Consider the following 142,326-nt stretch of genomic DNA (forward strand, 5'->3'; position numbering starts at 1 on the left):
CATGGATACTCACTGATAGACACCGATTGTTACCATGGATACTAATTGATAGATACTGATTGTTACCATGGATACTGACTGATAGACAGTGAGAGTTGCGATGGATACTCACTGAAGGTTAATGCAGATGCATTATAACCTCGGCACAATTCATTTTTGAAGTGGTCAGGGAATGAACGTCTCCGTGGTCAGGTGGGGTCACGAGAGGCCCGCACGGGACACGCCGTGACCTCGGCTCGGGGTCACGGGGACGTGGCGTGACCCCGTGGGTACAGGCGTGTTCCCAACGAGTCGCACGAGACCGCGACGTCTGGCCCCAGCGAGTTCTGTGGAACGCGCGCGATTCCGTCTCAGCGGACCACGCTGGCGGGCGTCTGGTCAGTACGAGTTTGCAGTCGGAGCAGACAAACAGACCCGACACAGGAGCCATTTATAGCACGGCCCATTATCCGCACGAGACTGTCAAGGGACATTGCTGCGTCACGTTCAGTGGAGGCTCCCTTCGGGTTGCTGAGTAAGAGTTGCAAGGGTGGCATCTGACGGGAAGGGAGTACCACTTCGTGGAAATTCCAGAGTTGTCGTCCTTTGGATAGACTGTCTCTCGCCATGGGAACGTGTAATTTCCACCTGCGGCTGAAGGTGTTCTGTGGAGACGCGATATCGTGGAAGAGGCGGGGGGTCGAGTGGGGGGGGGGGCTCGGGGTGGGGAGGGGCGGGTCACGTTTCAGTGCCGCTGCTTGCCCACTGCCGCCAGGCTAGTGTAGGGGGGGGTGGTGGTGCGCGTGACAGGCGACCCACGTGGCCCGCATTCTTCCCTCTTGTGTGGGCCGGGGCACAAGATGTGATTTGATTAGGCGCACGTGAGAGCGCGTGCCAGTGACTCTGCACACGCGCGTGCACGCACGACCTCCACGTGTTTCTATTCGTGAGTTTTTTAAAGCACAAAATGTTTGGCTGGCTGGCTGGTCGGAGGGAGGGACGGTTCCCTATTATTCTACTCCGCGTATTTATCCAGGAAAGCTTCACCGAGTCTCAGAACCCTCGTGAGGCCAACGCCAAGTTTTCGCAGTACGGGGCGATGTTGCTGCTGCTGCTGCTGTGTGTGATCTCAGTTGAGTCACTGGCAGTGCAATTGTTCAGCATTGGGGTTGTGTTTGACCAACACCAAGTGCACCGTGTGTGAGTTGGGGTTCTTGCAATGGAAGAACGCTGGAGGAAGCCCGTGCAGAGCGGCAGGAGAGAGAAGACACAAACTCCACACAGAAGACGCACGGAGCCGAGATTCGAACTCAGAACCTTATTGCTGAGAGGCACGAGCTTTGGCATTGCGCCACGCTGCTCTGAGTGTTTGAAATCACAGTGCCCTGAGTCTATCCACACAGCCAGCTGCGTTACGACACCAATGTGCTCGAGAACGCAACACGAAGACGATTCGAGTTCCAATCGCGCTCCTATCTCGATCCGAGATCTGCGCTCCGTGTGCTCGCCCAGCTGCCCGCCCGCCCCGCGTTACCCAACGACACGTGCTGAGCGGGTTGAAGGCAGCTTGGGTTATTTGGGGTCACTCTGGGACTGGGAGACATCGGGGCGGTGAGGGAGGGAGGGTGGTTGGGCGCAGAGTGGTGGGGTGATGTGCGTGTGGTTGTGTGGGTGGGGGGACCTCAGTGTCAGTCGCGTACAACGAACGATGTTTGATGCAACAACGTGCGGTCAGCTCCATCGCCCGCAAAGTTGAATGAGTTCAGTTTCCAACGCCTCCTATTCGCTCTTCCTCTCTGTCTCTGGCTTCTCTCTCTCTGTGCTGCAGAGAAGGGCCGTCGCCCGATACGTCGCCAATTTGGTTTCTGTTTAAGGCCGCACGGAGTGCTCTGTTTCGTGGCGCACGCCCCGTCACCGAGCACAGTGGAGGCGGCAGCGAGGGTTGCTGGGTCACCGCGCTGATGATTTGAAACTCCCGTCCCGTGGCCGTCAAGGAGGTGCCGTGCCCTGGCTCTGCTAGGAGAAGGGGGTGCAGCAACCATGTGGACTCCGCGTGTTTCGTCCGCACGTGGTAGAGTGTTTCCCCTGCCACACGTGGGTTTTATACGGGTGCTCCGGTTTCCTCCCGTGAATAAACACGCACTAATTGGGCGATAACACCTTAACACTCAGAGGATCGCAGAGCTTGGCAAATTGTTGGAGCCGGCTCACCGCGTGGCTGCTGCCTTCTTGGTGTCTGGGTTCCTCCTCCTCGTGCCTCTGAGCCGTTTTCTCTCGACGAGAGCGAGTTGACATCATTATAATATTATTATAATATTATTGACATAATATCATATTAATATATTTGTTGACGAACGTGTTGAGTTTGAATCTTGACTTAAAGCTTTCGTGACTGCAGGGATACATATTCTATGGGTCTTTTGGTAAAGCCACGTAGATAGAAAGACCCATAGAATATGCGTTGAGATTGGTTTTGTTTGCTTAAAGTTACAGCGCTGTTTGAGTTTCAATCCGCCGGTGGCCCTGTGCTCAGAGCTCTCGACTGGCAACGTCAGAGATCCGAGTTCGAATCTCACCCTGGGTTCGACAGAGCCCATCATTCTCTCGAGGGTTCCAAACCGAGCACCGCTGCGTGGCGAGAGTCGAATTGAAGAAGTGGCCGCAGTTCCCATGGCCCCCTGTGGACACGCGTAACGAGACGCGGTGCCTCCTCTTCCTATTCCTACTCCTCATCCTATACTGGCTGTGGTGCCACTTGAGCAGCTGCCAGATTTGCTGGAGATCTGTACTCCCACCACTGCGGGCGGTCACGCTGCCCCATCGCCGTGGGAGCCTCTTTGTGGGGGCAGGGCCGTGGGTCCGCGCCGCCCTGGGCGGCCTGAGCGGCGAGACGGGGCTCGGGGTTGAGTCACGAGTCGGCAGATGCGAGATAGGACGAGGCGGGGGCGGGGGTGTCGTGGGGTCAAGGCGAGAGCGCGCGGCCTCCTGACCCCGTGAGCTGCCTATGCAGCGGGGAGCCCAGCCTCCAGCTCATCTCAGATGGCGGGGGGGGGGGGAGATTCTGTGTGGGGGGCCACGGTGACGGAGCTGGAGTGTGAGTGGTGGGGTCGCACCGGACTTGGTTTTGGCCTTGGAATGGAGGCAGTGGAGGTGACATCACCCTCCCTTTATCTGAAACGTCTGGCGAACACAATGGCCTGTCCCAGGAGAACATTTGACCCAGTTGCTTTCCAGGACGTCCTCGGGATGGTATCCAACCGGTCAACTTGTTGATGGCCCAGTATTTCCATTTCATGAGAATGGTGGAGAGCTCCATGGAGCACAATGTTGCGTCAAGCTGACGGCTGTGGCGCAAATACACAATGGTGAATGTTCTTCTGGGAGGTCTTGGTTGTGTCGCCGCAGTGGAGACGCCATCCTTATACCATTGCGTTGCGTTCTCACATGAATAGGGGAATACAATCAACCGGATTATATCTGGCATCCCTCCAGTCTTTCTGTAACAGCTTAAGGAAGCGCTGGCAATGATATGACCTATCTGGTTGTCTCAGTCGGTTTCTGCACAAGTTTCAACCAACAAACAGAACAGCGGTTCACAATTCACGTTTTTGTCCACATCGCCACGTGTGTCCTGCACCCTCTCCCACCCACACAGCCAGTTAATAAAGTTGTCGCGTGAACGTGCCAATGCGTTTCAGCACACCTCATCATCGTAAAGTGTAAAAATCACTCCGCCTTTGTGCAGTATGCGAAGTGCATCAGCGGTTCCTGAAGAAGTGTATTGTAGATCTCTTCGATGAGGTCACCATAAATACATTTGAGAAGACTAAATGACGGCAGTAGCAGCAGCAGCAATGATGCCGGATGGACAACTGTGCAGTGGTTTCGTCATAATTAGGACTCATCAGTTACGCATAGCCACCCATTTCTGCACAGGACACCCAAGTTACGGTTGAACACCTTTTGCGAGCGGCGACTTGTGAGTCAGCCCACTGCCCATCCCGGCTTGTGGAAGAGTCAGGGCGGACTGTGACCCCGTGAGTATTTATGGACGCTGGCGTTCCCCATCGCCCGCCGCGAGAGCGGAGCGCTGCCTGGCGCCTTGCAGGACGAGGCCAGGCGGCAGGCAGCGTGGGAGGCACGCTTCGCCGGGCGCGGTGGGGGGGCGTGCTCCCGGACGCGGCCGCACCACCATCACCACCATCACCACCACCACCCCCGCCCCCTCCGCTCGGAGCGAGCCGGGCCCCCGCGCTATTTATTCTGACGGCTCATCTCCCGCCGCTCATTATGACGAGCCGAGTGTCCGCGCAGAGCACGCGACCCCGCAGCGAACAGCACCGCGGGAGCTGCTGACGGCGCCCCTGGCTGCACCCAGGTCAGAGTCGCGCGGCCGGGTGAGGGCACCAGGCACCGGGCACCGACCGGGCCACGGGGATTTACATTTCGAGATGTAATCTCTCGCCTGACGCCGCGCTTTGCCTCCTGCAGGACTGCTGCAGGAGAGCGAGTCCGGAGTTTGGACTCACGGAGCCATTCGTACCCACGGCCACTGCCCGACGGAGTCGCAGCAGCGGCAGCAGCGGCGGCAGTCGAAGAGGACCGAGCGCGTCCCCCGGGGAGAGTGACCCCCCCCCACTCCTGCTGCTGCTCCTCCTGCCGTGCAGTGAGTGTCCCGTCCCCCTCTCTCTGTGTCTCGACTCCAGCTGTGCGCGTCGCCAGCGTTGTCGGGAGCGAGCTCAGCGCGGGCTCGGCTCCCACGCGGTCTCTCTCGCGCGCTCCGACATTCAACTCGACATCGCGAGCAATGCGAAGACGAAACAGTTTTTCTTCCGAAACGCGTTCATTACAAAAACGTATAAACGATGAGATGTAAAATGTTTGCCTTTGTCTCAAGTAGGTAGCCATTGGTGATGTCTACTTGTCGTGTTTTGCACCAAAGTCGGACTCGCGTCAAACAGCAGCGACTCGCCTCCAGCGAGAGTCGCACGCCACCGCTACGAGCCGGACGCGCGGTCCCTCGCAGCCGGTGCGGTGACGCGTTCCAATCTGGGCTCTTCTGTTTTCCTGTAGCACCTCCGATTAGCACGGTTGGCTCCGTACGGTGCGAAAGAAGTTCAGCATACATTCACTTCGAGTACAGCACTGCATCCATATGTATTCGTTTCGGCAATGGACCAAATGAAATTGTAAGGGAAACCCTGATGTTATGTTTTTTATCTTCGTGAGAAATGATGACCGAGCTAATACGATCGGCTTGCTACGCCGTAGTAGAGGTCACGTGGTCGAGTCAGCAGCGCTGCGTCTCGACACGGCCACCGTGACCCCCCCCCGGCCCCCCCCCCAGCTCCGATCCTCATGCGCCACCTTCAGCGCTGCCATCCCAGTGGCCGCGCTGAGGTCGTCGACGTCACCGGTGATTGTGACGCAACAATCAGAATCAGAGTTTGTATTTATCCTGGAGGAATCCGATGAGCTGTGAAGCTCTTTCTCACGCCCAGCAAAGTACCGACGGCACGGGGGGCTCAGTGGCAGCACGCGAGGACACTAGGTCGCAGCATGCAGCTCGAGACGCGCCCTGCAGAGTTTGTGTTGATGCAGCGCCAGCAGCAGCAGATGGAGACGGCCGCTGGCGAACTGTCGGGGCGGGTGGGATGTGATCCCTAGAACTCGCTTGACCTGTCAAGCGACAGCCACGCACGGCCACGCACGGCACGCCAGACCCCGCCAGCCCGGGGCAGCTGCCTCGAGACGGACAGCGGGCGGCAGATGGAGCGCGACCGTCCAGCTCGGCTCCGTCGCCATCGGCCCGCGTGGGGTGCACGAGGCGATGGTGGCGATGCGGGCCTCTTGGCAAGGGGCCCTGGGGGACGAACGCCCCGGCGAGGTGGCCACGGTCCGCAGGGAGAGAATCAGTGAAAGGGGCACTGGGCGGCTCTGGGGTTGCACCTCTGTGTGTGTGTGTGTGGCGGTGGTGGTGGTGGCGGCACGCGTTGATCTATAGCGTGACATCTCGCGTGGTATTTGTGCTGACCTTCACTCCGGTATACAGGGGGGGGGGGGGGTTGACAGGCCTATAGGCTGGCTGTGAAATATGTCTCGGTTGGTTTGTCGTTGGCCCTGAGCCGGTTGTATAGACAACGCGTTCCGAAGGCAGGAGCCAGTATACCTTTCGGATGACTACTACTGATTGCCCATACAGTGACATTTTGTTCTATTGACCCCAGAGAGGTGATGGGCCGAGTTTACCCAAGACTGGGAACTGGACGCACAAACTTTCGTGCAAAAATATAAATTTAACAAAAATCATAAACCACGACGACGATGTGGATGACTAGAGAAGTGAAACATGCTCGACAGTAATAATAATTAAATAAATTGTCCGATTAAAAAAAAGCTCCACGGAGTCTCATACTCGTTTTCAGGAGAGTCCTGCTAAAGGAACGTTTAATCAATGTCACGTAGAAAGTAAAAACATACACAGAGGTATGTTTGTACAGTAGATTGAACTTCTGTGGCACCGTCGGTAGCCAACCGTGCACATGGGAGGTGCGGGTGGAGGGAATGCGGCGAGGTTTGTTTGAGTGGAACGCAGCGAGCTTACCTCTGTTTAGCGCGACTGTTAACAGAGCGCAGCTCTAAATCTCACAAGGGTTGGGGTACAACTGCATGATTGCGACTTCTGTGCAGGCAAGGTATCTGATGCAGTTGCCTGTAATGCGTACAACTTACATAGTCGGAACGTTCGTGAGTGGAAGTTTCCTCTCGATACTGGGATCGTAGTCCTTGGCATTTTGACGGGAAGTGGGGGGAGCGAGATAAGAGATGGAGCTGATGCGGCACGGGAGGATGTGGAGCTGAGTGGATTTGCCCATGACCGGTACCGGGGGTGGAGGAGTCTTGTGAAGGACGCTGCTGCTGCTACTGGGCAGTTTGAGGCAGTCGCCCTCCAGCAACAACGGAGGGCAGTGGGGCGACTCTCACATTTGCCCAGCGGTGGTGAACTATGGGCAAGAGACCCTCATGACCGACAGTGTGGGGAGGGCTTCATCCAGCAGTGGATTGACACAACGGCTGTAAATATAAATATATAATTAAGCCAGGTGAGAGAGCCTGTTCTGTATTTGTATCTTGCAAAGCAGATCTGGGAGTCTAGATTATAAGTTGGCATTAGTTGGTGGGTTTTTTTTCTCTCCTACTTTTGCATTTGGACCGTAAAGCGGGAACGCAACGCAAGCCCCGATGTCGCGGAGTCTTTAACGTCCATGGCGCGCAGACGGCGCGCTTGGGCAACCCCCCGCGGGCTCGGCTCAGCGGGGCCGGGCGCTCGCCCAGATCCCTCGTCTTGCTACCGCTCGGCCTGCTCGCCGCTCCTTTGGGATGAACGTTTCCCGAACGTTGTTTCCACTCCCAGTGACCTCGGCATGGCGCTGCACTGTGCGCAGCCTACGTGCGGAGCGAACTCCCGAGGGAGGCACCACGGCACAGCGAACCCACGCGCGTTTCCCCGCCAGCCGAGTGTCTGTTATCGCCACCGGGCAGCCTTGCCCCATGAAGTTCACAACCGCAGCGATCACCGTGTCAGGCCACCTCGGGACAATCAATTCCTGTCGCCCGGAGACAGACGCCACTTGTTCCCACGAACTTCTCCAGGTAACTCCCGGGCAGGGCAACCCTGACATAGGCTCGCTGCTTAGTCAGTGTGGATCACAGAGTACGTGTGTGTGTGTGTGAGAGACTCTCAAACGACAGGCCTATACACGGGGTGGTCAGTAAGAAACAGTACAGTGAGTAGGTTGCTGATGCACGTAAGAATTGCGTGTGTGTGTGTGTTTTCTCACCATCTTTCCTGGGCACACACTCACTACTCAACTGAATCAATTATTATGAAAGTATGCACTCCCAGAAGGCCGATGGGTTGTAAAGATTGTGTTTGTATATATTTATTTTGTATGTGGAGAGGCAGATGTACAAAGGCTTTTCTATTTTGTCACTCGAGAGGGTTTTGGTCAAAGTGCCCAAGTTGAATCTCTCCTCAAAACGTGGCGTGAGCCTCCTCGAGGCTTTGCTGCATCAACGACTCCGACTTCATTGCTCTGGTTTACAACTCGGCGGCCTCGAGGCAAAGGGCGCGTGGCCTCAGGCCCCAGTCAGGCCTCAAGGCCGCCCCAGAGCGCTGGGCCAGCGTCGGTCGGGGCGGCGTAGCGGTGGCAGCGGTCGGCGTCGGTGGCCCTCGCAGCTGCAGTGAACGCTGAGGGTTCTCCTCGGTGGCCAGGACTGTGTCACGCGTCACACTCATTGTGTTCCTTGCACGCTCGCTGTATTCTGCTGATGGTGCGAGTCTCTTGCCAACATTCATCTGAGCTCATGCATCTTCGTTTAGGGATCAACTTCGCTTTACGGTGGTTCTCTGCAGAGTTCCCGGTCATTAATGGGATAAAATTAACGACGTGGTGTCTGTTTCTAGGCCAAGATTGGCGTGCAATGACCGTCGGCTAAATGATGAACCTGTAATTACAATAATATTTCCCTTTATGTATTGGGATGTGTGGTGGCTTGTTTTGAAGTACCTCGGGGCCCTCCGTGCATGCGGTGAGATATCACTCAGTTATCACTCAGTTGTCACTCAGTTATCACTCAGTTGTCACTCAGTTATCACTCAGTTGTCACTCAGTTGTCCACAGCGGTCACCGCCTCAAATTGTCTGCGAACTGCCACGGGAAGCAAGTCGTGCACCACCTCGTGTCAGAGAATGGCCCCAGAAGAGTACATCACAGAACCACTTCAGAAATCCCTCCAGCACACCAGGTTACACTCGGCGGAGAGTGTTCGCCGCATGTAAATTAAACCGATATTTTAATTGCTAGGGCTGGATTAAGCCAAAGTAACGTATACAACCAACGTACAATTTTTGCGTAGTCATTGGTGACCAGGCTGAGAGAATCCGGTTTTATCGTGGTTGGCTTCGAACTGGATTTGAACCTCGCTTCTCAGGCATGCGCGCCCAGAGCCACCGACTGAAATTGTGATTAATCACTGCCGCTTGTCTCACGTGGCTCAGAGTTTGCCTTGTAATGCTGACGGTGTGGCGCACGCCTGCTACCGGAAGCCAGGAGGAAGGGGCTTATCGGCCTTGACGCCACCTTCTCTCAAGGTGCCTCGAAAGTCAAAACCGAGCGCGGTGGGTCACGCTGCAGCGCCAGCCGCGGCGCTACGGGGCTCACCCGGGGTGACCTCCCTCCCGGCCGCTCCATTGTCTCGCAGCTCCAGCCACGCCTCCAGAGCTGTCTCTGCTGTTGCGCACTCCACGCCACAGTCTGCGCCGATATTCACGTCGGCCTCGTGCGACGCGTCTGGCGGTGACGTCGCCCGTGCTACTAAATCCGTCGCCCCCAGAGAGGCGATGAGCTGAGTTGACCCCCGGCCACGGTGTGAACGCCGCACGACCTCCCCTTGCGAGCAGAGCGCTCTGCAAGAATTCCACCTGGGTCAGCTGTGGTCACCCGTTGCAGAGGCTGGCTCCTGCAATACAAATGTGGAATAAAACAATGTTTTACTGGCCTCACACTGCGGCTTAGCAATATCTCTAAAGTTAAAGTTGCACGGAGAGAAAGAGCCACGGTTCTTGTGCACGGAATACGATCCGCCCTTCATGTCAATCCACTGCTGGATGAGGGCCTCCCCAATCCGCGTGGGTCGTAGCGGTTATTTGCCATGCGTCACCACGCTTGTCAGTGTGGGTTGGTGAATGGAGCATAGAAGCGTGGGTACGGTGCAGTACAACAATAGACGTCGTGGCCGTGTCCCCCTGTCGACAACAACAACAAGCCCCGCGGCAGCTGCTCGCTACCCCCACGCCATGCTCGGTGATCGCCCATCTAAGGCAAGGGACATGGACATTGCAGCATAGTACAGTACAACAATGGAGTTGTGTGCACCTCCCCCCTGCTGGCAACTTAGCCTCGCAGCAGCCTACAACACCTGTTGTAGGCTGCTGCCATTAGCACAGTTGGCTACGTACGGTGCGAAAGAAGTTCAACATACACACATAAACCTGTTTAGCTTCCGAGATCTGTCGAGAGTCGTAGGGTCCTAGAGTCGTAGGGACCTGTCTGCTGCCACTGAGCCCGGAGCGCCTGGGGGGAGGGAGGGGGGTCTGGAATGCGACCTCATCGCCGCACGTCTCGCCGCCACTAAACTCGGCCCGGGGAGTCATTCCACCCCGTCCACCACTTCGTTTCCATCCACATCGTCGCTCCGCCATGCGCGAGCGCTAATGCGTTTCCCTGCAGCCCCAACGCATCGCTGGGGCTGCAGTCGCATCTAATGGCTGTGGAAAAAAGACTCCAGCGACCTGTCTCCCTGTGTGACCTCGCTTGGTGGAAACGGCGGAGCTGGAGCGGGTGGTGGTGGTGGTGGTGGGGGTGCCGCGTGAGTTGGAACATTTCGCGGGTCACGAGGGTTTGTCCACACGCAAGAAGAGCCGCGGCTTCCTGTCCCATTTGCAGAAACCGAGTGAAGGTGGCATCGTGAGCGTCACGCACAGCCACTTGTGCCTCCCCACACCGCACCGTTTCCTCTCGCGTTGACCGTGTCTGTCCAAATAATGACAGAATGATGTGGAGCCGTTGGCCAGGTAAAAGCTTCATTGAGTCTGCAAAGATGTGTGTGTGGAAGGGGGCCCGCCTGGCCACTCCTTTAGTGTCAGACAAAGGGAGCAGGGCGCCTGACAGAAACGAAGTCGTGCGAGGGAAAGACATCTGTTGCCTGCCACAGCAGAACCTACTTGCCGCGCTGCCCTGAGAGAGCCTACCCCACGCTCCCCGGCTGGCGGGCGCCCATTGCTCGTGCACGTGCCACGGCGCGTGCCACCCCGCACGTAGCGAACCGTCGCTGTACAATTGTGAGACCGCCCTGACCACAGCAATGTGGAATTTCCATCACAGATGAGCGCAGCCAAACAACAAAACTCGTTTTTCTCCTGATGACGATTGCTTGTGTTGCGAGCGAAACGTGGTGATATCTTTTTTTATTCACTTAATTAAAAATGTTCTATGTATTTAATTGTTATTATTTTTTCTATCGACGTGACTTTACCGAAAGAACCGTAGCATCTAATAGAAACGAGCCCGCTTATTTCCGCGCAAACGTCGACATTTTGACCGCGACGATTTCGCGTTGCCCCGCCGAGCGCGGAGCCCCGCGGCGAGGGGGACGCGGGCTGACTGTGGCCGCCGGCGTCGCGCGCGCCTCCCCCGCAGAGCCGAGCCGTCGCCACCGCCGCTGACGCCGTAGCACGGAGGAGCCCGCACCATGGCGCCACCCACGAGCTCGGGGACCGGGGAGGGCGTCCCCGACGGCGGCTGGGGCTGGCTCGTCCTCGCCGGCTCCGTCATCTCCATCGGATTCTCCTACGCCACTCCCAAGGGGGTCACCGTCTACTACAAGGAGATCCAGGAGGTGTTCGACACCACCTACAGCGAGATCGCCTGGATCTCCTCCATCATGCTCGCCTTCATGTACGGCTTCGGTAAGACATCGCAACGCAGGCAACCGCGTTACAACAACAACAACAAAAGTTGGCTCGAGACAACAAATTGCCTTTTTTTTTAAACCGCTCGTTTAGAGAAACGTCAGCGTGGGTAAGGGGCGAGTGTCCCCCTCGTGTGTCAACAGACCCGGAGCCCGGAGCACCCCGTGCGTCGTGGGCGCTGCAGTTGCGGCCGAGTTATTTCTTGTCACTGGGTGATTTTGTTCGGCAGATGCTGCGTAAGATTAAGGGCACCGATGTCTTTCTGCTAAGGGGTGCAGCTGCTTGCAGCCAGCGAGCAGGCTGTGGAATCTGGGGTAAAGGGCGAGGGGTGATCGTCTCCGGGGCTGCTGCTGGGTACGCGTGTTCTCGGGATGCCATCTCCCACTCGGCAGCTCGAGATAGAGAGATATCACAGCACGTGGTAGATGTCTTCCCACGTGCGGGTTTAATTTTAACGCGCTCAGACATTCCGAAAACGTAGCCCGGGTGCCGAATCTCCTCGGAGCAGCTGTGTGTGTCGGCGCAGAGCGAGAGCGCTCGGCACGTCTCTGAGCATCCCGTGTGGTGCCACGTGCAGGGCCGGTGTGCGGGGTCCTCGTCAACAAGTTTGGCAGCCGGCCCGTGGTGATCCTGGGCGGCGTCATGGCTGGGGTCGGCATGATCATCGCCTCCTTCGCCACGTCCATCATGCAGCTCTACATCTGCCTCGGCGTTCTCGTAGGTTCGTGGCGCAACGTTGACTCCCCTGGCGAGCTACGGCCGCCTCCTCACGCGGCTGCTGTGCTGGCAAGCGTCGCCATCGTCAAAATCCATATCATCATCGTCATCATCAGCCTCACCGTTGTCGCGACTGACATCATTATCACCTTCATCCCTCTGGGTTGGTACAAATGGGGCTACGCCACTATTTCAGAAAGTCAATCGTGGTTGCGTTAAGAATATACTTCGTCCTGTCGTGCACATGTGGAATTTAGATGCAATCATGGTATTTTTTAGTAATCTTCTTCATATGCATTATGTTTCGGGGAGTAAACGTGTGTACCCGGATAAAACCCACTCATTGGAGCGAATGACGCTCCAATGTTGACACAAACAGGTCAGAAACCCACTTGCTGTGCTGCTACCACCACCAGCCAATTGGATTTCGAGTCTCACAGCACGTGGCAATCTCTCCGTGATGCACCAACCCCGCCTCCGAAACTCTGACGAGCAGGCATGCGCCACCACTGATTGAACTTGAAGACATTCGGGCTTCAAAGTTCAAAGCCCCCGTCTCTTGCCAGCATCACGACAGAGTGAGATCTGCGATGTGCCAGTGCCATGGTCCGAACTCAGAATGCGCCGACTGACCCCCAGCGAGGCCGTCCTCCCGAGTAGAAATGTCACACAAACGTTCGAGGGAGACGTAGTCACCGACAAAGGAGCATTCGGTAATCATTCTTTACAGTTCGGAGACTGGGCCAGAAGAGGCGCTTGTTGATGTATTGCGTGTGCTCTGTGTAGTTCGTACACCGCACTGCGAGGTGAATACGTTTGCTTACACTCGAGTTGTGAAAACAACGCAGTGCTTGCTTGAATCAGCGTCCCCGATGTTTATACGACTATCATCAGAGCTCTTGGTGAACACACAATCATCGCCAGGCTCACGTTCCACTCGCTTGGCCACCCAGGCCGGGATGTGCAGTTGGTGGGATTATCACTTGGCATCTGGCCGTAAGCTTAAAGTAAAGCTACCAAATATCTCAGAGGCTCAACCAGGACACGTTTGAAAACTAATTTATTTAGAACTGCTTTTTGTGTGTTCAGTTTGTTGTTATCACGATTGGCTACGTACGGTGCTCAAGAAGTTCAATCTACATGTCCAGTACATGCATCCACTTGATGAGCCCCTCCCTCCATCAGCCCCGCCCACTTTCACAATAGCCCCGCCCACTTTCACAATAGCCCCGCTCACTTTCACAATAGCCCCGCCCATTTTACAATAGCCCCGCCCACTTTCACGATAGTCCGCCCACTTTTCCGATAGCCCCGCCCACTTTTACAATAGCCCGCCCGCTTTCACAATAGCCCCGCCCACTTTCACAATAGCCCCGCCCATTTTCACAATAGCCCCGCCCACTTTTACAATAGCCCCGCCCACTTTCACAATAGCCCCGCCCACTCGACTGCTATCACCGCCCACATTGGGAGGCCGTTCATTCCCAGACCGCGTGCCACTCACGTCACTCCGCCCTTTGCCCTGTCTCATTGAGAAGTGAGGCCAGAACGTTTTAAAAGCCGGGACAAAATCCTCGTTTTTTTTTTTACAAATGCTATTGAACACCGGGATGGCCCTTCTGAAACTGGGATGTCAAATCTAGAATTAAATGGGATTTCCTGGCCATACCAGGCAGGACATTTGGTAGCCTGAGCCATAATAAATAATGCATCTGTACGTCATATGGAACCTCAACAGATACCTCTGGAACCTGTCACTCCCCAAAACCCTGGCGCTAACTCCAAGATGCAGGCGCAAGTCAACGCAGAGCGGCAGTTCCCAAATCACAAGCTGGCAATAGCGCAGCACCACCACTAAATCGGCTGTTTCCATCAGCACGTGATTTGTCGTGACGACTGTAAAATGAGAACCGCGACTTCCGAGAATGAAGTGATATTCACAGGTGGGGAGCGAAGCGCCTAAACATGGAGCCGTACCCTCATAAATACATAACAACAAACGCCATACGCCACTAAGTGGCGGTGACGCAGCCACGGACAGCACTTGTGCCAGGCTAGGTGCATTTTGAGGCCACGTGAAGTGTCGAAGGCTGGCTGACAGGAGGTCGCGGGACAGAGCCAGGAGCCATGGGTTGACTGAGTTGAGTGGCAGATGCACCACCTGTGCTCCCCACTGTGCCAACTTGCTGTGTTTTAGCCGTCCAGCGTTCAACTCATTGTGAGCGTCGATCCCCCAAACTCCATTGTTGTTGAAGGGCGACTGCCTCCAAATGCCAAGCAGCGTCCTTCACGAGCCTCCTCCTCCACAGCGGCTGATCTTGGCAACGCTGGTACCGGCCATCTGCAAGCCCACTCAGATCCAAATCATTATTCCATACCGTAACAGCCCCGTTCAGGAGTTCACTCAACCTATCATCCCACAGGAACAGATAAAACGAGTACCACTCTATGAGAAGGCACCGTTGGCCATGTCAAGGGCACCGTATAAAGTCCACTTTGGGTCAAGCGGGGACCAGCCTCGTCGCGAATGACTTCGTGTGACCTCGCGTGATCCCCCCCCCCTCCCCCATCGTGCCGCGTACAGGCATGGGCCTGGCCTTCAACTTGCAGCCGTCGCTCACGATGATCGGGGTCTACTTCTTCAAGCGGCGGCCAATCGCCTACGCCGTGGGCATGATGGGCAGTCCGCTCCTGTTAAGTACGCTGGCACCGCTCAATCAGTTCCTGCTCAACACCTTCGGCTGGCGCGGCAGCTTCCTCATCCTGGGCGGGATCCTCCTCAACTGCTGCGTGGCTGGCGCTCTCTACCGCCCGCTGCAGTTGCCCGTCAAGAAGCCGACGGCCGAGGAGAAGGCGGCGGAGGAGGAGATGGTGCCCTTGGCGACCGTCGAAGGCAAGAAGGTGAAGGAGGTGGAGGTGGAGGAGGTGAAGAAGAGGGGCGCTTGCGGGAAGATTGCTGACCTCCTGGACCTCACTCTGTTTATACACCGGGGCTTCATGATCTACCTGGTGGGGAACGTGCTCATGTACATCGGGCTGCTGGTGCCCATCGTGTTCCTCACGCCCTCCGCCAAGCACATGGGCATCGAGGAGTACCAGGCCGCCCTGCTGCTCACCGTGCTGGCCGTCGTGGACCTGGTGGCGCGGCCCGCCTGGGGCGCCATCGCCAACTCACCCTGGCTCCGCCCGCAGGTAACCGCCTCGCAGGCCGCCCTCGGCATCGCCAAGAGGCCGGGTGGCACGGCCACAGACACGTAGAGGCCCTTCGCTTAGGCCTTCTTGTGGACGGACACGAAGAGGGGCAGACGGACAGATGGAGAACACTTGGGAAGGGCTGGTGTCGAATGGAGTCTCGAATCGACAAATCTCTGATTGGCTCTGTGGATGCTGGGATGGAAGATGGGTCTTTCCCGTCAACGTTAGATCAGCCTTCTCGATTCAGTCGTTGTGTAATTTGAAGTCAGTAATTTCCATCGGTTGTTATATCAAAAAATCCAAGAGCGTTGATATATTTTCCCCATTTATGTTAATTCCCTCATTCGATGAATGGAAATTAACTGCAGGAAATAATTCTGAGAATGTTTAATAAAAGAGGCTTACAATGTAAGGTTCACTGTAAACATGAGTAAAACAAAATGCATTGCTGAAACTGGATTAGCTTCATCCAGGTAAGCCTCAGTGAGAGCCAAGAACATTTCCCAGGAGGGTCATGCCTGGGTCATTGGTTCATTCCTTGTTGGCTATGTGGGTGTGTGGGAAGAAACAAGCTCCGAGCTAAACGATGCACTGTCGTGCACATATAGAGCGAGAGCACTGGTAGATCTGCACAAGTGGGTCAAACATCAACTCCCCGCAGTGGCCACGTTCCATTGCTGCCACCGGGCCTCTGTGCCCGTCGCGGAACTCAGCGGCCGTGTTGCGTCACCCCCCCCGCAGATCCACAACATGCTGAGCCTCTCCATCCTGCTGACGGGCGTGTGCGACCTGCTGTGCCCGCTCGCCACGGGCTTCTGGGGCCTGGCGGTGTTCGCCGTGGGCTTCGCCGTCTTCTACGGCCTGCTGTGCGCCGTGCTCTTCGAGGCGCTCATGGACCATGTCGGGGCGAAGCGCTTCCCCAGCGCGCTGGGACTCGTCACCATGGCGGTGTGCTGCCCGCTGCTGGTGGGGCCGCCCTTCGGAGGTGAGCCCCCCACCCACCACCCCACTCGCCCCCCACCCACCACCCCCTCGCCCCCCACCCACCACCCCCTCGCCCCCCACCCACCACCCCCTCGTCCCCCGCCCCCCACCAGGTCCCACGCACCGCGCACGATGCCAACAACGAAGCGTCACGAGCGTGGTCGGCGCTGAGACAGCGGCGGAAATTCCAAATTCTGAATTTCAACGGTGGAGGCGAACCTTGACATGAAACGACCGCTGTTGACTTGTCACAAAGTAGTAACTAATTTATTGACCTCGAAAGTTGACCCCTGCCTGGGTGGGCTGCAACTAATTTTATTTGTGAACTATCCGAAACCCCACTAGCGCCTTACACAACGCACGTGCGTGCACAGAGGATGTACAATAGATGGGCGTTACAAACTGGGACTCTTCTTCCGCGCCTCTCTTCTCTCTGACGCGTCGGGATTGTCGCCTGCACCACGCGGCCGCGTGCCTCCCCACTCCGCCACCACCCCCGTGTGGAAGCAGCCCACGCAGCATTCCTTGCCTCACTGCCGCACTCCCAGGACGCGCGTGCCCTCTCCACGCGTGCCCTCTCCACGCGTGCCCTCTACACGCGTGCCCTCTACACGCGTGCCCTCTCCACACGTGCCCTCTCCACTCGTGCCCTCTACACGCGTGCCCTCTACACGCGTGCCCTCTCCACACGTGCCCTCTCCACACGTGCCCTCTCCACTCGTGCCCTCTCCACTCGTGCCCTCTACACGCGTGCCCTCTCCACGCGTGCCCTCTCCACTCGTGCCCTCTCCACTCGTGCCCTCTCCACACGTGCCCTCTCCACTCGTGCCCTCTCCACTCGTGCCCTCTCCACTCGTGCCCTCTCCACTCGTGCCCTCTCCACTCGTGCCCTCTCCACTCGTGCCCTCTACACTCGTGCCTCCCCACTCGTGCCCTCTCCACACGTGCCCTCTACACGCGTGCCCTCTCCACTCGTGCCCTCTCCACACGTGCCCTCTACACGCGTGCCTCCCCACTCGTGCCCTCTCCACACGTGCAGCGTGGCGGGACGCGGCCGCTCCCACGCCTTCTGTCGACCCACACTGCGGTTGCGATGTCTGTGGGGGGTGGGAGTGGTGACGCAGCAGTTAGCGTGCTGCGCTACGAATCCGGTGACCCGAGTTCGATTCCTGCTCACGGCCACCAGCACCAGTGACAATTATCTGAACTTGTTCTGGTCCTCCTCTCAAATGAACACCTGTAAACCTCGCCACTGGAGAGACTAAAGGCATTCGGGCGTGGTGCTGGCCACCCACCCCCTCGTGTGCCGTGCAGTCCTATCACAGGTGCTACTCGCCAATAGCACTTGCCCCAACAGTCTGGTAAAGGCTACATGGGGGATCTTTGCGCGTGTGTGCCGTAGGCTGGCTGGTGGACAAGACCGGGAGCTACAACGCCATGTACCTCACGTGCGGGGGCATCATGGTGCTGGCGGGGCTATTCCTGGGCATCGGAAACTTCATCCACTTCCGACTGCTCCGGCGCGAGCAGCTGCACGAGCAGAGCCAGGGCCAGAAGAGCGACCTGGAGTTGTCGGGCACCAGGGCCAGTTCGGGCATCCTGCACGGCGAGAGCGACCTCACCCACAGGAACGGGAAAAAGGAGACGGACGCTTAGCGTGTCTGATGTGTGAGCCCAGCAAACACCGCCAGCACCAACACCACCAACACTGCCAGCACCAACACCGCCAGCACCAACACCACCAACACCAACACCACCAACACCGCCAACACTGCCAGCACCAACACTGCCAGCACCAACACCGCCAACACCAACACCGCCAGCAGCAGCACTGGCAACACCACCAACATCGCCAGCACCAACACCAACACCACCAGCACCAACACCAACACCACCAACACCAACACCACCAACACCAACACCACCAACACCGCCAGCACCAACACCACCAGCAGCAGCAGCACCAACACCACCAACACCAACACCACCAACACCAACACCACCAACACCAGCAGCAGCAGCACCAACACCGCCAACACCAACACCACCAGCAGCAGCAGCAGCACCAACACCGCCAGCAGCAGGAGCAGCAGCATCAGGATCAGCAGCAGAGTGCAACTCACATCTCTCGTCTGTTCAGCACATATTTTTCGACCACCCAATCACAATGAGACGTTCACATTTTACCAACTATCTGAGGCCACTCCCTTTAACTTACTCTGTAACAACATTGTGTTTTTTTGTTCAACATGTACATTTATATATTTCTGGATGTTGGCAACAACTGCATCTTAAATGCCGCATCAGAGTGACGGCAAGAGATGAAGAGACATGTCTGTTCTGGAGTTCCTTCGGTGGGCAGGGCTCCAAGCCGTCACGGCCACGCCACGGAACTCATCCAGAGGCCTCTGCTACCCAACGCGAGTCGGCCGGCACTCCGCCACAGGCCTCGGGGGTCTAGGGGGGAAGTCTGCCTGTGGCCTCAGATCCAAGGGGGTCTCAGAGAAGGCTCAGACGACCTCGGAGGAGACCAGATCCCGCCTGCTATGCCGCACTGTGTAAGGAGACGCATCGCCTGTGTTACCCATCAGACTCACTCAAATTCGAGTTCTCAAAAGCTCAACTTTACGCAAGTCAAGGGTGAAGCCGAATAATATTTGATGGCTTCCATTTGGACAGTAACGGGTGACTGGTGCTGAGGCCGTGAGCCCGATCCTGTCCACGCGGAGGCGGCGGCGCCCCCCACGGAGAGGGATCCCAAACCCGGCGCCGGGAGCCGCTCGGCCTCCCCCGCGGGTTGTGATGATTCCCATTCACCTTGTTGTTGTTGTTGTTTATGCTGTGTTAGTGAATAGGCAGTTTGGGTTATTGTTAAATAGAGCAACCGAAGCAAACCGCAGGGTTTGGTTTGCTTGGTCAGAAAAGCTGCCCCTGGGTGGTTCTCGAGGACGTGCAGCAGTGGAGGAGGAGGAGGAGAGAGCAGCCCTCGTGTCGCAGTGTGCGGCAGTCGAGACAGCACAGGGCACGGCTTCTTCCACCTCCCCACCTCCTCTTCCAGGATGTTTGACCAGTGTGGAAGAGTAGGCCAAATACCCTGTAGAGGGAGCCCTCTAGAGCTCCCTCTAGTGGAGGCCCTTCTGCCAGCAGTGGTGTGAACAAGCAATTGCAGGGCTGCCCCTTTCCCCTTGATACATCCATCAGTGGATGGACAAAGGGCTGTACATATTCAGTGTAGAGTACGTGGAGTGTGCATCATGGCAGGAGAACGTTTGAACTCAAGCCAAATGGCTCGTGTCTGTGCGCCATTGGGTCTGGGTTTGTAAAAACGGCCGTGCATTTTGGGTTGGGGTTCAGCAACGGAACACTAAATGTGTAACTGTGTCACCTTTCCACGCGTTAGGGATACAAATGATGCTATTTATATTGTTCGGTCTCAACGATATGCTCACGTGCTCAAACTATTGTAATAAAAATGAGGATTGTCCCACACGCTTCTTCGTGTTGTTTGTGAATGTTTGTTTACAAGAAGGCTCGTGGGGCCACATCACAGCACAGACTCGTGGAGCTTCGAGTCAGCAGCGTGAGGCATCACCACGCCCTGGCTTGCCAGGAGAGGACAGAGCAGCAGCAATGTGGACTCCACCTGCTCCGTCTGTGTGGGATACAGTGTTTCCCCCTCGCATGCCTGGGTTATTTTTCTGGTTACTCCGGTTTCCTCCCACATGATAACAGTCAGTAATTGGACGATAACACCTTCACACTTATGGGACGTCAGAGCTTGGGCAATCGTTTGGAGTCGGCTGTGGAAAAATGTAAGAGGCTGGAGTGGGGCCTGCAGCACCGCCCCCCTCCACGGCTCGCAACGCCACCGCGGGGGACAGCGCGGCCCCCGTGGGTACTAAATCAACTCCTGACACGGGCAAGCACGCGCCCAGGATAACCTTAGTTGGGCATTATCATCACGTATCACCGAACCAATGTTATCATAATTTAGTCCAAAATATTTCACGGCCCCCGTTCTATTTGCTCTGCGGCGTGCGTGCGCAGTCCGCTCTGGCAGACGCCCCCGTCCGGGTGATGGAGTCGACACGCGCGATTTGTTGAAATGCCACGCGGCGTGAACGCGCGGCAGGACTCTCGGTTCTCTGTCGCGCCCTGCACAATGAGCGGGTCAGGGCGCGTTTGGCAACGGAAGAGTCAATAGACAAAACCACGAATCTTGGACGGATACGATCACAAACCTCAGCGTACAACTTTGTTCCAACACATTGGGGTTGGCTCTAAACTTTGTCCATGACTTTCGTGAAAACCATGTAGCCACCCCTATTCTTTATAGAGTTTGAATCTCACACCATTTGGAATCCTTGATCGATACCAGGCACATATTTTAGAAGTTGTGTTTCGTGTCAGTGCACAGGTATGAAAGATGATGATGTCTTGCCCAGCTGCTCACGTAACGACAGTTTCCAACACACAAACATGCATTTGTCAAAATTATCACTTCAAACAGAAACCCCGTGTACAAAAAGTCCCTGTTGTGCACCGGTAGTTACCTGGGGCCAGTAGGGGAGACACGGCGGGATTTGGACTGGGCACGGCAGAGACCCGCAGGGACGGCCCGAGACTGGCGCCCTGGCGAACCATGCAAACCCCAAGGGCAGATCGAGGCTGAGGTTTTTGGTAAACTGGAAAACATGTTGCCACTATTTTTCGTTTAATGTTTGTTCAGCGTATTTTTTTTAAACAGGGGCATAACTATTCGTTTGGTCCGTCCAACCAATACATTCTCGGAAATGTTGAGAAATTAATGATAATCTATATTCCATTTGTACGCGTACGGGAATTTAAATAATAACGTGTTCAAATTTCGATTTAAAGCTTTCGTGACTGCAGGGATTCATCTTCTTGGTTCTTTCGGTAAAGTCACGTAGAAGGGAAGTAATAAAATAATAAAAATAAAACATAATAATATAATATAATTCTCACAATAACGTGTTCATTATTGAAAAGAAAATGTCTTCGAATTTGGTGCCCCAATTCACTTGGCGGCCCAGGCGACCTCCGAGTTCGCCCCCATGGACGGGCCGCCCCTGGCAAGGAGGGGCTTGAATCGCAAGGTCACAGCCCACGTGACCATCCCGAAGGTATCGCCGGACCACAGCGGACACCGGGTGTACTACCACGTGGTCTGGCGATGACTGCCCTCTCGTTTTTTGCAGTAACTTTAATTAAAATGTTTATGTTTGCTAAGCATGTATGAAAAATATAACATGACGTTATCGATCGGTCTCTGCTCGTTACACGAGCATTTTCTCGTTTTGCGAGCACATTGGTAAGTTAAAATTGCTCTTAGCGAATTCTCGTAAGAGCGCTCGTTACGCCAGTCTAGACGCCTGTCCAGTCCTTGCGAGGAATCAGGTGCCTGTGCTGCCCCCTCCAGGGAGCTGCGAGGCACAGCGTGGGTGCAGCATGCACGTCTCGCTGTGGCGACATTGTGCCACCCCAACACCAACTTTGCGCAGCTATCGAGTGTGCAGGCGGTACCATTCCACGGGCACCCCATGGGCCAGAGGTGGCAAGGCACCGCGCTACGTCGAGGGGGAAATTGGATGGAGGCCAACTTTTATCGCTTGCCCCAAGGCCCTTGCCACGTTTCTTGCGCCAATTGCTGTGGGGATGGCGTCACAGCTCTCCATTATCTCTGTGGCCGCTCAGTGATGGCGTTGGAGAATCCCGTGGCCACGCGCCCCCCCCCCCCCAAGAGGCGTCTCACGAGCTTCCTGATTGCTGGAGCACCGAGTGGGGAAATTCGTCGTGCGTCTTGCACACGTCTAGGCCACTGGCAACGCACGCCCAGACCGCTTAGCCAGGAAATGACTTCAGTTGGGTGGTGGGCTGCTTTCATGCCTCTATTTCATGCTTCCACAGAAGCTCACGAAGGGATCGACGACGTTGTTTCCACAATCACACGTTGGGCTTTCTTGGAATGTCCACTTGCGAAGGCCACGTGCGGATCTGCCGTGAACTGCGTGGTCTCGATTCACTGAGTGAGATCAGTGATCAGAACTGCTGCTTCGGGATGCTGGCGTTTGCCAAACATCCGTTGCCATTTCTCTGAAGTGCAACACATTCCAAGGGATGTGGTCAAAAACTGCACGATTTCAGGTGGTTCAGGTTTCGCAGATCTGCTTGAATGGGCAGATTTGTAGGAGCATCTAAAGGGTTAGGGGGATTTATGATTGGTCATGTAAGCGGGTCAGGATGCTCAAGTGTCTGATGTTCTGTGTACTGCAGCTTGTTTACATTGCTCAGGATGCTCAAGTGTCTGATGTTCTGTGTACTGCAGCTTGTTTACATTGCTTAGACCGCGCTGTCACCACACCGCCACGAACGTGCACGTGATGGGCCCTGGCCTTGTAAGAAGAGTCATCAACGTTTCATTAAATCCGCCGTCAATCTTCGCGGAGCGGTGCAGATCGCCGCGCAGAGGCAGCCCCCTTGAGAGCTCTCCTCCTCCACATGCCACGAGTTCAGGCCAAACCTTTGGTGGGACAATGCAGCCCCATCGTGCACCATCACAGCTCCGATACTCGTGCTAAAACCAAAACGTTCCTTGGTGATCAGCCGTGATCAATCCGCTGCTGGACGAAGACCTCCCCAAGGCATCATCATGCCCGACAGTTCTGTAAGGCAGAAATTCACCTGCCTCCTGCACACGAGATGTCATCGCCACGCGGTAGATGCTCTTGGGCGTCGCTCCTTTGGCTGCAACTGTCACGAGTCTCAACCACCGGCCACCATCCCTTCGAGCGACATCCATTGCGATGGAGCAATGCCAATCGCATCAGCAGCAGCAGTGTTACGGATTTGGGAATGTAGGATCAACGAAGATGGCGACATGGGGAGGCCTAAATCCAGCAGGGAATAGATCACGGATGTGGCGCCAATTATATCGAGAATGGTGACCCGAATACAAAAAAACACCCCCGAGTATTTACCCTCCCTGCACGACTTGGTAAATTGGCACACTTCAGGCTCAGGGTTCAGGAATTTATTCATCGTTTATACCACCACAGCTGTACCATCTGCTTTATAAAATAGTTTGGCATATGGCATGGCCATCTTTTGTCGGTTTACCGTGCGAGTGTAGCCCACTCCCCCTTTCTTGTGAGCTCTCAAACTTTAGCTGCACCTACAGAACATCTCAAGAGATCGACTAGAGATGAGGTTTCTGGTGCAAAGCCCCTCATCGAGGCAGGATCCTAAAACCAGCTCCTTTGTACGGGATTTTGTCTCCGTGGGAGTGTGGTCGGTAACGTGTCTTATCGTCCAGGGAATTGTATTCGCCTGAAGGAAAATTATTCACAAATCGATTGTATTCTGACACGCATTATGTCCAATGCACGCATTTGCAGATTTCATTTTAATTGAATCACGAGGCTACTTGGGGAGGACCTCGCTCGGGTCTGGTGCCGAGCACGCTCTTCAACAAAAGCAAAGATCCCCCATGTAGCCTTAACAAGACTGTTGGGGCAAGTGCTGTTAGCAAGTAGTACATATGAAGGCCGGAATGGCATACGAGTGGGTGGGTGGCCAGCACCGACGCCCTGTCCGCCTTTGTCTTCCCACACAACACCAGGAGCGTATTTGAAGTCGAGTCGACCCCGGACTGGTTCAGATAATTGTCACCGGTATTTCCGTGAGCGAGAATCTAACGAGTCCCTGCCGGGTTCGTAGTGTAGTGCGCTAACCGCTAGACCACCGCTCCCCACCGCACGCTCGCTCTGCAAGGGCCACTTCACCACATACAACAGCATATTCTTTATTCCAAAACAGACCATGGTACACGAAGCAGAACATTTCAGTCTGGAATTACTTTAACAGATAATAATAACAATAAACAGAATCACCTATGTGAATTTAACTAAGTAATCTAACGTGCTACCTCACACGAGTTAGAATTGTGTGCATTGAGCCACTGCTGCCTGATTGACAAAATTGGCTTAATTGGGGAGAACAAAATTAGTTAAACCAAACACCGATCCCTTTTCCCAACAATTACACCGGGAGTGCCCAATGAGCCACAGCACGACTTAATAAACCAGACGCAGAGGTGGTCACAGTACCTTAGACAATTACAAAATCATCATTCGACATTTTTTTTAGTTTCCAAAAGACTTCGCAATCTAAAATACAAATGCTCAACGTGCTGAGAAGGCAACCTCTTGTATTGTGTTCTGGCTTTGGCAGGTGCACGTAACAACAGTAGCAACAGACGGACATCACTTCAAAACGCACTGGTGTGAGATTCTGGCTGCCAAACGCACGGGACAAACACGGCCACAGTGCTGGGGAATCACGATGGAGCGACAGCCCACCCATTAGTCATGTCACAAGTATAGCCCCACCACACAGTGTGCAGCAGCAGCACGCCAGCGGGAAGGCCTTCGGAAACGCCGCTCAAGCGCAATCACCTGCCGCGCTCGCGATGTCCGCGACGACAGAGCAAGCTGCCGCGCTCGCACTGTGTCCCAATCACGTCCAATCAATCTTAGTTACGCCGTGGATTCAAAACGAACATTGTGGATATGCTTATGAGAGGACTAACCTGAGGTTTTACACCACAGTGCGCAGGCACAAAGGCTTCTAAACACACCTAGTGGGGAGCACCACAGCCTGGCTGCACTTAAAACAGGAAGGCAATAGGGCCAGAGATCTGTGCTTCATAAACAAGGGACACCAAACTCAGCAAAGGGAGATCTCATGAAACCTAGCAGAATCCCTACTGATCCCCTATAATAATTGTTCATTTTCAATCGGTAACAATTCATTGGGATTAATTTATACAAAGTCGACTCGATTAACCGCACTTCAATCAGTCTCAAACAATGCTGCTGGCATGTGCACTGGTGAACTTATTTCTATTGCGAGGTTGGGGCCCACTCACATTTGATCAATTTATTCCGAAGCCCTGCACTCTCCCATCTCACCGCAACACCCTCCTCCCCCTCCTTCCTCACCGCCAAATCATCTCCTGTCCAAAACTGGCTTGACAGAATTAGTTTGTATTAATAGCGCTCAATGCGATCCGGTTAACGTCCAATTACTTTGACAATCAATCATCCGCAAAGGGTCGCCCGTTCCCCAAACAAATGCGGTTAATCGAGTCCACCGTTGCGTCCGGGGAAACTCTCAAAAGGTAGCCGGATTCTGCCGCGTTGTCACGAGGCCGGGTCCCGTGAGCCGTGCCCCTCGCGGCGCACGGGGAGCCGCTGAGACTAGAGCAGTCGGCAGCCCGACTTCTTCTTGCGCGTGCGGACCTGCAGCGCGGCGCGCGTCGCCAGCTCAAACACCTCGCGCACGCCCTCCTTGTTCTTGGCCGAGCACTCCATGTAGCCGAAGGCACCGATCTTGTTGGCCATGTCACGCGCCTCCTCGGTCCTCACCGGTTCCTGTGCAACGACGATGACCACGGTGGGGGTGAGCGGGGTGGTGGGGGCACTGCCCACTCGCTCATCACACTCATTACCGAGTCAAAGCAACCCTCTCTTAACACGATTATTACGGTTGGCTATGTTGGCACGGTGCGAAAGAAGTTCAAAACACATACATACAAGCAATGGGGGGGGGGGGGGGGGGGTGCGCATTCCCAATTCTGGCCGTGAGCGTCTGGAGGAATTTCCACATTCTCATGGTGAGAATGTAGCCCACACAGCCACTGTTGTTGACTTCCTCCAGAATGGTACTTGTATAGTAGATGACAGCGATTGAACTTCTTACCTGATTTCGTGGAGCACTTCCAACTATAACCCAAGCTTAATGCTACGAGACATTACTATTATACGTGCACCAATATTCTAACCTAACCGGAACTTGAGCGGTTTTTTGCATGCGATTACCAGTAATGCAAGAAAGCCCACTATTTTAACCAAGCCAACTTCGAGCCGTGCCAGCTCAGGGTGCTGCCAGGGCACCGGGACCCGTTGAGGCAGCGCACCACGTGGAGCCCCACCTCACCTGCTTCATCTTGGCGAGCTCACGGCGGGTGGCGTCGTCGTGCCGCAGGTCACGCTTGTTGCCCACCAGGATGATGGGCACGTTGGGGCAGAAGTGCTTCACCTCCGGGGTCCACTTCTCGGGGATGTTTTCTGAGCGCAGAAATTACGTCCATGAGAAAAACGCGCGTGAGGAAAACGGCGCACGACGCAACGCGTTTCCTCTTCAGAGATTGTGAGAAAGAGCCTTTGGCAACATTTTCAAAGCATTTAAGGATATGAACACGTGGACAAGAAGAGCATAATAAAGGTGCCATAACGAATGCTCACATCGATATCCAAGCACGATGGCAGTGCTGCCGAGATGACTCCAAAAATCATGGTCAACCACGCATGGATATACCAGCTGGCCAAGTGTCGGGCACTCGTGCTCTCAGCCCACTTATCCTTGACTGGACAAGTGCACGATCATACATTTGATAAATAATCTTCCCTTCAGGATCCCTACAAAGGAAATAGCAGCCTCCTGTTTCACCAACCTAGGACAGTATCCTAGGACAGTGCTCGGCACTGTTTTTACACGACAATATACTTTTGTTTTTATTACCAAATTCTGCCCAACCCAGCTGCGATAATTAAAAGGTAATTGTTAGGACAGCCGTCTGTTCCTGTCTATTTCATGGTTTCATTAGGATTTGCGTGTCTGTCTCCCGTGTTCAATTGAATGTCTGTGTGTCTGTTTATTTAACTGTCTTACATTCGTGTCTGGGTGTCTCTGTGGTTAAATGTTAACTATCTTGTTTTAATTTTCAGTCTGTCTGCTTATCAATTTGAAAATACTGTGGCACAGCCAAGATATATATAACAGGGAGGGCATATCCAGTAAATAGTAGGGTGACAGAGAGAATGAGTGAAAGAATATACAGCAAGGCAACAGTGGTCTAAGGGACTGTGTAGAGAGATCAAACATCTGGGGTACTCCATAGAGCAGGAATATTTGTAAGATGGGTTTTCTTATCAAGTGGGAGAGAAATACACACAACTACACAAGAATAAGATTGGGTTTTCTGATGACACTACACGCCATGGCGATAACTGTTATGAGCACAATGTGTTGTGAACACATGGCCTGGAAAACAATGCATGTGACGGAACTGTGTAGGAGGCTCACGAAGGATGCTACTTGGTAGTTGAGGCCTTCCAGTAACAATGGAGCCCAGAGGAGCAACGTTCATAGCAACGAGCGGAGCGCCAGGCGGCTAAAACGCAGCAAGTTGGCACAGTGGGGGAGCACAGTTGGTTCATCTGCCAGACATCTGTCAGTCAACCCATGGTACCTGGGTCTGCTCAGTGACCTCCTGCCAGCGAGCCTTTGACATTTCATGTGGCACCTAGCGTGGCACAAGTCCTGTGGCGACGTCACCGTCATTTAGTGAAGGACGGCGGTTGCTGTTGTTGTGTACGTGTGAAGCTATGCGCTGGACTCTCACTACACGGCCACTGTGAGGGGGAAGGAGATTGGTACCCAGGCTGTCGGGACTGTCGATAGAGAAGCACATGAGGATGACGTCGGTGTCTGGATAAGAAAGAGGCCTCAGCCGGTCGTAGTCCTCCTGCCCAGCTGTGTCCCACAAGGCCAGCTCCACCTGCACACACGCACAGATAAATGGAAACGCACACACAAAGATACAAAACATGAATACAGGCACTCACGAAGGATCACTCACAAAGGACACATGAAGAGAAACCCCCTGTAAAGCATTGCGGATTACAGCAGCAAGTGCTGCACATGATGACGCAGCGGTGGCAATGCCAACGCCACTCTCGGCCATCTTTTTTTAACCCCATGCTGATGTTCGCACACCACGCCGAGTTGACCAAAGGCTCACAGGAGGTTCAAATACCACTAATCAATGCTGCAGCATGCAATCCATTTTGCCACGATATACACACAAACAATGTTGTCACAGACAGGACGTGGCTTCTGCCTGTTATAATGAACAGTAATGTTAAGCATCACTAGCGTAGACCAATGAATACAAAGAATAGTTACATCTTTAAATAGCCATCACGAAGAGGATGGATTAAGTAGCACATTTAAAGTTCCATCTAGAATACAGGTAGATTAAGACGGTAGGCAATAGATGGCGTCACAATAATCAAACATGGGCAGGATGGTGGCTTCAGCTGTATTCACATGGAGCCGAGGTGACATACAGCATTTGTTTCTGTCTCAGAATCCAATTTAGATTTTTATCTTGCTGGCCATATGGTCGATGTGGGTCTTGAAAGACAGATGAGTCCAGGATAAATGCCTCGATGTTTAAAGCTGTCAACCTGCTTGATACAGTGAAAGTCCAGATTCACAATTTTCAAAGGTGGTGAGACAGGTTTAAGAGAATAATATAACTTTGGTATTCATAGCGTCGAGGAACAGTTTTAGGGCGTTAATTTGAAGCTTGTCGAAGTCCTGTTTAAGATGCTGTTGTATATTTATGTTCATGATTTTTTATATGCGAGTGTGATTGTGTGTGCTATTTATTTGTGCGAGTGTGTGAGGGTATGTATGCAACTGTTCAAGTGTGTTACTTTGCACAATGTCTTCATGTGTGCGTGTCCGAGAGAGAATGTTTTGTATGTATCTATCGTGTTGCCATGCCGGCCTTATTAGGTGCTCACTAACAATCTGTTAAAGGTCTATGTGGGGGATCTTTTCTAAGTCTGTGTTGGGAGAGTATTTGTATGCGATTTTGCACGTGTGCATTTGTGGGTTTGGGCACGTGTGAGTGTTTGTGTGAGTGTTTGTGCGAGTGTTTGTGCGAGTGTTTGTGCGAGTGTTTGTGCGAGTGTTTGTGCGAGTGTTTGTGTGTGTGGCTGTGTGCGTGGCTGTGTGCGTGGCTGTGTGCGTGGCTGTGTGTGTGGCTGTGTGAGTGTTTGTGTGCGTGGCTGTGTGCGTGGCTGTGTGTGTGGCTGTGTGAGTGTTTGTGTGTGTGGCTGTGTGAGTGTTTGTGTGCGTGTTTGTGTGCGTGGCTGTGTGCGTGGCTGTGTGAGTTTGTGTGTGTGGCTGTGTGAGTGTTTGTGTGCGTGGCTGTGTGCGTGGCTGTGTGCGTGGCTGTGTGAGTGTTTGTGTGCGTGGCTGTGTGCGTGGCTGTGTGCGTGGCTGTGTGCGTGTCTCTGCGTGTGTACCACTATGGGACCGCTATGAACCCGACAACCTGATTTCGATTCCCACTCAAGGCCAACGCCAGTGACAATTATCTGAACTGGTTATAGCCCTCCCCTAGGCCGACTCAGCCTCAAATGAGTACCTGGTGTGGTGTGTAAACATCACCACTGGGGAGACAAAGACGGTCGGGAGTGGTGCTGGCCACCCACCCCCACGTGTGCTGTGTCGGCCTTCATAGGTGCTTGCGCCCTTAGCCTGTTAAGGTGATACAGGGATCTTTTTCTTTGTATGGGGAGCGGTAGCGTAGCGGTTATTGTTCTACACTACGAACCTGACGACGTGATTTCACGGCAAACACCGGTGACGAATATCTGAACCAGTTCTCCACTAGGTCGACTCAGCCTCAAATGAGTACCTTGTGTGATGTATAAACATCGCTCTGAGGGACACGAAGAGAGCTGGGCATGGTGCTGGCCACCCACACCCCCTCGTTTGCCGTGGTGGCCTTTACTGGTGCTACTCGCTAACAGTACTTGCCCCAACATTTGTTAAAGGCGATACGGGGAATCTTTGTCTTTGGACGTGAATAATGGCGAACTTAAGGGTGGTGCCCACTTCGCCACAATTTTGTCGTGGAATTTGAGGCAATCCCTTGGAGTAAATCCCGTAGGGAATCGGAAATGGGACAAATCTTGGCCTTTGAAATGAAGAGAATTGCACAAGCAAAGGTTCTCAGTCCCCATGATAGATCCAAAGGGTGCAATGTCTGGGTACATTCAGTGCAGAAATAAAAACGATAAAATATAAACAAAAACAGACTGAGAGTGTACGAAGAATTCAATGCGCTTCGAGGTAACCAAATCCACATGATTAAACGTGACATAATGGGCAACAAGCACAATACAATCACACACAATTTATTTGGGTGCAACTACACGACAAGGCAATGAATTATCTGAAGGGAAATGCATTGGCAGTTATGCACAAGCGGAGGGGTGAAAAATACTTCACTGCCATCAGTACTGACCCTGCCTAAAGGCTGTTTCACAAGGCAGCATTAAGGACGACAGAGGGAGGTGTTTTCAATATGTTCTCATAATAACAACAGCAGCAGCAGACGGAGCACCGTCAACGCCACACCAACAGCCTCCGCAGCGACCGTAGCGACAACTTGCCGGCCCCTGTACGAGCTCATGAATTGTCATAATTGAGACTCAGTCATCGATTCTAATTGCTTTGTTCCTACGGTCTAATTTGTACTGTTTTGGTCATTTGTCCATTCGTTTTAGTGCTTTACATAGTTTTCACAAACTGCAACGACAACTCGCTATATAGTGAATGTAACAATAAAGTCGGATTGATACATTTCACATTTTTATACTTCTGCTGTAAGTCATGCCACAAAACACCCACAAAGTACCACGATTACATACAAAGCTGGAATTCAGCGTAACAATTCCAAAATGTATTCTTGTTAGCTATTGTCATGCAGACTTGATGTAAAACAATCACAAACTAAGAATGTGAACTGAAAACCATAGATTCTTACGGAAACAATTCACATTTCAAGTAAAAGAAGCTGCTGCTTACTCTACAGGAACTTAAGTGCTTTTTATGCTTCAGTGCCCTCTCGTGAGCTAATATCGTACACATTAATGGATCACAGCATGTATGCACTGGGTCACAAAGAGAGATGTTGGCACTAACGTTAGAAGTAGTTCCCTAGCCATGACAAGCATATTCCCCCAATAACCCCCATCCATTATGCCAGGTATGACGATTACGTGTAACAATGAATGGGATGTCATCATACTGTGGGCCTCACTCGGATCCAGGAGATGGTACCATCCACACGCCCGAGTGCACACATGTCGCTATCATCTCCAGTATGTCAACTAGTCAAGACACTGGAACATCCACACTGGACACTTCCTGCTTGTAGACCACAGCACAAACAGCACCACTCACCAACCAGCACCACTCACCAACCAGCACCACTCACCAACCAGCACCACTCACCAACCAGCACCACTCACCAACCAGCACCACTCACCAACCAGCACCACTCACCAACCAGCACCACTCCCCAACCAGCACCACTCCCCAACCAGCACCACTCCCCAACCAGCACCACTCCCCAACCAGCACCACTCCCCAACCAGCACCACTCACCAACCAGCACCACTCACCAACCAGCACCACTCCCCAACCAGCACCACTCACCAACCAGCACCACTCACCAACCAGCACCACTCCCCAACCAGCACCACTCCCCAACCAGCACCACTCCCCAACCAGCACCACTCACCAACCAGCACCACTCACCAACCAGCACCACTCCCCAACCAGCACCACTCACCAACCATCACCACTCACCAACCATCACCACTCACCAACCAGCACCACTCACCAACCAGCACCACTCCCCAACCAGCACCACTCCCCAACCAGCACCACTCACCAACCAGCACCACTCACCAACCAGCACCACTCACCAACCAGCACCACTCACCAACCAGCACCACTCACCAACCAGCACCACTCACCAACCAGCACCACTCCCCAACCAGCACCACTCCCCAACCAGCACCACTCCCCAACCAGCACCACTCACCAACCAGCACCACTCACCAACCAGCACCACTCACCAACCAGCACCACTCACCAACCAGCACCACTCACCAACCAGCACCACTCACCAACCAGCACCACTCACCAACCAGCACCACTCACCAACCAGCACCAGTCCCCAACCAGCACCACTCCCCAACCAGCACCACTCCCAAGTGCACCATGACATGTCTCTCCGTGGAGAGGGGGTGGGCGGATTAGGGTGGAAGTGATAGTGAGAGCTTGGGAAACCAGTTCTCGCTTTAGTGCTCAAAGAAAAATTTTCCTAACCAAATCACCGCCACTCCTGCTCATACTAACTATATGAATCGATACCAAATCATGAGGGAATCCCAATTTTTCAGACGAAACTCGTGGTCTGACGGCGGTGGTGTCACCTGGGAGTGGTGGTGATTTAACGAGAGAAGTGTGCATATTAATACCAACAATGAGACTGAGTAGGGTCCTTCATCTGACTCTTTGCGGAAACGCAAGCAACTCCCCTCCAATGCGATTCACTGAGCATAAAATTCAGAGAGAAGTAATGAAGAGGCAGTCAGGATAGGAAGCGGTCACTGACAACAGGGAGAAGAGAAACCAGAACAAAAGCATGGATGAATAGAGCCACAAGTGTGCATGTCGCTCGACTTGGTATTCCCCAGATTGTGCGGACCTGGGCGATTGTATGAGCATTGGAAAAGAATGCTGGCGAGCATGCTGGAAGGGTCAATAAGGGCTTTGACAAGATTTATTTTCGTGAGCTTTTGAGATGTTTATATGTAAATGCTATATAATCAACACTGTAATGTAATCGTATCGTAGAGTTCATGTATAAGGAAAGGAAGGCGATAGAAGAGAGTGACAACAGGAGGAAGGTGTAGTATAATATTATCATGAAAGTTACAAGAATAAAACATATTTAACCAGGAACAACCTCGATGGCTTTGAACAGTGAATCCGGTAGGAGCCCGAGTGTGCCGGGTGTGGCAACACTGCCATGACCCAGCAGCTCTCCGGGGGCGTGGGGGCGGAGGGCGTGGAATTCATCGCGTGCGTGACACCCCTCCTCCTTCAGGACTTGGAATTGGTGAATTCCAGTGCAAGTAGGTTTGTTGAATTGTCTGCAGAGTCCGTGCATGCGTGCATTTTCTTGCGATACTCATATTTCCTCACACTTGCAAATACACTCATTCAGAAATGGAACTGACTGACTGAACATCCCAATTATGGACCACAGGGATTACACATTGCAAAATCTTGCCAGGACCCTTGTGAAAATTAATCTTGAGATTAAGTGAGGGCTCCCTGGATGAAAGACTGATATATTGTTATGCAGTTATAATCCTACAATTTAAATAGAATATCTGTGAATTGCCGACTCATGTGAAGCTTATGGCGGGACCCGGGGTCCCGAATAAACGTAAGTCAAAATCGTAATTAATGAATTTATTTTTGTTGACTGTCTCACTGCGCACATAAACACCACGACCCACCAGAAATGAATCCTCTCGTTCTTCACCAAGTACCCATCTTTGCCAAAATTGCCGTAATCATAAACAAAACTTTGAAACTTTGATTAGTGCATCGTGTAGAGCTCGTCGAGAGGAATAGATTGCCGCATCGTTCGCCTTCAACAGACATAAAATGACGTCGCAATGCAGTATATGCCAGAGCCGGGGGCTTATGGGAGCCTGGGGTCCCGCCATAAGGTTCATGTGAAGCCACAATAAATTGCTGACATTACAGATTACCTGCAGCTGAAAATATAAACATATTATAGTTTTTTTAGACAACCCAGATATACGTGACCTTAGTGTCTTTCTGCAGGAAGACCACAAATATGGAGGTGATAAAGTCACACCATCGCGACAACGTACTAGAACATCTCCTATGTGCAACCTGGGCAATGTTGCCGTACAGCAACGTGCAATGACACTGTTCATCTACGTGAGCGCACGCAACTACTGTACGATGACATACATGCAAGAGGACATTTGGTAGTTGGTGTAGTAATAGTTACGTGGATCTACTACCTGCAAACACTGTATACAATACAATTAGCTGTTATAAAGAGCTCTGAAAGCAGAATAAGGCAGGCTGCCTTATGATAACAATGATAACAAAACTCAACGCCATTTCCTAACCAATCCAGCTCAAAATTAAGCCAACTCAAAGAAATGTCTAAAATTTGCTTACAAATATTTAATTTTGCGAGCATTTTCGGGTATGACTTGGAATGGAGTTGCAGAGACAGGGAGTGCATTTGACCAAATGGAGGGGCTAGCTGAATAAAAGCACCTGTTTTGCCACGACAATTTAAACACTAAGTTTAACTTCTTTGAATAAGACCTCGACTTAGGGGTGTGGCCCAAGCAGGCATTACCCGCCAGAGTCTGCAGGATTCAGTATCGCAGACGTCATGTCACTAAAGTCATTAATAACAAGCCATCTATGTATATAAAAGGCAAAGTTGTGAATGTGTGTCTGTTCAAAATGTTTAGCATACTTCCCGACATGCAACAAACTTGAAATTTGGCATGTGGGTAGCTTCCAGACTGTACACAATGCAAAAAGTCTAAAACTAGACTTTTGTATTTTGGGGGGGGGGGGGGGGGGGGGGGGTGGCACAATAATGGATATATTTTGCACGGCAATTGAGCGGTGACGTCACATCTGTGATGTCACCCACATGCGGCAGCGTCACGCAGTGTGCCTGCTGACGTCACGCATCCCACCCCCACCCTCCGCATAGGCCGTGTATTAATCCAAGACAAGAATCCAGCAATGCCGGGTAGTAAAGCTAGTACAGTATATAAGGGTGTGAAACAGTGAATTTCATATATTCTGAATGGATGTCACTTCATTGGTATCAGATTATTTTGGCATAATCTGCAGTTAAACACCGACTTGTGTAGCTGGTAGAACAGTTTATTACATTTTTATTAACTTAAAAATGTATTAAGTATACAGCCAAGAGGCAATGTGGTCAGAGTGCTCGACTCATACTAGGAAGCTCAAACCATGGGAGTCAACTCAGCCTATTATGATTGATACAACTTTGTAAAGTCCGTGGTCGTCTTACAGAGAGATGAATCCCACGGTAACAATGTGGAATGTTCAATGCTTGTGAGATGAGTGCTGCCCCATTGCTAATTTCAGCAGGAAGACATTGACACGACTCATTTATACATTGACAACTATCTAGTCGTTTGCAGCAGTAAATCACTATCACACCAATGCTACAACTGCAACGCAAACATGTTGGCGCATTCTGGTGCTGGTGATGATGCATGGGTGGTGCTGGTTATCCAGGAATGAAATCTCCACCTGCCTATGGTGGGGCCCATCTGGTTATTCGGCACCAGCAGGAGGCGCTGGTTTTCCCAACCCTCGCGGAACACTGGGCTGGCTGTATTGACTGCCCAGTGCACGCACCCGGCATCTTGCTGTTACTCAGCCTTCACGGCTGATGCACTTGCACGAATATTTATAGTACAATTCCCCATGTTTCAAATGAAGAAGGTATTTGTCTTTGTGTGCGATAAGGCCCAAACCCTCTTAACTGCAACAATGTGGATGAAAAAAATTGTGTACCGCATACAACCTCCATGATTAGGAACGTGCTAAGGTAACAGCGTCTTATTCCCATACATTGCCTATAAAACTACTTCTCATAACTTGATCTTTCAAGGTTAAAGAACAGAGCACAATCAAATGTACCGTATTTTGAATATCTAGAATGCAATTTCACTAAAATAGCTATATTGATCCCTTTTTTCCCATTCAATTGTTCCAATCTTTAAAGCTTTGTTTCTTGGTCTTATTTGTTCCCCTTGCATCAGCCCTGTTTTCCCTTCTGCCTCCTGACCCTCTCCTGCCCCTGCCACCATTCTCCACTTGCGTGGGGTTTCTCCTGGGACAGCCCGAATACGTCGAGGCCGTGCGAGACTTCCCCAGGAGCCTGCTGGGGTGATACCGCGGCACGCTGGGCCTCTCCCGGTGCCCGCTGCAGGGAGACCTTGGCAGCACAAGGGCCCTCGGGAGCCTGCTGTGTAGCAGTTACATCAAAGGAGCGAGTCGCTCCCTAAGACCCATCGGAGATGCATCACCAACATTTTGTCCTTCAGCTTCTGTCGTGCCCCAGTTGTGAGTGGCCAAACATTCACCATTGTTTTCTTCCACTGCATTGTCCCAAATGTTATTGCTCGTTTTTCTTTTTCCCTTTATCCCTCTCTGCCTTTATGAGCTTAGTTTTCTTGTGAATAATAATCTAGTACTTTGAGATGCTTAGGAATTTTCAGTACTGAATGCACATGTCTACGCTATATATATGTATCCATATTTAGCGAGCCATAACACTTTGTTTGCGAGGTCCGTTCTTGGAATGTTTAGCCAATCCCATGTTATACATGTTTGTACGCGGGAGGAAATTGGATAGGAACACCGAGAGAAAACCCATGCAGGCAAGGAAACGACACTCAACATCACCTCATAAGCCAGACTACATGGATGGTATCCCTGTGCAGGGCTCAGAAGAGGCTAGGAAACAGACATTTCCAGTGTATTTTGGTACAGACATTGTCTACAGTGTTTGCTGACACACGGACCTGGCTCCATATGAACGAGTAAGAATCCGTTACATTATTATAAGGTCACGGATGCAATGAGTACTATTTTTAAATACCTTGTGTGCAAAAAGAAATAAAAAATTGACGTAAAGACATGACATACAAACACTACATTTAGATTAATTAAACTAATGAGACAGAACAAGACATTACAGAACAAAAAAAGCATGTAAAAGCAAGACAAAAAAAGAGGATCCTTCAGTGGAATCATGACCACAAATCATGACAATTCCATCAAAGTGTGAAAGGTCGGAGTGTGGTTCATTATACGCCATACAGCCAGTGTGATCCCACGGTGAGCCCACGTCCTCGGTCACGCACACAACACGGGGTCACACACACACACGCGCATGCACGCCCGCTCAGCCAGCACTCTACCTGCTTGCCGTCCACCTCGATATCGGCCACGTAGTTCTCAAAGACGGTGGGCACGTACACCTCAGGGAACTGGTCCTTGCTGAAGACGATGAGCAGGCATGTCTTCCCGCACGCGCCATCGCCCACGATCACCAGCTTCTTACGGATGGCAGCCATCCCTGCAGCACGCACGCCCAGCAAGCACATCAGCAATGTTGCAGTACACGCCCGCTCGCCGTCACCCACGTTAAAGAGAGGAGCACTACCTGTCTGTCATGAGGCCCAGTGGTAGTGGACACCTGGCAGGAGCGACAAGGTGAGCTTTCAGAATTACAGTAACATAAAGGAGTCGGTTTGAGAATTGGGAATTTTGCCAATGGTGCAGTCAGTGTTTTGTTATAAGTCTGTCCATCAATTTTACAAACAATACAGGATGGAATAAAATCGCAGTTTCAAATATTACTGAACTAGGTGAGAACCGTTAAATCCACCCCTCAGAATGGATACATTCTACGAGCCATTTGCAGAGCTGCCACTCCAATAAGTGGGGTCCTGTGTAGACGTGGGAAAGACGAAACCACGGCACAGTCTCAGGAAGCCATCTTTACGCAACCCCCGAGCGTCCGGAGGGGTCATGGAGGCTCATTGGGGTGGTGCGCTCACACCTGCTTAGGAGTTCTGGAAATCTTCTCTCTATGGCCGCCCTGGGAGGGCAGGTTCTATTTCCAGACAAGGGAGGCCAAATGACATCACGCTAAAGCGTGCAGTTAGCCGAGGGCGTGGAATTGGCAGCTGGTAAAGGAAAATACGGGCTGGAGAACACTCCGGGGCTGCTGTTGATGTGAGTGCAGGGTTTAACCAACACATAATAAATGCAACAAAATAAAAAATGAATTTCAACGAACATAACAAATCCATTATAGAAATAACAAATACAACATCACATACAACACGATGTCATGAAAAAAATAAAGCAAATAGCAGTCATTTCCTGCTAGATTAAGGCCTCCCAATGTCACCACCATCCCTCACGGATCTGTGATGTATAAATTCACATCACTCCTGCATGTCAGTCGATCTCATCGCCACGACAGTCATCCTCGGGTATATCCCCTCCCTCGGCTGTCGTTCCGTTACCAATCTCGTTGAAGGCCCATCGACCCATCCAGCGATTGATCCTGCCCAAGCCCACTTACTCTTCTCAAGTCAGGATGCTGCCTCTTCTTGAATCCATGTGCTCCTCTGTCTGTGCATCGTTGCAATTACTTAGCAAGCATATTGGTGCTTTTCCTAAATACTTTTAAGTTTATGCTGCATTGTCTATCTCGGTGTCCATGTCTCTGAGGCATGTAACAGGAAGTAATGTGAACCAATTGAACACGTTACCTCTTTCGACAAACAGGTAAGATGCTTTTCAGTTTCAAATTACATTTTTAAAAGTACTGCAAACCACTCTGGCTGGCCTCTTTCATGCATCGTTTCTATGCTGGTCTGCCGCCTTTAATAATTACAACTCTTGTGTTTCCTATTGTCTTCTCCAACAATGATTTTCTCTCGTTCAGCAAACTTGTTGCAGATTACTTGTTTTAACTCATATTTATTTTGAGCTCAGCCTTTGAGCCTTTTTAAATACGTTCCTGAAGTTAACTTTCATCGGTTGCTTGAATCACAACATACGACCCGATCAATAATAATTTATCCATGTATGTTTATGGCAGCTAAACTGTCGCTGCATGTAAAAAGCAACAACATACAAATCAGAAGATGAATCAGACAAGATACAATTCTCACCAAGGCTACCCACATCCACAAAGTTATATCACTCGCAGAAGAATGACTCGTACAATTAGTGAGTCGGTAAGCGTGCACGTTGAAAAACAATAGCTTTCTATCTTGATTTAAAGCTTTCGTGACTGCAGGAATCCATACTCTTTGGTTCTTTCGGTAAAGTCACGTAGGTAGACAAAATAATAGATCGCGACGTTTCAATCGCAACGCAAGCGACCGTCTTTACTTGCGATCCAAACGTCGTGCTTTCTAGTTGTGTAGGAACGCTGCGATGAGGTGCTGTTGCAACCTGAAAGCCTGTACACCGCTACGGAGGAGACCCTGAGACTCACAGGTGGCCACGATTCTCCTCCAAAAACGAGCGCACCGTGGCTACATGACAACACACACGGAGCAGCGTGGGCCGTCTCCGCGTTACAACACACGGAGGAGCCATCAGAGAAGCGAGGTCACGGCAGCACACTGCCTGCTCCCACGAGCAATACTTCAAGCAATACAACTCTTATACCAATTACGTTTCTCTTCCACATTTAATTAATCTATTATGTAGTTACATTAAAGTAAATAAATTGCACTTTTCGGCTTGCAACATTCTTGTAATTGAATATCAATAAACATTTATGACAAAGCGGTTATGGAGAACACTTGTGCTAAAAGAAATACTGGCTGTCACACAACAGTACACCAATTGACAAAACATTAATTCCATTCCGAATCGGAAGGTGCATGGTGACTTTCTGCTTGTAGAAACACACCATGTGAGTGTCTATCAGAATGACATTATCATAATTACATTAACGTGGCGATGGAACTGATAAATTATTCGAGGGTGCATGGCCACCCATTACAATGGAGCAGGAAATGAGCCCAAGCCGCAGCGGTTGTTAAGATGGATACAAGAGCTCTCTCTGTGTGTTGTAATAAAACCTCAGCCCTGTGGAGATACTGCTTTACTGGGTCGCACACTTTAATAACACAAGCGGCATTCAACATTTCAAGGGGGAAAAGGCGCATTTGAAAATAAATGAAAATAAAATCTAAATATACAGTCGTGTACATCTCATCACCACACTATTTGCTGCTCAGACTCAAACCCCAATTCTGACAAACATGTTTTCATGGCAGGGTCAGCAGGGCTATTAACATTGAAGTGGAGGTCTAACCTTACAGTGCAGTAGGAGTGTTACAAAGTCTTAAGTTACAACTTCACTGTATAAATCACTTAGAAATTCCACATGTCTATGGTAAGGGCCAGTCTCCCCACGTGACAACCACTGCAGAGTAGGGTCCTCGTGTATTATCATGGTACAGCAATCTACAAGCAGTCGTGCAACTGTTGTTGAAATGCAGCTGTCAACAACAAGCAGAAATGTGTAAAAACGCAGCCTTTGTGCATTATCCAACAACCATCAGCATTTCCTGAAGAAGTGCATTGTTGTCCCCTTGTCTTAGGCCACCATCAAAACATTTGGTGATGAGACATGATAAGGACGAAATTGGTCTACGGTTGTCCATCTCTGTGTCAATGTCATTTTATATTGGCCTAAGTGGCCAAAAAATACAAACATGCTGATGTTTTGCATCATGCACAAAGGCTGTGTGCTTTTTACAGGTTTCCGTGTGTGGATTGAAACGTATCGTTATCCAGCCAGCACTACAGTATTATTCTATTACGATGGGTCTTCCCGTCATTTAGATATTTGATTAACGTCGTTGGAACAGCAGCGTAGCAGAAGCTACGTAGCTGTCGCAGTAGTGTAGCTGTAATAGTTTAGTTGAAGCAGTTGCACAATAGCTGTGGTGCACATGTAAGCTCTAGGTGAAGTACTTGTACTATGCTCGGAGTTATATTACTGAAGCAGAGTAGCGTCGCTGTAGTAGTATAGCTGGGTCAGTGTTGCTGTCGTATCAAGTATAGCTATCGTCCTGTACTTGCAACTTTATCATTAGGAGTGTAGTGGCAGCAGCTGTAGCAGTATGGTGGCAGCAGCTGTAGCAGTATGGTGGCAGCAGCTGTAGCAGTATGGTGGCAGCAGCTGTAGCAGTATGGTGGCAGCAGCTGTAGCAGTATGGTGGCAGCAGCTGTAGCAGTATGGTGGCAGCAGCTGTAGCAGTATGGTGGCAGCAGCTGTAGCAGTATGGTGGCAGCAGCTGTAGCAGTGTGGTGGCAGCAGCTGTAGCAGTATGGTGGCAGCAGTGAGTGTAGCTGCGGCAGGGCAGTGCGGGCACCGCCACACGAGAGAGAGGGGGAGGGAGGCGTGCGCTGTATCAATTATTCATCGCTGACATTTCCACATCAACTGCTCGCCCGGCCTTTGTTTGCCTCCCCTCCCCCTGAGCGGGTCCCAGCAGCCCCCCCCCACCCCCCACACGTCACCTCAGAGGTCCGACTCACGCCAGCCTCACCTCGTTACCCGCCACACACCGGGTAACCCCCCCCCCCCGAGTTACAGGTTAACCCCCCTGGTTACCCGCCACACGTTGTGTAGCGCGTGCTACTTTTTCGTAGGTTACCCCCCCCCCAGCTCGAGGTAAACTCACCCAGTGTCACCCTCTCGCTAGGTTACCACTCATCCCTGGCGAGTCTTGACCACATATCCCAGCCGAGGTTACCCCACCACAGGGCTCCTCCTTATTAGGTAATCCCACCCTAGGATAACTCACTCAAGGTTACCACTCGCAATGGGTCACCGTACTCCAAGTGACGTCACCCAAGTTTACTTTAGACCAGCTCACCCGCCACTTTAACTCCTGGTAACCTGCTAGCGATCTCACTCAACACAGCAGTCTCATCAGTAGCACCACTCCAGGTTACCCCTCACAAAGGCAGCCATTATCTCAAGGTTACCCTCGTATCGCACCACAGCTCGCATCATGCTACCTCTCACACCACGTTACCCAGTTCCTTACGTTACCTCGTCACCCCTTACAGTCACTCCATAATACCGATTACCCAAGGTTACCTTACCCCAGATGACCCTTAATCTTGTTACCCATAACATTGTTACCCTCACTCCGCACCCCATGTTAACCGGTAACCTAAAGTTACCCCCGAAGCCTGCGTTACCCGAAACCTGCGTTACCCGGTCACCAAGTTACCCCCACCACACGTTACCCCCCCCACGCGTTACCCCCCCCCCACGCGTTACCCCCCCCCCCCACGCGTTACCCCCCCCCCCCACGCGTCACCCCGAGTTACCCCCCCCCCCACGCGTTACCCCCCCCCACGCGTTACCCCCCCCCCCACGCGTTACCCCCCCCCCCACGCGTGACCCCCCCCCCCACGCGTCACCCCGGGTTACCCCCCCCCCCCACGCGTTACCCCCCCCCCCCTCACGAGTTACCCCCCCCCACGCGTCACCCCCCCCACGCGTTACCCCCCCCCCCCCACGCGTCACCCCGCGTTACCCCCCCCCCCCCCACGCGTCACCCCATACGCTCACCCCGCGTCACCCGGTCACCCCGCGCACAGGGAAGTGAAGTCTCCGGACATTAAAAAGAACCCCACTGCGCATGCGCGGCGCCGCACACAGCGGGGCCGCCGAGTGGGGGGCCCGCGGGAAGGGAGCGGGGCCCCCCCAGCCCCCACTCTCCCCCGGTGTGTGCAGGGCGCGGGGGGGGGGCTCTCACCCCCCCTCACCCCCCCCCCCCCCCCCCCCGCTCACCGCTCTCGTCGTGCGCGCGGTGCTCGGAGTCGTCGCAGTCGGCACAGCAGCAGCAGCAGCCACACCCAGCCGCACTCGCAACTACTACCCACAGTGCCACGCGCGCCGATACTTCCTGCGCGCGGGGCGGGGGGAAGGTGGAACGGGGGAGGCGGGGCGGGGTAGGGGGGGGGAGGCGCGAGGGGGGCGGGTACCTGTGACGTCACCCCTCCCCCAGACTCGCGCGCCGGCCCCGCCCTCGCGCCCCGCCTCGCACATCCGGGCCGGGTGCCCGGATGTGCGGGCCGGGTGCCCGGATGTGCGACCGCTGCGCCTCGCAGGCGCGACCGGCCACGCGCAGGGGGCACCAATCGCGGCGCTGCTGCTGCTGCTCGAACGTCGAAGACGCTTCCGCATCTCCGGCAGCCCGCAGTGGCCCACAGCCAGGGCCATCGATAGGGGGTGCGGGCCCCGGCGCATATCCCACTGTGCCCCCCCCCCCCAACACCTTGAACTAAACCGTGACGTCGAAGCGCGGGGCCCCCCAAAGCGCGGGGCCCCCCAAAGCGCGGGGCCCCCCAAAGCGCGGGGCCCCCCAAAGCGCGGGGCCCCCCAAAGCGCGGGGCCCCCCAAAGCGCGGGGCCCGGGGTGGTCGTCCCGCTCGCTGTCCCCAAGGGACGGCTCTGCTTACAGCGCCGTGAAGCGAGTCGTCTTAAGGCCACCACACGTACGTGCCAGATGGTAGAACTATAACTCGCTTGATAGTTGTTCTATCTAGCTCTGAGTTAGAATGTTTAAGTAAGGGTTTATACAATCTACATAGCAAAAAAGCGTATCCCAGGAATCAAACGGTGTCTCGGCTGAAGAGGAATTTCCTTTCATCTGCCGCCGCCGTCGTGACGCTCACTTGAAAATGCCTCACTGAGCCTCATCCTGCAAAGCTTCCACAAGAGGGCGGTATGTCTGCACTGTGCTCCCAATTGACACATTGCGAGCTGAATGTTCAGCAGACGAGGTTGTCCAATACCAGTGACGGTGTTTAGCGAAGGCGGGAAACAGAAGAGACCCCCATGCAGAGAGAATATACAAACTCCGCAGCCGCGTCTTGCTGCGAGCCACGCGTCTCCCACGGCGCCAATCTACCGAATTGCAATCATCGCAACTCCAGTTGAACCTCAACAGCAGCTATTCGCATCGGCCACGCACAATCCACGCAGCGCTGTGGCCACGTGTCGCGTCGTCGTGGGAATGATGCATCACTTTATACAAGTTTATAGAGTTACATCTGAATGCTCACAAGCTACCCACAAATCGTGTTAATAATCGGTTTTAATAAATGTTGTGATTGGTCCACGTGACCCATGCATCCATAAGAGCTACATTATTCAGCGTTAAAAAGGATCGAGTCTTGAATGGTAACGCAAACCCGAATTGTGACAGATCGCCTGAGGTGGGACATCGTCAAGCTCCTGGTTGTCTGCATGCGAGATATTCACAATAAGTACGACGGAGCGTGTTGGGAAAGTGTAGCTCGAGAAACATGCAGTCAAGGTCTACTACGGCCACTTCCCGACACGATAATCTTGCGAGACGGGCAGCACAAAGATTGTGGTGACATGAAGACAACAATGCCCGTGACCGATTCACCCCGAGTGCACCCGCCCCGTCACATCTCAGGTGGTGAGCAGGGATATGGTCCTGGATCGTGCTTGGATGGGCGACTGCCGCTCCACCCGCTGTAAAACTGTGCTTCTATCGACTTCCACGTTTCTCACTCCCACCAACTCACTGTGGAGTGTGACCAATACCCTGCATGGCTTGGGGAGGCCCCCAGCCAGCAGTGCGTTGACAAAAGGGGTTGTACATGCACATACAGGACTCCCTACACAGCAGTCATATTTATTTACGTAACTTTTCATTAGTCATCTCAGAATGCACACTTCCATCTCGGGCGAGGGGTCAGGCACAAGGCAGCCGGCAGTCTGGATCCCAGCTCGCACACCACCCGAGCGCCACAGTTCGTATTTAGAAACACGTCTGCCCACCACCGGCCCGGCTGGGGCGGAGAACTGCGTTGCAAAATAATTCACGGTGTTGTCTTGGCAATAGCTCTTACTAGTGCAAGGTTCTTTACAATCTACGCCTCTTAAGTCATGCACCTTTCACGCATTCTTCAGGGAAATCGGAACGAGACTTCATAGCTAAGCCTCTTGCATTACCAAGTTCACAATCGCAGCCCTCTCACACAATCACTCCAGTGGGAACGCATCGTTGGGTTTACACTGAGCTGAATTTCTAGTGGCTTCTCAAACGGTGTTGTACCAAGCTTGTTCTGCTTGTGTAGATTTTACATAAGTCATGCTTTTGATCATTCCTCGTTTAACACCGCAAAATATTTTGTAACTGGCTTAACCCCTTGTCAGTGTTTTTTGTTGACCATTTGCACGTCTTTGTTTACATTTGCTCATCACTTCATCCTTGTGATGCATCACCTTGCCAATTAGCGCATCTCGATGCCCATGTTATCACTATACCATGCAACAATATTACGTTACTATTTTTTTTATTCTAGTCTTGCACATGTTTTAAATTATTGTATGTTCTACATCTGTACACCTCCATCATCGTGTTCTCCACACCGTCCTTGAAACAAACAAGCTGTCTTGCACATCTCTCAGTCTAAAATTACTCAACTCAAGACTATCATACACACAAATGAAAATGCCATAGATTAAAAACCAAGACCAGTTGAAATTGTTAACTGGGAAAGCCTCAAGGAGTATACAAGACTGATTTTTTTTTATATGCATCACCGCTCTACAGGAAAGACCCCTCTAGGAGTCATTTTTTTAGTGATCAAACAACTCAATCGCAAAGTCGCAAGGTTAAAGGTGTGCATTTACTGGCAGCAAATGACGAATGTTTCAAGAAATGGACCTTCAGAGGCAAGGCAAACAACCAACTCATCTTGGAAATATTTTGCATTGTGGTGGCTCAACAATAAAATCTGAAGAAAAAGTTGGCATAGTTTGCACAGATATTAGGTATTAATCTCTTAAAAATAAAGATTTGCTAACTGGTGCTGGGAGTGTTTGACAACACGCAGGTGAAAGGCCTTCCTCTTTGACGGGCAATTGGGAAATTCTTCTAGGCCACCCACATGAGAGGTAGACAGACCCACACTACTCCATCATGCGATCCATCAATAAGTACAATGAGCCAAAGAAAGAGACATCAATTTACATCATTAATCTTAAAGAACTATACAAGCTTCTACTGTGATCAACTCAACTGTACGAGCGAAGCCATGCAATTTCTCTCAACGAGCACTGCCTTGTCCATTGGCCGTTCAATCAGGGTCGAATGGGCAATATAACCGACGCGATAATTTGGCTGTTACCAGATTGACATCAAGATCAACGCACACAGGGACCCATCACTATCAGGCCAAATGGCCCGTGTTGGGGGGGACATCTGGACACCTTCACTCATTTGCTGGTAATTTCTACAAGGCCGCATTCCATACGCCAGACAACGCAGAGTAGATTACTTCATGAAAGGTCACAAACACACCTACATAAATAAAGCTGCATTCATCTCACTAACCATTACTTGCATGAGAAACGATATCAAGACAGAGTAGCACTAAAAAACCACGAATGTGAAAAAAAACATTTGGAACTTTCTGCAAAGACTTTATGAAGCGCGATCTTAAAAAAAAACACTTGCGTGTCCCTACAACTCATGGCAAAGTACCATCAGAACACAGCAGCAGAATAACCTATTTTAACATCTGCTGTTCACGTGTAATTCCACAGGAAAAGCGGGCATTTATTGATGTAGAATAAATAAAACTAATTAACCTTTTTAGAGTCACCACCCATGGTGTAGCCCAGCCAGAATGTCGAGTATGGAAAGTTTGTGCTCTGCGGGAGGGTGTGCGTGCAGGACGAGTCTCAGAACATGACGGGCTCTCGCTCTTCACTGAAGAGTCCGTCCAGCACCAGGTCCTTGGCCATGAGCTCCTCCTCCACAGTCTCCAGCACCCACTTGTGCTCCGTGATCTCCAGGGCCTCCCACTCGGCCTGCGAGCGATGGCACGCGACGGCAATCAGCGCGAGGGACTTGCGCCGTGTGCGCCACATGGAGGCTGTGGCCCGGGAGCTCCAGCGTGCCAACGACAGAATCGTCCCGTGTGCCCATCGCCCAAACAGGTATGTGACATGGATAAGAATCGTCTTGCTCTAGGGGCTAGGCCATTGCTACACAGTGTTACTATTACACGAGTCCTGGAAGATGACAACACAAAAATGAAGTAATGCCTTAAAAAGGCCTTACATATTCTTGAATAAATGAGCAGCCAAATTTAAACGAGATTTTAGTGCAACGGTGACTAGGCTGATACAATAACCCTCCTCCCTCCACTTGGACAACTGGGTTAATATTGCTGCAAGAAAATTAACCCATGATCTTGTCATTGCAGGCTCTCTGTGTTCATACATGGTATTTCACAACAACGTTTGAACCTATTTTGATTGAGAGAATGTAACAACAGCAATAAGACCTTGAATGCCTTGTTGGGGTCAGGGGGCATAGCCATGGCAGCACCAGACATCTGCTCCTGCATGATCCGGGCCTGGTCAGCAGCTGCACAACAAGACCATCATCATACATGTCAGTATCAAGACCATCACACATGTCAGTATCATCGTACACACCATTGATATACATCACCATCATCACAGCACTATCATTATATGAAGATCATCCACACAAACGTCACCGTAAACATTACCATTACACACCAATGATGCGCTTCACTATCACACACACCATCATAATTTAGTACAACACCATCACAGCACTAACCTAATTAAAGAACATCATATACAAAAATAACATAACATACACCGATATTATTTACACCAACATCGTACCAATATGAGAATAGGTTTTTCACCTTTTTTCTGGCAACAAAATAGGTGTTAAGTTGTTAAAACACCAAACTGAAACCTTTTACAAGGAATCATGTCTGCATTAACCACAATACATGTGGTCAAAATGCAAACAAAAAACACTGATAATATGCATTGTCTTTGAAACTGATTGGTCCACACCAGAGACAGCTTTCTTTTGAGCCTCGTCTCAAACGGTGTTAGACCAAAGGACGCCAAAAGGCATACCAATAATACACACCAACATTATACATGGCAAAATGCTTGACGAATGCAGCCTCCTGTATTTTGTAGCTGCTGTGTTAAGTGAGTGTTGTGTCCTGGGTTTAGTGAGAGCTGTCCTGTTTGTTGCATGCTGTGTCTGTGTTTATATCAGGGTTAATGTTCTGCCGTGTGCGTTCATTGAATAGTGCTGTTGGCTGCCACCGTGTGGCGCTATAAGAGCGACGTTCTGGCTTACTGGCGTGCGCGTGTCGTGCGTGAAAACGGTGGCAGCGTACCGTTGTCCTGTCCCAGGATGAGGGAGTACATGCTGCGCAGCCCAAACACGTTCAGGAAGTACCACGACGCTGAGCTCACCCTGCACACAGCCCAGCGCAATACGCCATCGTGTTAACAATGACAATGATTTGTTTTTTATAGTGCCCTCTACGCATGGAGAGCTCAGGACGCTTTAAACGTGATAAGCAACTTACATCACATCTCAAACATTTGAAAGAGCAAGCACTCCATCTGAGCACTTGAAGAATTAATATGAGTGATGTCACAGTCACGTGCAGGGTGTCACAATGACTACATTATAACTTAGTCTATTTCCTATTAACGGAGCTACAGATTTAGGCCAGACAGCCCATAACACACAGACTAGGTACACAGATCACATATGTGTCTGCAACATCTGTGTTTTGGGTTGCATAGTGAAAAGATGCTCGAGGTCCATTATCTTTAGACTGCATTGTGCAACCAGATAGAGTTGTGCTTGCCTGCATTCAGTCTAAAGCAAAACTAATTACTGGAGGTAAGACACTGGCAAGCTCACTGCAGATATAGCTGCATCATCAACCTGTCTCATCACTGGTCTCCGTTCTTCCACCATTTCCAAAAACATTTTAAAGCAACCCTCAGATGGGGCGACTGCTACTGATCTGAAGAAGGGTAGTACAGTGCAGCGAGTGTGAAGCTGGCTACCGAAGAAGTCGCGGAGATGGACTCCTTACCACGACGCGTCCAGCGACACCAACTCAATTCCGCGCTGCAGCATGGGCTTGAAGCGAAGCGTGAGCGGGAAGGGCACCTTTGCTGAGGAAGTGAAGACACGTACACATGGGTGCAAGCACACACAATTGCTCACACACACATACACCATTACTAGACAGCCACCGTTTTTGTCAGCTCACTCCTGGATGAGGACCACCCCATACTGTGCAGGTTGTGGGGTTTATATATTTCTTATTTTAACTGGTGCGATTTCCAGTACTCGCAGCTCGTTATACCAATGATGTCGTGCTGGCCTTACTGGTCACGAAGCCGGAGAAGGTCCAGTTGATCCAGCCACCGATGACAATCATGGGCAACACGTTCGTGAAGTTTCCCTTCATCATGTCGGTCAGCATGCTTGGGTCTGCTCAAGACACATACCGTGGGTTACGCGTGCGCACAGCCATGCGCAACGCTACATGTAACTTATAGCGCGGCACATGTATTATTTTGTTTAAAATGGAAGTGTAAATACGGCATGCGTTGCAAACCTACCAATTTAAGTGGTAGGCTGACAATGTTTAAATCCGTTTACTGCATGCCGATTTAAAAAGACTGTGTTTACTAATAAAAAAGATCTACAATGCGGGATGATCGTCTTTGAAATTCGGCATGCGGTGAAAACAATTGGCAGCCTCCTGCTTAAATCAGTCGGGTTGTCAAGTACATATCAGTGGTTAATAAGTAAATATATGACCAACACCAATATCTACACAAGGGACAATACCAATAAGATATTCTCTCATTTGAATACAAAATATAATTTTTTTTTGTTAATGACGGCTATTGGGGAATGATGCATGAGTTGTGTTAAGCATAAATCATAAAATTACAAAATGTGTAACACTCAGAGTAAGAAAGCACTCGGAATACCTGTCATCGGGTTTTTAGGGATGGTCTTCCTCTTGGTTTTCTTAAAAAAGCCTGTTTCGGTGTCATTGAAGTAGTGCTTGCGATTGATGAACGACTGTAAGGAAGACATGACATTCACGCGCTTTAAATGCTGAAAGGAAATAACAAAAACATAAGCATTTTTATTTTACAAAGTGCATTTGTTCTATGAGCATTGATAATACTGAGTGTGTGCTCATGCATGCAGGTGCCAAGTTACATTTCAGGACATGGCCAGAAAACTCAACTTAGCGAGCGGAATCTGTGTTTACGAGTCTCGTTTGCATGTTGACTCTGATGCCACGACTGGTTCCGGGGTTGGCCCAGCTCAAAGTGCGAAATTAGTTTTGTAGGGGTAGCCTGAGGGCTCGGTTCTCCGACGCAATGGGAGCCACCTGCCTGAGCGAGGGTGCACGGGAACTACATGCTGAGGAAAATGAGCCTACAGTCACAATTGCACTTCGTGCTGTCTAAAAATCACCTATTGGGCATATTACTCTTATTCGTTTTCAGCCTGGATGCACTTACACAGTGTTAGAATCGAGGCATTATAATGCATGCAACAACAGTCTAAACATGAGACTGTTCTCGTACTACACCTGTATATGCAGATGGCAGAGTCCCACATGTTGACCGTCCACTTACTGGGATATTGCATGTACACGAGTGTGCATTTGTGCTCTTGCCGATACAAGCAGGTACGCGCGCACCTGTGTATTGCGGTGCCACAAAGGCACGTGCACAAGTGTGCGTGCAGGAGTGCAAGTGTGGGATCCGGCATGGGCTGGCATGTGCACGTTACCTGCCGCGGGATGTACTTCCCATGCTCTCGGAGTATTCTGCTTCGTAACAGGACTTGACTGGATGAAAAACACAAAAATACATGAATATATGGCACCATCAGCACAATAAACTAGGCCCAACAGCCTTATTTTTACAATTCTTTAGGCAAGTGCTGTGTAATAATCTTCTCTGTTTTATTGTTGCAGGTGGTTGACTTGTGAAGGTCAAGAGGACAAGTTAAACATTAAACACTCAGTGGACTCAGGAAACAGTATTATTGTCAGCTAATTAAAACTCTATCCCTACTTAACTCTCTCCCTACATCTACGTAATAAAACAGATAATGGATCTCAATCATTGATTAACTATTTTAAGGGCATGAATAGAAAAGAGTGAAGGACAAGTATACCACCAAACTATTCTAATGAGAGGAGAGTTAATCATTAAGAACAGGGTTTGCATTAGGGACAGTGTTAGTGGTATTACTTGGATTAGGGTGTTGGAGGTATTATTACGTTACAGATAGTCAACATCAGAAATGTGTCGATAATGGATATGTCCGAGGCCAGGAATAAGGATGTGATGGTGGTTGGGGTGAAGTTGCTATGTGGAAGCGAGGAGACAACTCCATAAGCGGTCGCGAAAGTCTACGTGTGAAGAAGACAACTCCATTCAGTTAATCCGTGGTCACCGTTTATATCACAGGAGAGTTAACAGTAATTATGGCGTATTTCAGTTGTCCAGCTATTAAGGCTCTGAAACCACTACAAGTTAGGGGCAATTCAAATTAACTTCGGAATGAGGCCAACGCGCTCTGCATCACAATGGGTGACTTCAATGGCAGGTGAAAGGTGCAAAAAAGCAAGGAACACGGTTATGAGGGGGCATTGCAACGTTGAAACACCTCTTTAAAAAAAAGGATAGGGAATGATCAAGGAGGAACCCAACCCGAGACGTGAGACGTCGTGTAATGTAACAGCGCTTGCTTCTCAGCAACACCAAGTCCTGAGGTGCGTTTCTCTCCTCGGAAAATCCAACGCAGGGAATTCAACATTGCCAAATACAGAACGAAAGTTAACATCAGACATCTAGCGACACGTTCAAAGCTCGACAGATAAGCAACACTGCAGGACACCGCAGGCGTCTCGAGTCTCGCCCGCCGGGGACAAGAGGCGACTCCCACTAGGCCTCCCCGCGGCCTCGGCCTTGCCTGACCGCCCTGCCGCCCTGCCCCCACCCACCCCCACGGGCCGCCCGTCTCTCACCTGTCGGAGACCTGCTCGAGTTCTACCTTCTTGTCGGAGTGCAGCAGGTGCGACACGTAGTGGCGGATGATGCCCACGAGGAAGGTGATGAGCACGATGGGCAGCACCACCCACACCCTGATGTTCGAGTCCAGCAGCAGCTCCGGCTCCGCCATAGTTTCGCCGGCAGAAATCGATTCCACGGTGTCGATTCCAAGGTATCGGATACCGCGGTGTCGATTCCGCCGTTACGCAACACACGCCGGGGGAATCGATTCCCTACGATACATATCGTAGGGAGTCGCATGTTCACGGAATCGCAATATGTACAGTACGATACATGAATATACTGTATCGTCCTTGTCATTATAATACAACTTCGCTACATCGTCGTTATCGTTAATCTCCATATATATAAAAGGCAAAGTTGTGAATATGTGTGTCTGTTCAAAATGTTTAGCATACTTCCCGACATGCAACAAACTGGAAATTTGCCATGTGGGTACTTTCCAGACTGTACACCATGCACACATTATACAAATACACGTTTGGTTGTTTTGGGGGGGGAGCTCAATAATGCAGAGATTTTTTTGCACAGCAAGTGAGCTGTGACGTCACATCTGTCACGTGACCCGCCCATGTGGAAGTGTAACGCATTGTAGTGTAGCGGGTAGCGCGCTGTGTGTGTGAGTGGGGAGCGGTGGGGTAGTGGTTAGCGCGCTGTCTGTGTGTGTGGGGGGAGCGGTGGGTGTAGTGGTTAGCGCGCTGTGTGTGTGAGTGGGGAGCGGTGGTGTAGTGGTTAGCGCGCTGTGTGTGTGTGAGTGGGGAGCGGTGGTGTAGTGGTTAGCGCGCTGTCTGTGTGTGTGGGGGGAGCGGTGGGTGTAGTGGTTAGCGCGCTGTGTGTGTGAGTGGGGAGCGGTGGGGTAGTGGTTAGCGCGCTGTGTGAGTGGGGAGCGGTGGTGTAGTGGTTAGCGCGCTGTGTGTGTGAGTGGGGAGCGGTGGTGTAGTGGTTAGCGCGCTGTGTGTGTGTGAGTGGGGAGCGGTGGTGTAGTGGTTAGCGCGCTGTCTGTGTGTGTGGGGGGAGCGGTGGGTGTAGTGGTTAGCGCGCTGTGTGTGTGAGTGGGGAGCGGTGGGGTAGTGGTTAGCGCGCTGTGTGAGTGGGGAGCGGTGGTGTAGTGGTTAGCGCGCTGCGCTATGAACCCGGCGACCCGAGTTCGATTCCCGCTCAGGGCCACCACCGGTGACGATTATTTCAACCGGTCCTGGGCCTCCCCTAGGTCGACTCAGCCTCAAACGAGTGTGTGGTGTGTGAACATCGCCACGGCCAGGCGTGGTGGATCCAAGTCCCGGGTAGTACAAGCTAGTATTTTCATATTTCACTTCCTTACTCATTTTCGGAATTATTACAGCGCTAAATAGAAAGTTTTAAAGCAATCATTATTTATCAAATACATTATAGGAGTGCTTTGTGAACTATTGGCAATATGCCATCAACATCTCATAATTAAAATTTGTAATACAATTTAGTTTATTTTGTCATACATTTTTACTCTTGTCTCTTGATTTGAAGCTTTCGTGACTGCAGGAATCAATACTCTTTGGTTATTTCGGTAAAGTCACGTAGGTAGAAAATAAAATAAACCACGACGTTTCGGGCGTAACACAAGCGTCCCACCTGATGACAGACGCTTGTGTTGCGCCCGAAACGTCGTGATTTATTTTATGTTATACCTACGTGACTTTACCAAAAGAACCAAAGAGTATGGTTGTCTCTTTCTCAATTATCAGGTAACCCTTCATATGCCAATTAAAAAACTACTCTTATGAGACATCCACACAGAGCCAGGCACCTTAGCAGCTATCAGGCAGAGCATCTTAAACACGTTTTGTATAATCTCGTTGGGTCTTTCGGTAAAGTCGCGTAGATAGAAAAATAATAGATCACGACGTTTCGATCGCAACACAGACACTCGTCTTCAGGTTAGGGACGATTGCTTGTGTTGCGATCGAAACGTCGTGATTTTTCTATTATTATTATTTTTTTCTACCTACGTGACTTTACCGAAAGACCCAACGAGTGTGAATTCCTGCAGTCACGAGAGCTTTAAGTCAACGTTTTGTATAATGTATTGGGTAAGGCCCACTGAGCTATGCAGATCTTTATCAGAATCGGCCTGGCCACAAATGGTAGCTCGGTAAAGTGGCTTATCACTTGGATATGTACAGCAGTCAAATACTCGAAGCGCACGTTTTTAAATGTGGAAACCCGGAGGACCCGGAGAAAACCATGCGACCACGGGGAGAACGGCATGCCAAGTCCAAACGTACAGGAGTCAGGGTCGGGATGGAACCTCGTCTATAGCAGGCGAGGTGGTTGGCATCTCGCCACCTTGAAGAAGAGTGGCACTCCACGACGACTGGAAGCTTTGTGTAATGACTGGCGAAACGTCGTACTCAGATTGTAAATGGTGTTTCTTTGTTCGCCAACACACCGGTGTGCTGTATTAGTAACGAATTGGCCACGTTCTGTTTACGTGACAAACCTTACTAATTGGCTGTGTCGGGTGGTGGCGAGTTTAACGACACATTTCTATATTTACGCAATTTAACACAAAAAAAACCTGTATTATGGATGATATTGGTCGCGAAAGCCGACGTGTTAAACATTACATTTTCTATTAAATGTATTATTTTGACTATCCTTCAAGCCGTCTACTTATATATATAAACAATGGTGATAGAATGAAATCTACAAAGACGGCCAAATCACAAGTCCATAGATCAAAAATGTTGCCATCACTGCTGCTTACTCCCTTGCAATAACCGCCGGAGAGTGGGCTGTTGAGGCAGGCTGTGAACAGATAATTGCACTTCATTTTTATTCAAGTACTAGCTCCAAGCAAAACAAATTTGATGTATACTCGACTTTTGTAACACTTCGCCCGATCAGTCAGAATAGCAGCCTGGAGGTTGGCGCTGTTTAATTTGCCGCGCCGTGGCACTCACGAAGGGTGGCAAAGGTGTTCGTGATGCACAAGTCCCTTTGGTTCGTGGCTTGGCTCACGGCCATCATTCCCACCTTCCACCAGTGCTATCAAGGTGCATTATGATTGATTGACTATCACGTTTCGTGTTATTGCTAACCAGACATATTGTGGTTACATAGAAAGCTACAGTTTGTTTGCTTTTCTCACCGATTCGTGGTACAGCAGACTTGTGAAATATCGACGAATTTTTTCTTTGATAAAAGCATAAAACTTGGCACAGAATTTATGGAAGTCAGTAAAATAATTGTCCAGGAGAGCCTTTTGATGATTTTGTTTAATCTCATCATGACTTATGGGCTGAGGGTACTATTGCACGCTTTGATCAGCCCGTGTGTTGCCAGTGTTCAACTCCGGGGCTTACATCATCACGTTAGAATCTCATGTATTGATTGCTCAATGCACGTATATTGCCTGATGAACGCACGCGAGCGATCGATTTTTGCTGTGGAGATGCAGCCTGAGAACGCGAGTCTAACTTAAACAATTGGCCTTACAAGGCGCGGTCGTCCATGCCTCAACTATGAGAGCTTCCATGCTCTGTTGGATGGTTTTCTAGATGCTTTCAGTAAAAACCTCCCCAACGATTTGGGGAGATCTCTGGTTCGGCACCCACACTTACACATGTAATACTTGACATTTGTGACTACATGTGCTCCGGAAAAGGTCCGTCAATGCATCCAGAAAATGCGAGATGCCGATTGGTAGAATCTCCTTCTAATAGCCCATGGAGCGGGTGTGTCTGCATTTGTGATGAGAAAAGGATGGCTCGTGGAGGGTTTGCGTCAATTGTTGACACTTTAATAAGATGGCTGTTGCTGATGCGTATTTATTGCCAGGTATCCAGGAATCCATTGATCCTTTGTCAGTGGCAGTGTACTTTTGCACACTTTTTTGCCTTCGGGAAATTCGAACATAATGTACTCCTGATGGGCCGGACAAAATTCACCAGATACCTTCCAAACATTGATGTAAATTGTCTTATCATGCCTACAATGCCAGACTTTCCTTATTTACATCGACAACATGATGATTTTTTGGGAAACATTTTAACGAGCATTTGTCCGGACTGAAGGAAGTGTGTTTTGAGGTAGCGTGAGGACAATTCTAAATTGAAACCTTCCAAATGTGTTTTCTTCCAAACTGTGGTGCGTTACCTGGGACATGTTGTCATTCTGGAGTAGCTACTCACCCACCATAACAATATTGCATGTATTGAGAGTTAGCCCGTACCTTTAAATATTACTCATCCACCAGTTCAAAGGTCTGGTAACATTTTATCGGAGGTTTGTTTAACCCGTGGGCTTTCGCGACCAATATCATCCATAATAGAGGTTTTTTTAGGGTGAGATCGTGTAAATATATAAATGTGTCGATAAACCCGCCACCACCCGACACAGCCAATTAGTAAGGGTTGTCACGTAAACAGAACGTGGCCAATTCGTCACGAGTACAGCACACCGGTGTGTTGGAGAGCCAAGCCACAACATTTACAATCTGAGTACGACGTTTCGCCAGTAATGACAACTAGCTTCATCAGGCGACAGACAGATTTGTGGACAAGTCTAACTGTTTCGTTCCTCATATAGAGGCGTAGATGTGGTGACCACACTTCTGCGCTCTTGCACAAAATGGGGGGGGGGGGGGGGGGTTAATGAATCAATGTACATTATGCATGTGCATTATGTGAGCCATTTGATCTTGTCCTTCCTGTCTATTGTGTGTATTAAAATAGCCGTACCAACGTTAATCCCTATTGAAGTATGGTGCCCTTTATAGGCATGCATTTAAATAATGTATTATTTGATGACTCGCTTCCACGGAGCACTCGGTAGCTATCCGAACTGTTAAAATATTTTTTATTTCTTAAAATTTCGATAGATTCTCTAATTAGTCTTGGCCAGTCGTAGCTAGTTTTGCACAGAACTTCAACATTATCAAAATCAATTGAGTGTCCTTGTTGGCACACGTGTTCTGCTACTGCTGACAGTTGTATTTGGGAGTATTTAATATTTATTTGATGTTCTTTTAGTCTCGTACTGATCATTCGTCCTGTTTGCCCAACATAGCATTTGCTTCAAGTGCAGTAATCCTGTATACGCCTTCTGTGTGATAGCTTCGGTAACACATCTTTCGTACCAGATATTAATTTCTCTATTTCATGTACCGTGCCAAATCTGACTAGGATGTTTTGTTTTTCCAAACATCTGGCGAGTTTATCAGTTACTCCCGAAATATACGGTATTTTGTTTTAATTACTTTGGCAGTTTCAATGCTCGTGTTATTTGAATGCGAAAACCATGTTCTGTTTACGTGACAACCCTTACTAGTTGGCTGTGTCGGGTGACGGGTTTAACGACACATTTATATATTTACTGAATCTAACCCCAAAAAAACCCCTCTATTATTACCGAAGGTTTGTGCAAAACGTTGCCGGGCCTGCTCACCTGCTGCATCGGTTGACTAAAAGCAAATACTCTTCATTCAGTCTGCAGACACTCAAACAGCATTTCATACGTTTCAAGTCAAATTGACCGAAAACGTTGTGTCAGCCAACCCTAATTATTTTGTTAATAAATGCATTCTTCATCCCTCTCCCTGGCAGTATGCTCAATTATTTGTCCCGCCATCTCGTGGCGTGTGCCCACGTCGTATCTCCACGTCGTATCTCGCCAAACTCTATCGTTACATTGTTTGCAAGGAACTAGTTTTTGTTTAACGAGTTTTTCTTAAACGAGGACTTTACTGGACGGTAACATGCACGGCGCCTCCGAGTGAGAACCCGCAGCAGCGCTGGCCGCTCAGCCAAGGGGAACGCTCTCAGCCACAACCAGACCCCAACACCCGCGATTCGATTATCCCGTTCGTAGTCACGATTATATTTAAAAACAAATAGATTTGTTTCGCCTGGTGAGAACTCACCAAAAGAAGATCGAGGTCAGGCTCCGCTTCCTAATATTGGAACGAAGAGCGTTTCAGACGGCTGCAGAAAAGCGCCGTGCGATGCGGTGACCACCGTTGTTTGATGGTTTGGCAAAAAAAAAAATGTTGCCTGGATGATAAGTTAATCTTGGAAATTGTATTTTCCTGCAACTTTGAACTGAAACGTCAAAGTCTTGATTGTGTGGTGTTTAGATTAGAGTATGCAGGAGTAAAGGCATTATTATTTCATCATCACTGGTCAATATTGGTATATTTTGTTTTAATTGTTATTTGGTAGGAGCTTGTTAGTCAACCCTTTGCATGCCTTTCTTTGCCTTGTCTGTGTTCCTCTCTCCTTGTTTCTCTCTTCCTGTCTGTATTTGCCTCCCTCTCCTTGTCTATCAAGACTGTGCGGTAGTAAAATATGAGTGTTCAACACAATACCACCAGATCTCGGGACAGACACACTGATACAAACTCCCAGTTAAACACATACAGGTGGCAACCCGAGCGAAGCTTGATGGGTTTTGACTGTGGTAGTATATTGCAGTTTAGTATATTGCAGTTGACATGTGCTTGTACATTTGAAATACTGTATTCTTTACATGGCCGTTGGAGAAAATGTACCGTACGTGGAAGTGCAACATTTATGCGAACCGATTTTAAACAGGAGACACAAACCACCGTTTTGATATGTAGAGAATATTTAATTGCTTAAAAGCAGATATTGGTAACAAATACCGAAGCAGGCAATATCGGACAATTCCACAATTTAGGCAAGCACACAATAAGAAATCATCCCCATGAGAGGGCTGTCATTTTCTAGGTAAGTCCGACTCATGGCAGAGAGACATTTTCAGCAGTGGGGGATGTCTGTTACATTGTGTGTGGGAGGAAAACGGATAACGTGAAGGAAACTCGTGCAGAACAAGGGGAGAACACACAAACCCCGCACAGAACGGCACCCAAGTGGGAAATAAAACTCAAAGACGTCTTGCTGAGGCACAAATGTTCCTCCTGTGCCATCCTGCCGCCTGATGGCTGAGAAGGAAGGTGGAATGTGCAGGGCGTGGCGTGAGGGAGCGGCTCAAGGCATCTGAATTGTAGCAATAATTCAGACTCAATACACTCAAGTAAAATTAATGCCCAAGGAATGATTACCCACGTTTTTAAAGTGTCTCAAATCACTGCCAGAAATTGTGGAAATGCACGTACCAAAGCAACAAGCTAAATTATTGATAAGCTAATTCGTTATCCAAAAGGCATGCGGTAACCCATCAGAGGCCGAACAGTCTTCGGTCAGATCTTGAACTTAACGGATCTTTTGAAATGAGCGCTTCATCACCACGTTTCCGATGGTGTAAGTCTGAAACAACACGCGTACCATGGTTAGAGAAATGTGTACGTGGCATTGTAAACATTGTAGCAGACTCCTCTGAGGTGGTACGGTGAAGTACGGGAATAACTCCCATGGCTGATATGGTATGGCAAGGATTTCATCCAGCAGTGGATTGACAAAGGACAAATTATTAGTATAAATATAGAATTACAATCTAATGCTGTCATGATATATTCATTGGGATGCCATGATTCCGAATAAAAAAATGATTCTTGCATTCATGGCATGCGTGAATTTTTCACTTAAAATTTGTTATTTTGCATTTGGATGTGGCACATGAATTGTGATATATGATTAATAAGTAACATGTGACATATGATCCATATGTGATGATTAGTTTATGACAACGCTACAGCTCCATGTGCCCTACACGCACCGTAACAGTCAAACAATAATTAATGGTGTGATTGGAAGCGTAGCCCGGTTAAAAAAATCATCTCTATGCTGACGGGGAGAATCAGTAATCTGAATTTTGGCTGTTCAGCGATAATCCGTAAATTCATGATCGGTTTCACATCAAAGTCAGGAATTTATAGTTGCACACCGATTGACAAGGGCAATCATTCAAGCCACACGGCGGATTAAAGGTAACTCGTCTATCTAATGTCTTGGAAAAGTGTGGAGAGGGAACATTTCAAATCACGTCCCACCCTTCTCCCATGCAAGGTGCGTGATGCAGTGACTGAACCGGACACTGCGCCCAGGGCTCTGTGCTTGGGGTCACTCACCGCGTAGAGCTTCCCATCCCGGACCTCGCGGACGATGCTGTTCACGGCGTCTCCCCACTTCTGCACGTGCAGCAGCTTTCCTCCGTCAACTGACACGATGCTCTACGATGCACAACAAACACATTCGTCATCTCCACTCGCGAACCTGAACTCGTAGTGAACATTTCCCTGATGGGATCAAATCCCTCCAGAGAGCAAGAATTATTCCCTTCATAGACATAATTGGGGCGAAGTGATGGTTAATTTATCACCACAGAGGGATGAATGACTGAGCAGAGTTATCGGCTTGCTTGAACTGCCAGATGTTTAGAGGCAAGAACCCTCTCTGTTGGATATGGGTCCTAGTTCGATGCAGAATTATATAATACACAACCAAAACAATGTTGCGTAGAATATTTGTAACAAAAAGGTCCCTCCCACCTTTACTTTCCTGTTGTCCAACGTGACTTCTTCATTTTCCGCATTCAGCTTGCCGGTGAAAGCCGTCGAATGTATGTTGGTAGTGCTCTCGATGGTCACGTGCTCCCCATCGATGCTGATGGTCTGGATGTACTTGTTTGATGGACCGAGGACACTTTTGACTGCGTCAAAGTTATTGCCTTTCAAAGAAGAAAACAGTCAGACAGCCATGAGTTTAATGAGCATTGACCATCGGCGAGGTCAATTCTACGTCCCCAGCTTGCCGTCACCCCACCCTCTCACACCCTGCCCAGCACTCTTTGTTGAGGCGCACGTTCAATCCCACTCAGTGCACACTTTAAACAGATTAAAACACAAGTCAAATTGCATACATCGTATTGGTGTAACAAACCGCAGGCCGCTGAGACTCTAGCATGTGACAGAGGGCCATGTGCTCCGTGTGCGCACACAACGAGCCCTGCACGTGACACTGAGAGCCGCGCATTCTCACCGATGGCCTGGACGTACGGCAGGAGGTTCTCGCTCCCCTGGAGGTCCCAGGTCCCGTTGAGAGCCTTGACTGCCATTGCGATGTCAGCTGAGGGTTGAGACGAAGGAGTTGGACTGCACTCTGCCACAGATGGACTGCACGGGACCAAGTCACCACCTTTTAAAGGAGACGAAACTTGTGTAACCATCTCCATATCCCTCTGGGTGTCAACAATCACACAGTGACATGTGTCATGCCATGCCTCTTTGTGGTGGTTTAGTAGGCGTCAGCCAAGTTGCAGTGAGGTGTTGATTAATATTCTGTGATTTAAAACTTTGAACGCCAGCGGGTGATCGCGGGATTATTTTGAAAATATGTTTTTGTGGAATAGCTGATCACCCAAGAACCGAATCTTATATAAGCGAGGGATCCCTGTGCAATGGAAAATACTCAAAGTTTATATGACCAGCGAAATGAGGGAGATCCTTTACGTACATCAATAGTGGTGCATCTCAAGTAGCAGATCAATAGTGGTGCATCTCAAGTAGCAGATCAATAGTGGTGCATCTCAAGTAGCAGATCTGCTACTTGAGATGCACAACTATTGATCTGCTACTTGAGATGCACCACTATTGATCAAGTAGCAGATCAATAGTGGTGCATCTCAAGTAGCAGATCAATAGTGGTGCATCTCAAGTAGCAGATCAATAGTGGTGCATCTCAAGTAGCAGATCAATAGTGGTGCATCTCAAGTAGCAGATCTGCTACTTGAGATGCACCACTATTGATCTGCTACTTGAGATGCACCACTATTGATCTGCTACTTGAGATGCACCACTATTGATCTGCTACTTGAGATGCACCACTATTGATCTGCTACTTGAGATGCACCACTAATGATCTGCTGCTTGAGATGCACCACTATTGATCTGCTACTTGAGATGCACCACTATTGATCCTGCTACTTGAGATGCACCACGATTGGTGAGTTATTTGAGATGCACCACTATTGGTGTACGTGAAGGATCCCCCTCATTTCGCTGGTCATATAAACTTTGAGTATTTTCCATTGCACAGGGATCCCTCGCTTATATAAGATTCGGTTCTTGGGTGATCAGCTATTCCAAAAAAAAGAACATCTAAATAATTCAGCATTCTCCCGCTGGCAATAAACCTTTTAAATCACAGAATTGTAATCAATACATCACTACAACTTGGCTCACACCTACTAAACCACCAAAAAAAGGCAAGATATGACACGTGTCATCAACTGTGTGATTGTTGACACCCAGAGGGATATGGAGATGGTTACATAAGTTTCGTCTCCTTTAAAAGGTGGTGACTTGGTCCCGTGCAGTCCATCTGTGGCAGAGTGCAGTCCAACTCCTTCGTCTCAACCCTCAGCTGACATCGCAATGGCAGTCAAGGCTCTCAACGGGACCTGGGACCTCCAGGGGAGCGAGAACCTCCTGCCGTACGTCCAGGCCATCGGTGAGAATGCGCGGCTCTCAGTGTCACGTGCAGGGCTCGTTGTGTGCGCACACGGAGCACATGGCCATCTGTCACATGCTAGAGTCTCAGCGGCCTGCGGTTTGTTACACCAATACGATGTATGCAATTTGACTTGTGTTTTAATCTGTTTAAAGTGTGCACTGAGTGGGATTGAACGTGCGCCTCAACAAAGAGTGCTGGGCAGGGTGTGAGAGGGTGGGGTGACGGCAAGCTGGGGACGTAGAATTGACCTCGCCGATGGTCAATGCTCATTAAACTCATGGCTGTCTGACTGTTTTCTTCTTTGAAAGGCAATAACTTTGACGCATTCAAAAGTGTCCTCGGTCCATCAAACAAGTACATCCAGATCATCAGCATCGATGGGGAGCACGTGACCATCGAGAGCACTACCAACATACATTCGACGGCTTTCACCGGCAAGCTGAATGCGGAAAATGAAGAAGTCACGTTGGACAACAGGAAAGTAAAGGTGGGAGGGACCTTTTTGTTACAAATATTCTACGCAACATTGTTTTTGGTTGTGTATTATATAATTCTGCATCGAACTAGGACCCATATCCAACAGAGAGGGTTCTTGCCTCTAAACATCTGGCAGTTCAAGCAAGCCGATAACTCTGCTCAGTCATTCATCCCTCTGTGGTGATAAATTAACCATCACTTCGCCCCAATTATGTCTATGAAGGGAATAATTCTTGCTCTCTGGAGGGATTTGATCCCATCAGGGAAATGTTCACTACGAGTTCAGGTTCGCGAGTGGAGATGACGAATGTGTTTGTTGTGCATCGTAGAGCATCGTGTCAGTTGACGGAGGAAAGCTGCTGCACGTGCAGAAGTGGGGAGACGCCGTGAACACCATCGTCCGCGAGGTCCGGGATGGGAAGCTCTACGCGGTGAGTGACCCCAAGCACAGAGCCCTGGGCGCAGTGTCCGGTTCAGTCACTGCATCACGCACCTTGCATGGGAGAAGGGTGGGACGTGATTTGAAATGTTCCCTCTCCACACTTTTCCAAGACATTAGATAGACGAGTTACCTTTAATCCGCCGTGTGGCTTGAATGATTGCCCTTGTCAATCGGTGTGCAACTATAAATTCCTGACTTTGATGTGAAACCGATCATGAATTTACGGATTATCGCTGAACAGCCCAAATTCAGATTCCTGATTCTCCCCGTCAGCATAGAGAGGATTTTTTAACCGGGCTACGCTTCCAATCACACCATTAATTATTGTTTGGCTGTTACGGTGCGTGTAGGGCACATGGAGCTGTAGCGTTGTTATAAACTCATCATCACATATGGATCATATGTCACATGTTACTTATTAATCATATATCACAATTCATGTGCCACATCCAAATACAAAATAACTAATTTTACGTGAAAAATTCACGCATGCCATGAATGCAAGAATCATTTTTTTATTTGGAATCATGGCATCCCAATGAATATATCATGACAGCATTAGATTGTAATTCTATATTTATACTAATAATTTGTCCTTTGTCAATCCACTGCTGGATGAAATCCTTGCCATACCATATCAGCCATGGGAGTTATTCCCGTACTTCACCGTACCACCTCAGAGGAGTCTGCTACAATGTTTACAATGCCACGTACACATTTCTCTAACCATGGTACGCGTGTTGTTTCAGACTTACACCATCGGAAACGTGGTGATGAAGCGCTCATTTCAAAAGATCCGTTAAGTTCAAGATCTGACCGAAGACTGTTTGACCTCTGATGGGTCACCGCATGCCTTTTGGATAACTAATTAGCGTATCAATCATTTAGCGTGTTGCTTTGGTATTGGCATTTCCACAATTTCAGACAGTGATTTGAGACACTTTAAAAACATGGGTAATCATTCCTTGGGCATTCTTTTACTTGGGTGTATTCATTCTGAATTACGACTGAAATTCAGAAACCTGCAGACACCCCCTTGGATTATACCCGGCATATGCCACATTTCTTCCAGCCGACAGGCGGCAGAGAAGCGCCGTTGTAACATTTGTGCCTCACAGCAAGACGTCGTTGCGTTTGTTTTATGCCTTGGGTGCCTGTCTGTGTGGAGTTTGTGTGTTCCCCCTCTGTTCTGCATGGGGTTTCTCCGGGTTCTCTGGTTTCCTCCCAATAATAAAACATACAACGTAATTGGTTTCAGTCAAACATCCGAATGTTGAAAATATTTACTGAAAATTACTCAAGTTGTATCACGCACAGCAAACTTGACCCTCCTGCGAAAAACGAGGTTTTCCTGGGCGAACAAGCATAATAAAAGTAAATATAGACATACCATAATATAACACCTATTAGGATGATTGTGGAATGTCTCACTGTGTGGTCGTCTAAGATGTGCAATTGTCCAATGATGCTTGCGTGGGTCCTGTATGTTACCAAGTTGCCCTTCCTTCTCCTCAAATAAATATGCTCTACATATCAAAACGATGTTGTGTGTCTCCTCTTGAAAACCAGATAGCTATTAAAATGTTCACACCATATACTTACATTTGGTCATCCATATAACGTACATTTCTCAACATACATGTAAAGACTATTTCAAATGCACGGGCACGTATCAACTGCAAGATACAGGCACACCTCGCCGAGAGCGGGGGTTACGTTCCTAGAAAATTCCCTGTTGGGCAATATTGATTTGGACAAATAGTGGAACTTATGGGGATAATAGGGCTGCGTTCCTGGGTCCCAAATGATCACTCCCGCCCTCTTTAACCGATTCGACATGATTTCCACCCTGTTATTGTACTCAAGGTCGCTCTACATTTCTAATGTGTGTGTATACTATTTTATAGCGTGATGTTTTGTTAGACACGCTCACACTTAATTGCCAGCCCGATGCTCGCACGTAACCATGTCGCTTGAACGTTGATGATTAAACCATCTACCGACGTCTTCAACGAGTGGACGGCGAGAGAAGCATGCGGCAAAGTGAACTTCTCTGTCCTGTCGTGGTGCATGTTGACTGGATGTCTTCCACGGCAAAAGCCACTACGGCCCGTCACTGCTGCCGAAAGATCAGCCCTGAACGTATCCCACGTCCCACCATCAGCTCTTAGACTGCGATCACAGGGACCCACAGAATCACACAGACATCCACAAGCATACACAGCGACTCACAGATCTACACTCACAGCACACCCCACCATCTGGCCCGAGGTATTCCCTTCCCCTTGGTAGCCAGACCCGTGTCTGTCTGGGCAGACGAAGCAAACTGTATTCTTAACCTCACGTACATTCGCTTCTGAACTACAAACATTTCCCCACATTTCAAGATAATTATGCTTCATGTTTGTCCAGTAACTAGAGTTGCCTCATTCTTTGGGTCTTTCGGTAAAGTCACGTAGTTAGGTTGAAAGAAAATAAAAAAAATAACCAAAAACTACGACGTTTCGATCACAACACAAGCGATCGTCATCAGGAGGAGTAAAGAGGAAAGCTGCTGAGGCAAACGGTTTAAAGGTTTAAAATGGGTGCAGCCCAAGGGTCATACACGAAGTGAGCGGGGCTACTAATGTTAATGTGAGAGATGAGCATGTTAATGTGAGAGATGAGCATGTTAATGTGAGAGATTAGCATGTTAATGTGAGAGATGAGCATGTTAATGTGAGAGATGAGCATGTTCATGTGAGAGATGAGCATGTTAATGTGAGAGATTAGCATGTTAATGTGAGAGATGAGCATGTTAATATGAGAGATGAGCATGTTCATGTGAGAGATGAGCATGTTAATGTGAGAGATTAGCATGTTACTGTGAGAGATTAGCATGTTCATGTAAGGTCGCAGAGCCACAAGTGGCTGTGTTGGTGTGAGACATTTCTACCTGTTAATGTAAAATCAGAGAGCCGAAAATAACAACTAACATCGGAAGGTAGGTTGGAAACATCACAGCCAGTTATGATTCAAACTGGTTAATAACGTCGTTCCAATGATTGCTCAGTTTGTACCCATCTTCTCGGTTGAAATTGTTATTTTCTTTTAACCTAACTACGTGACTTTACCGAAAGACCCAAAAAATATGAATTCCTGCGGTCACGAAAGCTTTAAGTCAAGATTTAGAGTTGCCTTCTTGTCCACAGACAAAACCCAAATATACTTCTTAGTCAACTTATCTATATATATAAAATCGCAAATCTGTCTGTCTATCTGTCTGTCTGTGTGTGTGTCTGTGTATCGGACCATACGCAGTTTCATTGGACGAAATGTCAGGGATTTGCGAGACACGATTGGTCCGGCGGTTGTCCCTGGCAACGGGTAGCGACGCATTCGCCGCGGGGTGGACGCCATTTTTAATTCCCCTTAAAAATAGGCGCACGCATTAACACGCGACTCTGAGGTAAATTCATCAAAGTTTCACGTCCTCTTCACTCCCCCCCCCCCCACCACAATGTGTGCAATTACTATTATAGGGTCGGTATATTATAAAATTATAGCGATTAGACAATATTATTGTAGCGCGGGGGGAGGGGGAACGGCACCCGTACCCAGCCTCAGCCGGGTGGGCAATTTAGGCGAGGCCGGAGGCTCTGCACGGTACTAGGCCTCGACACCCACCACGCGACTCTGAGGTAAATTCATCAAAGTTTCACGTCCTCTTCACTCCTCCGCCACCCCAATGTGTGCAATTACTATTATAGGGTCGGTAGATAATAAAATTATAGCGATTACACAGTATTATTGTAGTGCGGGGGTGGGGGGGGGGGGGTAACGGCCCTGGTACCCAGCCTCAGCCGGGTGGACAATTTAGGCGAGGCCGGAGGCTCTGCACGGTACTAGGCCTCGACACCCCACCACACTATAGGCCGTACATACTACTGCACAGCGGCCGAGGAGATCGTGGCTGGGGGGGGGGGCAGGGGTAGCAGCCCATCTGTGTATATATGTAAGGTTATTAAGAAATATATTTTTCACCCGGGCAACGCCGGGTACTTCTGCTAGTAGTATATCAAAACTGTGCATTACAGTATGGGCTCCTGCGGCCGTCTGGAACGTTCTTCCTTCCGATATTAGGAAGCCACTGGAGCTTTTCACTTTGAAGTCATCATCTAGATTGAAAACGAATTTCTTTAGAACTGATTTTTGTGTTTAGTTTGTTGTCCTTCCCCTGCACCTCCGATTAGCACGATTGGCTACGGACGGTGGGAAAAGAAGTACACAATTCCTGCCGCCCAAACACAGATGCCAATTAACGGACTGTTTGGGTCAAAGCCGGACAGCTGGAAACACTCCCAGTAACCTATTGGTGCACTTAACATTTTCTATAGATGTCAAATTATACGACTTTTGCAAATGTCTGACTATTATGCATGAGTCCCCACATGAGTGGCATAACCTTTAAGGTTAGCCTGTACACGATGATTCACTCCCCTCTTGGGTAGGAATCCAATGTCCTTGCAGAGCGATGGCGGAGACGCCTCTCTTTAATTACAGGACTGCATTTCGAAAAAAAAAGCCGAGTCATTCTGACAAACTCTTTTCACAAACCGAGCTGCGGTTTGTAACCGCAGATTTCCATGAAGTGTTTTTTTAAGCACGAATAAAACATATTCACATTTGTTTTTGCTCCAACAATTGTAAAAAATTTTATGAAAAAAGTTTAGGGTATTTTCATAAAGCAGCTTCATGTATATACGAGTTAAGTACTGGGTTACAGTGGAGTGTAGTAGATGTACATTATAACACTGCGCATCGTTTATTTTATGAGTACAGTAGAGTATACAGTATGTTTTAACAGGAGTTGCCTTTTCAGTTCTTGCAGCACTTGCCCCAACAGTCTGTGAAGGCTATCCAGTAGTGGGATCTTTGTCTCTTATTGAAGTACTGTTCAGAAAAAAATCCAAATGTGTTCCAATTATCCGCGAATCCTTGTAATTCGCGGATTCTGCGGATTGAAAACGCTTCGCAGACATTAACCGCGACTCGTACAAATGAGCACCTCCACCAAAATATTGTTACCACTTGGTTTGAGAAGCTTTGCATGGCTGTACCAGAGGAATGTCTGTATGGTACAGGTACGATGGTAGGCTGGTCGATGCCCGGGTGCGGTCAAGGGATGGCTCCCTACTTGCTCATCCTGCATGCTGATGATCTGCTCATTGCTGCTCACTCGGAGAAAGAGTTGGAGGTTCTGCTGCAGAACCTGCAGCGTTGCCACTCAGTGGGAGAGCCTTGCCCACCATCGCTGCTCAAAGACCCTGCCCGTGTACTTGATGTCATCAAACACTCCAGGGGAAACCACAAACCCAAGCTAAAGGCTGATCTAACTGGCAGTGAGTCACACTGGGTGCACCCCGTGTTAGAGGTCACCTCTGCGTATGTCAAAGAACGGTGGGTCTTGTTTCTGAATATCAACAACACTCACTACAGTTTAGCACGTAGGCTTAGACTCACTGCAGACGACGACTTGCCTCCAATATTTTCCTTCTCTGCAAAGTGACTGAAAACATATTTTTAGATTTTAATGTGAATTGTTATATATAAAATGTGAATTGTTTCATATATATATAAACAGTATTAATACATTATTCAAAAATGTTACAAAAACTTAAATGTTATGTTTAGAAAATGTAAACAAATATCAAGCTCACCATAATAAAGCACAACTTTATACACATTAATTCCAAGCCTGCTCTCAATGCAACTAATTGCAGCCGGGAATTGATTCAAATGAGACACGTGCTGTAGTACTGTACTCCAGAATTACATAAAAAGTTGGGTAAAGCCATACTTTAATGTTTTTTAAAGCTGTTTCTTTTAATGCACTTTCTATGGCAAATCTTTTAGCTGTCTCAGATGACATGGTCACGTGTCCAAAAGCGTTATCATCCTGATGTCAATACTGTAGTAGTGTAATGTGAGCCATACTTCACCCGACAGCACCCACATGACTCCGAGATGTTATGGACAATGGGACTACGGTAAATACAAACCCAGCAGATGTCCGTGACAGCGGTCACGTTGCTCGGCGGTGGTGCAGCGGTAAGATGTGTCAACATCGTCACTGGAGAGACAAAGGCGGCCGGGCGTGGTGTTGGCCACCCACCCACTCGTGTGCCGTGCCGGCTTTCATAGGTACTCTCTAACAGCACTTGCCCCTACAGTCTGTTAAGGCTACACGGGGGATCTTTGTCTTTTTTTCTCGGCTATATTTTGAAATAACAACATAACAAGGTTTCATGGGTCCAGGACACTCAGAGTATAGCCTCTGACTATTTGTATTATAATGTAATACCATACAATAGTGACAAGCACGTTCTCGTCACTGTCCTCTGTTTCAGGTTGCAGAACTCGACACCAGGATGCATTATGCATTGTTACTGGACATAGATCTTGCACAGTACAGAATTTCCTAGGTTACACAATCTCCCGGTATCTAGTTCCAATTTGCACATCCTTTGTAAACTAAAGTTGCTACCACATCAAAGCTTTAGTGGTAAGTCGCACTTCGTGTCGTTGTCGTCTGTCGCAGGCTGGTGTTGGGAAGACCCTACGACTCGCTCGGTGTGCGCATCTTCACACAATACAGAAGCTCAAATCTTCAAAGGAACAAAGTTAAAACAAAGAGAATCAAACAATGTGTGTGCTATGTCGACGATGTATAGTTTCCATATACTGTAGAGCATTTGTGTCAATCCACTGCTGGACGGCGGCCTCCTCGTGGCGTGCGGTCTGCGGGGTTATGTGGACATACTTCACCACACGTGGAACATTGCCGCTCTCGCAAGCACAACGAGGGGGTGGTGACAGTGGAGAACGTCGAGAGGAAGCGAAAATATTAAATGTGGCACAGAGTTGACGCGGGTGGTTCGCTGCAGGTGTAGAACGCTCAGTCAGAACGAGGTTGGTGTTGCGAGGGTCACTGATTTTCTCTGCTTCGAGACGAACGGTTCGGTTCATCTCACGAGTTAATCACCTTGGAGGTGGCCATGTGGCTCAGAGGTCGGAGCGCTGAGATGCTGAGCTGCTACTGCTTCTGCTGAGATGCTTCTGAGATGCTGCTGCTGAGATGCTGCTGCTGAGATGCTGCTGCTGCTGAGATGCTGCTGCTGAGATGCTGAGATGCTGCTGCTGAGATGCTGCTGCTGAGATGCTGCTGCTGAGATGCTGAGATGCTGCTGCTGCTGAGATGCTGCTGCTGAGATGCTGAGATGCTGCTGCTGCTGAGATGCTGCTGCTGCTGAGATGCTGCTGCTGAGATACTGAGATGCTGCTGCTGCTGAGATGCTGCTGCTGAGATGCTGAGATGCTGCTGCTGAGATGCTGCTGCTGCCTTTGAATCTGGGCTGATGCAGCCGCGTGTGAGGGAACCAGCCTCAATCAGTCAAGCGAGTTCGTGGTCAATTGCAGCAGACGTACAAGGCACGACGGATTCGCAATAATGAAGTCTATAAATGTCTCATTACTGTGCTGTGCAATATGACCTTTCTAACATTGGAGACAAACCCTTTCATTTGTAAAATAACCTCTCACACATCAGTGACACATAGCCTTTCAGTTAAGGTTACCCCGTATGTTTTTTCCACTCTGCTTTATGTTTTTATAATAAACCGTCATCAGCCTTGTATTCCATGTATCGTGTTGAACGCGTTTGGTTAAATTGTGGTTTCTAATAATGGACGGATATGGTGGAAGGCCTCTGGTGGCCTTGCGACTCAACGTCGTTGAAAGTGGCGTCCTTGCAGTCTGGCGATCGAGGGATCTGTTGCAATCAGGTTGCGATGGAGGCATAAATATAATAACCAGAGCTATTGTGTGATGCCGATCGACGGGCGATTGAGACATCGGCCCCCGAGGCGAGGTCAACAGAGGACGCGCCCACTGGGAGGAAGAAGCCGGTGAGTCGTTATCAAGGGACACAGGCTGCTGCTGCTGCTGAAGAGGCTGTCGACTTGTGGAGAGGTAGCGGCCCGAAGGGGATCCGAGTGTGCAATGGAAAATGCCATTTAAAAGTTTTATCTTACGGGCCCATTTCTACAAACCGGCACCGCACGTGATTGACGACTGCTGTGTGTACGGCAAATGGTGCACACACTGTGTACATGAGGTGGTGTAATGTTTTGTATGCAAGCAATGTGCGCGCGACACTTTTATTATCACACACAGGCACATACAGGTGGAGACCCTATCTAACATACCGTACATCAAAGTCAATTTGCTTTGTACAGTACAATAAATCCACATTTGTATGTGAATGACAGGAATATGTCATCACATGCATAACCGCAAGGGATCAATTCTAGACCTGCCCACGTTGGTCTGCACAAATGGGTAACCCTCCCAGGCCATCGTGATAAACAGTTCAGGGTCAATTGTGTTTGCAAGCACTCCGTTGTATATTTAGTAACGTACAATGTGTCAACCTTCCACAGGGCCATTGAGAAGCGTGCAGGGTGGTCGCACTGTGTTGGCTCAGTGCGTAGAGATGGGCAATGGCAGTGGTTAAACCAAAAGAAAACGTTAACATGATGCCCTGCTCATAAGCATCATCCCCTCTTTACATCCATTAGCCAGTGGTGGAAACTCCACATTCTTATGTCGTCGATGAGTAAATGTATAGGACAACCACTGTTGACTGCCCCACAAAGTGGTACTCATTTTATTGACCCAGGAGAGATGATGAGCGGAGTCAACCACTAACTAGGATTTAAACTCGAAACCTGACCTCTCATAATTATTTTACAAAGGTATACACTGCAATGTATTGTCCGTGTGTATCTATTGAAAGAGATACAGTGTTACGAAATGTAAGACTGTTATTTAATATTGCATTGTACCTCTAACCGGCTGCTTGGTGTTGTGGTTACAGACGACCTTGACGCGCAATCTGAAGGTCATGGGTTCAACACCTGCCAATGGTCAATTCAGCCCTGCATCACTCGCGGGATTAGAAGAAGTATCATCTTGTGAGAAGTCAACAGGAATACCTTGATCGACTGGCCCCGCCAAATGAATGTGAAATGTCCACCATTTGCTCACGACTGTGAATGAGGACAATTCACTACCTCACATTCTGGTGTGGGAGATGCGTTGACTTTTTGCCGTCGATTCCATGCTTGCCCCCGATTCCATGCTTGCCCCTGATAACTCTGTAATTGAGACGTTATAATTTCCCATTGCTGACTGGGTCCCATTTTTATCCGTGTCATCTCAGACAAGGGGAAGTTGTATTACATACACACATATTGATTTGCTAAGCAATCAAAGCGATGTTACAGAATAACTTCCTGAAAACATGTTGCCACCTGTCCCGGTATGACCACGGACAGCCCGAATCCTAATCTAGATTTTAAGTTTGTTACTTTTACATCGCCAACCGTGTTCATCGGACGTACGGATGTGGGCAGTGGAACCAGATAACTCAGAATCCTGCCATGTATTTGGTTACCAGAGCATTGACTGACTTAGAGATCCCATCGGGAATATAGTCACCTCATTGTGTCTGTAAACCTGTCGTGTAGAAAAACAGCGCAGTCCAAAGGAAAGGCGCAGCCCTGCAATTGCTGGCTCACGCCACTGCTGGCAGAAGGCCTGCGCTGCAGAGAACTCGAGAGGGGCCCTCTCGGGGGCTATTTGGTCTCTCTGACTCGCTCTCTCTTCCAGAGGGAGTGCGTTACAAGTTGAAAATGTTACTATTATTATATAGAACACGTTTCATAACCTAAACAGATGCGTTTTCTGTGAGCAAGGTATCTGTGTGATTTATGTGCCCTATACGTATACATTTACAAAAAAGGTTTACGAGTCTTCAGTATTTTCATCTGCGGATCTGTCAACAATGAACAAATCTTCCGTTCGAGGAATGCGTCACTAAGTGGATGATGCACAAACTGTTGATCAGCCAATATCAGACCCCATAGTATAAAGTGGTGTCTCTCAATCTTACCCACTCAGTTTGGCCTCTGTATGTGCTGTGAAGAAGGATCATTACCTGCCTATTGTACACAATTCCTGTCAAGGCCACGATGTTATTGCTGCATGTTTGTGTCCTACATTGTGCAGCACTGTCAACAACAGCAGCAGCACAATCACCCACGTGTTGGTCTCCAGTCACATGACACGAGCCCCCCCCTCACACCCCCGCCAGGTCACGTGGCTCCGTGCCCGACTATATAAGCGCGAGGCGGTGGCACCGCTCCCACACGGAGGCGATGGCGGCAGCGTTGTCGCAGGGTGCGGGCGCGATGAGGTCGTTCTACGAGCTGTCGGCCAAGACGCTGGGCGGCGAGCTGGTCAACTTCTCACGCTACCGCGGCAAGGTGGTGCTCATCGAGAACGTGGCGTCCCTCTGAGGCACGACCACCAGGGACTTCACCCAGCTGAACGAGCTGCAGGGCCGCTACGGCGCCCAGGGGCTCGCGGTGCTCGGCTTCCCCTGCAACCAGTTCGGCCACCAGGTATGATGGGGTGGGAGGTGTTTGACCAAACTTAACGTGGGTTTTGAGGATTGGTGACGCGGTGGCCCTGGGCCGCTTCAAAGCACACTCGACACTGATGTTAGCCGGACAGAGCGCATCCGCGGCCACATCGATAGGGACACGTGTTGTTTTGTTTGTATGTGACCAGACATTTGCCTATGATTACATCGTCCGGAATGCGCCCGGTTTTATCGGGACCGGGCAGCTATTGTGCCATGTTGGTGACTCATCGCACGTGTCTGTTACACATGACGCTCTCCTGGGTCTTGGATTCCCACCCCGTCTAGTTTATCTTGAGCTAAGCAAGGTTGAGCCGCGGTTGCGTTTTAATGGGCGACCACCTTGCCATGTGTGATCGTACAGCAATGGCTTGGGACTGAACATGACTACCCGGCAAGAAAGCAGCAGGTGTTAAGATAAATAAACACCCATCGCAAGGCATCTTGATACTGGCAAAAGTGTCCCATAGATATGACCACCTACTTTTCCAAAGAGCGGTCAGAACAAGGACTTAAAATGTCTCCATAAACCTGTTTACTTATTGCAATATGTGAACTTGGTTGTGATCACCTGCTCTCCAAATAGACGTTTTTAATACGGAATATCCATGAGAAGAAATTTCTTCCGTAGCACTTTTTAAAATGTTTAAGTACTGTACATTGCTATTTTAACACTAGCTTCTTTGCCCGTCCTAGGACGGAAGCTGTAATATTTACGAAAAAATGGAGCCGAGTATAATTGTATCTTGTGTAAATGTAATGGCAGTGAATCTTGCACGAGTATATCATAAAAACTTCACTGCATTTCACTGTAGCACTGCATTAATGACATTGATTCTGGCAAAAAAACTATATCCTAAAACACCTCCCTTCACGTCACTGTAGCACTATATATATAACTGACCTTTAATTTGTTCAAATTCACTGCTCTGATACTTTATTCTCTTCTGCTTTCGGTCGCTGGGCTTGAAATAAATTGGAAATCGATAAAATATATCTGGAAAATCACCGAGAAATGTCTATTTTACCACAATGTAGAAGCATAAATTAGACTTGCCTTTTGTCTCAAGTGATGAAGAAATGAATAAAGACACCAAATCCATTTTGTTGCTGCATATCATTATTTGTTAGATTCACTTTCAATAAAGAAAAGTCAAACTTACAGCGAATTTGCGGAAAAAATGCGTGAGTATAAAAATCCACCCGCTAATATTAATGATGGGGGGAGGGGGAGGGCGGCATGTGGAGTGATGTCACGTGCGGGACACACAGACATTCTTGGCTCATAGTAATAAATCTGGATTTATTTTACTGCAGTCATCCGAGTCCTTGCAAGAATAGTTATTGGCGGTTAAACTGTGTTGTAAATACCAGTGAAGTGTTCCTTTGCATATTACTAAATACTTCTATTTGCATGCATTTACACAGTGGAGAGGGAAGCATATTAAATACACCTTTGGACATTGAGTCAATGTTACCCAATGTCGTTGCATTCCAGGTTGAACAAGGGTGCGGTTTATTGACCACAGCAGTAGACTGGTACATTGCTAAAAATGCATGGTTGTGGTTTTAGTCCTCAGACCTCTGTCATTCATGATGAACTTTGGAATGCCGTTTTGGTTTAAAGGCATATCTTGGGCTCAAGTCTATTAATCATTCAACTCGTATGGTGGAGTTTGACAAGCCTTGGTTGTTCGTAAGACTTTTATTGAAACATTGGAGGTAGGAGTCGAAGACCTGTTAAAAGCCCATTGGGGCGAGACCCCTCTTTGTCAGTGGCCTTGGGTAAATTAATTGTCTGCATTTTTAAATGCACCTCCCGATTTAGCACAATTGGCTACGAAAGAGGTTATACATACAAACGTTTTTTATGGTCCGTTAATTTTTTTAGTTAACTAGGATTTGCACTACAAGTACAGAGGAATAAACCACAAGGCAATATAGAACGACTGACATACTTAAAAGATGACCTGTTACAGCTGGATAATATATTTATTATTCTTAAAATAATAAACGTTTAGGTTGAGGGTAAATGTCACTCCCGAGGTATGCGTTTAAAGCCGTGTAGCATCTATTACGATGTTGCTCTGCAAAAAAACAGACTTGCCATGCTTTGCCAGGGAGAGGTAGCTTCCAATGAAAGGACATTCATTCATGTCCGTATTTATTGGAATTTACTTGTTTTTTAAACTTGCTTAAAGTTTTAGACAGTTGATTTTTCTTCAGGTTGTTTATAGTAAGTGTGCAATTAATAAACATGATGAAATCAAATATCTTGAAGGCAATCTGCATCAAGGCAGTCGTATTTTTGGTCCATCCCCTTGCTGTAATTGATGGTCGTTGTGGTAGACTTTCCACATTATTGCGGTGAAACCAGCCTCGCCCACTTACCCCCCCCCCCCCCCCCCCATTATATTTCAGAAGCTTTGGGGACATACAAAATATATTATTACATGCAAGTTCATAGGAGGTGAATACACATTGTAGGGGCTAAAACACATCTGTTGTTGCTAACCAGTACAGCAGTGTTATTGTATTGCCATTTACACTGTTGCATTATTATTCATTTGGTTCTGTTGACCTAAAACCATCACGTTAATACTATTACAGTTAAACAGATGTGTGTGTGTGTATACATGTTTTATTTGTGAATGAGTGGTGACTTTGTATTTCTTGTGGTGTGCGATTGTGTGTGCGTGCTGTAGGAGAACTCCCAGAACGAGGAGATCCTGAACACCCTGAAGTATGTGCGTCCAGGCAGCGGCTACGAGCCCAACTTCACCATGTTCGCCAAGTGCGAGGTGAACGGCAAGGATACGCACCCAGTCTTTGAGTTCATCAAGGAGAAGCTTCCCCTGCCATCCGATGATCCCGTCTCCTTCCTGCAAGACCCAAAGCACATCATTTGGAGCCCGGTTTCACGCTCTGACATCGCGTGGAATTTTGAGAAGTTCCTGATCGGGCCTGACGGGCAGCCTTTCAAGCGCTACAGCAAGAAGTTTCAGACCATCAACATTGAGGAAGACCTCAAGTTTCTGCTGAAGCAAGTTAAATAGCTTGTGGCTAGGTTTACCTTCATTTTGTACTAGTCGTGTAGGGATTTTTCAAGCCTCTGGCAGTGTGTGCCCTACTGAAGATATTAGAAATGCCACTTTGTGAAAACTTCCTTCAAAATTTTAACGAGGGAAGTTTGAGGTCCTGTAGCAGATCTAATGTCTCATGTTCTTGGCATACCTGATCCATACAAGCTTGTCTTCTATATGTGCCTAGCAATAAATGTAATGCCGTTGTCTGCATTCTATGTGTAAGTTTGTTTTGTTATCTGTTGGTGTCTTATACATTGTTGCAATTTTATATTGGGAAATATCTGGGCAAGATTTGGAAATCATTTTTGATTGTGAAGCAGATGTTGGCTCCCAACAATGTCCCGTGCTTTGATAAAGGCTGACTTGCAACATACCCAGCTGCCACAACACATCCCTGAAAAAAGACAAGTACCTGTGCACAGACGTGTTCCTTTACAAGGCTCAAGTTTACATTCTGGCTGTCAACATGCTTAGGAAGGTTTTGTCATTCGCCCACTATGGAGGGCAGGGTGTAGCACTTCCACAGTTTGGTGCCCAATTTGGATCAGACGGTGGCATGGTTGGTTTAGTAATTTTTGTTTCTTGATGGTCAAGCAAGTCATGTCCGGACCAGGCTATGAACTAGAAACCTTCCAATTGGGGGAAATGGCTGGGTGTTCACACCATGAAGGAATGGCAGCCAAACTCGAGCACCTCGACTGAGGAGACATTGATGAGATCGAATTGTGTGCAGGAGCTATGCGGATGGCTGCATTGCAGGATTGTGAAACTCAGCCAAACAGTGGATTGAGTGGCTGATCTTCATACCAAACGAATGCAATAAAATAAATAATTGTACAACATTGCACAACTATACAATATTTGGTCCTTTCAGGATACATTTTCTGAATGGTACTTATGAGATTAAGGGTATGGTATGTTGCTGTGCTATCTATTTCATTATTGGATTTTGCTCCTTCACAATAATACATCCGGCTCTCAGCCACCAGTGTGATCAATACAGTACACGACAGTAAAATAACTGCACAAGACAACGCGGTTAAATACACCAACACATGATCTCCTGTGGTAATATTTACGTTCATATTAATCTTATCTTTACCCAGTGTTAAGCATAGAAAACTAAAGCCGGATCCTTAACACGTCTGAAATCTCCCCCCAAAAAAATCTTCGAGTCTTTATCCCAGAAAGTCGCGATTTGTCACTGTCCACTGACATTTCGTCTCGAGAAATCCAAAACGCCTTTATATCGAGAAACACTGGCGCAGGTGGGCAACATTGAACGGGGCTTTGCTGATGGTTGCCACCCAGTGGAGTTCAACGCTCCCTTTCTGCCCAATGCTTCCCACTGATCAATGCTGTCCAATGCTACAAGTGACCCTGTGATTGTAACGCCAAGACCCAACAACACCAACAAAAGCATGGAGTATGGGTATAGAATAGAACCGAATTATGTCAGAATTGGTGGGTTGATAGATTAACGATGCGCATAAAGTTCTAGGGGTGTCCGTGTTCCATCATTGCGGAGTTATGCAACGTGTAAAGTTCGTCAACATGCATAAGTGTGCGTACGCACTCAGAACCTGCTGCTTTGAGCAAAGTAATCATTGCAAGCACTTTCATGGGATATATGAACTCATTCGAACATGTCTTTGTCCTCTTAAGTGCAGTATTTAATTCACTTCATTGTAATCAATGTCCACGTTTTTGTCCGAGCAATGTGCGATTAATTTTTTATTTTATTTCACTGGGCACATCGGTGAACTTATTTTCATGGACAAGATTAAATCGGTTTGGCACCAGTCGTGTCTCAGCGGCGGAGCGAGCAGCTCGCAATCTGAAGGGTCCAAGTTCACATCCTGGTTGGGTGCAATGGCAGAGCCAGGATTTTCAGGAGTAAGGACTTGTCCCTTGCTTTTTATTCGACGCGTGTGCGGCGATGGCGCAGCCATCGATCGAAGGTCTAATTCCAACCGCGTTGTGTGATCGGCATCGCGCTCGCTGAAGGTGAATGCCTTCAGGGAAGTCGTGTACTGTCTACGTAAATGCGCACAATTCGGAGTCACTTAGAACTGCTTTGACGTTGCTTATTGCCAATTATGGACTCAGACTATTGTCCTATCATCTCAGAGTCCCTGGCACGTAATAATATGCTACACTAATACATACCAATGATCGAAATGAGGGATTTCGATCGGATCATTGGGGAAGGGGGGGGGGGGAGCACGTGCCACCCCCCAGCAAGTAGTGGTGGGGGGGGGGGGTAACTCAGCCCATCGTCCTTCCTATAGACCACAGTGACCCACTCCTGTCCAGTCTGCGCTCCTTTAACCAACTCTCTCTTGAAGCCCTCTTGTGGCGAGCAGACCCCGACATTGGCTTTTAACTCCTGAACATATTGCCAGACGCAACAACATCATTCTGGGAACTCTGTTCGATAAAATGAGTCGCATATTGTAAGTCAACGGTGGTTGTCTTATTCAGATATTTCCACAACTCGGATCTGTAAACAAGAGATCATCGCCACCTCATTACTCATTTGAGCAGATGGAAATCATTTTTATTTTTTTACCTACGTGACTTTACCGAAAAAACCTAAGAATATAGAAGGAAATCACTTTGACTTAATTTGATCTACGTGTAACTTACCTGGTAAAAAAAAAAGTTTTAGTTCAAAACTTAGCTCTGGTTAATTCCACAGGAATTGTCCCTTTCAATCCGGAAATGGCCCATCCCTTCCACCCGCAGTCCATCCCCAGCCGCCCCCCCCCCCGGGTCACGTGGCTCCGTGCCCGCCTATATAAGCGCTGGATGCGACACCGCCCCCACTTCACACGGAGACGATGGCGGCAGCAGCAGCAGCGGCAGGTGCCTTGAGGTCGTTCTACGAGCTGTCGGCCAAGACGCTGGGCGGCGAGCTGGTCAACTTCTCGCGCTACCGCGGCAAGGTGGTGCTCATCGAGAACGTGGCGTCCCTCTGAGGCACGACCGCCAGGGACTTCACCCAGCTGAACGAGCTGCAGGGCCGCTACGGCGCCCAGGGGCTCGCGGTGCTCGGCTTCCCCTGCAACCAGTTCGGCCACCAGGTATGATGGGGTTGGCTCCTGCACAGCGGCGGCGGCGGCGGCGCTTGCTCTGTCCACTGCTGGATGACGGCCTCCCCACGCTGTCTGGGACTTTGTAGGCACCTAGCGCAGAAGTAGCCACAAGACACGATTCGCTCCTCGCCACAGCCGACTCGCCATGCGTCGCACCCAAACTCGCGGGTTAAATGACCGCCTCTGATTGCCCGTTGACCTCCCCGCTGGACCCTCCAATGCGCCTGACTCGGAGCCAGTTTTACAGAAGGACTACCTGCTGTGTGTTCACACAGTGACTTTGAATTAGGAAATGTAGCACATGCTCTATGCAAAGTATGGGGGAGTGGATGATGTACTTTATATTTTATGCGTTGTCATCCTTTCATTATGTTTTACCGAGTCTGAACACGGCTGTGATTCATTAACGAGTGGCCAACAGATTCACTTGGAATGTTTAGACCATTGTGGTCCTGTCTTATCAGATACTGTACGCGTAATAACAGGCATTACTCGTGGTCCTGGGGATGTTGCTTTGTGTCAAGCCATGGCTTTGGGCGTAAACCAAGAGCTTTTCACAATTCGTTGGTAAAACTTTTAATGAAATCGTTTTAAATGCCTTTGTGATTCCAAAGAACACAGGATGAGATGTTACTATCCTTTGTGCAAGCACTTCCAAGAGTTCATGAACAGTGAGCCTGGTGAATTTTGGGGAGCGCATCGTCAGTAGTGAACCTTTGGGTCCTAGGGTGTTTCGGCCTTTTATACTATACACCCTCCCCAAAGGCGGCCAGCGACAGGGTGATCAATCCTACGCTTGCGTCCCATTGAGAATAGAAGTCACTCAGGTGAGACTTAATACTATGTTTTTGAGTACAGTTTTCAATACTCTCTTGGTTCTTTCAGTTTTCAATACTAGTGATTGGAGAGGTGCCATACAGAAATAATTTACTAATTTTTTTGGTAACCAGAATGGAAACGTTCTTGAATTGCTCGTGAGATGACACGGTGTAACAATGCATTAGGCCTGTTAGATGTGGTAAAACTATTCCAATAAAAAAAGTGGTCACTTAATCGTTATCACGTCGGTGTGTGTGTGTCATAGGAGAACACCCAGAACGAGGAGATCCTGAACATCCTGAAGTATGTGCGTCCAGGCAGCGGCTACGAGCCCAACTTCACCATGTTCGCCAAGTGCGAGGTGAACGGCAAGGATGCGCACCCAGTCTTTGAGTTCATCAAGGAGAAGCTTCCCCTGCCATCCGATGATCCCGTCTCCTTCCTGCAAGACCCTAAGAGCATCATATGGAGCCCGGTTTCACGCTCTGACATCGCGTGGAATTTTGAGAAGTTCCTGATTGGGCCCGACGGGCAGCCTTTCAAGCGCTACAGTAGGAAGTTCCATACCATCGGCATTGAGGATGACATCAAACTCCTTCTGAAGCAAGCGTCATAGGGGTTTTTTGTACAAGTGATGTAGGCATTTTTCAAGCCGCTGGCAGCGTGTGCCCTGCTTCAGATATTAGAAATGCTATTTTGTGAAAACGTCCCTCAAAAATTTCCGAGAGAAGTTTGATGTCCTGTAGCAGATCTAATGTCTTATGTTCTTGGCACGTCTGGTCCATATGAGCTTGTCTTCTATATGTGCCTTGCAATAAAATTAACGCCTACTTTTTGGGAGTCATTTTGTATGTGTTTTGTTTTCTGATATAAATTAACTTGGGTTTTTAGATTGTTGTGGAAACCCCCAATTTACGTGCAGTGTCCAAGTTGCCATTTTGGTCACCGCTTTGCAACTGGCAAAATTAACTGGAGCAGTGCTACTGATTACTCCTTCAATTATCGTCTCAATAACTTCATTGGTAAATCAGTCTCGCTTCCCATGTGTGATGCTGCCATTTGGAGGATGGCATGCTGGGTGCAGGTTATAGGGGGTTGTAAACCTTTTTTTAAAGGGTCCTAAGTAAATGACCACGTTAAAAAAATTCTGAAACCCTCAAGTATATTACCCCCATCCCACGTGCCTAATTTCCCAGATACTTGTCTGCTTCATTAATGGTGACTCGTCTTCGTTGTGCTGGGAGGTTGAGGCCGTGGGATTAGTACTACTACGCATTTCACAAGTAGTACTAATCACATACCTGCATTTCCCATAAATATGCTAAATCCCTCTTGATATGCAAATTATTTTGTCAAGACGCCCTTCCCTCCTTCCAACCCAGCTTAAATATACGCTCCAAGCGTGGTGGTGTTTCATTCAGACGCTGTCTCCCCGACAGACCTGGTCTTCACCTGAGGACGGCTGCTTGCGTTGTGGCCGAAACGTCGTGAGAATTATTTTATTATGTTTTATTAAATCCTTTATATTAAGTTCACTTGCTTGCGCGCTTACGACCATGCAAATCTTTCGGTCGTTTTTTAACCCACTTCCCGTGATCCAATCGAGCTGACATTTTGCACACAGACTCGTGCGTGACAATCTATTTGCGTGAAATTTTTTTTCCAAAATTTTACACTTTTTAGGAAAAAAAAAATTATATTTAATTACCAGTTGCTTAATGGTGGCAGGCAATCATCTGACCCATAGGTGGCAGCCATCTCAAGCCAGAGGACGAGAGGACTCGAGCCGCCCGTTTCAAAGACCAATGTCCTTATATACGACTTTCCTTATATTTAATTTAAAATACCAATGTGATAAAAATGAAACTCTTACTCAAGAAAAACAGAAATTAATAATAAAATAAAACCGATGCCACGCATATAAAGGATTTATAGTGAAAAACTTTGTTTTTACGGGTAAATTTATTATTATTTTATTATTTCCCTTCTACGTGACTTTACCGAAAGAACCAAGAAGATGAATGTGTAGATTTAAGGATCATCCACAGCCTCTGGCGAGGAAACTGGTGTACAAGTGAGCTGCGGGGAGATGGAACTGATGTTATGGCATGGTGCTTTTGTGGATGGTATAGAGCTCCATTTTGTAAGAGTGCTTCTATTCAAAGAGCGTGGTGCTGAAGAGACAATTCAACATCGCACATGTTATAAATAACCATTTTAATGAGCGGGGCGGAACAAGGCATACCCTGGCCCTCCAGGTCCTCGGGGGCCATATCGATGATGAAAGTCCTCATCAAACAGATACCTGTGACACTTTGATCATACAACATTCTACGTTGTTAGGTCATTAAGACAGGACAATAGGGGATACGTCTACATCCCATACCCACCGTCAGAATCAGAATCTTTTTTTTATCCTGGAGAAATCTGATGAGCTATGAAGTTCTTTGTACAGATGTCCAGTAGGGGCGGGTCAAAAAGTTAACAATCAACAAAGTATAGGAAAGATATCGGAAGGGTAAGCAAATCACAAAAAATAAGTATTTTTTTTTACTATTTAAAACTTCACTATTTAAAAATATATTTTACCAGTTAAGTCCCACTGAGCTTTACAGCTTTTTCAAATCCTTTATATTAAGTTCGCTTGCTTGCATGTTTGCTTGCGTGCTTGCATGCTTGCTTGCTTACGACCGTGCAACTCTTTTGGTCGTTTTTTAACCCACTTCCCGTGATCCAATCGAGCTGACATTTTGCACACAGACTCGTTGTGCGAGACAATTAATGTTCGTGAAAATTTTTTTCCAAAATTTTACACTGTTTAGGTAAATTTTTTTAAATATTTAATTACCAATTGCTTAATACTGGCAGACAATCATCTGACCCATAGGTGGCAGCCATCTCAAGCCAGAGGACGAGAGGACTCTAGCCGCCACGCATATAAAGGATTTATAGTGAAAAACTTTGTTTTTACGGGTTATACTTATTCAGAAGCGATCTGGCCCCGTCTGTCAAGGCCAATGAAACCGTTTATCTTGAAGCTCAATGACCTGGTGACAAAGGCAACAATGATGATCCCAAGCACATAGACGTCGTCTTCCCTTTCATCTTCCAACGTATTTTTACACTGACGAATTTTGCTAATTTATTACTTGTAATGCCAGTACAGGCGACTCTCGATTATCCATGCCAACTGAGGGGGGGGGGGGGAGGTCTTAGCCATGGATTATTAAAAATCGCGGATAATCCAAAAATATCCTTTTTTTGCAGATAATGAACAAACAAACATTTGGAATTAATAATCGACCTATCGATGCGTGTGCTCAGTGATAACACCTGCTCCCGCGCAGAAGACTCGGCCCACGAAGTAGATTGCAGAGCCACGCCAATCTACATCAAACTTTGCCCACTGTTGTGAATATATGGCAACTACTGTACTGTAGAGACGATCTGTTCCATTCAAACCCCACGCCGGTCTGACCACGCTGTAGCTGCTCCTGGCTCCACACAAAGGACTGCGCCCAAAGACACGAGTCTCTCTTTCCAGCTTAACTGCGTGCCGCCAGACGCACGCCCTACAACTCCGCCTCTACTGTGCCGTCATCGTCGTCCTCTCCATGGCGGCCGTCGGCGTCGGCATCTACGACATGCTGTGTGCGCAATTGGCAACTGCGGAGAGCCAGCCATCAACAGAAGCAGCATGGCTGTGAGCTGTGATGGCACACGGAACACAGTAGCTTCATCTTGCATGCCCGCCTGCTCCAGGTGTTCGTGTCGGGGCCCATGGGCTGTGGGGGTTCGCCTGCTCGGACGGCTGATAACTTAATCTAAATTGTCTTATGGTTGTTATTGTTTGACTTGGATCCCACTGGGATTTTTGCACACATCATTGATATACGGTGCTTTTTTCTGGAAGATTTTTGCTCTTATTTTTCCTGGATGTTTCTTTTGCGCGGCGTCACTTTAAAATGTTCTTTGTTCATGTTTTTGTTTGTTGCGGTTGCACCCGATTCAAGAGCTGAATGGCTCACAGGGCTATACCTAATACATGAAACTGAATATAGGGGGCGGGGCCCAGCTTGCGGTAACGTCACTCGCTCCACCTACCAATATAGGGGGGCGGGGCCCAGCTTGCGGTGACGTCACTCGCTCCACCTACCAATATTGGGGGGCGGGGCCCAGCTTGCGGTGACGTCACTCGCTCCACCTACCAATATAGGGGGCGGGGCCCAGCTTGCGGTGACGTCACTCGCTCCACCTACCAATATAGGGGGCGGGGCCCAGCTTGCGGTGACGTCACTCGCTCCGCCTACCAATATAGGGGGCGGGGCCCAGCTTGCGGTGACGTCACTCGCTCCGCCTACCAATATAGGGGGCGGGGCCCAGCTTGCGGTGACGTCACTCGCTCCACCTACCAATATTGGGGGCGGGGCCCAGCTTGCGGTGACGTCACTAGCCCCGCCTCCCGCGTGTGCATCGCCATGGGGGGTGGGGGGCAGAGCCAGTGGAAGACGTCGCCCCGCCCACGCGAGTGACGTAACGATCAGCGCTCTCTCAGCTGCAGAGCTGCGGCGTCGCGTTGTCGGAGCGGATCATGGAGCCTCTCGTCTCGCCCTTGCTGCTGCTGCTGCTGTTTCCTCTGCTGCTGCTGCTGCTGGACACCGCGGATGCCGCGTGCCCAACCCCCATACAGGAGCAGCGACTGCGGGACGCCGTGCGTGTGGTGCGTTACCCACACACAGACACCGGCTCTCACGCGCAGCAGCAGTGCGGTGGGGCGGCCTCTAGGGGCTCTACTTGTAGTCTGTCAAATCGGGCTTGCCACCACAGACACTCGCAGCGGGACAGACTGGCAAGGAGGGTAGTAATATCGTAATATCGTAGAGAATCGTACCGCATGTAGGTGCGCGCCAAGTCTCGAGTGGCGTCTTCCTGTCTATTGTCACGCAACTGACAAACCCCACGACTTGGAATGTACCGGGGAGACTGGCAGACTTTCTCGGGCAGCAGTTGTGTCAATCCACGTCCCGTGTGTCAGTCGACTGCTGGACGAGGGCCTCCGCTTCACGCCGCTTCACGCTGCTGGCCACTGCGAGTGGACGGGGCCCACGAGTCGAGCCCAGCCGCGCGGCCCCTCTGCTGACACCGACGCGGCGTGCGCGTGACCTCGCGTGACCTCGTGTGACCTCTCTCCGTGGGATGATGGTGTAGCAGTATCCCACAATTTCGATTGAAAGCTTTCGTGACTGCAGGAATTCATCTTCTTGGTTCTTTCTGTAAAATCACGTAGAAGGGAAATAATAAAAATCAAACATTATAAAATGCAATTGCATTTTATTATGTTAATAAAATAATAAAAATAAAACAATAAAATGCAATTGCAAGTCTGTGAGTCTACCCGATACATTCCAAGTCCTGGTAGACGCTTTCACCGATTTGGTCACGACGTACTTTGTCCGCCCATCCAGTGCAGCGATAGTGTGGAATTCGCCTGCTGCGTCTGCTCGGGGTGTAGTGTTCACCCCCGCAGGCTCTGGACATCGCTTCAATCAGCAGACGTGAAACGAGGGCTCAAAATTAAAATAAATAAAGCTCCCCATTATCTCGCCGGTGCAGCTGTGCCAGGCAATACCGCAACTTACAACACAGCGCCGCCTCGCTCAGACGGGGCAGCAATGTGTTGGCAGAGAGATTAAAACCGTGGACTCCACCGAGCAGCGGGCATAGAGCACGTGACCACTGGTGGCTTGTTCAGTTCCCGGAATGGCGAGTTGAGTTCCCGTTATGATGCAGTGCCCCTCTGCTGTGGTATGAGGATGTAAACCCACGCGTGTGGAAGGGAACTCCCAAATCTTGCTCACATTAGCCCGAACTTGATGTTTCAGGCTGCACTTTCCCATTGTGGGGGAGGGGGGTATAACGTGACCATACTTTACCATGCTAGCCACAGCACAGATAGACCCACGTGACGTGCGGAATGAATAACTCGCTTCGTTGTAAATCATTCCCTGTGGGCGCTAAACGCAACCATGACACGCACGCGGGTGCTCTAAAATCATCACCACTACTGTACCACCACCCCTGGTCAATAGCACGGGGGCGTCACGTGGCTGGCAGGGGCGTCAGCCGGTCTGTGTTGTTGTATATAGAATGTACCTTGTATATAGAATGTACCTTGCGCCGGACGTAGACAACCGTGCAAATCGGAGGTGCCCTCGACTGCCCCTAACAGCGCACAACCCCGCTCTTGGGACTCCTCTGTCGCGTCTAGCCATTCGTGTTGCTTGAAACTCGAGCAGCCTCCACGTCCCTTGTGGACCTCTAGCAGCCTGCAGGTCCCTTGTAGACCTCTAGCAGCCTGCAGGTCCCTTGTGTAACTCTAGCAGCCTGCAGGTTCCTTGTGTAACTCTAGCAGCCTGCAGGTCCCTTGTGTAACTCTAGCAGCCTGCAGGTCCCTTGTGGACCTCTAGCAGCCTGCAGGTCCCTTGTGGACCTCTAGCGGCCTGCAGGTTCCTTGTGTAACTCTAGCAGCCTGCAGGTCCCTTGTGTAACTCTAGCAGCTTGCAGGTCCCTTGTGGACCTCTAGCAGCCTGCAGGTCCCTTGTGGATCTCTAGCGGCCTGCAGGTCCCTTGTGTAACTCTAGCAGCCTGCAGGTCCCTTGTGTAACTCTAGCAGCCTGCAGGTCCCTTGTAGACCTCTAGCAGCCTGCAGGTCCCTTGTGGACCTCTAGCAGCCTGCAGGTCCCTTGTGTAACTCTAGCAGCCTGCAGGTTCCTTGTAGACCTCTAGCAGCCTGCAGGTTCCTTGTGGACCTCTAGCAGCCTGCAGGTCCCTTGTGTAACTCTAGCAGCCTGCAGGTTCCTTGTAGACCTCTAGCAGCCTGCAGGTCCCTTGTGGACCTCTAGCAGCCTGCAGGTCCCTTGTGTAACTCTAGCAGCTTGCAGGTCCCTTGTAGACCTCTAGCAGCCTGCAGGTTCCTTGTAGACCTCTAGCAGCCTCCACGTCCCTTGTGTAACTCTAGCAGCTTGCAGGTCCCTTGTAGACCTCTAGCAGCCTGCAGGTCCCTTGTGGACCTCTAGCAGCCTGCAGGTCCCTTGTGTAACTCTAGCAGCCTGCAGGTCCCTTGTAGACCTCTAGCAGCCTGCAGGTTCCTTGTAGACCTCTAGCAGCCTCCACGTCCCTTGTGTAACTCTAGCAGCTTGCAGGTCCCTTGTAGACCTCTAGCAGCTTGCAGGTCCCTTGTAGACCTCTAGCAGCCTGCAGGCCCTTGTGTAACTCTAGCAGCCTGCAGGTCCCTTGTGTAACTCTAGCAGCCTGCAGGTCCCTTGTAGACCTCTATTTCAGAACTTGTATGCTGTAGGTGCCGAGGGGCCCAGGGGCCCGAGTGATCAGTTTATGTTTTAAACACCAAGGGGCTCGGGGTCCTCACATTGTAAGCGCTGAGGGGTCTGGGCGGCCCTAGTGGTCAGCTCACACTATAAGCACCCAGGGGCCTCGTGGTCAGCTTGCGCTGTGCAAAATTGAGGGTCCTGGCGTTCAACTGCCTTCGGAAGTCTTGGGCCACGCACCGCACGCGGCCTGAGGCTTGGAGGCCCCCTGGCAGTCTGAGGCCCCGGGGCACTGGCCCCACTGGCCCCACTGGCCCGGTCCATAATCCAGCCTTGTCTCGAGCGGTCGACCCCTTGGCACCTGGGTCTGTCCCGTGCCCTCCTGTCAGTGAGCCTTCGACACTTCACTTGGCCTCAAGGTGCACCTAGCCTGGCACAAGCGCTGCGGTGACGGCACCACTACTAAGTGGCAAAACGATTCGCTCACGCGCTGTGACCCCGCGGCCACCGACCCCAAAGCTGGCCCGGGCACGGTCCGCCGAGACGCATCTGTCTCCCCCCGCTCTTGATATTTGTAGTACACGCCTCGAGCCTGCTGCTTTCACGTCCATCGCCTCTCTCATGATGTCTCTTATGAAGGACAAAAACAGCGATATAAATATAACTTCAAGTTGCGAATATTCTAAATTAATCTTCATGGATATAACGGTGTTTTATTCGGAATATAGATATACCGGGATATCTCAACCCACCAAATAATGTGTTTGAGAATTAACTTAAATCGTCATTCACTCTCTCCACATTACTCTCAGAAAACGCCGACCACTTTAGAGACAATTAACTTGTGCGCGTTATCACGGTGCATGTGTGTGAGTGACTGTGGTGTGGTGTGTAAACATCGTCATTAGGGAAACACAGGCGGCCGGGCGTGGTGCTGGCCACCCGCCCCTTCGTGTGGCGTGCCGGCCTTCATAGCTGCTCGCTAAAAGCACTTGCCCCAACAGTCTGTCAAATGCTATATGGGGGTCTTTGTTTTGTGTGTGTCCCATGTGTTTGCAGTTCGAATTTCAGAATGACGAGAGCGCCAACGTGACCATCACGTGGGTCGGACGAGACACCGGGGTATGTGTGTGTGTGTTGAATTTCTTTTGCACCGTACGTAGCCAACCTTGCTAATCGGAGGTGCGGGGGAAGGACAACAAAGAGAAACGGGGTTAACCATGGGGTAACCGCGTCTCTTGTCCAGCCAAGAGCTAATGCACGCAGTAGCACTGGATTAAAAAACAACCATCATTGTTACGTTTCACGATCTACTTTAAGCCAACATTGGTCTTATATTATTATTTTCAGATAGGCAAGTTCGGATGTAAATTTCAGACACTTTAAAAGTGTGCGTAATCATTTGTGTAAATGATCAGAATCAGAATATCTATTTATACTGGAGGAATCCGATGAGCTATAAAGCTCTTTTTCACAGATGTCCAAATCATGATGCGGATGGGGGTGTCCCGGGGTGTCTGGCGCGGGCCCCTCGCTGTGCTCTAGGTGGTGCTGGCCGTGTCACGAGTCATCGAGGCTGTGTCCTGGAAGAGCCGCCTCTACCGAAGGTGAGCAGGGCCGGCTCGGAGACAGTGACCACCCCAGCCCCAGTCTCACGCAAAAATAAGAATCATTCGCCTTGTTGTGGAGGTTCACATCCGGTAATGTTCACGACTTACACACTACGATTTAAGTATTAATATCAAGCCAAATCATATCAAAATTATACAGGATACACTTACGTTAAGCTCTGAAATCACTATAGTTGTTTCAAAGTTAATTTAGCATTGTGTTTAATTTGTGACGTGAACATTGTTACGTGCCTTTAAATTCAACGAGAATCAACATTTCCCAGCCAGATGACGTGACATGGGGTGGGGTCAATGAGCCACGTGGCCTCTCCTCCGATATGTCGACAAACAGACCACATAACCCAGCGTCGTGGTCCTGACCATCCTTAGCATCTGTCTTCACAAACCTACACCGATGACGATGCGTTCAGGAGCCAAATGCCATTGGGTTACTATGTGGTCTGTAATTTGGATTGCACAACCACAATAGCTCTAATCTTTAACCACCGTCATCTATGATGAGGCTCATATAGTCCTAATAGCATGCTTGTGAACGACACGTTCCGTCCCGAGCGATTTCATTTTTCCAGGTGAAAAGTATTTACAAGTAACATTTGACGCGTCGGTCGCCATACTCGGACAGCTGACGGATTGTGGCCACTCGCCCGCCCCGGCTCACTCTGCACACTGCGCCTCCTTGCAGCGAGGACTACGGCGGGAGCTTCTCCGACATCTCGGCGCTGGTCGACGGAGGCCACGCGCTGCCGGGCCTCGAGGTCATTGTGGGCCCCGGCAGCTCCCAGCGGGTAGGACGCTCACGGTCGGCGGCGACACGCTGGGCGCTGGCGTGGCGGTGCCCAGCGTGTGGTGTGCCGCGGCAGTTCGGTGGTGCCGCGGCGCGGCGTGGGTCCCAGTCCAGCGGCGCGGACCGCAAGGGGTGTTGGTGCGAGCGCGTCCGCACGCCGCTCCGTGCACACCACACATCCAAGCGCTCGCCGCTCTCTCCCGTGCCCCCTGCCAGCGCCTTCTCGACACGGCACGGCCGAGAAGGCGCTCGAACTTAAACTTGCGCTCAGTGCGGTTGACGCCACCATGTGCCGATATCGCTTCCTTCCTTCTGCCAGATCCCTCGTCTGCTCTAGCAGTCTCGTGTCTCTCTCTGCCGTAGTTTTACGCCGAGGCTGTGGATATTCGTGCCGCCTGATATGAGGCGGTGCCCCCCGCGTGTGAATCCGCACATCATAAGTGCGCGCCCGCAGGTGCACAAACATGCACGCTTACCCACGTGCGTGTTGGTGCATCGCACAGGCAGCCACGAGTGAGGGTTGTCAATTCCAATGATTTTCCCACAGGGGATACAAAGCTAAAACTTGGCATGAATACGATTGAATGCCTATAAATAGATTTTACATTCTGAACTAAGCCTGGGGGTGCAATCTTTTTATACTTTTTCTTTTCACGTAGAATAACAGAATGTCTGACGGCGCCGATTCCAAATGGGACTCCACATTTGAAAACCAAAAAAAGATACAGTGTTCATTTTGAGCTCCCTAAACTTGCGGCCTACATTTCTCTCAAAGCATATAAAATAATGTTTGTGTCTGGAGGTTTTGAACAATTATGAATCCAAATGTGGCATCACATTTCGTATATCTCAGTTTCTCGGGTGCACAGGTGGAATGTGGGGAAAGCCCACCCACTATCAGCTCCGAAATAGAATATTGAGACTGGAGGAATCCGATGAGCTATAAAGCTCTTTTTCACAGATGTTCAGTAGGGGCGGGTAAGAACGCTACAACAACAAACAGCACAAAAACACGCGTACGCATTCACTCCACGTGTGCCTGGGCACCCTGGCTCTTTCAGGTGGTCTTGCTGCCGCGTGAGAACATCGCGAGGGACGTGAAGGCTTGGACCTCGGAGGACGGCGGCAAAACCTTCCGGGCCAGGGACGTGCCGTTCACACCGCAGCACGGCATGGCGTTCCACTCCTCCAGCCCTGACCATCTGCTGGCTTCCTCTTCCAGCGTACGTGGCGCCACCTGCGCTGCCCCGGGCTCACAACGTACAGTTGCCACGGACCTCGTAAAGACAAAAATCTCCCGGGTAGCCTGAACAGACCGCTGGGGCAAGTGCTGTTAGCGAGTGTCTGCGAGGACCGGCTCGGCGCGCGAGCGGGCCGGCACCACGGCCAGCCACCTTTGCCTCCCGATTGGCGATGTTTACACATCACACCAGGTACAAATTTCGGGTTGAGACCACCTAGAGGAGACCCAGGACCGATTCAGATAATCGTCACCAAATGTTGGCCGTGAGTCGGAATTGAACTCGGGTCACCGGGTTCGTAGGGTGGCGTGCTCAAAACTGCGCTACCGCTACCCACGCGCACTTTACAGGAACATAAACGTGTAGCAGCAGCCTTTCCCAAACAACACCGTGAAGTTTGTTGAACGACCTGGCTTGTTCCATCGTCATGTTACGTAAAAGCGTTGAGGGCTTGCCAACACACAATGGTGTGTATTGCAACATTAGTTTTGTGAGTTGGACCATGTGGGCGTAACGTCAATTAGAGCCGTGAACCCTCCACCACCCAACACTGCCGGATGTCCTTGCCTATAAACACCTTGGCGTTCGTTCACCAGCAGTGATCCAAGCCAAGCCTGGCTCTGCTTATGTGACGTTGTGTGTCAAAATCGGTCCAGAGTTTTGCTTGTGCTAAATCAATCCCACTGAAATTATTGCGTGTAGAGAGACAGACATACGAGGGCAGACGTATTTTCTACTGATCTATTTTGTGAGTCAAAAGGTAGTTTGTTTCCTTGTATAGTGCACTCGAGTATTTTAAAATCGCTAACATATTTGTCTTCAATTTAGAATGAATTGTGGATCACGGAAGACTTTTTCGGATCTTTCAAGAAACTCGGCGACGCTGTGCGCGCCTACAAATGGTGAGTCGGGGCCGCGATGCCGCGTGGGCACGGCGCATGCGCCGACACGGCCGAAGCCGCGGCGTCCATCACGCTCCGGCCCTCGTCGTTGCCTTTGGTGTGGGTGTGCGGCGAGCGGAGACGCTCCCCTAAGCTGTGGCTCTTTTGTTGGCAGGAGCCCCCAGGACACCACTGCCTACTACCTGGCCTCTCCACACGGACAGAGTGAGACGCAGTCACAGCAGCGCAGCCTCCCATCGCTCAGCACCCCCCCCCACCCCACTGCTCAGCCCCCTCCCCCACCGCTCAGCAACCCCTGCTCCCGTTGACGGGCGTTCTCTGCGCTGACGGTGTCTCTCTGACCGAGCGCCGTGTCCCCTAGAGGTGGAGGAGGCGATCGTGGGAACGCTGGAGCTCATGAGGAGCTCCGACTCCGGCAGGAGCGTTCAGCGCATCGCCGAGCGCGTCCACTCGTTCGGGATCGGGGGGCGCTTCCTCTGCGCCTCCGTCGTCCACGAGAAGGTGGCGCGCCACGCACGACCACCCCGGCCGCTCCGAGCCCTAACCCTGTGTAGAGGTGTAATTGCGCATGGCTACGAATGTTGAGGTGTGATTATGCATGGCCACGGATGGCCAACAAACACAAGGGGCGGGGTTACGGCCGTACACAAGGGTGGCGCTCGCACCGACGTCCGCATGTGTATCCCCCACGGGCCCCCCCTCGGGGGCGAGTCCTATAAAAGGTGATGAGCTCGAGGGCTCGAGGTCGGGACTCAGCTTTAACCAGAGAAGAACGAAGACCTGCTAGTATAGGCCCCGGAGCTCCCCTGGCTCGCTGTCCTTCTAAGGGCCGACCAGGGCAAGCCGGTGGCGTGGCCCCGAGAGCCCAGACGAAGCTGGTCTGGTGACTCAGGGAGCCGGGATCCCAGCTTAACCAAGCTGGGACAGATAGCCTCCCCTAGTCCCGTAGTGGAGGAGTTGGTATAGGTTAGAGGGGTTAGCTGTCGAGAAATCCCTGTAGCCAAGTGACCTGTAATAACTGTGTTGGTGTAATAAATAAGTGTGCCTCCGATCCTGTCGTCAAGCCTCCATATATACTTACTACACCTGCATCAGGGCCCTATGAGCACGCCCCCCATCTCCTGCCTACCCGCGAGGGTGGTGAAAGCCCTCTCGCTCGCCGTCCCATTACAAGCCACAAGTGATCTGCGGTTCTTCCCGTTGTCCACACACCCATTATCCTTGCGGCACAGATGAGAGGAGTCACTCGTGGCCGAGCGCTTGTATATTAGACAAGCAGCCTCAATTACCACGCCGCCATTGCTGCAGTTATTAGTCGCCCGTTTAGCGGCACGGCTTAACGAACGATTATGGAAACTCTACAAAGTCCCGGCGCTAGCGCAGGAGTAAGCCACGCCATTCTTCCAACGGTTGAGAATATTATACCGTAGTAACAAATATTTGTTCTCGATTTGCGCCTTATTCATTAAAGCGTGCAGAAATGATTGTGCAATTACTCAACCACTGGAGGTTATTATTCAACATTATCAAACATCGGTTCATCCGTTTGGATGCAATGCCTTATGACTTTTTTTTGTTAGAGAATCTAATTACGAGCCCATTGAGCAGCTCGGCGCACTCACGCGTGACGCATGTGGTGAACACGGACTCTGCACAAAGCTCTATCAGGAAAACCCAGGCGTACGTTTTGTCTGATTTTTACTACACTCAAGAGGCAGGAATGGTGATCACGCAGCGATGAGTGTCAGGAAAGGGACATTAAATGCCCATGACGAATCCCGACTGGGCAACGCGGCGAGGCCTGCATAAGGGATAGAGATGGCTTGGGGAGGCCTCCACGCAGCAGTGGATAGATCACGGCTGATGCTGATAATAATTTTGGTATACAATTGTTTTCTCACGAGTGACTTTGTATCTGTGGATGCTTTTGCAGCATGCTACAGTAAGGTTAAAGTGACTCTACTTTCCTGATAAATAATTAAACGTCGTGGCAGCTTTTCTGTTGTAGGAAAAAAAAAGCCGAGAGAGAGAGACGCCAGAGGCAACGATTACTACTCATCCATCTTATGTCTGTAAGAGGCTGCTGTGCCTAGCCATGTAACCCTGATTTACAAACAGACCCTGCTTCTTGAAGAAAATATGACCTTTCTGATGTTCAGACAATAAGTGTCGAAACCGTTCGAGAGTGTGCTTGTGTTGAACCAATGTTGCTATAATTGTTATGTGATTGCTGTACACTCGCACAATGCGTGTGTGGCTGATGGAATGTAAAAAAAAACCCTACATTGTTCTTGTCCCTGGGAAGGAGCAGTATTGTGTCCTTATTTACTTTCTTTCCAAATAGGGCTTAGTCTGTGAGAACACGAACGAGAGATTACTGATTACAAGGGCTGTGACACGGATTTTGTACCATCATGGGTTGCCACCATTAAGTCTGAGCAATTATTTTGAACCGGTCAATCCTTACACCTGCAGGGTGTATCGAAATTCATGAACGCTTGAACCTTGAATAAAATATCATTGGAGATATTCGGTAAAGATATGTCTTTCAAAGTGTGCCCTTGAAAAAGACCCTCCCCATATAAACTTTCACGTTCTTGTTTTGTGGTCCCCACGTGCATGGGGCAGGGAGCCCAAATTTCTCTCTTCATTAAGCCCTGGCCTGGACGAACTCTGCCTTTTGTTCACGGAGTTTCTGTCCCCCCCCCCGTACTGTGATCAGTGCTTTGTGCTGGGCTCTCGTTGAGTTGTAATTAAACAAAAAAAAACTGCCAAGCAAATTCTGCGCTATATAAATCCCACGTGCATTCAATCCGTCCACCCATAGCTCATATTCCCGCTTAGCTGGAATGAGGTCTTGGCCTATTGGGCCGTGGGAGCCTGGCCGTTTCCTTGGCAGACATCTCCTTGCAGGCGCTCTCCGCACTTTCCTCTGTCTCAGACGAGTCGTCGGCCATTGCACGAAACGACCGTGCCCATCGCCGCCGGGGACCGTAGCTGCACTGCGTGGAAACCCCCCCCCCCCCACCCCGGTCTGTGCTGCACTTGCAGGACAAGCGGCGGGTGCTGCAGGTGTCCACGGACCGGGGAGACTCCTGGACCATGGCCCAGTTGCCTCCCATCGAAACCGAAGAGGTGAGGGAGACACCGCAGGCCCGCGCGCCGCTCGCCAGCCCTCTCGTGCCACACGTTGCATCCCCGCAGCGTCCATTCCACCCGACGCACCGGTCCGTGCCTGGTGTCACGAACCACGCGCGATGGGGCCGTGCGTCTCAGCCGTGCAAACCACCTGATGCTTGCTCTAGAGCGAGTTGACCTCTGGTCGACACGGTGACACCACCCTGCCTTGATCAGTCACGCCGTGGATTTTTCTTCACGCCTCACCGCCCCCTTTTCGCAGTCCGTCACGGCGGACGTGATGCGACGTGTCACACGCGTCACGTCACCCGCCACCACGGTTCTGTCAAGGAGCGGCAGAGTTAAACGTGGCACCCATGTCGCCTTTGCCTGTACACATCCTGAGAGTCCACCAGCATTGGTTCAAGCAAGCCCAACTGCTGACGAGACACTAACATTGTGCTGCTGCACAACGTCGGCATCTCCGTCGCCTGTAACAGTCGACGAGATCAGGAGAGTGTACAGCTCACGTGAACCCAGCTAGTGGAGGAAATAGAGAGAGCAGGTTCCTTGGCTCTCAGTGCGTGGTTGGAGTGGTAGTCGCCCCGTACGCACGGTTCCCCCTCTGGTATTCTGTATATCCCCAGCAGACATTCATATTAAAGGGGAACCGTCCATGCATCCCAAAGTTAAAACCTCCTCATGGCAAGCGTTGAGACTTGGCGAGGTTTTCTTGAGTAACTCGGAGATTATAACCAGCTGCGGTAACTTAACGGGTCACGCATGATTCACAGTGACCAAGATAATTCCTCTATTCTAGATATGAAGCTTTCGTGACTGCAAGGATTCATACTGATGACGGACGCTTGTGTTGCGCCCGAAACGTCGTGATTTAATTTAGTTTTCATTTATTTTATTTATTACCTACGTGACTTTACCGAAAAAACCAAAGAGTATAGAACTCCTCTAGCCAGGCTATTGTCTCGAGAACACATAAGGCAGTGATAATAAGAACGGTAATGCAAGAATGTTTATGCTGGTGAGAGCTCGGTACATGTTTCTCCACGGTTTTCCTCACTGACGTGTCGCTGTTTGTCATCCATTCAGTTTTACTCTATCCTGGGAGCGGATGACAACATAATCTTCATACACGTGGACGAGAAAGGAGGTGAGTGGCCGACTGGTTACCGAACTCAACTCGGAACGGGGAACGCGACCGACGACGCTGGTTCTGTGGCACTGTTATCCCATCCACGTGTTCAGTTGCGATCCTTCAGACTGGCTTGACGTACGATGGAAGCTTCTTTGAGATGTTGAGCATTTAAGCGCCCTATACGTTCAAATCCTGAAATCCGAGGTTTGTTTTTGCTATGATTTCTCTTTGCTTCATTGCTGCACTTTGTTTTGTTTTTTGCAATTTTGGTGACCTTGGCCACTGCTGTCAATGAGACTCTCACCATGGTCCCTTGAGTTCTCACCTGAACAGCCAGACAGGCCTGCCATTGTGGCGATCAACTCACTCGGAGGCCACATCCGTTTCCCAGTAGACACGGAACGTCGGACCAACGTTGGCCCAACTTTGGTCCAACGGTTCCAAACTGCGCGCCGACGTTGTTCCCACAGACACGGGTCGGGGCACACTGTACGTATCGGATGACCGGGGGGCCGTCTTCACGGAGTCCTTGGCTAGCCACCTGTACACGGCGCGGAACGGCTCCGCGGACTTCACCAACGTGACGTCGGCGCGAGGCGCCTTCATCACCAGCCGGCTCTCTGCAGGCGAGGGCCTGCGGCACGGCGAGCGGGCGCGGCGCCGCGGACGGCCGTGTTCGTGTGCGGCGGCGGCGGCGCCTGCACTGGGGAACGCGACTCCCGCAACGCCTCCGGGTTTCCCCCGGGAGGCCCGTGCACGTTACAGTACACGTTGCCGTGAACGTTACCATGCACGTTACCGTGCACGTTACCGTGCACGTCCAGCTCTTGTCAATCCACCGATTGATGGTGGCCAGCACCGCCCCAGGCCGTGTAGGCCGGTGTGGTTGTTCCGACCGTCCCCCATCACGCTTCTCAGTGCGGGTTAATGGAAAGGCGGGGAGCGTAGATGTTGGAGAGTGTACAGTACAATGGATTTAGCCGCACTTCACGCGAGTGACAATGTCGCCCATGGCACAGGTGCTGTGAGGCATCAGCTGCCTCCCAGCACCTGTGCCATGCCTGGCGGTCGCCCACCCAAGCACCGTCCAGGCTCAACCCCGCCTTAGCTTCCAAGATCTGACGAAATCGGGTACATTCCGGCTGATTTTGTCACGAGTATAAACGTTAGCATTCCACCCAAACTACGTACAGAGGTCATAATTCTACTTTCTGTGCTGCCCACTCCAGGCAGCTCATTGCCCAGCACGCGCATCTGTCTCATGTTGACTCCATCTCCTCACGATCCTCCTCGACGGCTCCCTGCTTCAGGTCGCCGGCTCACAGTTGTCCTGGCGTAGGCGTCTCGTATCCCCGCTCGCCCCCCTCCTCCTCCACGCGACCTCTCCAGCCTTGGCTGAACTCGCAGGAGCCCGTTGAGACAGAGATACTCGACGAGAGGTTCCCCCCGGGGCAAACCCCTTGTGGAGGTTTCGTCTCCTGGATGTTTCAGCCAAAGGCGGGAACTCCGACACAAGATCCCAGTCGTATCACCCCCCAGTCACGCGCCACCACGCCCGCGACAGTGAAATCTCCCCTTGTGGGTTTGCGGCGCCTTTCCAGCGCCGGCGTTAACGTCGCGTTCTGCCGCGCATCTCTCTTGTCGCCGCAGACGGCTTGGCGCGCTCCGTGATCACGTTTGACCAGGGTGGGGCGTGGCAGCCGCTGCCAAGGCCCACCAACGTGCCGTGCGAGGGTGGCAACGTGGAAGAGCAGGTCCGTCCACGCGCCCACTCGGACGCGGCTCCCGAGCCATCCTCACGCAGTGGCGGAATGCAGTGTGACGGACTGGCTCGTCAAGAGCCTCAATGTGTCCGGCCATCATCCTCTACACATCATCATGATCATCTCCATTCTCAACATTATTATCATGATGATAAAACTCCACCACCACCTCCGTTCTCAAAATCGTATGTGATGTAGTCTTTCAACTTGAGTCACAATGGTGTGAGCAAGCAAATTGCTGACCATTTGTGCGCTTTGTGTGCACGTTGTGTCGTGTTTGTCACTAAAATTGTTGCCTCTTGGAATGGAGTGTGAGCGGTGGTGCAGCGGTTAGCACACTGCGCTACAAACCCAGCGATCCGAGTTCGATTCCCCCTCACGGCCACCAACACCAGTGACGATTATCTGAACCGGTCCTGGGCCTTCGCTAGGTCGACTCAGCCTCAAATGAGTATCTGGTGCGATATATAACGTCGCCACTAGGGGACAAAGGTGGCCGGGCGTGGCGCTGGCCACCCACCACCTGGTGTGCTGTGCCGGCCCTCATTAGCGCTACTCGCTAACAGCACCTGCCCTAACAGGTTGCTAAAGGCTATACGGGGGATGTTTGTCCGTGTGTCAGCAGTGCCACCTGACGATCCACTCCGACTTGGAGTTGCGAGAGGTGCCGCACGCCCCGCTCAGCGAGCCCAGCGCTCCCGGCCTGGTACTGGCTCACGGTGAGATGCTGCTGCCTCCCTCGTAGCCTCCCTCCCTCACTTTTTGTTTAAAGATACATTCAAGACAAATTCATCATTTCTTTTCAACTGCTTTTTGTGTTTAGTTTGTTGTCCTTCCCCCACACCTCCGATAAGCACGACTGGCTATGTATAGTGCAAAAGAAGTTCAACATATATATGTATAAAAAATAAAAATAATCAAGTACAGGCACCCCCTGCTTCTTCCCTGACCTTTCTGCGATTTCTATTTTTTCCTCATTCTTTGGCTGTTAATTTTACGAAAAATAATCGTGGTCAAGTTGTGGCCTTAGAAGCCAAGCCGGGCCTATGATCTGATTCTCTTTACTCTTGCGCCCTACTTCCCCAGGTGTCCCGAGCAAAGCATAATATTTTTTGTCTCTGCTCCGCCATTATTTAGATAAAGGGTACAACATTAAATCGATTTGTCCGGTGTGATGAGACCACACGCAGTCACCTCCAGTGTTGTAATCCAACCAGGGCCAACCTCGGTGACATTTCGCACCGTGGGTGAAACTGGGACCATCCTTGTCTCCCCGCGTGGCGATCGCTGCAGCTCCTTGTTTTTGTGCAGTCACCGTTTGTGGAAATGTCTCTGTGGTGCCATCTACCAACGGCGAGGCGAATGGCTTGTGGCATGCTGTCGCTGCCCTGCACCAGGGCACAATGTGCCTGTGTTGTCAACATCGGGGCCGTCCTGAGCGGGGGGTGCGGGGCCCGGGGAAATCACAAGGGACGTCTGACACCGTTACCCGTCTCGTCGAAGCGCGGGGCCCCCAAAAGCGCGGGGACCGGGGCGATCGCCCCGATTTGTCATACCGTAGGGACGGCTCTGGCCACCCTTGACATTCGCATCGAATCGGGCCCTCGCCGCCCCTTACCCCCCAGGCACCGTGGGGCAGAGCCAAGCGCCAGCGATGGCCCCGGACGTGTACGTGTCGCGCGACGGAGGCCACTCGTGGGCGCGCTCCCTGGTGGGACCGCACGTTTGCGCCATCCTCAACTCTGGGGGACTGCTGGTGGCCGTGCCCTACGCCGCCACCGTCAACACCGTGAGGTGCCCGGCGCTGCCAGCTGTGCCACGCTCTCCCCTGCGCTGCTTTAAATGCTGCAGGGCGAGGCCGCTCTGTCAGTCGAACGGAACATCGATGCGACTATCCGCTGTCTTCCGTGGCAGCCCCCGTCGTCGTGCCGTGCCCGCTTCTCTCACGGCGCGTCACTGCCACGTCTACACTTGCGCGTTCCAAACACCTCCAACGCTCCGTCTTTGTCCGCCTCTCTCCCCGCTGCCGCTGCGCCCCGCGCTGCAGGTTCTCACTGGACGGAGGCCAGTGCTGGGGAAGCGTCCTGTTCTCACCGGAGCCCCTGGCCCTGGAGCGGCTGCTCACGGAGCCCGGCGCTCGCTCGTTCTCCGCGAGCGTCCTTGCCCGGCGCCTCCACCCCGCGCCACGACTCCTCCTCACTACCGTCGACTTCAGCCGGCTCCTGCAGCGCGACTGTGAGCCAACTGTGCATGTCGCCCCTCTGTGGCCAAGTCGCCCCTTGTGGCCTTGTCGCCCCTTGTGGGTTTCCACTCTGTCCCAAGTGTGACTGAGTCGCCCCTCTGAGTCACACCCACTCACTCAGTGAGCGACTCTTCCTTCTGTGACTAAGTGAGACCTGGCTCCCAGAAGCCAGTTGTTAACCGTTTACATTTTAGCAGATCCAAAGCCATATTTGGGATTTGCATCTCAACAGCTTTTAGCTATCTGCTGCAGGAGTTTGTGCCACAAGTTCCACTTAGTGATCACGCACAGGAACCAGCGCGTGTTCAACCAGCACACCACGTAGCTCTTCTCTCGATGCGCCTTCCCTTCAACTGCTCCTTTTTGGAACTTCCTCCCGTTGTTTCCTTTCCGAAGCTCTTACATGAATAAAGCACGTTAACTGTAACCTACTACTACTGCGTTGACGGTGCTGCTTGTTGCTGCCCGCTAGTTGTTGCAGGCCTTTGTGCCTGTGATCAGCCAAACAAGAACATAAATAATTAAAAGACCATACAAGCTCCGCTGCAGTCGTAGCGCTTCGTCAAACTTCCCCAGGTTGGCGTTGCTGCCTCGCCGGAGCCCTCGGCAGGAGTTAGGTCCGGGCCGCTTGTGATGTCACAGGCACGCAGTCCGGTTACGATTCCGAACAATCCTGGGTCTCGTGGCCTAGCCCTAGCGACCGAGCGGAGGTGTTGCCACCCTTGCGCCGTGCCAGGTGTTGCCGGGGACTACGAGGAGTGGACGGCTCCCCTGGGCCGCGGCTGCGTGCTGGGCTCCACCGAGCACGACACGCGCCTCAAGCCCGACGCCGCGTGCCGCACCAACGGACAAGCGCTCCGCCCGGCGTCGCGCTCCGTGCCGTGCCCGTGCACGCAGCGCGACTACTCGTGGTGAGTGAGTGCACTCGCTCCGAGCTCTGTGCCCTGGGGCCAGGGACAGTGCGGCGGGCACCCACATGGTGCGCGGGACGCCGTCACAACCGGAATTAATATTTGGACTGTTGATAATGCGGCGATGTTTTGCAGCTTTGTCCAATTCTGGTTCTTTTTTTAATTGACACATTTCAGTTTGGCAATCCCTGGAGATGGAACGACTAATTTGCATGGGTGTCCTGGTGTCAATTAACACATGCACATAGCAAACATGTAAAGACATGTACACACACATATACCCTCACAAAGTCAAAGATCCCCCTTATAACCTTTTATGAAGGCCAGCACAGCACATGAGGTTGCGTGGCCAGTACCACGCCTGACCACCTTTGTCTCCCCAGTGATGATGTTTATAAACCACAACAGACACTCATTTGAGGCTAAGTCGACCAAGGGGAGGCCCAGGACCGGTTCAGATAACCGTCACTGGTGCTGGCCATGAGCGGGAATTGAACTCGCTCGCACCCATGCACATATTCACTGGACAACATTCCAAACCTCGTGGCCGTGCTAAGTCTCCTCGTTTCTGCTGCCAGTGACTTTGGATTCTACCGGCGCAACGGCAGCTGGGAGTGCGTGGAGGAGGAGGCGGCGGCGGCGAGCGCCATGGGCCGGCGCTACATGCACGTGTGCGCGCGGGGCCAGCAGGAGGAGCTGCTCACCCAAGGGTGCGTCTCGGCCTTGTGCCGCAGCTCTTACGGTCGCCACGGTTTGAGAGGTTTTATTTTCAACGCAGCTGCGTAGCCCAGGCCCTAAAGACGCACAATGTCAAGCGGCCAGCAACACACGGTCCTCTTATCCACATTGGAATAGATAAAGAGTCGACAAGTTTAATTAATTGAACGCGGTTATTATTGTAAGAGCTTGGGAGAAGAGACAATGACGATGATGGGAGGAGGGAATTCCAGAGCGGAGCAGGGGAAGGAGCAGAGAGGGAAGTGAGGTGACCCACAGCGTGGCGAGTGTGCTCTTGCGACCTGCAGTATCCATGTGTTTTACAAAGACAAAGATCCCCTGTATAGCCTGAGCAGACTGTTGGGGCAAGTGCTACGAGTGAGTAGCACCTATGAAGGCCGGCACGGCACACGAGGGGGTAGGTGTCCAGCCTCACGCCCGGCCGCCTTTGTCTCCCCAGTGGTGATGTTTACACATCGCACCAGTTACTCATTTGAGGCTGAGTCGACCTAGGGGAGGCTCGTGACCAGTTCAGATACTCGTCACTGGTGTTGGCCGTGAGCGGGAATTGAACTCGGGTCGCCGAGTTCATAGCTACACCGCTCCCCTTGTTGTGGCCTGCAGTCTGGTGATGGGATGCCGAATCGACGTGGCATACGCACACGCGTGCATTCACTCTGATCAAATGCCTCTCCGTCTGTCCCCATGCCCGGCCCTGCCCTCTGCTCCACTGCCACGCGCAGATACCGCAAGATCCCCGGGGACCGCTGCGAAGGCGGCTTCCGCCCCAGCGGGGACCTCCGCTCAATCTCCAAGACCTGCACCTATTCGCTCCAGGACGAACCCAAGGTAGTCTCGCGCAGGACAACGGGGAATCATCTCACCCGGCATCTCATTGTCCGATTCTACTCACTCAAAGTCTCACCGGTGGCCCTTCCTGTTTACCCCTGCTCACCTGTGCATAAGAACAGCCACACGGAGTGGCCGAACATTAATCCTAATATCCGTGCATCGAAGGCGCCAATTATAGGACGACGCCAATTATAGGAAACACAAACAGGCGGCGGCGGCGGTTGTGGTGGTGATCCACCGGGACGAGCGGTCCTGGTGGGGAGGCTCGGTGAAGATTCTCGTGGTGCTGTTCTGGTTCTGGTCCCAGTGGGAGTCACCATGTTCTGGGTAGTGGTCCAATTGATCCTGGTTCATTCAAGTCATTGTTTAGCCAGTTACATAGCTAGTTTGCAAGAGAAATCCGTGGTGCGATCAGCACAGAACAAGAACAGCATCGGAGTGATCTGTACGGATCAACAACGAGGGCGCGGCGATAAACTCTCAGCGAGGAGCGTGAGGCGACGTGAACGCGATCGAGGGAACAAAACAACAACCATCACCACGGGAACGCGAGGGGTCACAGCACAGGCGGGGGCAGCAGCAGCGTGGAGGGACGCGCGGGTTAAGAGGCACCCCCACAACATTGTGGACGTTCTCCCAGCCGTAACCCCTTCGATAAGCCTCCCACGTTTCCGTTTAATCTCCTCGGCAAAGCCCGACGCTCGCTGGTCGGGCAGTGGATCACGATTGGTTGCCCCGCATTGATCAATCAGGATGGTCACGGCACATTGACAAGCCAACGGGCACCTAACAGCGCCCAGTTCAAACAATCAAGCCGGTACGCTTGCCGTGAGTTACGGCGTAAATGAAATAAATAATAACGATGGCCTTTTGGCGTCCTTTACACGTGCACAGTATAACACAGCAGTAGATGCGTGCAGCCAATCGACGAGGATTGAAAGTGAATTGGGGCCCTCTGTCGCCACAGCTGCACCTGCACTGGGGCGTGATCGTCACCGTCGTGGTCGTGCTGGCGCTGGCCGTGCTGGCGGCCAGCCTCATCGTGCGCAAGTACTGCTGCCGGATGAGGTGAGCGCGACGTGGACGCGGGGCCGGGGACACTGACAGAGCCCCTCGCCCCCACCCCCACCCCCGCCCCGCCGTTGGCGCTTCGTGCCCCCTGATTGCCGCACGCAGCGTCACGTCGCATATTTTAAATGGCCGTACGCGCGTCGGTGCCGTCACGAAGTAAACATCAAGGTTGTAATTTGCTGAAATGTCAGCTGAGAGAGCAGGGTTTGCATGTTTGACCGAGTGCTTCTGATTAGCAAGAGTCGGGAAGGCCATTTGGAAAATAGTCCCGAGGATGTTTAATTTGTACGTGGCAGAAGGAAGGGCCCAATAATCTGCTAAGCGCTATTTCACGGGTGTCCTGCGACGGTGGAGACGGTACTGCGCGGTACTGATCTTAGTCTCACAAGCATGGCTCTATAGATCGCGATACACGACAGCGAGTACCGGTACGTGCTTCACGTTGCAGAGATAGGGAAACCGGTGGAACGCGCAAATAAAAGCACGACTACCATTGAACTAAAAAAATGAAAGGAACGAATGAAATGTCACTGGACAAAGAGGGAGAAAGATGTTGCTCACAGGTGCGTGCCGCTGGCCCGTGTGCTCCGCAGCATGCCCGTGTACCGCTTCTCTCAGCTGGAGCAGAACGACGAGTTTGGCTGGGACGAAGTGGAAGCCGACAAGCTGCTCGTGCTGCCCGACTCGGACGACGTGAGTGGCGTCACACGGCACACGGGCCTCCTCCTGGTCGTGCCTCCTATGGGCGGTCATCTCACATCGGCGGCCTTCTTATCCGCAACTCCGATTACCCGTGGGGGTGACGCGGTTCTGCAACGATTCCTGTTGGTATAGTTTGATTAAAATCGATATTTTTAATCGTGAGTTCATCTGTAGATTATCGCTCTGATTCATGTTAATATGATCAAGTGGAGTTTGACTTTTGAGCCTTGCGCATGGCTGGGCGATTTTCGCCGATTACATCTGAGCACTTGGAGACACAGCAGAGATTTCCTTACTGGCTAGAGAAGTATTGATAAAATAAATTATTTGGCATTAGGTTGTAGTTATAATTTAAATAAATAAAAATTGACCTCTTGTATTTATTTTCAGGATCTTCTTACAGTATGAAGGTTCTCCAGAAAATCTGCGCGGACGTGACCCTGCAACAGAGTTGCTGCGATGGGAAATGCTGATGCAATCTTAAACATGTTTACAGGAGTTCAGTTAACAGTCCTGATGGGAGGAGAACTGGAATTTATTTGATTTATTTAAACCCTTTCCATTGTTGAAGTAAGATACTCCATGTCAATTAAAGTGGATAAGTAAAATCAATAAGTAGATAATACGTATGCTTAAAATAGGTTTTCCCCTTTTTTCTGGCAACAAAATAGGTGTTATGATGTTAAAACACCAAGCTGAAACCTTTTACAAGGAATCACGTCACTGCATTAACCACAATACTTGTGGTCAGAATGCAAACAAAAAAATACTCTGATAGCATATCTCTGGTGTGGACCAATCAGTTTCACAGACAATGCATATGCTATCAGAGTACGTGTTTTGTTTGCATTCTGACCACAAGCATTGTGGTTAATGCAGACATGATTCATTGTAAAAGGTTTCAGTTTCGTGTTTTAACATCTTAACACAGCTGTTTTGTTGCCAGAAAAAAGGGGAAAAAAGGGGAAACCCTATTCTCATATTTTGGTACTGGCAAAGGAGGTCTCATGAAATACGTAGGCTTTCGCGAATAATATTACCCATAAGAAGATTTTTCGGGTTAGATCGTGTAAATCTAAATGTCGTTAAACCTGCCACCACCCGACGCTTAAGTTTGTCACGTAAATAAAACATGCCAATTCGTTACTAGTACAGCACACTGGTGTGTCGGAGAGTAAACCCACAACATTTACAACTCGCCTTTTGCCCGTCCGACGGGTGTCTTGCAGTAAATCTGAAACTTGCAAGCGAAAAGCAGAGCGCGATGTGATATTCATTGCATGAATGCGAGTGCAAATTGTAAGGGCGCGGTGACACAGGCCTATTTCATTTGAAGGTTATAATCCCTTGTTCATCACGACGTCCTTTTTACTTCGATGTCTCAACAGCGTTACGGAGATCGCGTGACGTGAGGGTTCTGCCTTTGTAGTGAGGGCTGTGAGTTGACGCCGAGGAGGGGGGAGGAGGCGCCTCGGCCCCCATGTGGAGTGACGTCACCCGCTAATTATTATGAATGGCGGGGGGGGGGGGTGTCCATTTGGAGGACGTCACCTGCTCATGAATATTAATGAGGGCGGCTGGTCGATGTGGAGTCAAGAGCGTTAAGGACAAACATTCCTGGGTGATTATAGTCGGTATTCGAGTCCCCCCCAAAAAACTCTTATGAAGTGGATAAGTGTATTGAAAAAATATATATTTAAACAGTACTCTTATTTAAATAGAGTACTTTGATAAAGTGATGCAGGCGTGCAGCTGAACGCCGTGCGGGAGAACCTCCTGCAGCAACGAGCGCGGCAGGGAGACGACACCCAGCGAGCGAGGAGACCGCTTGGCAAGTTCGCCCGGGAGGAAGGTGACTGGGCAGGAAGGTCACTGGGCAGGAAGGTCACTGGGCAGGAAGGTCACTGGGCAGGAAGGTGACTGGGCAGGAAGGTGACTGGGCAGGAAGGTGACTGCTCGAGGGAGAAGCGCCCTCTGTAGAAGAGGCCACGCGGCATGGAGCTCGTTGAGAGGGCCCACGATGGGGCTCGAGGTGACTGCACTTTGAGAGCCACCCACCAGGAGCTCACCGTGCTCGAGGTCTCATTCAGCAGCGAAGGGCACTGCCTGCTTGGCTCTGTGGCACGCAACTGCCTTCTGCAGAACGCGACCGCTATTGCGCTTGCCGTGTATTGCAAAGGCTTTGAAATAGGATAAAAATACAAATTTACCCTTTTTTTAGGAGCAAAACGATGTGTTAATGTGTAAGAGGTTATTAACGAAGCAGGGTTCTGTATCTGAAACACCACTCTACCTCCACTCGTGTTTCCTGTGTCCATCACACGGGCCGTGACCCACGTGGCGTGTGACGGGCCGTGACCCACGTGGTGAGTGACGTGACCCACGTGGTGTGTGACGTGACTCACGTGGTGTGTGACGGGGCGTGACCCACGTGGTGAGTGACCCACGTGGTGAGTGACGGGACGTGACCCACGTGGTGTGGAGCTACATGAGTTTCGTAATTTATAGGTGGATGATTCCGATCGAGTATATGGGTTCCAGATACCAGATTATTGTTGATCAAGGATGGTTCTGGAGGCGATTTATTATTTGCACTGGCTAGATCAGCGGATTCCTCCTTGAGCGTCTGAGGGTGGCGGATTGCACTTCACGCACAAGCACCATCTCTGTGGGGATTAGTCTGCTCCTACTCGTCGTCCAAACAACCTCAGGCCTGGATCATCGGTGATGGATTCACCAGAGAATGACCCTGCGCGTCGTGACCAGGTCTCTCCCTCGTGAATCGCGTGAAGAGACGGTCGTGTCAGGCCGTCGCGTGGCTCCCGTAGCACCAACGCCGTGGCCCCCGTGAGCACGAGGGTCACGAGCAAAGCCCACAGGACGCGGCACAGGCGGTCCCACGCCCCCTGGGAGGCCGCTGTGCGGGGACCTCGAATTACAACATCACTCGCGGGAGCAGCACGGATTTCGGGTTTTTTAGCCACGTAAATTTCGTACAAGTGGGCAATTGGTGAAATAACTGGACGAGTTCTAGATCCCTTACTGCTCCTTGCAGATAGGTGAGATGTAGAATGAGGAGTTAATATTGCGTAATTCTTTATTGAAACTATAACTGTATGTATTACATGTGCCCTTCACGGTTTTAAAGTACAAGACAATTAAGATTGGTAGACCATGCAAATGCAACCACCTGAAGGCACCGCAGAAAGAGTCGGCGCGTTAGACACGGTGGGAAAACGAGAGACCGTCGTGGTCGATGGTGAATAGACCGTCGTGGTCGATGGTGAATAGACCGTCGTGGGCGATGGTGAATAGACCGTCGTGGGCGATGGTGAATAGACCGTCGTGGGCGATGGTGAACAGGAAAGCCCCGAGCATCGCCACGACATGGCGCAAGGAGTGGACAGCACGGCGGGCGGTTTGGGGCAAACGGCGTCCCAGGCTCTGGGGGCACTCGTGACTTGTTCCAGCGTGCGACCTTCAAGCAGCGCCAACATCTGGAGCAAAGATACATTTCCCCTGGGATTGAATTTGTTGAATGAGAGTTTTATTGAACCCATTGTAAGAATCACGACAGGTGTATCGATAGGGAGAGAGCAGGGCCATTTGGGGTCACTCCCCGGTGAGGGGAGTGTGTCAAGGTGAAATGGGCTCCTTCTCTTACTAAGCCAGGGGAGGGGGTACGGACGGGGGGAATGGGAAGGGGGGGGGGGATTGAGAGAGAGTTTTAATCTCAAAAGGTTATGGAAAACCCAATGTATATAAAATACAGGTTAGTTATAAATGACAACAACTTCCCTATTGTGTGGCCTTACTGTGTAGAGCTGTGCCCCCCATGCCTCCTCAGTTCTCGTACAACGTATTGCTCCTGACGACTGGAGGGGCCGCACGGCAGACCCCCCGGGGTGAGTATGCAGCAGTCAAGTCGAGCCAATGGGCACTCGTGAGCGCGAGTTTGCTATTTGGTTATGAGAGCTGCCACCTTTTCCATCATAGACCAATCCCAGACATATCTCCCGGTCAGCCGAGGCCTGTCAATACCGTGCTGTATACTGTCGTACAATTCAACACAATGCCACCACCAGATCCCAGTACACATCAGTTGCTGCCACCCGAACACAGATGGTGCCAATTCCCGAATTGTAGCGGGTCAAACCCAGACATGTGGAAACCTTATTTGCTTCTCATATTAGTTTACTGCCACAAAGCGAGACCGTGGCTCTTGTCGATATCAGACTGTTCACACACATACACACGTATTTCCATGGTGCCCTTTGGTCATAATACATGTATTCTCGAGTGCACATGCATCACCACTGCTCTCTCTCCAGCAAGAGTAGGTGATCTGTTCTGCGCTGCACGGGCGCAGCACGGACCGCTCTACCACTCGCACTGCGTCAAGTTCTATTGTGTGCGCTTTACTGTGACTTTTTCCTTAAGTGCAATCCTGTTGGATAAGAGAATCAAAACGGGTCTTGTCCTATGTTTTATTGGAACCGGAATACAAGCGTCCCTAGTCATTGCGCCTGGTGTACCAAAGCAACGTGTTGTGTTTTTGTTATCTGGAAGTGAAATAACAGCACAGGTATTGCGTTTTGCTCACAGTGTTTAATCTGTATTACAATTGCAACACTGCGATGCATTTTTTGTCCTCCAAAGCAATAAACAAAACCGCGTGTTTTTAACCCATCTTAAAGTGTTACGGTTGCAAGTCATCAATTTGTGGGTCTTCGTTTGAGATGGAAGAGCTGCTGCATGGAGGCTTTGCTTTCACGCCATTGCAGAATTCTGACTTTGGTGGGAACTTTACAGGCCGGTGGTGCATCACTTGCCAATAAAATAAAATGACGTGGCTAAGAACGAGGCCCGGCTACAGCTCCTCTGGGTCGCGGTAGAGGCGGTGTGTGGGGGTCAACATCCCAGTCGAGGCGGTGTGTGGGGGGGGGCACCACCTCGCTTCTAAGGCGCGAAGGAGAGTGAACTGGGGTCAACCAAAAGGGGACATTTGGGGGGGCGGGGCCTACGCCGGCACCCCACTGCTTTGAAGCCTCGTGTGGTCATTGAGCAAATATTTAAGTAAATCCCCCGTCTGTGATTAACAGACGAATCAAATTAATAATCGGAACCGTAATGCATTCTTCAAGTGATCGGTTAGGATAGCTCTCATGCTAAACAAATGCAATAAAAATGCAATATCGCTTCACATGGACGGTGCACGCACGGCTTATTCACATAGTGGCATTAGGTTACAAAGAAAATATACTGTAGACTCCGAAGCTGTTCATACGTGCATCCTTCCATCACACTGACACGCGCAGCGCTGTGCTCTGTCCCAGCTCCTGTGAGATCACACAGGTGTACGAGGAGCTGCATACTTGTGTAATGACATAGAATTGGTCACTCCGTAGCATAGCGCTGGTTGATGGCAGAGAAGGGGATCTGCAGTTGCAGCAGCCCTGACAGCAGGTCACGTGATAAACCAGAGAGAGGGATGTAGGGGAGAGGTTAGAGAGGGGGCACGTGAGGGCAGCCCGGGAACCCGCTGGTAAGTTCTAGAAGCGGGGCGTGGCTGGGGGCGGAACGAGGCCACGCTGGGAGGATAAAAGGGGACCCCGAGCGAAGGCTTGGGGCTGTCGCCTGCAGTGGGATCCCCTCGTCGTGCTGCTCGAGTCTTCGCCGCCGCCGCCTTCGTCTGGCCAGGCAGTCTGCCAGCTGTCCCGACTGGGGGCTGTCGTTACTCTGTGTGGACCGTGAAGGCTGTTAATGAATAGAGTGCCTCCTACTCTTCGTGTCTCTGAGTCAGTCACTACACTTGTGTATACACTCGTATAAGTGGATACACATTCATGCAAAGTCCACATTCACTTGGCAGCAACTATCCCGCAGGAAAATCAATATTGACTTTTCACAAAGTGGTACTTATTTTATCAACCCTGAAGGGTTGATGGAGTCAATCCCCGACTGGAATACTAACTCGAGATACATTTTTGTTCTCTCTGTCAGGTAAAGGCGACGAGCTATTTTTTCGAGGTGACTTGGCCACACTTGACAGCTCGTCATATGTGGGAATGTAACGTCACAGCCATGCATATACAGTGGTACCTCGGTATACGTCGTTAATTCGTTCCAGAAGGTAGGACTTCGACTGAAAATGACGTAAACCAAACGAATTTTTCCCATAAGAAATAAAGGGAAAGGAAATAATCCGTTCCAGAGTATAAGAAATTATATTTTATATGGCATATTATACATTAATGGGTTGTATAAAATAATTTAGACACTACTTATTACTAAAATGCATACATAAATTAAAATAAATGCATAATTAAATTGAAATAAAATTTTACGTCACTTTACTTTGCTGAGAGGAGTTGATAGCCTACGAGTTCTAGCAAGGGTTGTGCACTGAACGAGATCTACAGGCAGACTGAGGAGCGGCGCTTTGTTTCAGTTGTGAACGGGGTATACGCGGGTATTGTACGCGGTGACTCATCCCGACCCATACAAGTTCTAGCGAGCGCGTCGTATCTCAAGCAAGACGTCGTATCCCAAGACATTTTTCTCGTCAAAACACGACGTATACCAAATTCGACGTATTCCAAAGCGGTCATATACCGAGGTATGACTGTAATCTAAATGCGTGTTTATAAATGTGGAGGGCAAAACCGGAGGACCCGCAGAAAAATCCACACGACTACTATGGGAAGAGAGGCATGGAAACTCGCAATATACAACAGGCAACGTCAGGGTCCAGGATCGAGTCCACAACCTCCTGCATGCCCGGCGAGGGAGATAACATCTCGCCACCACAGGGCAATCTCTTCGATTGTGGGGCAAGTGCTCTACAACAGCACCAGGTGGCCACGATAATCACACTGTTTATATGCGTACACTTCACTTAAATATCAATTTCTCCATTTACTGTGGATTACAAGGGTCCCCTGATTGAATATTAATGTCTGATATGGTCACGCAAAAGCTACCAAATTTGAGCGGTTCAACCAGGTCTCATTTCAACCTGGTCGTGTGACGAATGAGACGTGTAACAGAATCACTTAAATGTTTGCGTGTGGGAGACGGATACGTGAAGGAGGTGCATTGTCTGCATCTTGTTTTGTGATTTTCCGCCATGACGCAAATAAGAATTGCGTGCCATCTACCATGACAGCAGGCTCACCCCCATCATCAACCTAACATCTCAAGATAATAATTTGCATTGTTGTGGAAACTATAAATAACAAAAGAGATTCGCAGATAATGTGAATACAGTATGTCTCTCACATAAACATTTCTAAGTATTTTTATTTTACACAGCCGTTCTGGGAGGTTATATCAGAAGCGTTGCTTCAGTACAAGCAAATTTTGTAAAAGGTATCCTCAATTTAGATTGACCATGCACCGAGCTCGCCTCTCTCTACGAAGCGCAATTCTCCCCGTGAAAGGAACAAGAAAGGCGCTGCTATCCCTCCTCACCCACCCCTCTCGTCCTCTGCATCCCGGTTCGCTCCTGCCTCACCCCTCCACCCACTTCACCACGGATAAAAGCGCGCGCTCGCAGGACACGGAGACACAATTAGAGACGGGACGTAGGTCTTCACATTTCCACCACTGGCACCTCCACCACCGCTGTTGTCAGCAGCAGCAGGGACGGCAGCAGCCCCCCATGCAGTGGCTTCTCTCAAACGACCGTCTTCTGCATGATGCCAAGAGGCGACACACGGACAGAGTTTGAAGCGCTCGTGGAAGATACATTCCTGCTTCAGCGCGCGAGCCGCACGTGCTGCGTGGATCCTCTGTGCCCTGGAGCAGGTAAGGGCCACCGGTCACTGCCGTCGACTTGCCTCTATTGCTGCCTGTGATTGCCGCAGTGAAACATTAATTTACGTTGTTAACATTCATATCTGGAGTTTCTTGCCATGGATGTTTTGTTCAGTTGGTGTGTAATGGTTGTGTTGCTGGTGCGTGGAAAGTTGAGGCACCAGTGATGGAAAACATCTAAAGGCTTTTAGACATCAGCGGCGATGGTGTCCTCCGTGTTTTTGGGTGTCGCTGCCTGCGCCACCAACACCAGAGACCATCGGTACGACTGGATGTGGAGGCACGCTGCTAACGCACACAGGGCCGGGGCTCATACCGCACCCTCTGGGGGTCATTACGGAGTGTCCGTGCATTGCTCACCTGGCCTCCTGAGTGGACATTGAACATGTCGTTGAACACTCATTGCCTTCATAAATCTTTGTTTTAAGCATCAAAATAATGAATTTTAAATGTACAGACTGGCGCCCCATATACCAGCAAATCACAAGAGTGATACCTTAAAAATGTAATATTCGGAACTCGGCGTAGTGATGGGCTCGTGGTGACAAGGGACTCGTCTGTCCCCTGCCCACGCCAGAGGTCTCTCCGACTGAGCGTGAGGAGAGCGTTTCGTTGCTGTGCGTTTCAAGAGGGTTGTTCACGTGTTGCCATGAAGATCAGGGGGACCCGGGGTCATACCCGAAGCTGGTCACGTAATCCCCGCGTCTTCGTGGCAATGGGAGCGCAGCCTCGCACGTGGAACCCGCGTGGCGTTGTCGCTTCTCTGTAGTCGAGTGGAGAGTGTGCGCGGCTAACACTTAGCGCGGCGTGAGTTCAGCACCAGCATGATTTTCATTTAGACCTTCTTAACACATATTTTCTCTTGTGATTAATTTAGTTTATTTTCTCAGTTCCATCTCAGCCTTTTGCTGAATGTGGTGCATTATACATCTTGGATTGATTTATGTATCCACCAGTGGATTGACAAAGGGCTGTATCTATCCCGGCCATTCTTCGAACACGTGGCAATCGGAGTGTCAAAGTTGCTTCGACAAACGAGGTCAGCGAAAGAGAGTAAAACGGAGTCACGACCGAGCATATGTGGGGATACCATGACATCAGATCAATCTGACCGACGAAGACACATTGATGCAAATATTTAGAAAAAATGTTCCCTTAATGTGAGAAGATACAACCTAATTTAATGTGATGAATCTGTTTAAGAATTCTGGTGACAGAAGTAGCACCTACTTTATACCGAAAAATATAAACTTTTAACAAGAATTAGATCTTTTTTTAAACCACGTTGAGGTGGCCGAGAGGTTCCGATGTCAAAGATGCTGATCCTGCACCGCTGAGATTGTGGGATCATCTCCAGGATGAAGAAGCCACCTGAGGTTGAACCGAGTTCTCAAGCGTAGTAAGTTGGTGGTCTCAGCCCGGGCAGTGCTACATCACATCCAATTTAGTTTGTCACTTAATTCGGCTACATACCAGCTCTGAAGATTTAAAAACATCGGGTTGACTGCCATGCAATGGACGATCCTCTTGTAAACAGGGATTGATAGAAAGTGCATCCACGAGTGTGTGGATAGAAGCGGCTCCGCTGGAGAATATCATCAGCTTGGTGACGTCATCCTCTGCAGGCCCTTCTCCGGCAGGCCGGGGTGACAAAGCGTTCAGCGAGAGTTACAAACGGATTCTCCGTCTCATCTCAAAACACAACTGGAATAACATTGGGAAATTACATATGTTATGTATACTTGCTTGACATGTTAAACTGCTAACGAAATTATAGGTACTGTGTCTTCCCTCAGGCTGCTCTGGCTACACATCAGATTCAACTTCGTGAGCAGTCGTGGGGGTACTTAAAGATAGCCTATCGTACGAATCATAATGCCTACATTATACAATTGATAACACATCACTTTTAAAACTTCAAGTTCCTAAAAGTACATTTTCGCACAATTGCCGTCTGTTACGTTAATCAATCAAGTCTCTTGTAACCCAGTCGGAACCCAGTGCAGTCGCTGCGTTTTCAATAAAAGACGTGGCAGAGTAGAGCCAGACATCCCGAGTCACGCCACGCAAGGGGGCCGGTGGGGAGAGCGTCACGGCAACGATGAGTGACGATTCACTCGTTGGGAACTCCTCGGACGCGAGCGCCAGCGCGCTGGCGAGCGGCGCCTGGTCCTCCGCCGCTCCCAACGGCACCGCAGCGCCGCTGGCGAGTCGCCCCGAGCGAGACGAGGCGCTGGCTCGAGCCGAGGTCACCGTGCTCGGCCTCATCTTCGTGCTGGCGACGAGCGGCAACGCCACGCTGCTCGTGTCGCTGTGGAGGAGGCGCAAGCACGCGTCGCGCATGCACGCCTTCCTCGTGCACCTCAGCGTCGCCGACCTCGTGGTCGCCTTCTTCCAGGTGCTGCCGCAGCTCGCGTGGGATGTCACCGACGCCTTCCAGGTACGTGGCGCCAGTGGGGACGTCGTGCACGCAGCCCTTTCCCGCTGGTGCATCAGAGCCGAGCCGGTGCAGCTTCATCACGGTACGGGTGGTTTTCCATTCGCCGTTTGCCGTGCCGAGCCGCAACCAGATTGTGGTTGCGAGGACACAATCACCGTGTCATCTACAAGTGTGACATCAACGGCACGGCTCAGCTTCTACAGTGGGAAAACAACCTGGCTCCTCCCGAGTCACGCAGGGCTGGCTCGGCACAAGATCCAGGGCAGATCAGTTGTGCAGTGGAAAATACTGTAAGCAAGCAGATTCGAAGGCTGGCTCGGTACAAGATGTGTGGTGTGGCTGTCTTTGTCTCCTTAGTGGCGATGTTTGCACACTGCACCAGGTTTGAGGCCGAGTTGACCTAGTGGAGGCCCATGACCGGTTCATTTAATGAATCGTCACTGGTGTCGACCGTGAGCAGGAATCGAACTCGGGTCACTGGATTCGCAGCGCACACTACCGCCCCCCGCAAATCCACGATGGCCCTCAAAGACAACTCACGCCTGCTCCCCCCTTTCCCTCTTGCCAGGCATCCAACGGCGTGTGTAAGGTGGTGAAGTACCTGCAGGTGGTCGGGATGTTTGCGTCCGCGTACATGATCGTGGCGATGACCGTGGACCGCTTCCAGGCGGTCTGCTACCCGATGGTCACCTTCAAGAAGAAGCGCTCGCGCTGGAACGGCCTCGTGTGCGCCGCGTGGGCCACGTCTCTGGCCCTCAGCACGCCGCAGATCTTCATCTTCTCGCTGAGCGAGTACGAGAAGGGCATCTTCGATTGCACGGCGACGTTCGCGGCGCACTGGGGCGCCAAGGCGTACGTCACGTGGGTCACGCTGGCCGTGTTCGTGCTGCCCACGCTCGCAGTGGTCGTGTGCCAGGCCCAGATCTGCCGCATCATCCGCCTCAACCTCTACGTGAAGACGCACCAGGGCCCTGACGAGGAGGAGGCGGCCGGCGGGGACGAGCGCCGCGCCGGGGGGCAGCTCATGCCGTCGCGCGCCAGCAGCGTCACGGGGATCTCCAGGTATCGCAGCGACGCGATGATGTGCGCCGACGCACGCACTTTAAACAGCCGGTGATTCATTAACATTTTTATCTCAACAGATTCGTCGACAACACGTTTGGAATGCCTCTCACTTCTCTGATCCCAATGCATCGACGCTTTGTTTGGCCGTCGGGGCACGCAATGGTGTGGGCAATGGTAGCGAACGCGGGGATAACAGGAAGAAGCCAAGCTTAAGAATTGTCATACTTCAGTTGCACTCGTGCCTGCGAGCTCGCCGTTCCTTAACACACCGAATGTTATCTGCGTCTGTAGCAACGCCTGTTTCACTGTCAACGTGCACCTAGTACCACGCTTCTCTGGTTTGAGCTTCAAATTAGCCTCCTAAAGCGGAGAAAAACTGCTGTTCCAATATGCCACCGAATACAACATCGTCCAGCCACTGCGGATACACGGCACGATTCCCCAATGCACACCGATCAACAAGAGCGGTTCCGTCAATTGCTCAAAGGTTGGAAAAAATCAATTCAAATAACCCAGCCGGGATGACAAGCAGTGTTGTGTTTAAGTTCTCACATCTAAAGCACTTAACTCGAACGTACAGAAAATAAACTGACAGCGCATCAACTGGTTTGCCGATTGCGAGGCAATGGATAATGCGTTGGCGAGAGTGACTTTTAGAATAGGGTTTCCCCTTTGTTCTGGCAACAAAACAGGTGTAAAGATGTTACAACACCAAACTGAAAATGTTTACAAGGAATCATGTCTGGATTAACCATTACTCTGATAGTGCATTGTCTTTGTGCTGTACGCCTTTTGCTTCCTCTGGTCTAACACCGTTTTGAGACTAGGCTCAAAAGAAAGCTGTCTCTGGTGTGGACCAATCAGTTTAAAAGACAATACATATATTATCAGAGTACGTGTTTTGTTTGCATTCTGACCACAAGTATTGTGGTTAATGCAGACATGCTTCCTTGTAAAAGGTTTAAGTTTTTGTGTTTTAACATCTTAACACCTGTTTTGCTTCCAGAAAAAAGGGGAAAACCTATTCTCATATTTTGGTACTGGCAAAGGAGGCCCCATGATGAGTGACTTTGTTGAGCCCACGGTAGTCAACAACACGGCAAAGTGTGCTGCCATCGCCTGTCTCAACCAGCACCACGGGAGCTCCCCATGGGCTGGAGGAGGCTGAAGTAAACCCAGCCTCGATGTTTTTTGTAAATTCCGGCGGACAACCGCCGTTTCTGGAACGCGCGTTCAATATGCATTTTGGCGACCGCGCATTTCACCGCCTGCGATTGTTGCCGTAGTCACATTGTTGACGGTTGAGCACGAGGGCCACGACCGCTACTGAGAGCCTCCTCCTGGTGGACCGGGAGACGCACGCGTTGCCCACGACTCACTGGACTTCCCGGAGGGATGTGGGGAGCGCGATGAGAAACATCGCGGGGAGCCAGTGAGTTGGGTTCGCCTTGAGGGTTCCGGTGATGCACTGCATCGCAGCGTTTAGTTGGACATTCACAGGTCGAGTGCGCTACGTCGGGTCCAGCCTTCTTGGAGTGGAGGATGGCAGCCTTCACGTGGCCCACTCTTTTAAGTGAGAATCACGACCCATGCCGTCGTCAACCCGGTGACCAAATGTCGATCGAACATAACTGCAAATTGTAGGAGGAGCTCTTAAATTTAAGAGCAGTAAAAATCAGAAACAACAATTGTCATGTGCGAGTGGTGAAATAAAAATCCATAAAAATCCAATGCCCACTGGCAGTCAATGATCTGTGCGCTGCTGGGCGGTGTAGCTGGACGCTGGAATCTGGATGTGAAACGCAGCGGGCAGCCAGAGCGGCGAACAAGCTGTGTATTGAGGATCGGCCGCGCTGGACACACTCGGCCGCTCGAGCAAAACACATCGAGTGGGCATTGTGGCCGTCGAGTGGGTGACACGACGCGCTATTGTCACGCACGGCACTCGACGCAGTCACATCTGCCGCTCCCAGCGCAATCAGTATTCCGCAAGCAACCCTAAAGGCTCCCTGCCAAGTTAACGTTTTTTTTTTTACAAAGCTCAGTCGAGTTAAATCAGATTATAGGATGTTATTTAATACCACGTTTTCATTAGTCGCATTATTGCTAATGGCAATTTAATCCACCAGGGGTCTCCCCAATATTAGTGATTTTAATGATCACCGATTCAGGCTTAGACTTGTGTACGATTAAATGTGTTTACATATTTTAAAAAAAGCTATGATAATTTAAATTACTTTGTCTACCTACATAAGTACGTACGCAACGGGAAAAGGAGGGATGAACCTCGTGGTGGTTGTTGTTGGGATCGTGTTCCTCCCTGTGTGCCACGCCCCCAGGGCCATGATCAACACGGTGCGCATGACGCTGGTGATCGTGCTGGTGTACGTGGCGTGCTGGGCGCCGTGGTTCACCGTGCAGCTCTGGTCGGCCTGGGACAGCAAGGCTCCCAAGGAAGGTGAGACACCGGACGCCTCGTCCGAGTCGGTCAGAAACAATTCTCACGCGGTTTCAGATTTTTCTGAAATCTCACAATGTTTTTGCGTGCACCTGACGATGGGAAAAAAATATACTTGAATATCAAGTAAAAAAAAGCAAAACATCCATAAATACAAACTCTTACTGCAGATTTGCACCATTTTTGCCTTCGAAAAACTCGCTAATTTATCGCAGATTAATGTATCGAACTTGTCAAGCGTCGCGCTTTCACTGCGAATCATCCTCCCGTACCCCGCGGGACACTGCGGGACACCGCGTCGGTGCGACATTTTTCCACGGATTATAAAACTAATCCCGAAGTGGCTTATATCGCATGTGTGAACGTATAGCAGCAGCCAAATAATCCAAGCGCATGTTGAGTCTTAATGTGGCGGGGAAACTGGAGGATCCGGAGAAAAATCAATGCGACCACTGGGAGGCAGAAAACAGACTCTAAATACTGTATACAACAGGCATCGTCGGGGTTCAGAATCGAATCCACGTACCAGGAAAGTGAAATAACATCTTGCCACTGCTCTCCCATGTGTGGTGTTGATGGTGTCGCTGGTAAAGCACGATATTTTGAGCCTGTGTTTTTACAATCCTGCTGGTGCACTGCACGAGAGTGTACGCGTCTCTTATGCAAACGTTGACATAATTGTACTCAGCTACTGAGCGCACATCCTGGCAGATATAAGTGCTTTTGAAATTCTGTGTTTATAAAAAAACATTTTTAGGTCGACAGTTCATTAATCTTTCAATTCCTGTTAAATTTCTTCATTGGTTCAGAAACGGGCGGCATGAATGTGTCAAGAGACGTTTGCGAGGCTGCACGGTGATTTGAGACAGACACCTGTCCTCAGGAGCGTGAAAGCATCGCTGGTGTGTGCTCGATTAAAACCTTTCAAACAGCGAGGCCCAATAACTTGCAATTACACGCGTGGGCAGCCTGGCTCTTTCCCTCGTGCGGTCAATGATTGCTCGTGATTTTCATCTGTGCTCAGTTTACTTTCACTTAAAGGCTGACATTACTGCATGGCAATTACAGTTGATGTAATTGCACAAACATTTATGACTCGCAGCAGCTTAGTGGGAGGCAGGTAACTTAAATAGAGTTCGACTCGAAACTTTCACATCACATGATTGAGGATGGACCCAAGTAGATGCTGCACAACCGCCTGCTGTTGTCACCATTGGTACGGCGCTGTAGTAATCACGTTAGCCCCAGTTCGCATGGTCAGTAGTCGGCACGCTCCGCAAGGGTAAGTCTCACACTTCTCGCAGCACCAGCTCCCAGATCTCCGTGTCCCCCCGCCGCCGGCTTCCCAGTGATTGTGATTTCTGGGGTTGGCACCCGGAATTCGGGTTGGCTCCCACGCTGGGCTAAGCTAAATGATTGTGTGGCAGATACTCATAATAAAGGTTTTTGGGTTAGATCGCGTTATCTATAAATGTGTCGCAACCCTCTACCACCCGACACGGCCAATCAGTAAAAAATGTGTCACGTTGACAAAGGAAAAATAGTTCACTACTTTAGCCCACCGGTGACCCGAGTTCAATCCACGGCCACAGCTACCGTCAGTGGTGAGCGATATCTAAACCAGTTCTGCAACCACCACCCCGGCTGAACCAACCCACACCGACCAGCGTGGTGAAGTATGATCAAAACAAACCTCGCGACTGACACGTCATAGGGAGACCTTTATCCAGCAGTGGATTGATACAGGGCCCTAAATGAGTAATTATTATTGTATATACTCTTTCAGGCAGGGCAGGGCCTAGCCTCAGGCAGAAGCTTCGCCGCCACCACCACCACCGCCGCGGGTTTCGTGGCAGCATAGTCCAGTCCCGAGCTGCCCCATCGCCCGGCTGCAGGCGTGCGCTGGGGATAATCACGGATGCACACAGAGTTTACGTGAATGGCCCATGACACGTGGCTTATTGCTCTATTCATCAGCTCACTCTGGTGCCGTTCCAGCAGAATCACCATCTATACATCACTGCCTTGATTCCTAATAGAGGACTCCCATTTGCATTGCTTAAGGTGGCATTTTAGCTTTCCCCTTCTCCCTTTAGAACCATCCATCTAGCCACATGCGGTGCCGCGGTTTCATGCACTAAAAACACATTCTTCACTTTTCGACAAAAAAATTACGAGCTCATCAAGATCCACTTACCAGGGTAGCCTGAAATCGCATTCGTATGCAACGCATTCCAAGTTGTGCATGGACCGTGAATCCAGAAAGGAGCGGTGTAGTTTTATGGATTAAATGTCTACCCATCTATTTAAATTACACTCAATTGCTGAGTAAAAAAAAAACCTTTTTGTCATGGTGGGGGGGGGGGGGGAATCTTTCGACCCTGACAATGATTCCCCGTATTATTTAATTACGTTTAATACCGAGGTCATGCACGCGGGTGGCAGTGGTGGCTGAATGAGTCTCAACACGGTTTCTGTGCAAATCGAAGACGGAAACACCTCGCCCGCTCTGCTGCTCTCTCTGCGTTCGTTTCGTGGCCAGGCCCCACGTTCGTCATCATCATGCTGCTGGGAAACCTCAACAGCTGCACCAACCCCTGGATCTACCTGTGGTTCGCGGGGGGGCTGTCCCCGGGCGGCTGCCGGGGGCTCGTGCCGCACGCCCGCCCACCGGCGCCAGACTTCAACGTGGACGAGTCGGTGATGAGCACAGCCACGTTCCGCGAAGATCGCGACGACTCGCTGCGTGGCGGAGACGCCCCGACCCCCCCGCTCGCAAGCCTGCCGCCCTCGCAGGCGCAGGCTGCCAGCTCGCCGCACGCCGTGTCCTGCCTGCCCTGAGCCACCGTCCCTGACCCCCCCCCCCCCCCCGAGTGACCACATCGGCGGCTCCCCTGGACACCACCGACCTCCCGCGGGCTTCTCCTGGGCATCGCCGTTTGCCTTCACAGCCCTTCTGGGGATCTGCCGGACGCTGCCTCTGCGTTTCCTTCCCCGAGCGCCTCTTGAGTCAGTAGCGTGGGGCGGTTGACACGCGTCCTGGTGTAAGGATTAAGTGTTCTGTCCCAGGGCCATCCCCTGCCTCCCCCCCCCCCCCCCCTCTTGACAGGCCGCTGCCTGGGCCGCTCCGACGCACTCACCCCGATTCAACAGTTCCCCCACCTGCGCGCTCGATTGCTGCACCGCAGCCTCGACAACTCCTGCCGTGAGCAGCCCCAGGGCCCCTGGCGCCTGCCCCAGTGCGCGTCCCGCGGCCTGAACCTTTCCCCGCCCACCCTGTGCACCGTGCGGCGGCTTCCAGCGCCGCGCCGCACTCCCTCCCCTCTGCCCCGCAGGCTGCCGGAGCCCGAGCTGCGTTTCACCCCGCTCTCATCCTCCTCCTCCTCCCGGTTGCCCGTGCCCAAGTGCCAATTGCCACGGCTCATCATGCGTGGCATCGGCGTGTCCAATGGTTGGTTACTTTGCATTAGCAAAACGTGGAGACATCCTTTATGTCAAACTTAATGGCTTTCGACGTTTTTTGTTTGTTTTCCACTCGGTGTAGGTCCACGGTCGGCCGCTGCGCGTCCCGATGCCGCGTTGCCCGGGTCCCCGTGCGCGCCTCCGCTTCCCCAGGAAACCCAGACCGCCGGAGCGATGCTGTCGTGGCAGCGCGCTCCGCACACAGTGGGAAGATTCAAAATTCAAATCCTGGCTACGGCTGACCCAACCTAGCGTCCCCATGGGGTCAATTAAATAACAACAGTCTCGTAGGAGACACAGGTGCTTGGACTGTGGATAAACTGTTCGCAGTCGTAAATTGAACGTGTAATATCTACCGTGGCTCGGGATTGACTCTCTGACCATGGACCGGAACTCGATGCCTTCGTAGCCACAGCTGCAGCAGCAGCAGCAGCAGCCGTACATTTTTAGGCACAAAGATGGCATGGAGGCAAAGCGAGGTTCGGGCCAATAGTCATCATCAGCAGTTTCAGTTGTCTGATTTCAATTGTCTCACTGTAGACCATATAGTGAACTGGTGTAATCTGTGCTCCTTCAATAGAGGAAGAATACCAAACCTACACGAATTATCTCTCCTGCATCCCTCTCCTGTATCCCTATCATGCGCAAGAATAGAGTACAATTATCTGATACATCACCGTATATGAAAGGGACTCTGAATCGGGGCTCAGTAGAACTTCCCAGGGTCGCGAGGCTCTATTCATGGTTCCACGAGAGAATAAGGGCCCCAAACGGATCTGCAGAGTGCCATGAGGTCCATGCTTTGTGATGGATCTGCATGCCAACGACCTCTCCCGTAATGGTCAACGGGCATTTACAATGAAGCACAATGTGACTTGGGGTTTGTGAGATCCCGAGAGTGGCCATGAGAGATCTTGAGAACAAAGCACACCGGGTCTACACTGGACAATGCAATAGCCACTACAATGATATACTTAAAACTAGTGACTAGAGTAGTGCTATACTAGAACTCCGTTATAGGTGAACATGTGTTAATTATTTGCCAAAAATAGTTAGTACATGTTTTAAGGTGTTTAATCAAAGTGGTTTGTATTGAGCTCTAATTGCCATGAGACTCGCAGGTACGCCTGCAACCTCACGGGGAACTCATCAGCGACTTGCCTTGTCATAAGGATTATAACCAAAGCAGGAAACAGTAATTTACGTTCAATTGATGGAATTCAATGTAAATCAGTCAAGATGATTGATGATACAGCACTCACGGATTCACTACAATCCCTTGCTCACTGCCAGTCAGTCGCCTCCGTATCACTCTATTATTGCTACTACTATTACTACCATGGTCACTGTTCCTGTGAACTTCACCCATTGATTCCTCCACCCATGTTAAGGACTCAGACTATCAGACTGACTGTTTCACCTGAAGCCTCAACCACACTGTGTTCAACCACCACACTGCAGGCCATAACAATACACTCACCCACCCACTCACCCACTCACTCACCCACTCACTCACCCACCCACTCACCCACTCATTGCAAAGCTCCCCACGCACTTGTTTCACTTGAACAATCGTAAATGGCATGGCCCTGAAGTCGTGCCACTCGAGTGCGGCTCACGATTAGCGCAGGCAACGGTAAAGGGGAAAACTGGAGAGGCAGCGGTAGAGAGGTTTTTGTTGGTTGTACTATGTTGAACTTCTTTCGCACCGTAAGTAGCCAACCATGCTAATAGGAGGTGCAGGGGAAGGACAACAAACTAAACACAAAAAACTGTTCTAAAGAAATTCGTTTTCAATCTTGATTTAAAAGTGGTGTCCTAATATCGGAAGGAAGAGCGTTCCAGACAGTCACAGAAGCGCATCTGAAAGCACGCGATGCAGTGACTGTCTTTGTTTGATGGTTAGCCAAAAGCCGCGACAAGGATGACCGGAGTTTGCATGATGATTTATGCTCCTTGACCGTGTTGCTTTTAGGGTGTATGGAATATTCATTAATTCATGACCTTCAGGGGTGGAAAAGAGGCCACAACGACCCAGAACGCCGTGGTAGGAGTGAAAATATCAATCCAACTGCGTCATTCTGAAATAAACCAGTCATGGTGGGCAGTCTGTAGTAAATGTCTATATAACTGTCCGTCTGTCACGCTCCGGATCTCCCAAATGGTACCGTGGGAGGAAAACAAACATGCAATTGTGTAATAGGTCTGCGAATATACAAAACAAATATATATCAGATTGCGATAATTATTTTAAATGAACTTGCTGGCTAAAAACAGAATATGCATGCATTTGTCAGCCTCAGTTGCTAATGTCTAGGTATCGCGGGTGGGGCATTTATGAGTTCCCCCAGGAATTCCTTCCAATCCCTGATGACCTTTAAGACCCTGAGAGCCCATGGAAGTTCATATTATTTTAAAATGCTTGTGGGCTCTTTTAAGAATGGACCACAATGGCCTCCTGCTGAGAATGATTGCACAGAGGGTTTGAGGTTTGTTGAGGTCATTTCTCACAGAAATCGCGGAGCAGCTGTGGGAGTTGAGCCAGCAACTGGCTGAGTGCGGGCGAGTCGATGCGAGGACGTGCAGGACTTTGGAAGTGGAGACGAAAAACTACGGACGAGTTTCCAGCAGGGGCGGTTTCTTCATTAGGGCGATTGGGCGACGCACCACCAATGTCATTCAACCACAGAGTCACGCTAGCCGTCACTGCAGCCTCTGGATATAGTCCAATCAGCGTCATGTCACGTTCCGTGGAGTACCGCCTCTTTTTGGGCGATTTCACTCCGGCTGAGAATCGCCCCGAGTGGCCCCATAGACTTACATTCAAAGATGTTTTTTTCGAACGGCGGGCGCTCCAATGCATTCTCTATGGCTTCCGGGAGGGCAAGCCCTAACGTGCTTACGTCATCATACGTGCTAACGTCATCATACGTAAGCACGTTTCATCCAACAATATAATTTATCGCCACCTAGTGGAATCTTTAATAAAATAAACTTGAGTGGTTTGTTTTAATAGTGAGTATAGAAACAAACAGGATATATTGTAAGAGTCACTTTATTTTTCATTAATATTAAAGAAGTGAAGTTGCCTTTACATGCTTAAGCTGTTAATTTATCCATTGCATGGGTGGACCTTATCCTTATCAATCATCCAGACATTTGCCCCCCCTGAGAGATTTTGCAGGAGCCGCCACTGGTTTCCAGCAAAGTGCTCACCCTTCTGAATAAAATTAAGACTGCTCAGCCGCATGTGGAATTAAGTTTTAGAATCGGTACAATGTTTATTTTCATAGCGTAGCTTCCGTACGTATAATTGTTCAGAGAAATGGTCTTAAAAAAATATCGATTAATGCAAGGTGTATCTCGAACACTTTTTTTGCCCAAAATTTCAACCTCGCTTCCAAATCGCTTCGGCCCCAGGCCCAAATCACACACGAAGCCAGAGGCCTCCTTGTGTCTGCACCAAGCGCAGGTGGCACACACACACACATACACACACACACAGCACGCACACACACAACACGCGCGCACACACAGCAAGCGCACACACACAGCACGCACACACACAGCACGCACACACACACAGCACGCACACACACACAGCACGCACACACACACAGCACGCACACACAGCACGCGCACACACACATACACACACAGCACGCACACACACACACAGCACGCGCACACACACATACACACACAGCACGCGCACGCACACATACACACACACACAGCACGCACACACACACACAGCACGCACACACACACACACAGCACGCACACACACACAGCACGCGCACACACACATACACACACAGCACGCGCACGCACACATACACACACACACCGCACACACACACACAGCACACACACACACACAGCACGCACACACACACAGCACGCGCACACACACATACACACACAGCACGCACACACACACAGCACGCGCACACAGCACGCACACACACACACAGCACGCACACACACACATACACACACAGCACGCGCACGCACACATACACACAGCACGCGCACACACACATACACACACACATACACACAGCACGCACACACACACACACAGCACACACACACACAGCACGGACACACACACATACACACACACATACACACAGCACACACACACAGCACACACACACACAGCACGGACACACACACATACACACACACAGCACGCGCAGTCGTTACGCTGCACTGCATTAGGCCCAGGGGGAAGACCAACAAACATCTTGTGTAGTATTATTTACACTATTTTATTAGTTTCTTTATTTGTTTGAGTAACTTTTTGAGCAAACTTAATTCGTACTTGTGCTGCCGTACATCAGAACACAAATGCAAGAATTGTAAAATGTGAAAGCCAAAAGCAACGTTAACGGAGACTAGTATTGTGATGTTATGGTGAACTGTATTATATTATGTTACTGTAGAAACTAATGCGACAACCCTCATGCCCCCCTCGCGAGCACTATGAGCCTTGCTTCACCACAGCAAGTCACTCGGTGGTGCCATGGTCACCACAGCGCCGTCACTCAAGCGTCGTGCGCGCACACAGAATGATGTGTGGGTCTTGTGGAAGCGGCACGGCTCATTATGTCTCTAAATGGCCACGTGAATGCACGTTGCACCTCCTGCTCTTGCTGATTGTCCAACAGCACTCACGGAGAACAGATCAATTCTTCGAAGTCAACGCTAAGTGACGTGATTACCAGTTGCCGTGTGCATTTGTTGCGATGGGTGTTGTGTGTTCCCCTTTCCCTGTGTAATCGCTCGTAAAATAAGGACTGAGGGTTGTTCATTTGCAGGCTGCGGACAACATTCATTGTCCACTTGTGAGGAGATGGAAATTGCCAGGCCACTTCGCAGCACTGTGTATCTACAAACGCTTTTAAAACATTCACAATATTGCAAGCTTACATTGACGACGCTTGCAAAGGTACAAAGAGTAACGCCGTTATGCTCTGTCCTCAGTCCGCCTTATTTTGCAATCATTCGTCTGGTGCAATAATAATGGCAACAATTTCTGTAGCGCCACAACACGGCCGAGATGCCATCCGGTCTCTAAAGCACAACACTTCGTATTTCATGACTGTTATTATTTACTGTGGCACTAGCGCACTTTGCAGAATTCAAAAGCTGATAGAAATCACAATATTATTGTAAATCTGCTTACTCCAAGAAACCATTTGACTCTGCTGTTACGTGTCATTTCCCTGCAAGCGACGCCCGAGGTGGGCAGTGAGTGATCATCACATTTGTTAGTTGACGCTGGGTGTCTCTGAGCCGAATCTGACCACGTCAGTGGAGTCCAGACACCTGTGCAACACCCACAGGGGCTCTGCCCATGCAGAGGGCACCACCGCAGTGTGTCAAGGGTCGTCGTTACTCAATGGTGCTCAGGACCGCTAGTTGACGGGAGACCAGGAAAGTGAATAACACTTCTTGGTTCTTTCGGTAAAGTCACAGCGCTGTCTCCCCGACAGACCTGGTCTTCACATGAGGACGGCTGCTTGCGTTGTGGCCGAAACGTCGTGAGAATTATTTAATAATGTTTTATTTTTAATATTTTATTGTTTCCCTTCTACGTGACTTTACCGAAAGAACCAAGAAGATGAATCCCTGCAGTCACGAAAATTTTAAATCGAAATTTAGTGAATAACACTGTTGCCCTCCTCTGCACCCATCAACTCCATTCCTATAATTCTAAAATGTTGTGTGGATAGGAATGAGAAAGTCACCGCCTGAACTTGCCCCTTTTAAAGTGTGCAGAAAAATGTGTAATTTTAGAGCAAGCTGACTTACAGACGATACTAGTTTTAAAATAATTGTTTTAACATCACACTAACGTTACGCCTTGGATGTAACGTGAATATAACTGCTATTTTAAAAAAAATATGTTATTAAACATTAACTTGTAACATTAAAATGTAAATAGGATAAGTGAAGTTTTTTCTAAATGCTCATTTCAGTTAATGAATTTTTATTAAAACTCACGAAGAAACATTGATCATTAAGGTCCAGTTTTTGCTCTGTCGTTCCGCTAAATAAGTTTTCTGAACGTAAAACTGTAAAGCATATCTTCTGTAAAGCATAAGTACAGCGAAATTTTAAGGTATATCTTCTGAGAATTGCTGAATCTTGCTGAAAATGGTTGTAGTATTTTAGTGCATGCAAAATCTGTAAAATGAATGTCTTGAATCGTAAACGGTTTCCTTGTTGTTATCAAGTCCCAACCAGCCATGTGCGTACATAGTCGTAGTCTTGTGGATTACATGTTAATTAAAGCTGTTAGATTATCCATGCACAAGTGACGAGTGGACTAGTCTGAGTGGATCTCTTCAAAATACATGCCGTGTGCCTAGACATTGCTCATCCCATTGTGCTGTCGCTATACCGTAGTGCATCAACGCAGCTTGTGTTGACTTATTTGTGAGTACCGTTGTGTACAGAGCATACACATATACAATTTTTTAGTCAATCCATTTCTGGATTAGGGGCCTCCTTATGCCACGTAGGATTTGCTACACTGCGTTTATCTGCCCACCACGTAGCCCCGCAGCCGGTAACACTGCTTATGCCCATCTATCCAAGCTAAACTTTGCTTTGCTTTTGCAAATCTGATGAGATTTTGTCATAGCAAACTGGTGCGTCATGTTCACCTTAATGGTGATGCAATGTTTAAAAAAAATGCAAGCCAGTCACGTACGGAATCAGCTAAATAATTTGACAAGTGATGAAAATCATACTAGCTCTTTCTGAAAGGAAACCATCTCCGTGAGTGCTGCATTCAAAATATCTACATCCTCATCTTTTGACAGCTTATCATGTCTGCACCATCAAGGGGCATTGGTTAAATGTAAATATCAGTACTGCGTTGCACATGCCATGATGAATGTGTAAGTCTCGTTGCATGAGGAGGCACGCCTTAAACGGATGTAAATATCAACGGAAACCTGTTCTTGCCCCCCCCCTCCAGCCTATAAAAAATGTTCTTTCTACATTTTATGTCAGTTTACACCAATTGTTCATCATCTTTATTAAAGATCATCAACAGGCTAGCTACATTACCTCACTGAGCTGTGACAATGGCCTATTTAAACAAACAACCCATGATGCTCCATTTTAACGGCACATGCGCTCGCTTGCCAAGGAGGAATAGGGAGCAGGCTTGCAAGATGTAAAACAGACGACACGAGGAGGCGACAATTAGGCCTGGGGTCAGTTTTGGGGCCTTCAGATCGGTTGTGGTACCTTGATGGTGGCCTGAGAACGTTTTCTCAGCTCCTTGACCTCAGGTGTCCTCATCCAGAGGAGTTTGATGACTTGGGTGTTTAAACTGGTCACGTGAAATATCACATTTTTATAACTTTAATAACCTTTCTAAAGGTTGACTGAGTGCTAATTTCAAACTAAACAAAAATTCACTCTTTTCTAATATATAGCATTTGGGGAGTTTTATTCAATGAAATGTATAAATTTTGTTTCAGAGCGTTTATCAGTTTCTGCACAAACACTATCTTTGTTTACTGAGGCCTAGAGAATCTGGTCTTGACTGGCCCTTACTCTGGCTGTCGTCTAAAAGGCTCCAGGCTTTGGCCTCACTCTGGAGGATTTTGGGCTTGAACTCAGCATTTACCTCGTGGGTCCCAGCCTTGAATCCAAGACTGCCTCTGGAATACATGTGATGCATCTAAGGTTTCCACCTGCCCCAGTTCGATCCTGACAATCTAAGAATTGATTATTGTGTCCAGATCAGAATTTCCACCTTTGAGGTACAAAAAGCTGAGACATATCATGGGAAGACATTGTGTGTGAATGCAATGTCTTAAGTGCTGCATCATTATACAACTGATAAAAACGGATCATTTAATATCGTGGGATTTTCTCAGCGCAGGCGGCCAGCTACCGTACCTTAAAAAGAGGATGATTCTGAAAAGACTGGAACACGTAGCAACCCTATTTCAGAATGGGGATTGTATAAATGACACAAACATGCCTTAGCGCAGTCTCTTATGTGTGGTGCTCAAGCTCGCTGAACATATTTACAGTCCTTGATGATGCCACAGTCACTGCTAATGGTGGCCTTCACTTGGCAAGCGGTTTGCGAGGGAAGCCTTACTCTGTGCGTGTCTCATTATCAAGTATAGGGCAGCGATCATTGGTCCTAAGCAAGTGGTAGAAACTCCACATTCCTATGTCAGGGAAAACTTTATCCAGAGGAGAACCACTGGTGACTTCCTCCAAATTGGTACACATATACACATTTAAACTTGTGACACGCATGGTAACGTATTCGTTCGCTCTCAAACAACTCAGATGCCCGAGTTGGAACCACAGCACCAGCGGGAATGACAGCCACGTGGTGAGCCAGCATCAATCATCTCCTCCCAGATCACCAGTCCTCTATATATGAAGAGCGGTGAACCAACTTGGATTTGAACCTACAACCTTCTGTTTTCGAGTAAAACGCTCAGCCAGAAGGTGGCCCGTGCGAAATGCATATCAGCACAGAATTGTGTATGACAAGACTGCCTCTGCCTAGAGAGTAAACATGCAGCCATACGCCAAATATATTCAAACCCGTCTGGCTGAGTCCATGTAGACTACTACCTTTGCCAGTTATCTCTTCGTGCGCCTGAATGCCATCTTTAACACCGACTGGCTGCTCTTTTTATGTTAAGTTGCTGAACATGCTCCACTGTTTAGTATCAAGAAGTACCGTCGCATATTTAAAAATATATATATTATTCACCGTAACCACTTTTGCGTGCTGGTGGTAGACACTTAAATTGTGAAAGCGCTCTGCAAATTGTTGCCATTCGGACAATTACGCAGCGAGCAGGCTTCGCAAATCATGGGCAATTGTTAATATATTGAAAGACTTTTAAAATGTATTTTGCCACTTTAAATGCAATCCAAATTATCTATAATCCTTCATGTGATTTCCTGCACGGACAGCATGAAAAATGGAACGTGGTTATTGTGCTGCCGTTTTCACCGGAACGAAATTGTTGGTTTATGGGTCAGACGGAATTGGCAAAGGTGGCCTGGGCTGAAAAGATAAAAGACTGACAAATGGCGAGGAGGCAATGGGCAACGCGGAATAAGGTCAAAGTGTGGAACGAAACCCATGGATTTAAAATAACTGGCGCAGCGGAAGCTGAGATTTACAGCAGCCGCGACAAAGCGAGGTGGGCATGACAGAAACGATGCCGCTGAGGTTCTGAAGATAACAATCCGTTAGCAATCTGTGTACACAGAGCACAGCGACAAGCCAGGCTCAACACTCGAACAACAACAACAAGGCGACAAGGCGACACAGCACACGCGAGAAGATCCGAGGTCTAGAAACAAGGAGATACGGTGACGCTGCGAAAGCACGAATCACAGCGAGATGTTTCTCCTGCGAGTGAAGAGGCGAAGAGCTTCTGCCAAGTGCCGGCAGCGAGAACCGTCGGCTCTGCGGAGACATTTGGGGCTGCAATTGGAACCGATGGAGCCGAACGTTTGAGTTAGTAACGCACGTCATAAACTAATGGACAATAACATTGAGGAATATTTGTTTTTAAAAACAACGTATTAACCATTCTTAATGTTACAGAATAGAGTCTGCTAGTGCTATAAATCGATTAGCAAAGTGTACAGTGCAGTACTGTACATGACATTTTCACAGAAATGTACGCAAATATATTTTTAATAAATGTTTTTTTTAAACGTCTTACCTTGTGTCTACTTCCTTGCACTGCTTTAGCGGGTTGACCTTTTAAAGAACCACCTCGCCCCCTGCTCCGCTGCACAATGGCAGCGAGGGTGGAAGACGCCGCACCGCGAACGAAGATTCTGCGTCGTGAATTGATCCCAGGTGGCCCCTGAAGCGTCGTAAACGCGCGTCCGGAAAAGGGCCTCTCGTAACCCGGTGGCAATGTTTACAAGCTTAAAATCAACATTCCTACTGATATTCAAACATACACAAAATGCATACTTAATTGAATGTTAACGTTTCACAAATATACGCAAAAAAAATGGGATTTGAAAACAAATCCGGACAGATGGAGTAACAAACTCACATTGCTCCATCACAGTCCTGCATTGTGCATGGTGATGATGGTGACGGCATCAGTGGCAGTCACCCTCCTGACCTCTTGACGATAGCTCAAGGGCGAAGGAGGAATCGTCTACGTGCGAAATTGTAACTTACTGCTTCTGCGCTCTCAATGTCTGCAGAGACATTCATAGGCATCTGTGGTTATTCTTAAAAACCTATGGTTATTCTCAAGAATCTGTGGTTATTCTCAAGAATCTGTGACCTCCAGTGGACGGCTATGTGCTACTTAACAGTGTTGATTGACATAATATCTAAAAGGTGGCCTCCATGTACGGTGGCAGCATCATTTTATATTCTTTGGGTCTTTCGATAAAGTCACGTAGATAGGTTTAAAGAAAATAACTACAAATCTACGACGTTTCGATCGCAACACAAGCGACGTTTCGATTGCAAGCGGTCGTCATCAGGAACAACTTTTTCCTGATGATGATCGCTTGTGTTGCGATCGAAACGTCGTAGATTTTTTGTTATTTTCTTTGAACCTATCTACGTGACTTTACCGAAAGACCCAAAGAATATGAATTCCTGCAGTCACGAAAGCTTTAAGTCAAGATTTAGCATTGTTTTATTTGATTTAACGAGATGCGAACTCTGGAGATCAAGATCATCAATATGACAATAGCAATATATGAAAATAGAGATAGCAAAAATACGACATTACAGCAGAAATTGTATTATTAGGACCTGCTGGAAATGGTAACATTACTTGTCAATAGATGCGATCTGCTGGTTCTAGAGAGCCCCAGTGGAATGGTTGTGTCCAAGTCTAGAGCACTCACGACGGAGGCTTTAGTGGAGGTTGCGGCCCTCTCCTTCCCCAGCCCCATCCCACCTCCGATGCAGCGCTACTGGCTGCCTTGAAGGCGACATGTATTAAACACGCGTCTGTAAGCTTTGTCAGACAATTCGTAAGCTCTTAATGGACAAAAAAAGCTTTCAGAGACATGAATAGCCACTTAATGTAATTAAAGATCAACACGGTGTTACGCATTTATATAATGGCACAGCGGCATCTTGTTTGGAGTCACAATAGTTATTCGGCTCTATAAATCACTTATCCAACATTGATCATTGAGACACAATGTTCTGAAAGGGGCTGTGTTTGTGTTTACGTTGCCCGCAGAGTGGATGGGCTGAAAGCACAAAAATAATGAACTACTTTGTGCTTAGTAATGTGATGTTTAATGCTTCTCATAAAGCCACTATGGTACCATTCAGAAACCTGCAAGGAGGCATTTACATGCACTCCGTGTTCCATGGATGGCGAAGGAGAAGAGCTTTGTTCATGGCAGTGCATATTTAACGGGATGTGCTTAACAAGCTGGGGCTTTTATTTCTTAATGGAATACCACGGAACTTTACATGCGTCTCTCCAACATGAATTAAGCACTTGTCAACCACTTGTGCTTAAAAAAAAAGAAAGGTCTGTGCATTTCAAACCTTTTGTTAGAACTCGACTGTGCACAATTTGTGGTTGGCATGGCCCAGTGGCAATTGTGATCAGTTCTGGGCCAATGTTCATTCATGCCACTCGAACCACGTGGTGGGATAGAGTTCAATGTAAAGCAGTCCGGTTTATTGATAATCCAGTACTCACTTATTGAACTCCAATAATTTGCTCATCAGCCATCGTCCCTTCTCGCAATGTGTCCCTAAAGTCAAATTTCCTTTACAGCCAACATGATTTCAAGTTTTGCATTTGTTTTCTAATGCGTGTTCGCCTTTCTCTCAGTGTAGAAGGTGACGCCACAGGCCTGCTAGGGAAGTCACGGCAAGTTATTCGGTTGTTTATGATATCCCAGCGCTGTGTTATTCAGCACGCCTGTAATCCAGCACCTTCGAGGCGAAGATTGGTGGATCACACAAATGTTGCTAAACTCCCTCCCCATGGGGGTCGAGGTGTCATAGAGACAGCCTTCTTTAGGGCCTAGTCTCACCAGTGTCAGACCAGAAAACGCCAAAAGACGAACAGTACAAAGACAATGCACTATCAGAGCATTTACAGCTCGGGTGAGCAAGAAGGCTGCCTCTGGTGTAGGCCAAACAGTTTCAAAGACAATGCATCAAATAGTATCAAAGCATGTTTGTTTGCATGTTCACCACAAGTACGTGTGGATAATGCAGACTTGATTCCTTGCAAAATATTTATATTTGGTGTTTGAACATCTTAACGTCTGTTTTATTGCCAGAAAGGGTAAAACAAATTCTTATTTTTTTTATACAAAATTCGTCCACTTTGCTTGCTTAAACAAATGCTGCTGAGACAATATTGGTCCGGAAAGCCAAAAGACCAAAGTACTTAATTTAATGTACTTTGTATTTGTCTGTGGAGAACAAACAACAGAGGTCTGCTTTTATCTGCTATTACCGATAATCCTCCACGACAATTGGATAATGATCTTTGTAATTGCGGGAGTGATTTGGATGTTCCACCAAATGCTGCTGTTGTGGACACCCCTTGTCCGATAACAGGATGACGACACATTGTGAAAGAAAGTTATTGTCATTGCCAAAGTTGTTCTCTTTAAGAATGCGAAATGTTCAATGCACTTTGCAATTATACACCAAACCTGTTGAACACTAAAACTATTGGCATGTTTCTTGAAAGGAAGAATATTGCGCAGAGAACATTACATTTTTTATAAACCGAAAACTTCCACACGTTGATTTTTTTTATTTGTTCTTTTACAAGACCAAGCATCTCAATTTTAAGATAGTGCCAAAGTAATTTGATATTGATTGAATTTGTTTTTGCTAACATACCAATAAATGTATTGGTTTTTGCTGCACTTTTCTCCTAAATACAGCAATCATACAACGTTTAAGCCCACAGTCCGGCTTGTCAGAGCCATCGTATATTGATTTATAATTTAAAAACACCGGCGACTTGGGGGTCCAGACTTGAGTGACACGGCCCTTTGTCAGGTCTCTCAGAGGCCTAATGATGCTGAATATGGGAAGGGTTCCAATTTAAACAGAAAAACCCAACATTCGTCAATAAAGCTGTAGCCTTAAAATAAAACATATACAATCGGCGACAGCAGCATTATGAATAATGTGGAGTTTGCAGGTGAGGGATTTGAAGAGGAGAATGAGGACACCATTCTCCTTAAATGGTCCCGGCACCACCGTCATTCCACCAGGTCCTAATCCAGTCCTGGGCCACTTTCAAAATCGCCCTCACCGCCTTCAAGATCCTCATTTGAGTTGACTGTCTACCTCTCCCCTCTCTACTCCCCTCCACCGCACACTCTCCTACCTCTCCCCTCTCATCTCTCTACTATCTACACTCTCTCCTACCTCTCCCCTCTCATCTTTCTCTACTCCCCTCCACGGACTCTCTGCTCCAGCAACCATAGGATGCTTAACAAAAATACTGAATTCTGCATGTGGTTGGACAGATATGGGAAGGATACAGATTGTCTGCTTATTTTTATCATTATGGAGGTAATTTATTTTCTTTGTAATAGGATGTCATTGGCCTTATGGGGATAAGTATAAAGGGTGAAAAGAGAGGAGTAACATACACCATCAACATCTGCAAGACCATCTTATAATCCCTTGCAGCAAATCTCTGATAGACATTGAGTCACAGCGGAACCTATGACACTGCAGCAGACTCAGGCGGTAGCAAGCAAGGTGAAGGTGCCCAACGTAGACTCGAACACAGAGCAAAGATTGAGATGGTCAGGGCTGTTGCATGGACTTATTCCTTTATTAGGAGAACTCTGCTGATGTTCAATCCATTCAGCTGCACCAATCGGGATGCCTAAATAAATGTGTCAGCCACTATCAACAGTGTGTTACTTAACGAAAGATTAACACGCGTGACCTTATTGTGATCCTATTGATTTGTCTGATGTTCAGTAATATCCTGTGGACATTGTCTCTGCGGTGATTCCACATTGATGGAAATCAGCCAACGGGATCATTATTCAAGGTGGACAAAACCGTGCAAATGTGGTTACATTTGTACGGTGGGTCCCTATCATAAAACAAACCTACACAACAAGGAGTTAAACGCGCGGTCTGTCTGTGGCATCGCAGAGGCGTTGACCCCGCGATGTCTTTGATTCTCCGTGTGGCAATGTGCGGCGCCTGGCTCTGCGAATCTTTCTTCGGTGCAGTCTGAACAACCAGGTGCGGTTCAAGTGCAGTGCACACCTATCAGTTAAATTGCCACGGGTCACGCGGCAGATGGCACCCGGGAACAGGTGATGCAGTCAAAGTGCAATGGATCAATAGTAATTATCCATCCCGATGGAGATTGCTGGGAAATTGCAAGTTGCTTTTGTGAGCTCTGTTGCTACCATGGCTCGACTGGGAAATGTGCTCGCTCCGCTCTCACGGAGTAGGGACGAGCATAGCACGCGGACTGCAAACTCGGCCAAATATTCCCCACTCGCCTTTTGCCCGTCCAAGGACGGGTGCATTGCAGTAAATCTGAAGCAGACCACGACGTGATATATTCATTGCATCCATTCGTGTGCAATTTGTAAGGCCGTGTTGACACGTACTTATTTAATTTAAAGGTTATAACCGCGTATTCATCACGACGTCCTTTTTACTTCTGTAGTGCTGATAAACGGAGACACTTCCTTAAATCGGGACTTTTACTGAACTGGTTCTCTAATCGGTGTAGACGTATTCATCACGAGGTAACCCCCTACACACCGGGCTATTGGAGATCCACGACCCGACCACGGGACCGGACCCACCGAACGTGACCCACGAAATCGACCCCCGATCATCTCCGCGCTTCCATTTGATCCTGTCCAGCGCTCTACCCCCCTCGTGGCGGATCTGCCGTCACGACACTTCTACGTCTCCACAGCGTGACGGAGACCGCGTCACGACGTGAGGGTTCTGCCTTTATAGTGAGGGCTCCTCCCCCCCCCCCCCATGTGGAGTGACGTCACCCGCTAATTATTATTAATGAGGGGGGCTGGTCGACGTGGAGTGACGTCACGCGCGGGACACAGACATCCTTGGCTCATTATAGTGGTGTATTTAGCTTCACAGAGTGCAAACGCAGTTGGCATGCACCTAGCAATGTCAGCATGGGGCAAATCGCGCTTTGGCCAGCACCACGCCCAGGGCCGATGCTCGCACGCTACGCCTAGCACCGAAAGCGAAGTCTGCAGCAGATGAAGAACGACTTTCTCGTCCAGTGCTGTGCAGAGCCAGGAATAGAACCTTGGTCGCTGGAATGCAATGCACCAAGATGGCCAGAGCGAGGGAGTTCCAGACTGTGGGGCCAGCAGGGCAAGGAGCGACCCCCCATTGAGCAGACGCTGACGGATGCAGCTCGAAGCCTCCTGGCTTCTGGAGCAGAGGGCGTGGGGAGGGCAGCAGAGGGCGTGGGGAGTCTATGGGTCTTTGTGTGAGTCTATAGGTCTCTGTGTGAGTCTGTGGGTCTCTGTGTGAGTCTATGGGGCTTGTAAGTCTATGAGTTTCTGTGTGAGTCTGTGGGTCTCTGTGTGAGTCTATGGGTCTCTGTGTGAGGCTATGGGTCTCTGTGTGAGTCTATGGGTCTCTGTGTGAGTCTATGGGTCTCTGTGTGAGTCTATGTAGGGATGTATGTCGAACTTCTTTCGCACGGTACGTAGCCAACCGTGCTAATCGGAGGTGGGGGAGGAAGGACAACAAACTAAACAACAAACATCCTTATTAACGGGGAGACACACTTCACCTCCGGATTTTCTGGCTTGAAGTGACACCCGAAGGTGGTTTAATTGAATAATTAGATTTAGGAGGTGGCACAAAACTATTATTTGCTAAAGCTCATCTTTCTTCACACACGCGCCTCCTGGGAGGATGCATAATTTGCACTTGAACCCAAGCGTCGTGATGCGCCGATGCGCCCTCTGCCTTCGCGTCACCAGTCGCTCAGCAAACCCGCGGCGCGCGTTGCCCGCGCCTGGAGCTCAGGCGGCGGCGGCGGAGAGCGTTGCCGTTTCAAACCGGCACCACGTGCGGTCTCACAGCTGAGGCCTGCTGCCTCATTTGTATTCCCCGTGAGACGAGTGTTGATTGTAAGTTTTATGGCCCGAAGCAATGCTGCCATTGTAAAGCAACGTAAAATCACACTGATATGGACTGGGGGAAAATGAAAACGATTCAAAATTAATTTTGTTCCTAAAGATGGGTGTCGATTGACACGTGGTTTGCAGCCAGAAATTGCGAACCTTTGTCAAAATTCTAAAACCTGCGCAGTAGGTGGTGACCACACACTGCATTAATCTTGTTTAGTATGCCTCTGCGATTAACAAAGATGGCATGTAAAAATAAGTTCTCGTCCTATTGGATGTCACGATGTAATAGAGAATTACACAACTATCCCTCTATTTAAGGAATGAAACAGGAGGATTTCTCCACAAATCTGGCTGCTGCCTGATGATGCTAGTTGTAATTACTGGCGAACTCAGATTGTAAATGTTGTGGATTTGCTCTCTAAAACACCAGTGTGCTGTACTAGCCGTGGAAGATCACTGTTACAATTCAGTGGGCTCACAGGACATTGACTTCTCCAAGACAGAGATTCTCTGCAAGCCATCTGGCTACCATGAGAGATTCATTCATGAGGCGATCCACATATACAAACACAGAGACAATTTCAACCGAGAAGATGGATTCTGGCTCAGCAATCATTGGAAGGACGTAATAAACCATTTCGGATCTTAACTGATTGTGTTCACGTTTACGGTGATTTTCAGACCGCAGTCCACTCACTGGCATTGACTATATATCTTGTATTCCCCGCAGAGAATGGATTCGTTGCTCCGCTGCAAGTCTCCTACTACCACTCTGCCATTGACATATTTCGTTGCTACCTCGACGCTCAATGGTATAATGTATAGCAGATTGTATAATAATAAATAGTATAAAATTGTAATGTTTAATACAATGTATAAGGCAATATATAGTATCGTAATTGTATAGTGAATATACAGCAGTGTGATATACAGTAGGGTGGATAGAATAATACATAGTGTAATATTACACTATGTATTATTCTAAGGTGGTGTATAGTAATACAGTATATAATTTAATATTGGGTTTGTCTATGACAGCATATAGTATGGGGTAGACCCGTGTGATGTAAGGGAAAAAAGTTTAGCTGGAAGCATATTCAATTGTTTGCGACATAGAATTGTAATGTATTACTTACTGTTAGTAGCTCAGCTTATTGGAGATTATATTTAGTATACTGATGATACTATGTAGTTTATACTTTAGTTTTTTACGTGGTTGTTTAGTTACTGCAGCTACATACTATTAACATTCCTTCCTTTTATTAATGGTACCCCTATCCCCTCCCTTTGATGCTGCTAATTCTGCATAATGCACGGGCATAACATGACTTTGAAACCCTCCGCCCACCTCCTACGCATTTCGCAAGTAGTACTAATCACATATCTGCAATTCCCATAAATAAGCTAAATTCCTCTTGATATGCAAATTCTTTTGTCAAGGCGCTCTTCCCGTTCCAACCCAGCTTAAATATACGCTCCAAGCGTGGTGGTGTTTCATTCAGACGCTGTCTCCCCGACAGACCTGGTCTTCACCTGAGGACGGCTGCTTGCGTTGTGGCCGAAACGTCGTGAGAATTATTTTATGATGTTTTATTTGTATTATTTTATTATTTCCCTTCTACGTGACTTTACCGAAAGAACCAAGAAGATGAATCCCTGCAGTCACGAGAGCTTTACATCGAAATGTAGGGTGTTGACTGTTATGTTAGCCGACTCTGTGTGTTGTATTGCATTGTATTTCTAAGTTTACTAGGTTTGTTTTATTCATTCTTACCTGATGATGGTTGCTTGTGTTGCAATCGAAACGGCGTATTGACTTGACCGAAAGAAGCAGAGTATTCCCTCTACTTCTTTCTGGGACGGGGTGCACCGGGAAAGTTGCGCGAGGGAGGGGCGGGGGGGCGGGGCGGGGGGGGCTCCGAGTGGTTGTCACGCTTGAGGGGCGGGGGGGGGGGCTCCGAGTGGTTGTCACGCTTGAGGGGCGGGGGGGGGGGCTCCGAGTGGTTGTCACGCTTGAGGGGCGGGGGGGGGGGGCTCCGAGTGATTGTCACGCTTGAGGGGCGGGGGGGGGGGGGCTCCGAGTGGTTGTCACGCTTGAGGGGCGGGGCGGGGGGCGGGGGGGCTCCGAGTGGTTGTCACGCTTGAGGGGCGGGGCGGGGGCACCCGGGGGTGGGCGTTGCTCAGCAACGGGTACTTTCACTCCTCCTACGTTATAATACATTCGGCATTCCAGCGAAAACAGAATGCAAATTTGCACCAGACGCTATCTGCAAAAAAAAAAAACCCCGAGGATGTAATCAAATTGTAATCTTAATTTTCCTTTTCTAAATTATGCATAGACTCATCACTTGCCAATGTTCTTACCCTCCCGATATCAGATTCACGGCACGCCAATTTGCCCAGAGGGACCACATCCACCGAAGCCCTCTTTGAGCGACGCTCGTGCCAAGTGACCATTCGATGCTTGTCACGTGCACTCGCCTGCCGCCGGCCATTCCAAGCCGCCGGGCAGCAGCAGCAGCAGCAGGGCTCGTGTCTCTGGACTACCACCACAGCCTCTCTGATGCGTGCCACACGCTGCGAGGCCCGCACACTCACGAGGCTTGTGAAGCGGACAGCAGAGGCCAGTGTCACGCCACGTGCGAGGATGCGTCTTGTGAACCCCCTGTGCCGGGGGGTCGTGGCTGTGGCTGCCTCGCTCTGTGATGCACCTTCTGGTCGCTGCCGCGTGCTGGTCGGCCACGTGTCATCATTGGTTGCGCTTCGGTTCATTAGGACACCATTTACAGAATGTCCATCCAAGTGGCGCGATGTGTTTACTCACATGGAGAGTGTTTATCGTCTCAGGGGAGCATCGCCGAGTGTTGAAGGCCGTGATAGGAGGGCCAATCGATGCCAGTCGTACGCCAGCGGCGAGGAGTGGTGGGGGCGGTCCAGCCGTGACCAACTCTCAATGCGGTCCTGCCCAGGGCGGAGAAGTATGGTCGTGGCTGACGTGGCGTGGGGGAGGCCTTTATCCAGCAGTGGATTAACAAACATATTGCACCGAATAATTCACTATGGAACACGATTTTTGTTCCTTGGTAGTAAGTGTTATTTTCTCATTGCTTATGCCTCAAAAGAATAGAAAATGGCTATTATTCCCCACAAACTTTGCTTTTGTGACCAGGACATTACGTGAAGGAATGACACAAATGCACACGTTTTCTCATTGAAAATATGTACATTTCAAAATATCTGTACTTTTGAGGCATAAGCAATAAGGAAATAGCACTTACTACCCAGGAACAAAAAATAAATAAATTTGTTGCAGTGTTATTCATGGAGTGGATTATTAACTTTGCTTTTGTGTCCTGCTCACAAAAGCAAAGTTTGTGGGGAGTAATAGCAATTTTCTGTACTTTTGAGGCAAAAGCAATTACGCAATAACACTTACTACCCAGGAACAAAATAACATGTGTTTTTGTTACACAGTGTACAATGTATCTACGACAGGCTCAAGCTCTTGCAATGTGTTAAGTCGATAGAGGAGACCTTGAAAGCCGCGAGTCGCACACACACACACACGCACACACGCACACACACACACACGCGCTCATTTCTACTATTTATGAACAACTCGAGAGCAGTCCTTCCTCCACACGGGATCCTCTTCCCCAATGGCTGCCCCCTTTTCTCAAATATTTTCCCGTCACTGGCCTCTCAGCCACTACTCTGTTGACCACTCTCAACACTCACCAAACACCGACACAAACTCACCAGCTGATATTGTCACAAGATACTCACCACTCACGTGACACCGCTGTCACTCACCCACCACTCACCTAAAATGTTACCCTCACCAGACACCTCGCCACTCCCA

At 49.8% G+C, this 142,326-nt stretch overlaps 9 protein-coding genes across 11 annotated transcripts; 6 read left to right on the plus strand and 3 right to left on the minus strand.

The window, feature by feature from the left end:
• Positions 1–4,235: 4,235 nt before the first annotated feature.
• Positions 4,236–19,891, plus strand: LOC133342553 (monocarboxylate transporter 2-like). Its single transcript, XM_061551731.1, has 7 exons — positions 4,236–4,357; positions 4,471–4,645; positions 11,241–11,509; positions 12,090–12,233; positions 14,814–15,421; positions 16,166–16,409; positions 17,811–19,891. The coding sequence occupies exons 3-7, from the start codon at positions 11,293–11,295 to the stop codon at positions 18,062–18,064; spliced, it is 1,467 nt and encodes a 488-aa protein (XP_061407715.1). The 5' UTR covers positions 4,236–4,357; positions 4,471–4,645; positions 11,241–11,292; the 3' UTR covers positions 18,065–19,891.
• A 4,325-nt stretch (positions 19,892–24,216) lies between these two features.
• Positions 24,217–42,769, minus strand: LOC133342555 (transforming protein RhoA-like). Its single transcript, XM_061551732.1, has 5 exons — positions 42,618–42,769; positions 37,186–37,343; positions 27,929–28,049; positions 26,426–26,556; positions 24,217–25,860 (listed from the first exon to the last, which is right to left on the minus strand). Exons 2-5 carry the CDS (start codon positions 37,339–37,341, stop codon positions 25,687–25,689), a joined length of 582 nt encoding a protein of 193 aa, XP_061407716.1. The 5' UTR covers positions 37,342–37,343; positions 42,618–42,769; the 3' UTR covers positions 24,217–25,686.
• A 1,712-nt stretch (positions 42,770–44,481) lies between these two features.
• On the minus strand, positions 44,482–51,945 carry EMC3 (ER membrane protein complex subunit 3). Its single transcript, XM_061551733.1, has 8 exons — positions 51,748–51,945; positions 50,502–50,559; positions 49,682–49,775; positions 49,068–49,172; positions 48,769–48,850; positions 48,052–48,131; positions 47,161–47,243; positions 44,482–46,681 (listed from the first exon to the last, which is right to left on the minus strand). The coding sequence occupies exons 1-8, from the start codon at positions 51,900–51,902 to the stop codon at positions 46,553–46,555; spliced, it is 786 nt and encodes a 261-aa protein (XP_061407717.1). The 5' UTR covers positions 51,903–51,945; the 3' UTR covers positions 44,482–46,552.
• A 7,059-nt stretch (positions 51,946–59,004) lies between these two features.
• On the minus strand, positions 59,005–60,805 carry LOC133342490 (fatty acid-binding protein, heart-like). The gene is made up of 4 exons (XM_061551644.1): positions 60,730–60,805; positions 60,240–60,418; positions 59,820–59,921; positions 59,005–59,058 (listed from the first exon to the last, which is right to left on the minus strand). The coding sequence occupies exons 1-4, from the start codon at positions 60,803–60,805 to the stop codon at positions 59,005–59,007; spliced, it is 411 nt and encodes a 136-aa protein (XP_061407628.1).
• Positions 60,806–62,123: 1,318 nt separating this feature from the next.
• LOC133342491 (fatty acid-binding protein, heart-like) lies at positions 62,124–63,924 on the plus strand. Its single transcript, XM_061551645.1, has 4 exons — positions 62,124–62,199; positions 62,511–62,689; positions 63,009–63,110; positions 63,871–63,924. The coding sequence occupies exons 1-4, from the start codon at positions 62,124–62,126 to the stop codon at positions 63,922–63,924; spliced, it is 411 nt and encodes a 136-aa protein (XP_061407629.1).
• A 9,435-nt stretch (positions 63,925–73,359) lies between these two features.
• Positions 73,360–76,942, plus strand: LOC133342557 (glutathione peroxidase 2-like). The gene is made up of 2 exons (XM_061551734.1): positions 73,360–73,626; positions 76,352–76,942. Exons 1-2 carry the CDS (start codon positions 73,381–73,383, stop codon positions 76,700–76,702), a joined length of 597 nt encoding a protein of 198 aa, XP_061407718.1. The 5' UTR covers positions 73,360–73,380; the 3' UTR covers positions 76,703–76,942.
• A 2,606-nt stretch (positions 76,943–79,548) lies between these two features.
• Positions 79,549–81,489, plus strand: LOC133342558 (glutathione peroxidase 2-like). The gene is made up of 2 exons (XM_061551735.1): positions 79,549–79,818; positions 80,915–81,489. The coding sequence occupies exons 1-2, from the start codon at positions 79,576–79,578 to the stop codon at positions 81,263–81,265; spliced, it is 594 nt and encodes a 197-aa protein (XP_061407719.1). The 5' UTR covers positions 79,549–79,575; the 3' UTR covers positions 81,266–81,489.
• A 3,512-nt stretch (positions 81,490–85,001) lies between these two features.
• On the plus strand, positions 85,002–106,209 carry LOC133342559 (sortilin-like). Of its 3 annotated transcripts, none has more exons than XM_061551737.1 (21): positions 85,005–85,369; positions 89,034–89,096; positions 89,520–89,581; positions 90,288–90,390; positions 91,451–91,612; positions 92,459–92,532; positions 92,687–92,736; positions 92,894–93,033; positions 95,584–95,667; positions 96,757–96,817; positions 97,273–97,428; positions 98,453–98,556; positions 99,188–99,284; positions 100,191–100,359; positions 100,613–100,800; positions 101,544–101,718; positions 102,297–102,428; positions 103,179–103,284; positions 104,255–104,355; positions 104,952–105,051; positions 105,451–106,209. In XM_061551737.1, exons 1-21 carry the CDS (start codon positions 85,241–85,243, stop codon positions 105,466–105,468), a joined length of 2,274 nt encoding a protein of 757 aa, XP_061407721.1. In that variant the 5' UTR covers positions 85,005–85,240; the 3' UTR covers positions 105,469–106,209. The 3 variants fall into 3 exon arrangements, with proteins under 3 accessions (XP_061407720.1, XP_061407721.1, XP_061407722.1); XM_061551738.1 differs by having other exon boundaries at positions 99,191–99,284; XM_061551736.1 differs by having other exon boundaries at positions 85,002–85,369; positions 104,952–106,209.
• A 6,471-nt stretch (positions 106,210–112,680) lies between these two features.
• On the plus strand, positions 112,681–125,854 carry LOC133342560 (vasopressin V2 receptor-like). The gene is made up of 5 exons (XM_061551739.1): positions 112,681–112,869; positions 114,675–115,318; positions 115,887–116,380; positions 118,723–118,841; positions 121,384–125,854. Exons 2-5 carry the CDS (start codon positions 114,980–114,982, stop codon positions 121,680–121,682), a joined length of 1,251 nt encoding a protein of 416 aa, XP_061407723.1. The 5' UTR covers positions 112,681–112,869; positions 114,675–114,979; the 3' UTR covers positions 121,683–125,854.
• The last annotated feature ends 16,472 nt before the right edge of the window (positions 125,855–142,326 follow it).

Source organism: Lethenteron reissneri, chromosome 15, assembly GCF_015708825.2.
Source record: "Lethenteron reissneri isolate LAM-NWPU_2019-01 chromosome 15, ASM1570882v1, whole genome shotgun sequence".
Lineage (NCBI taxonomy): Eukaryota > Metazoa > Chordata > Hyperoartia > Petromyzontiformes > Petromyzontidae > Lethenteron > Lethenteron reissneri.

Coding starts and splice junctions, on each gene's coding strand:
- LOC133342553 (XM_061551731.1), top strand. CDS start 11,293: ATGGCGCCACCCACGAGCTCGGGGACCGGGGAGGGCGTCCCCGACGGC. Junction 11,510..12,089: donor CGCCTTCATGTACGGCTTCG/GTAAGACATCGC, acceptor TGCCACGTGCAG/GGCCGGTGTGCGGGGTCCTC. Junction 12,234..14,813: donor CTGCCTCGGCGTTCTCGTAG/GTTCGTGGCGCA, acceptor TGCCGCGTACAG/GCATGGGCCTGGCCTTCAAC.
- LOC133342491 (XM_061551645.1), top strand. CDS start 62,124: ATGGCAGTCAAGGCTCTCAACGGGACCTGGGACCTCCAGGGGAGCGAG. Junction 62,200..62,510: donor GCCGTACGTCCAGGCCATCG/GTGAGAATGCGC, acceptor CTTCTTTGAAAG/GCAATAACTTTGACGCATTC. Junction 62,690..63,008: donor TGGACAACAGGAAAGTAAAG/GTGGGAGGGACC, acceptor TGTGCATCGTAG/AGCATCGTGTCAGTTGACGG.
- LOC133342555 (XM_061551732.1), bottom strand. CDS start 37,341: ATGGCTGCCATCCGTAAGAAGCTGGTGATCGTGGGCGATGGCGCGTGC. Junction 26,557..27,928: donor CGACAGTCCCGACAGCCTGG/GTACCAATCTCC, acceptor TTCTGCGCTCAG/AAAACATCCCCGAGAAGTGG. Junction 25,861..26,425: donor AGCTCGCCAAGATGAAGCAG/GTGAGGTGGGGC, acceptor GTCGTTGCACAG/GAACCGGTGAGGACCGAGGA.
- LOC133342560 (XM_061551739.1), top strand. CDS start 114,980: ATGAGTGACGATTCACTCGTTGGGAACTCCTCGGACGCGAGCGCCAGC. Junction 116,381..118,722: donor AGCGTCACGGGGATCTCCAG/GTATCGCAGCGA, acceptor CCACGCCCCCAG/GGCCATGATCAACACGGTGC. Junction 118,842..121,383: donor CAGCAAGGCTCCCAAGGAAG/GTGAGACACCGG, acceptor TTTCGTGGCCAG/GCCCCACGTTCGTCATCATC.
- EMC3 (XM_061551733.1), bottom strand. CDS start 51,902: ATGGCGGAGCCGGAGCTGCTGCTGGACTCGAACATCAGGGTGTGGGTG. Junction 49,173..49,681: donor CCCTAAAAACCCGATGACAG/GTATTCCGAGTG, acceptor TGTCTTGAGCAG/ACCCAAGCATGCTGACCGAC. Junction 47,244..48,051: donor CATCCTGGGACAGGACAACG/GTACGCTGCCAC, acceptor CTTGTTGTGCAG/CTGCTGACCAGGCCCGGATC.
- LOC133342559 (XM_061551736.1), top strand. CDS start 85,241: ATGGAGCCTCTCGTCTCGCCCTTGCTGCTGCTGCTGCTGTTTCCTCTG. Junction 100,801..101,543: donor CCGGCTCCTGCAGCGCGACT/GTGAGCCAACTG, acceptor GCGCCGTGCCAG/GTGTTGCCGGGGACTACGAG. Junction 102,429..103,178: donor GAGGAGCTGCTCACCCAAGG/GTGCGTCTCGGC, acceptor TGCCACGCGCAG/ATACCGCAAGATCCCCGGGG.
- LOC133342490 (XM_061551644.1), bottom strand. CDS start 60,805: ATGGCAGTCAAGGCTCTCAACGGGACCTGGGACCTCCAGGGGAGCGAG. Junction 60,419..60,729: donor GCCGTACGTCCAGGCCATCG/GTGAGAATGCGC, acceptor CTTCTTTGAAAG/GCAATAACTTTGACGCAGTC. Junction 59,922..60,239: donor TGGACAACAGGAAAGTAAAG/GTGGGAGGGACC, acceptor TGTGCATCGTAG/AGCATCGTGTCAGTTGACGG.